General features: G+C 36.1%; 16 protein-coding genes, 1 long non-coding RNA gene and 2 other non-coding genes across 21 annotated transcripts in view; 8 read left to right on the forward strand and 11 right to left on the reverse strand.

The window, feature by feature from the left end:
* Positions 1 to 1304, forward strand: part of LOC117915594 (farnesol kinase, chloroplastic) — a 3165-nt gene extending 1861 nt beyond the window's left edge. The window contains exons 4-6 of the mRNA XM_034831190.1: positions 380 to 495; positions 627 to 741; positions 838 to 1304. Of these exons, the coding sequence (XP_034687081.1) occupies positions 380 to 495; positions 627 to 741; positions 838 to 1015 (409 nt within the window). The 3' untranslated portion in view covers positions 1016 to 1304. The remainder of the gene's footprint in view (positions 1 to 379; positions 496 to 626; positions 742 to 837) is intronic.
* An 8519-nt stretch (positions 1305 to 9823) lies between these two features.
* On the forward strand, positions 9824 to 13029 carry LOC117916906 (probable phytol kinase 2, chloroplastic). The gene is made up of 6 exons (XM_034833128.1): positions 9824 to 10235; positions 11569 to 11636; positions 11726 to 11857; positions 12260 to 12375; positions 12507 to 12621; positions 12718 to 13029. Exons 1-6 carry the CDS (start codon positions 9903 to 9905, stop codon positions 12893 to 12895), a joined length of 942 nt encoding a protein of 313 aa, XP_034689019.1. The 5' UTR covers positions 9824 to 9902; the 3' UTR covers positions 12896 to 13029.
* Positions 13030 to 17948: 4919 nt separating this feature from the next.
* Positions 17949 to 21417, forward strand: LOC117915527 (SAGA-associated factor 11). The gene is made up of 4 exons (XM_034831092.1): positions 17949 to 18051; positions 19473 to 19578; positions 20481 to 20792; positions 20982 to 21417. The coding sequence occupies exons 2-4, from the start codon at positions 19543 to 19545 to the stop codon at positions 21162 to 21164; spliced, it is 531 nt and encodes a 176-aa protein (XP_034686983.1). The 5' UTR covers positions 17949 to 18051; positions 19473 to 19542; the 3' UTR covers positions 21165 to 21417.
* A 67-nt stretch (positions 21418 to 21484) lies between these two features.
* Positions 21485 to 21557, reverse strand: TRNAE-CUC. Its single transcript has one exon. It is a non-coding gene; the product is annotated as a tRNA-Glu (tRNA).
* Positions 21558 to 22012: 455 nt separating this feature from the next.
* On the reverse strand, positions 22013 to 25891 carry LOC117916787 (BAG family molecular chaperone regulator 4-like). Its single transcript, XM_034832959.1, has 4 exons — positions 25497 to 25891; positions 23991 to 24247; positions 23765 to 23911; positions 22013 to 22475 (listed from the first exon to the last, which is right to left on the reverse strand). The coding sequence occupies exons 1-4, from the start codon at positions 25687 to 25689 to the stop codon at positions 22278 to 22280; spliced, it is 795 nt and encodes a 264-aa protein (XP_034688850.1). The 5' UTR covers positions 25690 to 25891; the 3' UTR covers positions 22013 to 22277.
* A 5354-nt stretch (positions 25892 to 31245) lies between these two features.
* Positions 31246 to 33891, forward strand: LOC117916786 (probable N-acetyltransferase HLS1-like). The gene is made up of 2 exons (XM_034832958.1): positions 31246 to 31601; positions 31790 to 33891. The coding sequence occupies exons 1-2, from the start codon at positions 31428 to 31430 to the stop codon at positions 32768 to 32770; spliced, it is 1155 nt and encodes a 384-aa protein (XP_034688849.1). The 5' UTR covers positions 31246 to 31427; the 3' UTR covers positions 32771 to 33891.
* A 4592-nt stretch (positions 33892 to 38483) lies between these two features.
* Positions 38484 to 40091, forward strand: LOC117915632 (zinc transporter 6, chloroplastic). Its single transcript, XM_034831244.1, has 2 exons — positions 38484 to 39385; positions 39624 to 40091. Exons 1-2 carry the CDS (start codon positions 38693 to 38695, stop codon positions 39936 to 39938), a joined length of 1008 nt encoding a protein of 335 aa, XP_034687135.1. The 5' UTR covers positions 38484 to 38692; the 3' UTR covers positions 39939 to 40091.
* A 1572-nt stretch (positions 40092 to 41663) lies between these two features.
* TRNAI-UAU lies at positions 41664 to 41737 on the forward strand. The gene has a single exon. It is a non-coding gene; the product is annotated as a tRNA-Ile (tRNA).
* A 6328-nt stretch (positions 41738 to 48065) lies between these two features.
* LOC117916618 (RING-H2 finger protein ATL66-like) lies at positions 48066 to 49016 on the forward strand. The gene has a single exon (XM_034832743.1). The coding sequence runs from the start codon at positions 48189 to 48191 to the stop codon at positions 48693 to 48695; it is 507 nt and encodes a 168-aa protein (XP_034688634.1). The 5' UTR covers positions 48066 to 48188; the 3' UTR covers positions 48696 to 49016.
* A 1324-nt stretch (positions 49017 to 50340) lies between these two features.
* Positions 50341 to 52348, reverse strand: LOC117916005 (RING-H2 finger protein ATL63). The gene has a single exon (XM_034831799.1). It carries the CDS (start codon positions 51471 to 51473, stop codon positions 50670 to 50672), a length of 804 nt encoding a protein of 267 aa, XP_034687690.1. The 5' UTR covers positions 51474 to 52348; the 3' UTR covers positions 50341 to 50669.
* Positions 52349 to 52569: 221 nt separating this feature from the next.
* LOC117916003 (6-phosphofructo-2-kinase/fructose-2,6-bisphosphatase) lies at positions 52570 to 65148 on the reverse strand. Of its 2 annotated transcripts, XM_034831796.1 has the most exons (23): positions 64500 to 65142; positions 64346 to 64409; positions 63752 to 64047; positions 62769 to 62987; positions 61972 to 62181; positions 61759 to 61854; positions 61429 to 61527; positions 61318 to 61347; positions 60660 to 60713; positions 59976 to 60029; positions 59822 to 59899; positions 58748 to 58839; positions 58613 to 58670; positions 58443 to 58517; positions 57219 to 57266; positions 56188 to 56285; positions 55704 to 55779; positions 55069 to 55131; positions 54517 to 54608; positions 53522 to 53590; positions 53366 to 53429; positions 53216 to 53281; positions 52570 to 52820 (listed from the first exon to the last, which is right to left on the reverse strand). In XM_034831796.1, exons 1-23 carry the CDS (start codon positions 64689 to 64691, stop codon positions 52743 to 52745), a joined length of 2271 nt encoding a protein of 756 aa, XP_034687687.1. In that variant the 5' UTR covers positions 64692 to 65142; the 3' UTR covers positions 52570 to 52742. The 2 variants fall into 2 exon arrangements, 1 of the variants encoding a protein (XP_034687687.1); XR_004651494.1 differs by lacking the exons at positions 52570 to 52820; positions 53216 to 53281; positions 54517 to 54608; positions 55069 to 55131 and having other exon boundaries at positions 53413 to 53429; positions 64500 to 65148.
* A 241-nt stretch (positions 65149 to 65389) lies between these two features.
* LOC117916006 lies at positions 65390 to 65901 on the forward strand. Its single transcript, XR_004651495.1, has 2 exons — positions 65390 to 65512; positions 65599 to 65901. It is a non-coding gene; the product is annotated as an uncharacterized LOC117916006 (long non-coding RNA).
* A 408-nt stretch (positions 65902 to 66309) lies between these two features.
* Positions 66310 to 68645, reverse strand: LOC117916004 (protein CHUP1, chloroplastic). Its single transcript, XM_034831798.1, has 5 exons — positions 67937 to 68645; positions 67535 to 67851; positions 67337 to 67448; positions 66609 to 66740; positions 66310 to 66541 (listed from the first exon to the last, which is right to left on the reverse strand). The coding sequence occupies exons 1-5, from the start codon at positions 68564 to 68566 to the stop codon at positions 66431 to 66433; spliced, it is 1302 nt and encodes a 433-aa protein (XP_034687689.1). The 5' UTR covers positions 68567 to 68645; the 3' UTR covers positions 66310 to 66430.
* Positions 68646 to 70861: 2216 nt separating this feature from the next.
* On the reverse strand, positions 70862 to 73931 carry LOC117916594 (pyruvate decarboxylase 1-like). 2 transcript variants are annotated; one of them, XM_034832709.1, is made up of 6 exons: positions 72938 to 73931; positions 72626 to 72789; positions 71862 to 72512; positions 71665 to 71782; positions 71395 to 71583; positions 70862 to 71294 (listed from the first exon to the last, which is right to left on the reverse strand). In XM_034832709.1, exons 1-6 carry the CDS (start codon positions 73466 to 73468, stop codon positions 71124 to 71126), a joined length of 1824 nt encoding a protein of 607 aa, XP_034688600.1. In that variant the 5' UTR covers positions 73469 to 73931; the 3' UTR covers positions 70862 to 71123. The 2 variants fall into 2 exon arrangements, with proteins under 2 accessions (XP_034688600.1, XP_034688599.1); XM_034832708.1 differs by having other exon boundaries at positions 71665 to 71794.
* Positions 73932 to 74036: 105 nt separating this feature from the next.
* Positions 74037 to 78832, reverse strand: LOC117916593 (potassium transporter 1). The gene is made up of 9 exons (XM_034832707.1): positions 78446 to 78832; positions 77282 to 77525; positions 76905 to 77150; positions 76456 to 76506; positions 76104 to 76364; positions 75961 to 76013; positions 75720 to 75834; positions 75381 to 75635; positions 74037 to 75279 (listed from the first exon to the last, which is right to left on the reverse strand). Exons 1-9 carry the CDS (start codon positions 78494 to 78496, stop codon positions 74267 to 74269), a joined length of 2289 nt encoding a protein of 762 aa, XP_034688598.1. The 5' UTR covers positions 78497 to 78832; the 3' UTR covers positions 74037 to 74266.
* A 3116-nt stretch (positions 78833 to 81948) lies between these two features.
* LOC117916513 (ran-binding protein 1 homolog b) lies at positions 81949 to 87698 on the reverse strand. The gene is made up of 4 exons (XM_034832589.1): positions 87512 to 87698; positions 87279 to 87430; positions 87076 to 87195; positions 81949 to 82616 (listed from the first exon to the last, which is right to left on the reverse strand). Exons 1-4 carry the CDS (start codon positions 87661 to 87663, stop codon positions 82369 to 82371), a joined length of 672 nt encoding a protein of 223 aa, XP_034688480.1. The 5' UTR covers positions 87664 to 87698; the 3' UTR covers positions 81949 to 82368.
* Positions 87699 to 88686: 988 nt separating this feature from the next.
* Positions 88687 to 94538, reverse strand: LOC117916740 (ERBB-3 BINDING PROTEIN 1-like). The gene is made up of 10 exons (XM_034832901.1): positions 94406 to 94538; positions 94197 to 94316; positions 93955 to 94039; positions 93645 to 93794; positions 93394 to 93547; positions 90160 to 90375; positions 89912 to 90048; positions 89719 to 89810; positions 89179 to 89361; positions 88687 to 89033 (listed from the first exon to the last, which is right to left on the reverse strand). The coding sequence occupies exons 2-10, from the start codon at positions 94285 to 94287 to the stop codon at positions 88966 to 88968; spliced, it is 1176 nt and encodes a 391-aa protein (XP_034688792.1). The 5' UTR covers positions 94288 to 94316; positions 94406 to 94538; the 3' UTR covers positions 88687 to 88965.
* A 785-nt stretch (positions 94539 to 95323) lies between these two features.
* On the reverse strand, positions 95324 to 110624 carry LOC117916534 (clathrin heavy chain 2). Its single transcript, XM_034832616.1, has 30 exons — positions 110332 to 110624; positions 109964 to 110168; positions 108005 to 108093; positions 107812 to 107890; positions 107519 to 107646; positions 106612 to 106710; positions 106391 to 106499; positions 106021 to 106100; positions 105712 to 105939; positions 105561 to 105626; positions 103284 to 103400; positions 102882 to 103079; positions 102523 to 102639; positions 102264 to 102323; positions 101918 to 102004; positions 101490 to 101573; positions 101270 to 101404; positions 100644 to 100706; positions 100463 to 100567; positions 100270 to 100382; positions 99930 to 100182; positions 99660 to 99796; positions 99295 to 99573; positions 98195 to 99197; positions 97380 to 97865; positions 97079 to 97249; positions 96804 to 96989; positions 96329 to 96451; positions 96131 to 96241; positions 95324 to 95948 (listed from the first exon to the last, which is right to left on the reverse strand). Exons 1-30 carry the CDS (start codon positions 110374 to 110376, stop codon positions 95787 to 95789), a joined length of 5118 nt encoding a protein of 1705 aa, XP_034688507.1. The 5' UTR covers positions 110377 to 110624; the 3' UTR covers positions 95324 to 95786.
* Positions 110625 to 118795: 8171 nt separating this feature from the next.
* LOC117917030 (mitogen-activated protein kinase kinase kinase 18) lies at positions 118796 to 120369 on the reverse strand. Its single transcript, XM_034833260.1, has one exon. It carries the CDS (start codon positions 120299 to 120301, stop codon positions 118796 to 118798), a length of 1506 nt encoding a protein of 501 aa, XP_034689151.1. The 5' UTR covers positions 120302 to 120369.
* Between the last annotated feature and the right edge of the window lie 779 nt (positions 120370 to 121148).

Here is a 121148-nt window from a genome sequence, read left to right on the forward strand (position 1 = left end):
CTTATTTCAGGATGTTTCTATTAAAATCCCATTTGCATCTTACAACTAGCTGGCCCTCAAGCCATTCCCACTTAGTGACGTTTCTGTTTCCACAAACAAGCCTGTCTGGACTTATAAACCAAACTTGTTTGGACCTTTTTCTTATTTTCTCTGGTCATAACAAGGAACGGATTTGGTGATTCTAATTACCAGAAATGTTGCCACTTCAATTAAGGATATTTCTGGACTGGGAACCCATTCTACAAGCCATGTTGTAACATAATGGTGGCTCTGTACAGAGAGTGAACATTTTAATTAAGCCATATTTCTTTCTATTGGTTAGTTGTTTGTTCCTTGACACAAGTTGCTCAATATCTCATTAGCTTGTTCCATGCATCAGGGAACTTCTCAAGGGACCACTATGCTATGCCTCAGCTATTACTCTTGCCTGTGCAATCTATTGGAGAACTTCCCCCATTGCAATTGCTGCAATTTGCAACTTGTGTGCTGGAGATGGTATAGTCCACAAGAAGACTTGACTTACAACACAAATGAAAAAAAGGAAGGCCATGCTTGGAACTTTCCTGAACTTATCTTTTTCGATACAACTTGGGCTTATAGACTTTTTTCACCTATTAAATTTTCAGGTTTAGCTGACCTTGTGGGAAGGCGGTTTGGCGTTCAGAAAATTCCCTACAACAGAAACAAGTCCTTCTCTGGTAGCCTGGCAATGGCAGTTGCTGGTTTTTTGGCATCTATTGGGTAACTTTGCCTGGCTCCTTCTGTTGCTTTGTTTTTTTGCCACCAAATGAGTCTCTGGATTTCCTAGTAATTAATTAATTAATAATGTTGTAACAGGTACATGCATTATTTTGCCTCATTTGGGTTTATTCAAGAAAGTTGGGAAATGGTTTTCGGTTTCTTGGTTGTTTCTCTTGGCTCAACATTGGTGGAATCGCTCCCTATAAGCAATGAAATTGATGACAACCTCACAATTCCTGTGACTTCTCTATTGTTGGGTACTCTGGTTTTCTAATCTTGAGCATCTTCATAGTCTGTGGCTATCTTTTCATTGTGTTTCACCCACTTGATTTACAGAACATCTGAAAACTATAAGCTTTTTCTCAATATCGAAAGAGATAGAAAGATAGACATTTAGATGGATGGCTGCACCAGGATATGGGGGCTTTAATTCCAGAATGCTGATCAGCATCTGTTAACAACTTCCCAAATGCAGTGACTTGAGAAGATGCTCATTTTCCTTGTTGCATTGCATAAAATTCTTCTTGGGACACAATAAAATGTGCAAGTTTCTTACTATCAAATCCAATTGGACTCCTTTTCCTCTCATAAATGATATTATATCTTTTAGGAGCCTCCAGGATTGACAATGAAAAGCAGCAGGACAATAAACTGATGAATATTTTCCAGCTTGTGTATAAACAGCCTGTACAGGAACTATATACAGCAAAGGGTAAGGTAAAGAATCTTTTGTAACAAATTGTACATGTGGCTAAGTATTATTGACTGAAGTAATACAATTATAGGGTCTGTAATGGATGAGTTTTATTTTGTCTAACATCCCCCCTCAAATGCCCAGGGTGAAGGAGCATTGTGAGCTTGCTTCAAAGATAAATGAACCTTTGAGTGGGGAGTGCCTTAGTCATGACATAGATGGGGTGAACTGAACAAAGAGCAGATTTTGAGCTACCCGTTCCATCACAATTTGGTAGTCAATTTCCACATTCTTTGTATGTGTGTGGAGAATAGGATTGGCAGCTAAATATGTTGTAGTCAGGTTATCATAGGGAATTATTGGACCTTTAAAAGGGACTCAATCCAAGTAAGTTCAACAACATTGGCCACTCCACGACATTTAAATTCGGTGCTAGAGACAACACATTGCTTAGAAGACGTCTAGGAGACAAGGTTGGGATTTTGGAAAACATGATAATCACTCGTGCTTCGACGGTCATCAGGGCAACTAGCCTGAGCAGCATCTGTGTAACATGTTAAAGATAGATTAGAGAAACCTTGGAGAGAGATGCCATAATGGAGAGTGCTCAACGAATATATGAGAGCACGCTTGACAACTTGCCAATGTGTCTCTGTAGGAGCATGGAGAAACTGACTAGCTTTATTAACTACAAAGCATATCTCAAGTCTAGTAAGAGTGCAATGTTGGAGTGCTCCAACAACACTTCGATACTCAGAAGAATTAGATAATAAGACCCTATCATGAAGAGAAAGGGAAGGCTAGAAGAGATAGGGGTTGATAGGGGTTTAGAGGCTTGCATGGATGTTTGAATAAGTAAATTCTTGATATATTTGGTTTGATAGAGATGAAGACAAGTTCCAATCTGATGAGCCTGAAATCTCAAAAAATGATCTGTCTCCAAGATCTTTCAAAGTAAATTTAATGTTAGAGGGGAAAGATGAGATCTTGTATGAGGATAGGGTTGCTTCCTGTGATGACAATGTCATCCGCATAGACTAAGATGATGAGGACACCATAGAGGCATAGAGGAATAAAGGAATGAAGCCCCAATTAAGAAGAAAAGAGCTCAACTAATTAGTATACCAAACTCATGGAGATTGTTTCAAACCATAGAGAACTTGAAAAATTAATTAATCGGTACCAATAGTCCTTGCTTAATCTCACATTCTTTGGTAACACAAGGGTGCTTATACATCAACACAAGATTGCACAAATGCTTATAATTAAGTGATATTATGGTTTCTATTTTGGCTATTTAATTAAGGTTATTTGGTTAAAAGAATTATTGAAAACCCAAATTTGGAAATCTAAGAGTATGTTTGGTTGTTGTTTTCAAGAACTGTTTTCTGTTCTTAAAAACAAAAAACACTAAAAACTTGTTTGATAGACGAAGCTATTTTTGTTTTTCTTGTTTTCCATGTTCTCAAAATGGCACTTTTTAGAGAACAAAAAAAGGTTGTTTTTCCTGTTTTTTTTATTGTTTAGAGAACAAAAAAAAAGGCACAAGAGAATAGTTGTTCTCCGTGTTTTTCTTCTCCCCGTTCTCAAATTTCCTCTCCTTCAGCACAGTGGCGACATCTCCAGCAGCACGAAATGAAGGTAACTCCACCAACACATCTATGCTTTCTTTTTATTTCTACACATGTTGAAGTTCTTTTTGGTAGATCTAGTAAAATAAGCTTATTTTGGTAACATTTGTTGAGAAAAATGTTAGATTTGGGTAAGAAAAGAATTTATTTTGGTATTGTAGAAGCTATTTTGTTTGTTTTGAAATCTAATTTTTGTTTGGAATAAGATTGTTTCTTAGTTCTATTATTCGAATGAGATCTGAGTTTTTTTTTTCTATCATGTGTTTTTAGTTTTCTGATTTTTCCCATTTAGATATTGAGAAAACTGGAGAACGAGAAAGAAAACAAATATATATATATATATATATATATATATATATATATATATATATATATATATATATATATATATATATATCTATTTTTTCTCGTTTCTTAGTTTTTTTTTTTTTTTTTTTTGAGTTGTTTTGTTCAAGAAAAACAAATACTTGCTTAAGAACATGGAAGTTGGTGAAAACAAGTGGCTAGGAAATTTAGCATTAATTAAATATGAAATTCATCTTTAATGAGAGGGTTTTGCAAGTAAAAGTCATTTTCAGTTTTCAAGAAAGGGAGAGACGAGAGAGAGAGAGAGAGTTGTAACTTGTAAATAATAAGGTAATCTTGGGTAAGAGTTTTTTTCAAGATTGGCACGCTAACCCTCATTTAAAGATATTTTTAAGGGACATGAGGGTCATTTGTATGAATAAAACTATTTGGTGAAATAAAATTTCATAAATAAAGAGAAAATACATATATTGGTCAAAGCATTTTCAAACTTCAAACTTCACAAATAAGAACACCATCTTCAGCTATGCGTTGGAATCCCCTTAGAAAGTGAACACCATCAATTAAAATTTACCTAACTCATACGTCAAACAATAATGAACAAATACAGTGTCAATGTAAACAATTATTGGTCAAAGCAAATTTATTAAAATAAAAGTTTGGTTGCTTTGACTTCGATAATCCAAATAAAAATTATATTTAGATTAATTACTAAAAATAAAATTTAGAATAAAAATTTTGTTTATATGAAAACTAAAACTTATTTTGATGGTTTCTTTGCATTCTTTTTTCTACCTCTCAAATGGATATATTTGCATCTATTTTCATGTCCTATATATCACCTCAACAGCAACAGGTGCCCTCCACTACTCTTCCACCCAAGATCCACCAAACACTGATGATGAGGATGAGATGGATGACAATTTGGAACATGGTGGAGTGCATGTGGATGTAGATCTCTATGACCAAAGATGGTAGAAGTGACCACCCGTTTTGGAAAGCGTGCAACTAATCCTTTATTAGAGCGTAAAGGTAAGAAATAGTCCAAATTAAGTCAAATGGGAGATGCTTTGAAAGTTTGGGCTGAGACATCAAAGGCTAAAATAGAAACATCTCGAGTTAGAACTGAGGTATTGTTGGCTAGAGTGGAAAGATATAAGAGTGGAACTAGTAGTGAAGCTACTAGTGCAAGTACTAATGATTTTAGCATAACAAGGTGCATGGCAACCTTACAAACCATTGAATTGCTGAATAATGACAAATATTTAAAAGTTATTGAGAAATTCACAACATCAGAGTGGAGAGAGATATTTATGAATAAGTCTAATGAAAGGAAAAAGGTATAGCTTGATAGGCTTTAAATGTGAATGTCTGGATGAATAATTATTCTGATGACATTATAATATGTACTATTTCTATTTTGGTTAGAATCTTTTAGCATGCTTTTTAGTTTGTCATTGTATGGATGTTATTTATGGTTATGAAACTTATATTATATCTACTTTAATGTTCATTTCATTCTAATTATATTGTGAGTTAATTTGTTTTGCGTAGTAACCAATGGATGATAATAGCACAAACAGTGGTTCACTATATGAGTCACCTTCATCTTCTGAAAGGGACAATGATTTAGATGAAATTTTTATTGTTCACATAATAAATGAGTATGAGGAAATATTTTTATGCAAGACACCTCAAAGGATATCAATGTTAAGCAGTGCACAAATTGTAAGAGATATGATAGAAGGTCATTCTTAAACATGCTATGAACTATTTCGAATGGATAAAGAAACATTTATGAACCTTTGCGATCATCTTAAGAGGCATGAAAACTTACAAGATACACCATTAGTCACAGTTGAAGAGACAATTACTATGTTCTTACTAATCGTAGGATATAATGTAAGAATGAGGGTTGTAGTAAACCGTTTTCAACACTCCACAGAGACTGTCATTCGACACTTTAAAGAAGTTAGACGTGCATTCTCATACGTCCTAGCAATATGGTCAATGAGGTTTCTTCATATGTTGCTAATAATCCTAAATATTTTTCGTGGTTTAAGGTAAGAGTTTATAAAAAAATATTTATAAATGTGAATTTCATGTACAAAAATAGTTTTTATGACCATTGTTTAATTTATTTCCTCAATAATAATAAATGTTTGTTGTTGTAGGACTGCATTGGTGCAATTGATGACACTCATATTAGTGCATAGATCCCAACTGATAAACAAACTAGTTTTAGGGGTAGAAAAACAGTTATAACACAAAATGTTATGTGTGAATGTGATTTTGATATGATGTTTACATTTGTTTATGTTGGTTGGGAAGGAACGATAAACGATGCACATGTCTTTTTGGATGCATTAACTAGACCAGAAGTCAATTTTCCTTGGCCAAGTAAAGGAAAATATTATTTAGTTTATTCTGGTTATCCTTGTATATCTGGATTTTTGCTACCATATTGAGGTGAACAATATCATTTATAAGAATATGGGGGTAAATGTAATCAACCTATCAGGTATAAACAACTTTTTAATTATAAACATTCATTTCTTCATAATATTATTGAAAGATGTTTTGGTATTTTGAAGACTCGATTTCCAATATTAAGGATGATGCCTTGTTATAAGCCAAGTAGGCAACCATCAATTGTTGTTACATGTTGTACCCATCATAATTGGATTCGTCTATCAACCCAAAATGATCGGTTGTTTAGAGAATATGAGGTAGAAGACCCTTCAGTCTAAGGTGAAGAAGAGAACACAAGTAACACAAACCATTCAATTGATTTATCATATGAGAGTGCAGCAACTATGGCAGCTTGTAGAGATCAAATTGCTCAAGTGATGTGGGCAAATTATATCAATGTCAATCCATGACTTATCCTATTTTTAATTTTAAATATTTGTTAATACTTTAGTGTTTTGTTAGAATTTATATATATTTGTTTACTTAACTAGTTCTCATTAGTGTATGTGATGTTTGTTGTAATTTCTAATGATTAAATATTGCTCATAAATTTAATTTATAATTGTAAAAGTACGATGAATAAAAAACCCATGTGTTATTGTGGGTATGGACGAATGTGTATTTTTATGTCAAAAACATAGAAGAATAATGGTTGTTGGTTTTATCGTTGTCCATTATATCATGTAAGTATGTTTAATTATAACATGAAAACATATTGATATTAGTGAAATACATACATCATATTTTATTTTATTTTTAATAATTTATGTATTGTAAGAACATCCTCATTGCTTTATATGGGTTGATGAGTATAATTTACAACAACTTCAACAACTAGTTGTCAACTTGTGACACCTAATGTTTGCCACAAATCCTCAAAGTCGTCTTCTTCTTATTGGTGGTTATGAGTGTAGCATTGTCATGTGTTTTTTTATTATTTATCATATTTCTTCTTCTTATTTTAATTATTGCTAAGTGAATGTATATGTTATCTAAAAAATTATCATCTATAAACTCTAGAACTTTAATATATTATATTAAAATATGATGTTGGTATCATAATACTTATAGTATTTATTTGTGTTAATATTGATTGTGTTAGTATACATATAATTTGAATGATTTTTTTATTGAAAACATGTATTAGTCTAATGCATTTATAATTAAAATAAATGTTTTCAAAATGATTACGAAGTTTACCATATATACAAATATAAATATTATTGAAATGAATATAGTTACACATGGTTACAAAGTTACCATTTAAGAAAATTATAACTGGTATAAAAAATTTTAAATGAAATAATTTTTTTAATTTAAATGAATTGTGTATATAAAAATTATTTATATATTTAATATCAAGTTACTTGAAGAAAACACTTCATTAATAAATAAATAAATAAATAAAATAAAAAACTTCCAAGCATGTTTTTTGTTTTACTTGTTCTAAAAAACTTTTTCATTAACTCAACCAAACATGTTTTTTTTTTTTTAGAACAAAAACCGTTTTCCAAAATTCAATTCCCAAACACATTTTTTTTTAAATACCAAATTTTTTTTTAATAATAGTTAACAACCAAACAGGTTCTTACCCTTCTTTTTTTATCTTTTTTTTTTTTTACAAAAATATCTTTATTTTTTTGTTATAAAAATAACATTTTTTTTAACCTACGTATAAATACATGAAATGATAAAAGGCATTTTTGTCAAAAATTAACTACTTTTTTCAATTAAAAACATAGGAGGGATTAAATCTACAAGGTTGATGATTATTTTATCTCTTTTAAACAATTAATTCTTCAATCAATTGAAGTTCATCTAATTGGTCAATGGATAAATAGGATTCAATGAGTTGAATCAAGTGATTTAAGCTCATATGATGGACTTTAGTCACCTAAGTCCATGAGTCGTCAATATAAACCCTTTGAGTTCTATGTCAAGATCCAAACAGAGAGTTAACAAGTGAAAGATGCTTGATCTTCAAGGTATTTTTCATCAACTTGGAAAAAGATTTGGGAACATCCAAATCTAAGATATATTCTGAAATACCTGAGAAAATAAAAATTAAAAATTGACATATGTTTTCATTGCACCTAGGATCTAGTGGTATGCTCCATCTTTTCAATCCAACACCACAATGATAATATGCTTGACTAAAAATATGTCCTCATATGGATTAAAGAGTTTGTAATTGTTGTAAACTAGTTGGAACTCCTAAAGATTTCATAAGAACTAATTAATTATCTAAAGAAAGAATCAAGTTAAAAGATCTTCAAAAACCAAAATTTTATCGTAACCTAAAAATAAAGTATTTCTTAGTGGTGTATTAGCCCATTAATTTATGTTTATTGAAAGTTCTAAAGTACTTACCCCTTAGCTTTCGTATGGTTGTTTATTCACTTTGAGTGGCTTTGACCATCTCATCTAAAAACCAATTGGTGATTGGTGATGGTAAGTCAAACCTTTTATGGTATTCGACATTACATCTCACATGCCTATTTTAATAAGAGTCATCATTTGGGTAACTCATTCTCAAACTTAAGAGTGACAATGTTGCACCCTAATAATCCCTTTCCTTACATAAGGCTCCCATGATTCAAACTCATGACTTTGAATCTGATAACAATTTTTAAAACAGGCTTTGACTATTTGATTTGAAAACCAATTGGTAGTCGATGAGGGTAGGACAAACCTTTTATGACATTTGACATAACACTTTACAACCTTATTCTAAAAGCCATCATTTAGGTGACGCATCCCCTAACTTAAAAGCTATATTGTTGCATCCTAACAATACATGATCAAATATACAACATTCTCCATCATCTTGCTTGCAAGATATAATTGTGTACTATTTCAAAGAACATGCATTATGATATTTTCATGGAACAATCAACATGAGTTTATCTTATTCAAAATTATCAAAATCTCGATTGCTCAAATATGCATGCAAACGTTTGATATCTTTTAGACCTCCCTAAAACTTGATTTAAAACAAAATATATATTTACCTATGGTAGTATAAAAATATTGTGGACATTAGTTAAACAAGTAATAATAGTCACATTGAGAATCATATGGATTATGTTGCATAAAAAATAATCCGATCAAATTAGATGACGATAGTAAGTTTTATGTTGCATAAATTAAATGAGGATTTTTAAAAGCTTACTAAACTAAACATATTTTCCCTAAGTTCTTCTATGCATATGAGTTCTAGGAGAATGGAGAAATTGATACAACATGTATGAATACATAATAATCTAACAAGTCTACTCATATAAACATTATTATTTATTACATTAAAAAAGTTAAGACGTAACATTAGAGTATGAAAATTGAGAAAAATCTATAAGTTGAAACATTGAAGAAAGTATAACTTATATCTACATGAGAGGGAGAATATTGATATAGATTTACTATATTTTTTTTCATGCAATTTTTGTCTTAATGAATTCGTTTTAATGAGTTTTACTATAAGGTTTTATTGAGGAGTAATAAGGGTCAAATCATTTAAAGAGCGTTATATTTTTTTCCCTTCACAAGGATTTTCTATATATTTTTCCCTTATGATTATTCAAAAGGAAATGTTATGGAACTAAAAATTATGTTAAGAACTTCATAAGACTCGTGAATAATCATAAATATCATCATTCTTAATATAGATAATGAACATAATCTTAATGTGAATTTCCTTCATACTATTGATAAAAGGAAAATTTGCTAATAAAATAATAAAATACAATTTTGATGAGGATTTTAGTACTGTTATTCTTCTTTTAACTCTTTTTTTTTTTTTGGCTCCTCTCATTTATTACAAATATGTGATACACATTTTTTGATCATTTATAAAAAAGATATTATCAATCATGTAAGTGATACATTTTTAGATTCCATCAATCTCATTTCTTTATACCCTTCTATAATAATCCTAATTTGTTATGCTCTTATTCAATGAAGTGGATCTTACCAATCCAACATACCAAGGGAAAACTAACTCGGCTCGTCAGGCTGGCGTTGAACCAAAATGTTGAGTACTAGGGCTACTACAGCCTACGATGGGTGCGGCAAACTTCAACGTCTCAATCCTCCGCGCCTCCGCTGGCGTCACCTATTTTACAGCTGATTTCCGCCTTGCTGACCGTCCGCCTCTGAATGCCACCTTCTCCGCAGGCGTCACTGCCACTACCGGTTTACGAGTCAGATTCCGAGTACCCAACGGAGGACTAGCTCGCGGGGGAGCTCGCGGGGGTTTGACTTCCCCATCGGCCTTGATGCTGCCTCAGAATCCGGTCGCCGGGGACATCTGCGCCGCAGCTCTGACTGGTGCCGCTGCTCTCTCGCTGCTTCGGTTTTGGGGCGAGATTGCGAAAAGAGGATTCTTTGACCAGGTGCTGACTGTTTGGTTTTCCATGTTCGGTGTAGGGAATTTTCTGTTGTGACTGGCCCTCGCGTGGTTTGGTTTCAGAGAAAACACATAAAAAGCGAAAGGAAATAAAAATGAAGTTTTGAGTATTAACAACTTTCTCTTGTTTCTCTTTGTTCTTTTCGAGGAAACAAAGGGAAATCTAACTGGAACGGGTTTGACTTTGTTTTTCTTTTGGTGATTCTAAAGGGATTTCAACTTGAATAGCAAATAAACCCTAATGTTGTTAAACTGGTGTCAGCTTTTGCTGGATTTGGTAGCTGAGCATGTACAGGTAGCTGGGTTTAAGGCTTTTTTGAGTTGAGCTGCTGTGAGATTTAATTGCTTAGGATCTCGAATTAAGAACCATTTACATCAGGTTTTGCAATAGAGATTCTCAATTTTCGGATGGGGGTTCATAGGTTGTTTCATGTATATAGAATTTAGAAGTCCTGTGAACACCATGGTCATCGTGCTTCATGAAATTGGTTAATTGTAGCAGAAAATTGAACTGGGAATTAATTGATTGAAAGCAAATTGGTTTATGGGTGATAAACCTTCAGTTTAGTAAGTGAGAAATGGAAAGATTTCATTGAAATTGTTGGTTTGAAAAGTTTCTTAAAAGCTTAATTTTTATCATTGAATTGATGCCCTTGACATGTTGAAGCAAACCTCAGATTGATCAAAGATCTAGCTGATCTCCAAGATTGCCTGTTGCATTCACGGCTTTCATGATGTTGAGATATGCATCCCTTTGAACCTATCCCATATCGTTATGGGATGAATCATCAAATTTGAGCTTCCGTCCATGAAAATTGGGAGTCTTCCATCTTATGAACTACCTGCCTCCTCTTTTTCCTTGCTTCCCCTATCCATGCAACCGGGATGATGTGTTGGAAGTAGTTGTTATTTTGATATCGCAGAAAATTCATTGTTGACCTATATGAACTATTAGGATGGGTTTTAATGACAATAACTTCATTTTTGTAGTGGATCCATGGCAGATCTTACCATAAGTTTGATGGAAAGATCTTATCATTTTTTATGATTATTTTCTTCATCATATATGCAGGAACCCTCTGTTTTACAGATTCCAGGAGGGATTGGATTAATCAAATACATGATTTAATCCCACTCCAGAATACTCCCAGTTCTTATTGCACGGCAATCATGCTAAAGGGGTTTTACAGCCCTACAAAATAGCGTTTTTCTATGGACAATTTGTTAATTTTTAAATCAAGTGCCATATCTTGGGAACATCATGACTTGTCTTGTACCTTATATATAAAGGTTACTTATTCTTATCTTCTCTTGTTTAGACAGTGGGTAGAAAACTTGTACATATAAGCGTTGGACTGGTTTTCATGCTTTTCTGGCCTTTGTTCAGGTAAGGTCATGTGATAAAAAAGTTTTTCCATAATTTGATATCATATCTGCCTGATGAATTGGTACATACTAATTATTGGTTTATTACAGCTCGGGCCATCAGGGAGCAGTTTTAGCAGCTCTTATTCCAGGCGTCAATATTATACGGATGCTGCTTTTAGGACTAGGAATATGGAAGGATGAGGCCATTGTCAAGTCAATGAGCAGACATGGGGATCACAGGTCACAATTTTGGAAGAATTCTTATTTCAGGATGGTTCTATTAAAATCCCATTTGCATCATACGATTAGCTGTCCCTCAAGCTATTCCCCCTTAGTGACGTTTCTGTTTCTATGAACAAGCCTGTCTGGGTGACTTATAAACCGAACTTTTTTAGACCTTTTTCTTATCTCCACTAGTCATAACAAGGAATAGATTTGGTGGCTCTAATCTCCAGCAATGTTGCCACTTCAATTGAGGATATTTCTGGGGTGGGAACCCATTCTACAAGCCATGTTGTAACAGAATGGTGGCTCTGTACAGAGAGTGAACATTTTAATTAAGTCATATTTCTTTCTATTGGTTAGTTGTTTGTTCCTTGACACAAGTTGCTCAATTTCTCATTACCTTGTTCCATGCATCAGGGAACTTCTCAAGGGACCGCTATACTATGCCTCAGCTATTACTCTTGCCTGTGCAATCTATTGGAGAACTTCCCCCATTGCAATTGCTGCAATTTGCAACTTGTGTGCTGGAGATGGTATAGTCCACAAGAAGACTTGACTTACTACACAAATGTAAAAAAGGAAGGCCATGCTTGGAACTTTCCTGAACTTATCTTTTTCGATACAACTTGGGCTTATAGACTTTTTTCACCTATTAAATTTTCAGGTTTAGCTGACCTTGTGGGAAGGCGGTTTGGCTTTCAGAAAATTCCCTACAACAGAAACAAGTCCTTCTCTGGTAGCCTGGCAATGGCAGTTGCTGGTTTTTTGGCATCTATTGGGTAACTTTGCCTGGCTCCTTCTGTCGCTTTGTTTTTTTGCCACCAAATGAGTCTGTGGATTTCCTAGTAATTAACTAATTAATAATGTTGTAACAGGTACATGCATTATTTTGCCTCATTTGGGTTTATTCAAGAAAGTTGGGAAATGGTTTTCGGTTTCTTGGTTGTTTCTCTTGGCTCAACACTGGTGGAATCACTCCCTATAAGCAGTGAACTTGATGACAACCTCACAATTCCTGTGACTTCTCTATTGTTGGGTACTCTTGTTTTCTAATCTTGAGCATCTTCAGTCTGTGGCTACCTTTTCATTGTGGTTCAACCACTTGATGTACAGAACATCTGAAAAATGTAAACTTTTTCTCCAAATCAAAAGAGAGGCATTGCATCAGGATGTGGGTTTTGATTCCAGAATGGTGATGGACATCTGTTAACATCTTCCTAAATGCAGCGACATGAAAAAATGCTCATTTTCCTTGTTGCATTGCATAAAATTCTTCCTGGGACACTGAAAAATGTGCAAGTTTCTTAGTCACTTCCGATAGAAGTCCTTTTGCCCTCTCGTATAAATGAATGCTATCTCTTTTAGGAGCCTCCAGGATTGACTAGGAAAAAGCGTGTCTTCAATGATATACCAAGGGGGCTATGCTACTTGGAATGAGAGAGGAGAGAAGCCTTAAGCCTGAAAGGGTAAAGCCCAGTCCTGCCTCCCTAGACCACCAAGTTAGGATAATGACCAATATATATGTTGGGGTGAGTCCAGCCCTCTCGGAGGAGGGTGGCAAGGGTAAGAAAAGTTTGGAGATAGAACAATTTTTTTAAATCCTATTGAAATATGATTTATAATCATTTTTAAATTCAAACTATATAATATCTTTTGGGAAATTTGGCCTTTAAATCTTAGATTCTATTTTGAAAATACCTTTTTAATTTTGTAAACATCTTTTTTAACTAAATAATTTGTTGTTTTACTTATTTTTCTATAAACTAGGAAGGTGTCAGCTCATTAGTATTAGTGTGTAGGTTATGGGTTAAAGTATTTGCTTATACGTAAATGTCTCCATAGGTAACAAAACGTAAGGACCAATATTTTCCAACACTATATTTCAATGGTCATTTCATTTTTTTCCCACTATCTTCACATAAATTGGCAGTGCATCACAACAAACACACAAGGAGGAAAATAAATAAGGTAAGAAGAAGAGAGACGAAAGAACAGAGTAAAAGCATTGAAGATATTATCTTAAATCTCTCGTGGAAAACATTATTTGTTCTCAGACTTCTCTAAGTCGGACCTTCCATGCTTTTGTGCAACGCTTAGAAGCCCTTTAAGGTAACGTAAGAGAGGTTATAAAATAAAGAAAAACCTATAGACCACACGAGATTACATGGGTAAATTCCCCCAACTTGTATATTTACTCTCTATAAAATACAAGACAATACCTTTCATCAAGACTCTACAATCTACCTGGTGAGTTCAATTCTTTGAGAAGACACTCTTGCCCTCTTTATATAGGTTGGTGGCAACAACCAACCCCACATATCTAGGAAGAAACCTACAAATTCGGCTTTACATTTTCAAGGGTCTTCAATCAACTGTTTCATCCCTTTTGAAATTGTCTTCCCCACTCATGGTGTTGTCACATGTCCAAGCTCGACAGACCCGCTCCATTTCTTCATCTGGTTGAGAGGGATGCTCAGCCCTAGCCAAGTGTCCTGCCCTATGACTCAATCTATGTTTCAACCTACCAGGTCTCTTGCCTCATGACTCAGTCCATGCTTCAACCTACCAGGTCTCCTGCCTCATGAGTCATGACTCAGTCCATGTCTCATCCAATAAGGCACTGGCCCTATATTTTACAAGACTATTGCATGTGTCTCTAGGCAATCTGTGTGTGTGTCAAGCCCCCTCTTCTTAGTCCACACACTTCGCAACCTGCCTTGGCCCATGTTGCTCTCCGTTGGCCCTTAGGTGTGCCAACCATGCTCATGTGCATTTCCCATATCTAGATCAAATCCAAGTTGGAGCAACTAACTTATTATGTTCATTCTATGCCCATAGCTCATGTCATTGCGCCCACGAAGAAACTCGAACCTACACATCATTTTTTATTTATTATTATTTTTAATTATATTATTTATTATTTTATTAAAAATATTAATAAATTAACTTGAATCTCTCTTACTTTTTTATTATCTTATATTAGGGTTTACAACTTTTGAAATATTTTAGATTTGTAGGTTTATCATTTTCTTTCACTTGTTAAGGTATATTGCATGTTGGAATTTGAGTTTGTGAGTTATTATTGATGTTAAATTAGTAACAAATGGGTATATTTTAGGGCTTTGAGATATTTAACTTTTGAAATTTTATTTTATTAATTATATGGTTTATATAGGATATGTTTTAAATTTTTATTATTATTTAATAACCATGAGAACACATGGTAATTAATCATGGAAACCCATATTAATTGCCCATAGAGTTGTTATGGATTGGTAGTTTCCAACCTAATCTCGGGATGGGTTAATTTAGCTTAGACATATTGATGGGCGGGTTTGACGCATGCTAGCCTTCTAACACGTCCAATTGGCCTAAGTTATAGCCTTAAACAACACAATGATGAGCCCTTGCTCAGTAGTTGGGGCCACACAATGAGATGCCCATTTACATGGGGTGGTTGCTACCTTTCTACTCAACGAAGAGGCGATTCCCTTTGGAATATTGAGCTAGCTTTTCTGGCCCATGAAGAGTCCCCAATGACCTATACATTGGGCCTTGCTTCGTGTGTGTTTCTAAGTCTGAATACAAGCAGAAATGCTGGAAGACTAAAATTGGTAGTTCGTGGAGGAGAGAAAATGAAAGAAAAACTAAGGATTGTTTTTCTGGGCATTGTTTTAAGATTTAAGGGTGCAATGGTGAAACTTTTACGAGTGATTCCTTCAACTTCTTTCTTCGATCTCATGTTAAAGCTCATGTGGTATAATCTCTCTACCATATTCTTTTGCTTTGTATTCTAAAATGATAAGACTTCCATTTTAAGTACAACTAACATACTTTCACTCGTCTAAATTGTGTAGAAGTTCGTTAATGAGGAGTTGAATGTCCGTTTTTATTGAAACGGAAGAAATCTTCTTTGTGATGAAATATTCGCCACTCCCACAATGGCGTTAACCATTCTTCTACAACCATTCCCCAGAGTACTGAATAAAATTCTTTCACGTAATCATCTATTTTCTTCTACACATGCCCAGAGCTGGAGGTATTTATTGCTAATCGAAGAGATCTCATCCTCAAAAGGACCTTCCATTGCTCACCTGAGAAAAATAAATAAATAAAAATGGCTGGTGATTAAATTCTTCTGCAGAATTCGTAAGTCAGAAAAGCTTTTCCCAGAATTCCCAGGAAAAAAAACCCACCATTTGTGCATCCCATAGAGGATCACCCAAAAAAAACAAAAAAGAAAAACCAACCATGAAACGGAATCAGCTCATGATTAGCAAATACCAACCTCGTCGTCTGATTTATCACTGCCGCCCCCCCGTCTAAGAAAAGGCAAAAACACCACAATGGCCAGAAGATAGAGACTAAAAGCAGCGACAACAACAAGCAGCAGGATCTTGCCTTGCAGGGCGTAGCTACCATCTTCCGAGGGGTAGTGAAGATGACCCTCTTGGTATGAACTACCAGGAGCTGCAGCCCATTTCAGCATCGTCTGCCTCATTTCTCTTTATCCAAATGCACACAACTTTTGACGACTGCACTGCATTCTGGCCTCACTTGTTAACGTGAAGATGGTGTGGTTCACGAGGGGCAATTTAAACTGTAGTAGTACTAATAAAGATAATATTCGAGGGGCCCTGTGTCTCTAGTGATATCTTATATCATTCCCATGAAATTTCTTTTATTACTATTATTATATTTACCTTAAGTATTCCCATGCATGGTTTTTGTTTATTAGCAATTTTATTCCTTTTTATTCTAGCATAGGATTTTTTAGACAATGACCATTGAAAATTTAAGATATCGATTAATCAACCAAAATGTCACAAAGAAGTTTGAAAAGGTTTAACTAAAGGTAAGTTAGTTTTTGCAATAGTATAGATTAGGTCAGAAGTTTATAAGTTGAACTAAAATAATTTGAATAATTTTTGAAAACTTGCAAGATCAATCATGTGCTAGTCAAAAAGCACTTGAGCACTGAAACCAACGTTCAAACACTTATTTAGGCACTCAAAGTGCCCAATCAATGGGTTAGTTTCCTTGAATGTTTGATCCAAAGATTATCAAATTTTGGCACTCTAATTTTTGGGAAATTGAAATTTTTTTTTTTAGGAAACTTTGTTTATGATACTTTGGGTTTTTAAACCTATATATAGCTTACCCAATTGTGTTTTATAGTTTAATGCTTCTATTCAGCAAAAACCCTAATTTGTCCTATCATTCTCAAAAACTCTTAAAGATTTAATGAACGAATTATGGATTATTGAATAAACTTGCATCCCTTTAAGAGTTAAGGCAAATCCATTAGAGTATTTGAGGTGTTGTGTCGTGAACATGGATAATAGTTTAGGTGTTGAAGAGTAAGTTTTAAATAGTGTTTGTCGAGTAAAACTATGTATTATAATCTCAAATAATAAATTATTCATTTAAGGTCTTAAACTATGGTTTTTTATCCTCACATTTTGTATAGGAGTTTTCCACATAAAATCCTTTGTGTCATTTATAATTATTAAATAAATTCTTATTAGATGTAAATGAATAAAACAAATAAAATATTGGAGATTAAAAATAAATTTATTATTTTAACTTAATACTTAAAATCAGTTATGATATTAAGTTATTTTATCAAATATATTTAATTTACTTAATAATTTAAATTAAGCTATTAAATCACTTTTTAAGTCTTTAAATTGATTTAGCAACCGACATCTTACATTGAAAAATGGCTTTTAAACAATTATGAAAAATAAATGCTTTAAGAACCTAAAAGGATAATAAAGGACAAAAAAGCATAAAATAAAAATGAAAGGAGACACCCAACCTTCTTTTACTTTTGAATCATTGAAACAAGACAGAGTGACATTATGAATACACTAGATTGGACATATATAAATGATTTCCCTAAATCAAATGCCAAAATTAAAGATATCAGTATGATTCTAATGATTTGGTTTTCCATCCTAATGGGCCTCAAGTTTAGCATGGCCCGTGTTCCTTCTAATGATTCACCAGGCCCAAGAAAAAAAATTCAATCCAGGTGGCGCCCTCTGATTTGGTTTCAAGATGAGGCTTGCCTAGGCCCACCTCACCAGATCCCAACCCAAGACCCAAACTCCTCCCCCCACGGCAAAGGCGAGAAAGGGAAGGGAAGAACCTGTGTGTGTCTCTCTGTCCCTCTAGAATTCACGCAGAGGCATTCATAATTCTCTGTAAGCTCCCTCTCTGTCTCATTCACATAGGGAGTAGGCTCGATCTGTGAATTCATTATGGGGTTTGGAAGTTTTGGTTTGGTTTTTGATATATTACATTATACATTCTTGTTAAAATCTTCAGTTGATAAGCAAATTCAATTCCAATTCTTGGTTATCTCTTTTGTTATCATTGAATTTCATCCCTCTCATGGTTGTTTGAATCAATTTCATATGGAAATTTCTGGGTCTTGTCATTCCTTTGATTTATGGCTTTATTGGATTCTGACCCAAATCATCTTTTTGTTTTCCCAGTTGCCAATCAAAGTGGCTTGAATAGTTAATTATTTATTTGTTTGTGTGTTTTTGGGGAAAATGGGAAACTTTATTAACGAGAGGACACGGGTCATAGGCTCTGATCTAAGCAATGTATGCAATTGGGTTATGATGACGTTACAAGAAATAGACCTGTTGATGACGAATAGCGGGCAATTTTGGATGGCTTAGTTATATGTCTATTGGTCTAATGTTGCTAATGAGGTTGTAGAGATCAAGTGATTGAGCCTTAGTTTCTGATGAAATAAGGATGTGTTATGATGGTTGATTGCATATAATGTGATACAAAAATAATGAACTAGTTTGAATGCTCTCTTGTAGGTTATTTGTATTCTGTAATGTGGTAGGGAGGTTCTTTTTAGATCTCAGAAGAACAAGGGAGGGCAAAGGAGAATTACATGTAAAGGATGATTCCTTTCTCAAACTATTTTCAGCATTTTCCTGTTCTTTCCTTCATTCTTTCAAGATCAAAATCAAGCCTCAATGTTGCTTCACCTGGATTATTCTATCACTTTGTTCTTCTACTGTTCTGGATTAGTTCCTTTTTTCTTTTCTTTTTTTAATGATTTGGATCCATGATTATGGAAAATATGAATGAGAACCAGAGAAAATAGATAAACTCATAATGACTTTTAGTATTTGGAAATGGGAACAAGAAAAGAACCTTCACATGACAAAGTATTGATAGATTTGTATATCTTGTTTGTGGTATCTTTGGTCAAAATCTCAATTTTACTATCATATGAGATTGTGTAGTGCTCAAATGGATCCATTTAGCCCTTCTAATGGTATCTTTGCTTGACTAAGAGTTGCTTTTTTCCTGGTGAGATCAAGTATATATTGTTTAAAATTTTCATCCCCTGGATTGTTGATGCCTCCCATCAATCATTATGTTGAAATATTGAATTTATATCCTTATTAGTCTCTGTTTTGCCCCTTTACAAGATCCTTGTCTTCATGCATTTTAATCAGTAATTCATTTTAGATGCAACTTGGGTAGGTTTATTTTATCTTTGTTTGCTTATCTAAAATTCTCCACATTGTTCTCTGATTAACTCATTTTTTATGGCTCATTTGCTATTTTGATATGGTGTCCTGTTTGCAAGGTTATTGAGCTGTTCTGGCTTCAACTGAGGCTCTTGGTGTACCGGACCTAGTAACCTTGCTCTAAAACTCATGTCAGCACCAAACGAGGATACTATGTCCAGTCAGGTATTTCTTTCCATTTACTGTGACAGAAATTTAAAAGAGAAAGGGAAAAAGAACTGTCCAACTAGCTGTGGATGATTTGTGGTTAGAAGTTTTACTGCAAGAAATGCAATGATGACCTCTAGAATCTTAGCTTGAGATCTATTTGACACCTTTTGTTCAACACTAAGTAATATGATGATCTCCAAAGTCTTGATTTTAGATCTTACTGGTGCTCTACTTATAGCAGTAGGCTGGGGAAGACATCAGTTTCCCCATTCTGCATACAGCACGAGGGAAGAAAAAACTTCCATCATGCAGGGTTTTGGGGATAGGGGGATTTTTGGGGTTTAGACTCACTGTTATAAGTCCAATGAAGGATTTTTTTTAAAGAGAAATTTTCCTCTTGGTACATGAATAACCATCTGTTACTTGTTTTTTCTTTCATTTTCTGTTGTTCAGAATCTACTTTTATTCTTTGGCTTTGTTTTTTATTTTAACTGATTGAAAGAGAGAGATATTGTTTAGTTTGTATAATCTTACTAAAGCGTTTTTTTATTCTGTAGCAAGAGATGTTGGTTCTAAAAAACTCTCTGGGCTCCAATATTCTGTTCACATTTCTGTTTCTAATCACTAGCCTCCTCATAGAATTGAATTGGCCAATATTCTGTTCACAATTAACCAAACTTCTCTCTGAATGAGGAAAAGAAAAGAGCAGGAGACTGCAGTCATTTTATATGTCTTGTAGATAATAAGAGCATACACATCATTGCTATTTGTAGCCCTGATTCCATCCTGAGGAGTGGCTTCCATTAAAATAGACACTGAAGTAATGATGGTTAACTTTCTATATATTCTGTTTGGTGTTGAATAAAAGATAGTGTGCATGGATGCATATTCCACCTGAAATTTGCTTGTGTTTGCAGCTTTCATCCCATTTTTTTGGGGATCTTCTTGATTCCATTATTGTTGATGTTGCATCTGAGTGTCATCGGATAGCAAGGCTGGGCCTTGATCGAAATCTGGAAGAAGAGGAAGAAGAATTGAGGTTGTCAGCACAAGCCCGAGTAAGGGTAGCTGATCCTAGTAACAGTGGTGAAGCAAATAGCAAGTATGTGGTTGACATATTTGGACAATCTCATCCTGCCATAGCAAGTGAAATATTCGAATGCATGAACTGTGGCCGATCAATCATGGCTGGAAGGTTTGCTCCTCATTTGGAAAAGTGCATGGGAAAGGTCATTCTCTTCACCTTGATACCGTAATCTGTATCCCACTTCTTCAATTTGATAAAATTAAATTTATGGTGAGAGCCATTTTATCTGTTTCCATTGTCGGAAAAATCCCATTTTGTGATTCCTACCATGGAAAACTTTTGGTAGACTGTGTGTTCCATTTCTGAATTACTACTACCATGCTGACTACAGGGTAGGAAGGCTCGTCTCAAAGCAACAAGAAGTAGCACAGCTGCACAGAACCGGTACTCACGAGGCAGTCCTGTTTCCTCATACTCCCCTTATTCAAATTCCACCAGCACAAGCCGGCTATCGAATGGAACACCTGGTGTTGGAGGTGAGGAGTACTCCAATGGCACATTGGAAGAGCCGTGAAACAAACTTGAAGAAATGTCACAGACCATCACTTGGTTGATAGACTACAAGTTATGGTTTTTCTGTTTCTTCTGAGGGATATTTGACATGGGCACTGAGGGGTTTAGGGGCTTTGGTGTCATTGCAGCATAATATCTTGAAACACTGCAAATCACACTTCTTTTCTTTGTTTGGAAGCCATTGTAAGGAAGAATTAACTCTTGAAGTAAGATTGCCACAATATAGTTATACCAGTACCAGTTTCTTCATGTTCCACTCCTCTAAACTGAAAGTGTAATTTAATTGCTAAGATGTTCATAAATTCAAAAGGGTAAAAAAATTTCCGTTGCCGGGACTTGAACCCGGGTCTTTCGGGTGAGAGCCGAATATCCTGACCAACTAGACTATAACGGATTGATGCTTTTTGAATGGAAACGCAATTACTTGTTACATACCTTTAGAAACATCTACAGCTTGACCATTTTTATTAAATGAAACCTTACTAGTTATTACATGTGTCTCATGCTAGTCGGACAAAAAACTGCCTTGAAGCAGTAGCGCAATATAGTATGAAATGGCCCATGTACTATCCCTATGGGGTCTGGCGTTGCAAGAAGAGCCATAAAAGCACTAGTGATGGGTGGGGTCATATAATCAATAGATTTTGAAAATTACAATTCATGGTAATCCGTTCTGATCTGAAGTTACTTCTTCATTTCAGTCGGCCATCCTCAATCCACAGTTACAGAAGACAAGCATGCAAAAAAAAAAAAAAAAAAAGAACACGCAAAAGAATACCACATTGCAATAGCTATGATGGTGCCATGGATTATTCATATTTTATGCACGCTTCTACCCAGATCAAAAAATTATAAAAGGAACGAGCAGCTCTGAGTATTAGTATAACATAAAAACCATATATACAAATGCCAACCCAGTTAAAACATGGCTGCAGTGTCCTTGGCATTCACTGAGACCTCTACCATTTCTATGGAAATAGCATTTCAGCCATAGAAGAAAACAGGGGGGAAAAACAGACACAGATTGCTGTCTCAGAAGAGTTCCCAAGTCCTATCACATATATCTTTATACATATATACCTCAAAGTCAGTTACACAAACCCAACAAGAGAGGCTAGTCAAAGAGTTCCCAGTCCTGAGTTATTTTCGTAGAAGATTGCAATGGGGTTGGAGCGCTCAAGCTTCCTATTCCTGACTCAAAGGCCACCCATTTGGTAGTCACCGACACTGCATTGGTACTGTTGTTAAAAGGATTGGAGTTTCTTGCCTTTAGATTGTCTAGTGTGTCCACAAAGCTCTGAATACGACAAACCTGCATGGAAGTTGACAAATATGATGTTAATGGATGTTTCCATCATTGTTCTTGGTCAAGGTTTAGTTAAATTAGCTGATTTATGAAATTCTATGTGGCTTTTCTTTTTCAGTATCCTGCAAATACTCCAAATTTAGGGTGGACCACCCAAGTGTTTATGGTACTCAATTAACATGAAGGACCAATTGTATGGGAAACCATCAACTAAAGTCCAGCCATGCCGAAAGGTGATGCTTGCTCATCAAATAAACTTGATTCACTCACTATGTCAATCATGGTGAGGGATGACATGAGGAACAGTCATGGTTTATCAACTCACATGGGCAGGAAAAATTTGGAGTTTTGTATCTAGTTGATTGCCATTCTCTGGATATTTTCCCAAGTTGAAGGCCAAATTTAGTTACTAAACAGTTCAGTAGAGACACCAACATTTTACCCCTAAACTGAGCAACTAACACATGGTTTTATAAGAAACTTACTGGAGAATTTGAGCTACAGAAATCTGGAGAGTGCTCAGCTTAGTTGGAATAGTGCCTTTCCATATAGGTCAGGTACAAAAAGCCAGAGAAGAAACAGAATTTGATCTAGTGTGATTTGTCTTGAATACCAGATATGTTATCTTCACCTTTGATTATTTATGAACAATTATGCAATAATTGCAATATGAGATGGTAGTTCCATATTAAGCCAACACATGTATGCCACTTCAATATGTTAAGGGATTTTCCTCCTCTTTCTTTTTCCTCCTTTTGTTTTACTTTAACAGATTCAGTCACAGGGTTTCGTCTATTATCACATACAAGGTGAAAAATGATCAACCATTCCATTTCAGGGAAAAAGACTTCAGTAGTTTCCATAGATATTATCAAGAAGATGATACGCATATAGAGGGCCTCTCACTCACATTTTTTAATGAGTAAAGAATCAGGAAAAGATGTATTGTCAATAACCACAAGAGGTAAGCAATCAAGGATGCATCAATTTATACTTATATTCTACATGGGATCCAAAATGCTCCCATGTTAGGTTTTTCAGTCATTGAAAATGGACAGTTCACAGTTTTACTATACCTTGTTTGTAGAAGTGTGTTTATAATTAGAAAAAAAAAAACTACACAAAGGAAGAAGCATCAATAGAAGCCGGACTCTGACTCAAGAAGCAACACAACTTGTTAGGAACGTGGATTTGGTTATGAAGATTCAATAAGGGCAATTGCAATGTATAATAGGCACCGAAAAAATAGTACCAAGGAAATCAAAAGAGCAAGCATAGATGCAAAATCAACTAACCTCAATCCGTCTCTGTACTTTTGCTTCTCCATCAGCCTCAATAGTATCCAATTGAAGCAACTGAACCATAAGCAACTCTGTCAATACAACAAATTCCTTGTCCACAACCTTATTGCCACCACGAACAGCTCTCTCCAAGGCAACAATCTATAAAAATTATTAACACATAAATAAGTTTCCACTGGCATCACACAGAAAATTTCCATCTCACTCAGGGGATTCAAACCTTTTCTGAGAGCTTGTCGACCTCTACTCTGACTAGAGCGACAGCTTCATAGGCTTTTAATATGCCCTGATCTTTCTTCATTTCCTCAAGCTTCTTCTCTTTGCTAGCCGGGTCCTCTAATAGTATCACCTTGGACATTTCTTTTACACCCACCATGTGCAAGCATTCATCATTTTCCTTTTCTTTCCCTCTAAACAAAAGTCTCTGCTCCTTAGGCTCCAGACCAGTCTCATGGGCAAGAACCCTTTTCAGATCCCCTTCCATTAGACCAAATAGAGCAGTTGTGCATCAATTTTAGAATTTATAAAAATTTAAGTGTTGCAGCCTATCTCACCACACAAACCCCAGTTGCCACAGTCCAACACACCAAACAACGAAGCGAAATCCCGATAACCCACAGGAAATTAAGTAATGTGTGTAAGAAAGAGAAATAATAATATAGAAAGAGAAGCAAGCACAGCAAAAAATTCACTAATCAAGGTGAATAACAGAGGTGAATTACCTTCCAAAGTACTGTTTTAAGAGAAAAAACAAACTAAACACAAATTCCAACAAACTAGAGGGGAAAAACACAATGCTGTTTCTTCAAGCTCCCCACCACCTATAATTGAAGGCAGCCCCTAATGCTGGAGTTACCTAATGATTATGATACCTCATCAAACTTCACAGTCTACATAGTAAATCTTTACTCAATTTTCTTCCAGAAAAGAGGAAGGCATCAGAACAATTCATTATCATGGTTTCTTAGCTTTTTTAGATAGAAGAAGAGAGTTACAGAGAAATTACCAAGGAAATGAGGAACCCCATATAAGAGAATCCCTTCAGAAGTAAATAAAAAACTTGCTTTCCTAAAAGAGTCCCTCTCAAATAGAAGAAAAATAAATATAGCATTTAAAATGACTACATTTTCTTTTCTACTAGCACTTGGTCAAGTATCATTTGCAAGTTTTATCATCCTTTTTTGGTGATGAACCCTAATCATTCACTACTTTGACAGCGTTCTAAAGAAAAAAAAAAGAAAAAAAAAAAAAAATTGTTCATTGAAACCCTATGGAAATTAAGACAGAAAATCTTCATTGGCCGTAGTACCAAACGCCCATTGATTAAAGCAAGTAAACTCCAATGTCAAAGAGGGAAAAGGAATCTAGAGTTGAAACAAAAAGGAAGCAAAAAAGGTAATAATAATAATTCTCTAAAAGCTCTGTTTAAATCCATTACAGAAAGGATAAAAAACAATGGGAGAGGGAATGGCAAAAAAAAAAAAAAAATCCAATTTCACAATCACATCAAAAGGGAATTTTTAAAAGCTGTACATTAAGGGGAAAGTCACCGGAGGACAATATCCCAATTCAACTGTACCATCAAGTAAAAACCCCAAATGGGGGAAAATGAGACAGCAGATTAGTTACTAGGCAACACTACCCCTTCTGATACAGAATCCAAATGAAGCAAATACACACAAAAAACAAAATAAAATTAAAAATACATATAAAATGTGATGATTACCAAAAGTAGACTGAGCAGGGATGGTGATATAGTGATGATAAGAACCATGGGAGACCTTGATCTTGATCATAGGACTAGAAGCAGCATCCCCAGCATTCCTCTTTTGGACAAGCATACCACCAGGCCTGAGTTCCCAATCAATCTCCTCTTTGCACACATTGCCCACAATCCCTTTACAACTTGATTTTCTCATACTCCAAATGAAATGAAAATTCCTAAAATAGATTCAGAAGAAAATAGGAAAATAGAATTTTTTTTCAAAAAAAAAAAAAAAAGTGGGTGAAGTTGGTAGAAAGAGAGAGAGGTGAGAGGTTTCTGTAATGGAAGAGGAAGGTTTGAGTAGTAAGTAAACAAGAGGGTTTGAGGCCACTATTGACAAGGACAGTGACCTTTCAACAGCCTATAAGAGGGAGCGGTTGGTCGGTTGCAACATAAAAGTGGGTGGAAATGGTATGTGTTTGATACACTGGAATTAAACTCTCTAGGAACATAGAATCCAGATGTTAACAGATTACAGATGCAGCCCCTCACCTGCATGGGATTTTGAAGGATGTACTGGTCCACAGCAGTCCTGTGGTCAGCCATGTCCTGTTCTCGATGAGATCGAGGGTCCCTTGCTTTCATTTTCCATTACAATTTGCAGCCTTTTTCTGAGTGTTATTGTTGGTTGACAACTGTGGGAGATACTTGGCACCCACACTTGGATGTGCCCCTCTATTATGAGATGTCCCATGTCCAAGCCTTGGGGCTCAAAGACCAGCCAGTCTCACAATTAATTCCCATTATTGCCTACCCACAAGTCAAGAACAAAAAACCCAGTTCTCCCTCTTCCATTAAACACCATCCTCACATTCAGATTCATGAACAGGAAATGAAGAAAACTGGGTAATCAAATTTGAAAATCATTATGATTACTGTTAATTTCCCTTGCAATTCAGAGAATTACTCGGAGATATTTATAGTGAAAATATGGTACTGATTTATTTGCCTTGCTTTACTTTGCTTTTTGGACAACGGGGGGCCATGGCCTAAGCTGCAAGTGAACAAGAATAGGAAGAGCAGGTGGCCCCATGGATGTCCGCCCTTGAAAAAGAAACAAGCCCTGGAGGGAGGAGGGTCTTTCAAAGCCACCAGCTTCCCCTTCATTGGCCCTTTTCCATGGCTATCATTTGCCATTTCAATTGTCTAATGTCCCAAAGTGTGACAAAAGAAGAGAGCATCTCAATCTACAATGACATTTATCAAATTTATGGAAGTTGGGATGAGTATGATTAAAGGTGGAATTCTTCAAACAGTACATTTTCATATGATCCTTCCAGTGTCTGAACTGCTATTAACTGTATCATCAAAATAATGCAAGGCATGCAAATATCTTGAATGACAACCCTGTCATCTCCAGATGAATTGTTAAAGAATTCTTTGAGTGCACTTAGCTTATTTTTTTTCTTAGTAAAATTGAAGATATTTTTGCTTAAAAATTAACTGCATTCCGAATGCAATTTATACTTATCTAGCATGACTTAAACTGTATGTTATGGTCAATAGGAAGCAATGAAGGTTTGAATCTTTTTTCCACAGTACTTCTCCCACCTAGATAATGAAATGCCGCCTAAATTTTTGGACTAAAAACAATAAACCCTATTTATTAGAGCTTTTTCAAGGTCTTAAATGTTAAATGAAACTTTTAGAATCACTCTTTGTAGTATTTTTCCAAATGATTTAAGGCCTATTTGGGAAAATTTTCAAAAATATTTATCAAAAAATAGTTTTTGAAAACAAATTTTTATTATCAAAAATAAAAAATAAAATAAAATAAAATTGTTCTTTATGATATTTCCCAAACACTGTCTTATTATCTATCTTCTAAAAAAATAAAGGAGATGGGATAGTAGATTTTTGTTTAATTAAATTTTTTTAAAAATATCAAAATTACCTTTATTTTTAATAAAAATGCTTCTAAAATACATCACCCAGATTTAAATTCAATTGCAACAGTAATAATTAGGTCCCAAGTCTATATAGAGTGATCTGTGCAAATATTTTCTAAATATAAATGAAAATTTGGGCTTTTAACTCACCAAGGGTGTGCCCATCAGTTGAAGCAGGCTGTTAAGAACATGTATGGGGGGGGCATTTAAAGCCCCTGGGCCAGGAGCCCATTACAAAACATGGGCCTAGAGATCAAGGGTGAGACAAAATTCACCCAACCCCACCTAACTCAGGGCCAACACGCCCAGCCCATGATCCAGAGTTGCGCCTAAACTCAAGCCCCAATAGATCTACAACTTGGGCCCAGTTGTTTCTGCCGGGCTGGGTGGGTAAGCTACAAAAGATGTCACCATCCCTTGGACTGTCTTTCTTGGGGAATGTTTTTTTAAAAAAGAATATAATATATAAATATCTATAATTTTATAAAATAATAAAAGAAATAATTTAGAACCAAGTATAGGAGGAGAGGCACACTCATTGATAAAAATCCCTGATTGGGCTTCTCTTTTCATCTACTTTGGATCTTTCTAGATAACATTTTTATCGTATATGATGTTGATCTTTTCTTCTTTGGTTGCTCTTCTTTTCAACAAATTTTGTTCCTCATTTCTTTGTTGTTTGTGAGGATCCACAGGACAAGATAAGAAATATTTGAGGTCCACAAAAACGTCCCTTCTAACCGAAAACGCGGAAAGGAGCATGGAGGATCAAGGTATCATCGAATACGGGTTGAATATGGAAATACCTAAACTGCCCATACCTTAGAAAAAAATATATATATATATTTGGAAAAAGGCAATTACGCAACATTCAACAAAAACTAATGCTACTTGGGAGGTGGCCACTTAGATGCAGTAATAACTATGGCGTGGTTGCGTTTCCATTTGGCCTTTCATTTTGTTACGTTGATGTTGCCCTGGAAATGATGCCTCCAACTCCACTCCCATCGAGTAATAGGCTTATTTTCCATAGAAAATTCATCTTGTGCTAACTACATGGGTGGCAGAATAATACTCGTTTGAACTAGTTACATGAGAGATTTCTCATAAGCTAGAAAATATTGTTAAATATATATGGTAATGTGGGGGGTCAGAGACTTGATATTCTGCCTATTATCCATGTGTCGGCATTTGATCCAAGACTGAAATATTGGGAAAATGATGGAGAGAAATGGATAGAGATGATTAAAGGGGAGACCCTTTTGGAACATACTAAGATGGCTAGCAAAACAGATAGCTAGCAGTGTGGCAGGTAACAAGGTGTGCGAGGAAGAAGATAAGTTCGATGCTAAAAAGGAGAAGGGACCAACTCCGAACCCTCCCCAAGAGTTTTTGGGTGGGGCCCACCTCAACCCCATGGAAGAAATTAAAAGAAAAAAAGAAAAAAGGAAAGGAAAAGAGAAGGAGAGAAAATTGAGGAGTCCCCACTACTCATGGACGCATTATAAATGGCTCCAAAGTATCATCCAAAAAAGCATGCAGACAACATAATGCATGCAAAGAAAAAAACACTGAGACAGATTGTACACTCCTTGGAGCACTTGTGGAGGTTGAATCATGAATCCAGGGCCCCACAGTCTTGTAAAAGATGTCTACCAAAGATCTCACCATTGGTGCTAGTGGTGGACCCCGGCGCTTCACCGCCGGCCACCCATTGGCACACGTGTACTCCTTCCAGTTGGGTTTGTGGTGCGTACATTGCACGTGTCTTTTCTTTGTGATAATATCCATGATCGAAGAGTGTGACTTTGTTGGAACTAAGTAGGTTAAAAGACCAAAAAGGTGGTAAAAAAAAAAGAGAGATAAGAGAGTGATGGATTGTAGGGTTTTATTATAGGCCATTTGTGAGTTTTTTCCGGAATATAGTACGTTTAAGTGGGATCAGTGGTGTGTGCATTTGGGGTTTTCTTTTCTTTAATCTTTTTTCATCATGGGTTCTTATGATTAAGCTTTCAAGTAAAGCAGATGGATTCAAGTTCAGTTTTTAAAGTGGGTAAGCTAACCTTTTGGATTGTTGGCCACCATCAAGATTAAAAAGAAAACAAATGGAAATATAGTAACATTTAGGCCTAATTTAGGGTGCTAGCCACCATTCAAACTCGTTTCCAACTTGTCAATTGAGCCAACTTTAAAAACCCATGTGTAATTAATTGCAAATCTTGTGTACTTACCCACCCTTCAAACTCGTTGCCAAATTGTCTATTGAGTAGATTTTGAAAAACCAATCCCCATTTTGGCTAATTAGCCGCTATTCAAACTCGTTGCAGATTTCTGAATCGAGTAGATTTTGAAAAGCCGGCCAATTGCCAATTTTGGGTACCTGCAAACTCTGAAAGCTAGCCAGTGATCAAACTCATTGCAAGCGAATTCTCAATTGAGTAAACTTTGAAACTCAAGCAAACTTGCAAGCTAACAATCAAGAATATAAGGACTAAAAGGAATCTACCAACAATTTGCAACATTTTCGGATCAGAAACCCTACTTTGACGACATAACATTTTCTTACTCTATGATTGACACTACGCTCGTTTCTTTCTTTCCCCATCAGTAAGAGTTCCATCTTCCTCCAATTCCAATTAATCATCAAACCCCATCTCAATGATATACCCCCTCTTCCACAACTTGTTTATAATATTAATTAACATCCCAGCTCAAGATCTCAAGGAGCTAGCTTTTCCCCCCCTCCCCCCTCCCTTGATGAACTTATCATGGCCGGCTTACCTGAACTTCGAGTAGAATTGGATGAGTTGAGTTGAGTTGAGTTGAGTTGAGTTGATGATGGATCATGGGCTTTTTCCAAGTTTAAGAACATGGATTTTTCAACAATGATTTTGTTGCATCCACTAGCTAGTGATTGTGATTTACATTATTAGTGGATGGGGGCGAAAGAATTCTTCTAAGTACTGGTCGCAAACACGCGCTTGAGGCAGGCATATCTGTGGCTACCAGTACCATTATTATTTTAAGTTTCTTCATTAGCAGAAAGTGAGACATGGTTGTAGTGGGGTTTCACTTTCACTTTCGAATCTAAGTGTCCAAAACAAAGGGACCACCAAATGCCACACAGCCTACTCACAAACGAATCATAAAATAGTACAAATGAAAAAGATCAGTGTGAACAGAAAGCGACCTCTCCCCCTTAACAAAACTTCAAATTAATAAACCCACACTCATCCTTAGTTTAATCCACCACCTTAATCATTGTCCCCGTACAATCCATATAATGCATACACGTAGGTGAACCGCATCTTCCCAGAGAGCCACCATTTCCTCAGTGCTCGACTCTAAGATATTGGTTTCTTGGTTCCAATCTTCATCAGATGAGCTTATCCATGATTACATTCTCTGATTTTTTCCCCCTTGTGAATTTTATGTACTTGGAAGTGGTGGGGTATTTACAAATTAAACAAATTAAACGTAAGATATGTGATACATATATAGTCTATAAATTAGGCATGGATCAGAAGGCATAATAATGGTTAGAGGCTCGAGCCGTGGCGTGAGCCTGAGGTGATCCTAACGTGGATCAATAGGTTAATTAAGTTAACAATGGCAAGGGCTAGAGACAAAAAACACATTCTATAATTAATCACCTTTTGTCTACTATTATTATTATTATTATTGAACCCTAGGTTGACGTTGACGGCTGAGATGGTAGAGAACATTCTCCTCTAGGTATAAATTAGCAACTATATGAATTTCAAACCCATGTTTTACTAGTATCTAGCACACAACCCCTTGTAGCTCCTTGCTGCATTTTCCCTTTTATTTTTTTTCCTTTTCACGTGTCTCTCTTGATTAACGAACCTGGTCTTTTTCCGTTTCAATCTCAAGCAGTAGAGCTAGAGGAAGCCGATTCTTTAGCTTTGTTAGTGTGTGTAGGGTGGTGGCTAGCTTTTTTTCCTTTTTTTTTTTTTTTTTCCTTTGTCGAGGTAGTTAGAAAATGGCACTTGGGGAGACTAAGATAAGAAACTATGAAGAGCGGAGAGATAGAGCTCAAGTAGAAGATCTTGAGCGGAGATGCGAGGTAGGCCCAGCTGAGCGTGTGTTTCTCTTCACGGACACGATGGGTGACGCCATCTGTAGGATCCGCAACAGTCCGATGTACAAGATGCTGGTACCACTATTTTCCTTTCTTTTTTTTCTTTTTTTTTTTTGACCCTCCAGTTCCTTCTTCTCCTATATCACGTTAATTTTCTCAGTCTCAGCATGCATTTTCATCCCTCATCTGCTTTCTCATGGTACATATGCATACCCTTTACCATCATCTGAATGATTAACTAATGAAGTCAGTCCGGTGTATAGGTAGCGGAGGTGGACAACCAGCTGGTTGGTGTCATCCGAGGCTCCATAAAGGTCGTAACGGTTCGAAAGCCTCCAAAGGATCTAGCCAAAGTGGGGTACGTCCTGGGGTTAAGGGTCTTAAGTCTGTACCGGAGAAGAGGGATTGGTTTGAAGCTGGTGCGTCGGCTAGAAGAATGGTTCGTGGACAACCAGGTGGATTACGCCTACATGGCCACTGAGAAGGACAATGAAGCTTCGGTAAAGCTGTTCGTGGACAAGCTCGGGTACGTGAAGTTCAGGACTCCAGCCATACTGGTGAACCCGGTGAGGCGACGTGTGCATTTATCGTCCAACATTGAGATAGCGAAGCTGAAGGTAGAAGAAGCAGAGCTCCTGTACCGGAAATTCATGGCGTCGACGGAGTTCTTCTCGCAAGACATAGACAGGATACTGAGAAACAAGCTGAGCTTGGGGACATGGGTAGCTTATCCGCGAGGGGAGAGATGGGGAGAGGTTGGGGCGGATGGGAGAGTAGAGAATAGTAATTGGGCGATGCTGAGCGTGTGGAACAGTGGGGAGCTGTTCAAGCTGAGGTTAGGGAAAGCGCCGCTGTCATGCTTGGTATACGCAAAGGGGTCGAGGGTGGTTGATAGGTTGTTGCCGTGCATAAAAGTGCCGACAATACCAGATTTCTTCAATCCATTTGGGTTCTACTTCATGTACGGAGTACACAGGGAGGGGCCATTATCGGGGAAGATGGTGAGAACGCTATGCAATTATGTGCACAACATGGCTAGAAAGACAAAGGACTGTAAGGTTATTGTTACAGAAGTAGGAGGCTGCGACACCTTGAGACTTCACATCCCGCATTGGAAGTTACTGTCGTGCCCGGAGGATTTGTGGTGCATAAAAGCCATGAAAAATGAAGAGAGGAACGGCCTCCATGAATTGACAATAACCCCACCATCAAGAGCTCTTTTTGTAGACCCAAGAGAGGTATGAAGAAACAAATTATATCCTCATCACCCCACCTCACCCTCGTGTACTGTTTGATAAGTCCATCCATCTCTCTTGGTGGGAGCTTTTCTCTTGTTCCTTTCACATCTATGACAGAAAATCTCAAAAGATTTCCTTAATTAGGTGCCACCGTGTCTTTGTTAGTAACTTGCTCTTGCGCCCTCGTGATTTCGACTAATCAAGCAGGTCAGTGGTCCAGCTTTGTCTCATCTCCTCAGGTAAAAGGAAGAAGAAAAAAAATTTCAAATGGCCCCTCATTCCCACCCTCGTGTTGCGTCCCCCCACGCCCACCCCCTACCCATATTCCATTCACAATTGAATTGAAAAATTGAAATTGAAATTGAAATATGGATCCAAACCCCAATGAAAACAAGTGGCTCTCAGGGGGGAATTAGGACAAAGGATGTTTTGGGCAAACATTAGTGCTACAAATTTTCGGCGCCTTTCCCTTCATTGTTTTATGTTACACGAGCACTGTCTGCTACCCAAATCCTGAATCCTTCATTTTCCTTACTCAGTATTCATATAGAAAAAACAAAGTTGGTTAGCATTTCAAGTCAATTGTCGCGCTCCCCAAACCTACTTTGGGGATAAAGCAGCATATGCTAGGCGTGTATCCCTCCTCCCCAAGAAGGAACTACCAGGCCACCTTACATATACATATATATACATGTTCATCATGCCCTCTTTTTCAAATGCATGTGTGGGAATTATATATAAGGATTTTTAACAGCCACTAATGATGATTAGTCCAACGATAATGACGAATACGCTGTGACGACGCCCATGATGATTGCGACTGTGATTGTGATTGTGATTGTGATTGGCATTGGCTAAACAAGAGATGGGGAAGCTAGCAAATCCCAATCACAAAGAGGGCCATTATATCTTCCAAGAGTTTCCCGTCCTCAATAGGAAATTTTACTGTGAAGTGGGGCATGGATCAGATGCAAACAAATGGTACATACGATTTAATGGACTTAATCATGGTTTTGCTGATACATGCATTTTCCTTCGATCTTTATCTTTATTTGTTTTCTGGGGCATCTTTATCCACTGTTGGAGCATCAGCAATTTACCTCAATCAAGAGGATTGTTTTTTTTCATGGCATTTCATTATAACACATCCTCCCTCAATGAAAGCGGCCCTCTTTGATTGAACTCCTTTAGTCTCTACAGTGGACTGCTTTAAGTCTTATCATGGACATCTATTAGTGTACTCCTCCATGCTCATTCAGGCCATTATCACACACTTTTTGGGCATCATCTGTCTGCCCAAACTTTGAAAAAGGAAACGAAATAGAAAATGAAAAGATAAAACTCACTCAGAGTAAAGTCGCTCTCTTCATTTGCTGAAGGTGCAGAACTTCTGTATGGTGAAATTAAAAAACTAAAAGATCTAAAAAAAAAAAAGTGATCTAAGTTCCAGCTAATGTTCGTTCCTAGAATGAGCCCGGAACTAGACCCATATCACCAATTCCTAGAATGTGCCCAGAATTGGACCCATGTCAAGTAGTGGATTTCATAGCCACCTCAGCTGTGAGCTGACATACCAAAAGCCTTTTAATCCCAAGAGATTGATGAGACAGAATCAAGCCCCCTGAGCTTGAACACATCCAAAAGTGGATACAAGGATAAGAAAGTGGCTAGGTCTTGTGCTCACTGGTTGGTAGACACAGGATCTTCCTTTAGGCCTTATTCATGGAGTTGCTTGCCTGATGGTCCCGGCTATGTTCTCTCCAAAGAGAGAGATACACATCTATAAGTATCTTTTGCTTTTTTGACACCTTGATGATCAGATTAGATTAACATAAGACCTTTCAACCACAGCTGTGACTTCAAAGCTTTTGGCATTACCTGATAATAAGGTGATTTAATTAGAATTAGCATCATATTCCAGTTCAATATGTCGCTGCTTGTCAATCAAACTCAAATTTTCAACCTAACTCTAGTATGACAAAAATTCTAGAGCATTCCCAATTTTGAATCTTAGTTCTTGATAATTATGGCTCACTTTAGACTAAATAAACCAGACCTAAATAGAAAAAAATGAAATGTGAATAGTACCAACAAAAGCCCTAATAAGAAGAAATTAAACTAAGTCACATGACATTCTTTATTAGATGTCATTTTTCTATGTGGCACTTAAATTTTACAAGCCACAGAGAAGAGGAGAAAGTGAAATGACTTGAACATGTCGCTTCTTCATTTGTCAATTGAAAATTCCTCGCAAATTTTAAAACTTACACAGAAGAGGATAGAATGAAACGATGGATAAAAAGATAAACTACTTTCCCCAAAACCAATCAATAATTTCTTCCCATCAATAGATTCCCAACTTTTCAAACATCCCCCCACACGCTATTTTGAAATTATATTGAAATGGAAAAACTGGGAATGCATTATGCAGTAGTGTAAGTAAGCGTCCAACTATGCTTATCTTAATGTGGGCTATGGTTGAGGAAGCCCGGGATATGTTGGGACAAGACCTGGGCCTTGCAGATTATGAAAGTGACTTTGGTTCACTGCCTCGCCCTGTCATTTTCTGAATCCATTTCTCTTACCCTTCCTCTACTCGCTGCTTTTCACCACCCCCCTCCCCTTCACACATTTTACAATGGTCTTGACCAGCTACTGCATTTTGACCCTCTCATTGGATTCTTAGAGGAAACTGAAAGAGAACTCCTGCTTTTATGTCTGGGTGTTTTTTTCCTTTTTAGCCCCCTTTATTTTATAAAAATTACATGATATCTACACACTATTTTTTTTTTTTTTTTAATTAACTATTTATAAATAAATGAATAAAAGATTTGTGGCCCACGGATTTAGTAGGCCGTTCTATGGACCTTTCGCAACTTACTATGGCATGGCCTGTGAGTTTGATCTCCCATGGACCGGGCTCGGTCTGGGTTCCCTCTTTTTCAGACAGTCCAATGTGGCCCAAGGACTGAGCCGCTTAGACTTTTAACTGATAACGGCCTATATTACGTCCCACTCGGGGTGATGTGTGGGCCGTGCAGCTGAACTTGGCCTATGTTAAGACCCGATGATGTTGCAGATCTGGGCCTTTCATTGATCTGACCAAGGCTACTGGGCCAGCCTAATGTGGAAGCACGCGTTAGTATTTTTATTGTTTTTATTGATTCTTTATATTTTAAAATATATTTTTATTAAAAATAAAGATAATTTCGACATATTTAAATTTTTTAATTGAATAAAATTATGCTTCCGCACATCACCTATGAGAAATAGTAGAAACATGTATTTTTTTCAAATGAAAATTACCTTTTTAACCAAGGTTTGAAATGTAAAAAAAAATTGAATTTTCAAAGGAAAATTTGAATTTTCTAGGGAAATTTTGGCAAAAATTGAATCGCGTGATGTAGTCGTAGGAATCGGTACTATGTCAAAAAATCGTAAAAATTCCCCCATTTTTTCCGTTGGTCAAACGGCCACTCCCTGCTCCCTCTCGTTCTCCTAGCCCTTATCCACCTACTCCACTTGCTGGTCAAACCCTTAATATCGGGGAAGATGTTAGCAACCAATAGGGCCAATTCACACTCAATAATAAAAAGGCACAAATGTATATATTTAATTCCATTATAATAACAAAATATTCAAATAATATTTTAATAAATTAATTAAATCTAATTATTTTATTTTATTGATTATCAAAAATATAAAAATTAATGATTTATATGATTATTAAATATGAAAAATATAAACATACAAAACACATACATATATCATCATTTTATTTTATATTTACATCATAATTTTAATATTTATAGATCGTCAAATTGGACATATTATTATTATCAAATGTTATAATATTAGTGTTTAATGATATTTAATAGAATTTAATAATGAATATATACTTACAAAATCTATATTCTTTTTACTGATGCACATAATATTTTCATTCAATACAATATATCCATAAAATCCAATGATCGATATACCCATAATTATTTATATTTTCATCATTACCTTTAACATATAAGTTGTCCAACAAAAATACATTCAAATAATCACAAATTATTCTAAAAATATTAGAACAATTTAATAAGCTTTTTTATTTATTTATTTTATTTGGTTAGTTATAAGAAAATTTTATATAGAGATACAAAACTTCAAAACATGAGATATGATATAAAATATTCTCAAATGACATTTAAATCAAATTAAAGAAAGTATACTGGATACATATTAATCATATTTGGATAAATATTTTTAAGTCGTGTTTATTTTTGAAGTAAATAGAAAAAGTCAAAATATTTAATTTTTTTATTCAAATAAAAATATCATATTAATATCAACCAATATAAGTGAACTTGGTATCAATAAATTTAATTAATATACTTATAATTGAATAGAAAAAGTCAAAAAATAAAAATCACCTTTGAATTTTTCTTGTTCTTATCTTATCGTAATTGAGATGCAATTATATTACTCTTAGTCTAGCCACTCAAAGGAGGACTCTTAAATTAAAATTTTGATTTATTCTCATTTAATATTAATTAATTTTCAAATAAGAAGATAAAAATTCAATGTAACAATTAGGGAGTCACAAATCCAACATAACTATTTCATATTAATAGTAAATATTAATACATAAGGTTTAGAAAGGCCCCTCCTTTCAAACGCTCATAGCACAATATTAATACTTATCAACAACAACAATTAATGACCAATTTTAAAGCTTTACTCAAACAAATACGTGTGAGAAACGTCAAAAAAATTGCACAAACGCGAGAGTTTCCTGCACTCAAACCCACCTTCCACAAAGAGTTAGATTCAAATCACAATCTATCCCACGTGCCAACTTCTTTCTTTCAATTTTTTTTCTATAATTTATATATTTACTCTATTAATTTCATTCCCACCACTATCTCCCAACTTTTAACTCAATCTTATTTTAGATTTTTTTTATTCTCTAAATAATTTTAAATTTGGGTAAAAATTAAATCGAACCAAAACCCCACTTCATTTTTTCCTTTTTCTTTTCTTGGTAATCAAGGGATGAAATCAGACTATGTCAGCAAGACTGTAAGATTTTTGGGCCATTTCAGTGTGTATTGTTGTCCTTATTTGAACCATTCTATTTTTAAGCAATTTAGACCACTGAATTTACAAGCCTTTTCAGAGACATGATCTTACAAAATCCATGGACCAAATGGTAAAATTTCTTCGGAGTTTGCAGGAAAATTTGAGAACTTTCTTATCATTGATGGTGGGTTCTGGTCATTATCGGCTTCATGGGTTATGGGTCCCTATCTAATTAACAATATTGTTCCCACATGAACTGTTATGAAATTGCAAGGAAAATATGATTTTATTTTATTTTATTTTATTTTTTGTATATTTTTTTTTAAAATTATTGCATCAACAAATAATTGATATGAATTACGAATGTCTAACTAAAAAGCCTGATTCGCTTGCATACGAAAAGTTTTTATCTAAGAATAAAATCTTATGTGTACAAAATAAATCGCCACTTTTTCTATAGTGACACTTGTTGAATTAGTCAGCAAATGAAGTTGAATTTTTAATATAAAAAAAAAAAAGAGAAAAAAGAAAAAAGAAAAGGTGATTAAATGCTGAAAGACCATTTCAAAAAGACCTGCTATAATTCCTCAAAAAAAATGGTGGAATTCACTCACATCACACCTCACACAACACACAAGGGGCCACCGTGTTGAAAACCCCATCCATCATCAGCATAGTGGACTCCACACCATACATCCACGCACCTCCCTCGTCACTCCCCCACCCTACACCCAAGAGGTTACACATACAGACACCCACAGCTCGCCACCAAGTCCACAATCGCCAACGCTTTCTTCTCTCTCTGGCCCTCTCTCTTTCTCTCTCTGTCTCTCTCAGAGTATTGAATTTTTGGAGCCAATGGCCTCGTGCGTAGGCGATACGGCTCGGGCACTGGCCTGCCGGGACGGAAGAGCAGCGGCGCACCTGAAGCTGGTATCAATCTTCGTAATCTTCATCACCAGTGTGGTGGGCATCTCCTCCCCGGTGATGCTTGCCCGGGTTTTCCAAGGCAAACCCATGTACGACAAGGCGATTCTCATCATCAAGTGCTTCGCCGCCGGCGTGATTCTCTCCACCTCCCTCGTCCACGTCCTCCCGGACGCCTTCGCCGCCCTCTCCGACTGCCACGTCGCCTCCCACCACCCCTGGAAGGACTTCCCTTTCTCCGGCCTCGTCACCATGATCGGCGCCATCCTCGCCCTCCTCGTCGACCTCACCGCCTCCGCCCATGTCGACAGCCACAAGCCCAGTCACTACACCCCAATTGGGACCCAAGAAGAATTGCCCACTCACGCCAAGAAATTGACCGAGTTCCGGGTTGAAACGGCGGTACTGTCGGTGAGTTGCCCTGACAAACAAGGTGAAGAGCTGGTGAAGCTGAAGCAGAGACTGGTGTCTCAAGTATTGGAGATTGGAATCATATTCCACTCGGTCATCATAGGCGTTACCCTGGGTATGTCTCAAAATCAATGCACCATCAGACCTCTCGTCGCTGCCCTCGCCTTCCACCAGATTTTTGAGGGTTTGGGCCTCGGAGGCTGCATTGCTCAGGTAAAATCCTCATCTTTAGATCTTGAGAAGAAAATTCAAAGTCACTGTCACTGAGACGACTTCGCAGTTTTTTGTGGAGACCATTAGTTACTTGTTTGACCCGACATTTTCTATAGACTGAGGATGGAGTGGGCATAGATTTTATCAATTGATATGGAATCAGAGAATAAGATAAACTCAGATTTCAACAGGTTACAGAAAATCATTGATAATAAAATTTTGTTGACATGATTTGCAGGCGGGTTTCAACTTTGGAACAACAGCGTATATGTGCTTTATGTTTGCAGTGACGACTCCAATGGGAATTGTACTGGGAATGATCATATTTTCTGCGACAGGTTACGATGACAGTAGTGCGAATGCTTTGATCATGGAGGGGCTGCTGGGGTCCTTATCATCGGGTATACTCATATACATGGCCCTTGTTGATCTCATTGCAGTAGATTTCTTCCACAACAAGATGATGGCTTCAGCTCCATTGTTGAAAAAGGCTTCTTTCATTGCCTTGACCCTTGGCTCCGTCTCCATGTCTGTTCTGGCCCTTTGGGCCTGAATTTTTGTTTTGCTTGTTGAGAGTCGAGACCAATGCCCATGATGACGAGTCCATGTGATTGTATGGCGTATAACTCTAAAGAGTTTTAGGTTCATTTGTATATAACATCACGTTCATGAATCCCAATAGTCTTCCTAATTTTCTGTTCAAAAACTGCCCTTTGAATCCAAATACTTCTGTGGCATATTAATGAACTTCATGGGAGAAACCCAAGTCCGGGGCTTGATTACCCACTTCATGCATTTCATTAAACATATTCATAAATTTCTAACCTATTCATTAAAAGCCGTAGAATTAGGTAGAGAGGCTTTAAAGTAGGGTACCAAATGGTACGATTTTGGTACCACATGAACATCATTAATTGGGGTTGTCCCATGTTTGGTCTCGTTGTTATCTCAGTTTTACTGGTTTTTTACCATGTTTTTCATTTTGTTTTCTTGATCCGGATTCTGGGGCTGCAACTTAGGCGGATCCAAACCTTTCAATCGTTGCGTCTCACGAGGTTGAGGTTAGGTTTGAACTAGAAAAATATCAATTTAAAGATATTAAAACTGAAGATTTGAGTGACCCATTGACATTCAAACATACATATTAATAATTATTTACTAACTTTTAAATTATGTTATCTAGTATTTTATTTAAATTTTTTTTATTTAATTATTAAAGCATTTTAGAATATTGAAATTTGAGTTTTAGGATTGTCTTTTATGTCTAAATCAATTACTATCCATCATATTTTAGGGCTTTGAAATATTTTGATTTTAATATGATTTATATGACAAATTTGAAGTACTTACTTTTTTTAATAACTTATAAGAACTTATAATAATTCATGGGAACTCGTCAATATATCGATAGTGGATGTATCATAGGTTAATCTCTCCAACTCATTCAAGTTGCAATTCTATTTAGTTTTATATGTTTGTATCTTTGTTAAAAGATTCATATTTCATCATACATTTGGACGGTCCAATTTAAAATTTTGATATAATATATTAAATGGATGGTATAAATTTTTTCTAAAACAATGTTGGTGAAACTTGATCGATTCACAAGTGAAATGAATATGTCTCCAATGTATTTGGACTCGAAAGAAAAAGAAACTCCCAAATAGTTTCTTCTTTCTTGTGTGCCATGCAAAGAGGGTAGGGTAGGGAGATATGGCCTCATTGTGTTTGAAGGCTTAGTGGAGAATGCCGTGGAAAGGCTGTCTTGTGCTACTGCTTGCTAATATTTTAGCTTTCTTCAACCTTTTGTTTCGTCTTTACTGGGTATTGTGCGCTTGAACTTTGTTGAAGTGGATGTGTAACACAGCCCACTATACACTCACTACAGCAAAATTGGTTTTTTAATAAATGTACAATTTTGATTTGTTAATTTAATTAAGAGCAAATTGTAGCGTCAAGAAATTAACTTCGTGTCCTCTTTAGGATCATACATCCCTTAGGAGTGGCTTAAATGATAATCAAGAGCTCAGTGAAAGGGGCTTTTTCTTTTTTCCTGGGCACCACTAATTATACAAGGGTGTTGTTAGCTTAGGAGGGAACTTGCTGTTGTGGAAGTCAGAACTGCCCATATCACGTTGTAGTGGCACCAATAGGGATTGCAATAGTGGAAGACATGTCCCGCTCTGTGGAGACATGGGTAGACTAAGATTAGATTTTTGTAGGTTTAAAAATATAACTATTGGGAATTTATATTAACATTAATAGTTTGAAGCAGCAAGGTCCCGTAGCTCAGTTGGTTAGAGCGTTGGTCTTATGAGCCGAAGGTCGCGGGTTCGAGCCCCGCCGGGACCAAGTAAGATTTAATATTTTTCTATTTCCTTCCCGCCTTTGATTTTCTTCATATTTGATTTAATTCAACTTCTTTCAAATTATAATTACTTTTTTATAAAATTATAATTTTTATTATTAAATAATTTTATGATAAAATTTGTTTTCATTTAAATAAAAATAACAAACCTATTTTTAATTTATTTATGTTGAGATTGAATTTCTTTTAGAATAAAATTCTTTAATTTTAATTATTTAATAAAATAAAATTAGAATTCAAAATAAATGATATTTTATAAAAACTAATTTTTCATTAAATGGATGAAAAACTAAATTTTTTTTATTATATTTCTTTAAAATTATTTTAATAAAATAAAAATAATGATGAAATTAGGGAATGCACTATTTTCACTTGATATGACATTGAAATAGTTTTATAAATTCTATTTTGAAATTTTTGAAAAATAAATTATAATTTAAAAATAAAAATTTGAAATAATGTACGAAAATTGTGGGTACCTTCTTCACATTTTTGTAGTCTAATTTAATTTTTAAGTTTTTTAAATTTTAAAACTTATCTTCAAAACGTCTATAATGTATCTCAAAATATTATTATTCAACTATTTTATTGTTAAAAAAATTAATCTTAAAATTTAAAAAGAAAGTAAATAATTTAGGAACGAAAAATGTGAGCAAGAGTATGAAAAAGAATAATTTTCTATTTTATTTTGTTTTCAAAAGTTGTTTCTAAAGAACAACAATTGAATAATGGTATAATTTTTTTAAAAACAAATTTGTTTTTAAATTACATATCCAAAAATATTTTTATTATCTAACCAAAAAAAAAACTTAAAGATTTTTTTCAAATAAAAATAAAAATTATTTCAAACTATGCACAATGTGAGAATTTTTTAAATAAAAAGAAAAAAATTATTTTAAACCATATGTATGGATATTATAAAATTTTATTTATTTATTTTCATTCTTATCTTTACTTAATATTAAAATGGAAACACATTATCATTCCAACTTTATATTTCTATATGCATCCAAACATAAGAATCGAAATTATCAAATTCATTCATATTCAAAAGAGAATAAGAATGAAAACAAAATATTTATTCTCATTTCTTTTTCTCACCAATCAAACACATCCTAAATTGAAAACAATTTTTAAAAACAAACATGACCAAACATACCCTTACAATCATATCAGTGATATTGTCCTTTTATGATTTAATCTTACACACATGAGATAAGAGTAATAGTATTGTTCGATAAGTCATGCTAAAAGCAACTAAATTAAGTTTATATGGTTTTTATAATTATATTCAAATATATTATAGTTAATGTTATATAAAATATGGTGGAATTTAACTATGGTGTAATTTTAATTTCATATAATTAGCTTAATTTTTTAAAATGATCATAGTCCAACTACCTGATATCTTTGCTTAGCTTATGATCAAAATGTTGAATATCAATGCAAATACTCATTTCATATTAAAACATTACCATATTCATTTTTATCTCGAATTTAAATGTTTAATAATTTGTTAAAAATAAAACAATGTGGCTATGGTATTTGATGAAAATTTTATTTTTATAAATAAATATGTTTAAAAAATTTTATATCATTTTCGTTTATATTTTTATCCAATTCCATTTTTTTATCTTAATATTTATTTCATATAAACCCAAAATTATTAAGGAAGAAAAAAAAATGGAGGAAGAAGAGGCAAAAGAAGAAAGAGATATGATGAAAAGCAACAATAACCATTACTCTCTTAATCAGGTACCTTAATTTTTTTTTTTTTCAAACTTAAAATAACCTATTGTAGACCCCCAATTTTGGGTGCTATTCATTTTTGCCACATGTTGAGATTTTGAATGGCCACATGTTGCCCCTAGACTAGTCATTAGGAAATCACATTAGTGGGCTAAAGGGGGAATGAGAGAATGACATGTGTTGGGGAGAATATTCTTGAAAATGGTTTTGAAGATTTGGGGAAGGCTGCAAGTTGTTGGAGACAAAGGACGGTGTTGGTTGCTGGAGGAGCGTTGGTTGCTTGAGGGGCAAGTTTTATAGAGAAGAGGAAGATTGCTAGAGGGAGAGGAGGACGGAAGGTGGAAGCAGGGTGCATTGCGCTCGAGGGGAAACATACTAAGTATGACCACTGCAATTTTCTTGTCTTTCATTCTTTTCACCACTTTGCTCCATTCTCTGTTGATTTTTTAGCATTATTCTGTTGATTGGGAGTGGGCATTGAGAGTCACATGTTTGTTCCGAATGATCTCTAAGTTGATTTGATTGTGCTATAGTGTGGTCATTTCCTTTTATTTGGCTTTGTTGGGGTTGTTTTGGCTATGTGTTCTTTTTAGATATTTGCAGCCATGTTTTCGGTTCATGTTTGAAACCCCTTTTGTCCACCCCACTCAGTTTTCAAGTTCACCGATCGCTCATGAGATGAAGCTTTGACTAATGGTTTTTTTTTTTTTTTCCTTTTAGTTATATTTATTCTCATTTTGCCTATGTTTTTCCTTCCTTTTATTTTCCTCTGTTTTTGGTTTGCAATAGAGAATGGACATTTGTTCTGTGGTTTAAAGTGAGCTGGGTAGAGTGAGATTGCAGGCTGTGAGTTTCAAAAAAAGGCAGAAGTCAGCGTCTGATCGATGACGATTCTATCTGACTGATCTGTTTTCCGGCAAGATTCCTTGTTCGCTTGCGAATCTATCTGCATTGTTGATTTGTAGTAGAAACGATGCCTTCTCAAGCGGATCTGGACCGTCAGATCGACCACCTGAAGGACTGTAAGCCTTTATCGAAGGCGGAGGTGAAAGCGTTGTGTGAGCAGGTGAGGGCGTTTCTCTTAGAGGAGTGGAATATGCAGCCACTGTTATTTATTAATCCTTTGACCACACTAAGAATGCTTGAAGACTTTTCCAATCTAAGTCCAAGTGATGCTATTGTGCAAAATGGGGCTACGGGCATTGTGGGCCGATGTATCATTCAGCTTACATGAATTCGTGGTACCCACAACATTAATATAATAAGAGACAAGGTTGGATAAGAAGAAAAAGAAAAAAAAAAGTCAACAAAGTATAATTTGATTGTACACAACCTATTATAAAATATATGAAGTCTCTGCATACACTGTTAACATTTGGTGGGCCTATTTTCTTTTTTTCTTTAAATGTCTTAATCTCTTTCTTAATTCCCAATTCATGTTTTCAAATATTAATTTTCAAAACTTAGGTTTTTAAATCTAATTTACCAAAATCTCAATTCTCAAATAATTTTTTAAAATTCTAATTTTTTTTCAAATAATTTTCAAAACTCCAATTTCTTTCAAATTTAATTTCCAAAACTCTAATTCTTAAATTTAATTTTCAAAACTCCACTTCTCAAATAATTTTTTCAAAACTCCACTTCTCAAATAATTTTCAAAACTCCAATTCTCAGTTAATTTCCAAAACTCTCATTTCTTTCAAATTTAATTTCTAAAACTCCAATTCTTAAATTTAATTTTCAAAACACCAATTTTCAAATAATTTTCCAAACTCCAAACTCCAATTTTCAATTTAATTATCAAAACTCCAATTTTTAAGTTTAATTTTCAAAACTTTAATTTTCAAATTTAATCTTCAAAACTTTAATTTTCAAATAATTTTCAAAACTTCAATTTCTAAATTTAATTTTCAAAATTCCAATTTTCAAAACTTCAATTCTTCAAATTTAATTTTCAAAACTCTCATTTTTAAAGTTCTAATTTTCAAATTTAATTTTCCAAACTCCAATTTTCAAATATTTTTTTACTTCCATTTTTTAAATGTAATTTTTAAAGATTTTAATTTTCAAATTTTCAATTTTCTTTCAAATAGTTTTAATTCCGCTCCATTTTTCAAATATTTTTAATTCACAAATTTTCTTCGATTTTCAAATAATTTTCTGTTTCTCTTTATTTTAAATAAGTAAGAAAACAATTTTCATAATTCCAAAATAATGAAATTTGTAAAATCATTTCATGCAAAATCAATTAGGCTTTAGTGGGGGTCTTATATATGAGTTTTCTCTTCTAATTGTCAACTGTTATGCTTAATGAATATTATTTGATTTTTGTCTTGTTCTTTAATATGCATGTAATAATTTTATACTTGAATTAACTTTGTTTCCATGATAGCGCATTAGTGTTTGTTGCTAAGGTACACATATACTCTCACTTTGACCATTCTCTATGCATTGTTGTGACTCTCATATGTGTAATATCATTTTGGTATCTTTTGGTCTCCTAATCAATTGTCACACGTGCTTCATTTTATTTAGTAGAAACCCATTTGAGAGGCTTAGAGGAGTGTTACGGTTTTTACCGTACCTTTCCGATAAGTAACCTGATCCTCGAGCCCAGATTCGGATATGTTTTCTTTCTTATTTTGTTTATCCTTTAAAAATAAAACAAAAATAAGTGACAACTCCAAGTCATTTTCTAAAAAAATAAATATTTTTTTTCAAATAAAAAACGAGTCCGCTATCAAGTGAAAGCACATGAAAAGAAATGCGGGATCTACACCTATGAAGATCTAATCTTGCACATCCAATAACTCAAAAAATTCTTTCTTACCATATGTAGAATTTTTCATATATATATATATGGCTCTAGCATTAACTATTTTAGTGTATATTTGATTAAAATTAGTACTTATTCAAATTATAGATAATATTTATATCATTAAAAAGTGTTTTTGTATTATTTTTAATCTAAAAGTACATGAAATTCTAATTATTTTTTTATTAAATATATTAAGTTTTGATTTTTACAAATGCGAGTTTCTCATTTTTCTTTTTTTAAATATGTACCAAAACATATATATTTTTTTTAAATTAAGAATTCTCGATTCAAAGTGTCTTTAAAAGCAATTTTTAAGAGTGTAGATAATCAGACTCTATCCTACAACTGACAACATTTTTAAAAAACACTTCTAATCAAAAACTGTTTTTTTTTTTTTTAAAATTGAATGTTGGCTAGAAATTAGAAAACACTTTTAAAAAGTTAAAAAAACACTTATAATGTTTTTTTCTTTCTAAAAAAATATTTTATTTATTTTAAAACATTAAAAAAATACTTCCATCCACTTCATACATCCACACTATCAAATTCACGCCAAATGCAAGGAACTAGTGCACCTCCCTTGTAACTTCTCGGATTCAAACAACTCCAAACTGTCGCTGTAGTGGCCAACCCTGTCGTCCACACAATATGTTACACAACACCACTCATCCATGGCCTTCTACAAACAGCAGGGGTGTAGGACTAGAAAATTTCATGTGCATGAACCACAGCAAAAAGAGAAAAAGGAAAAAGAGAAAGGAAACAAAACTGCATCAAGCCTATGGGATATAGTCAGAGTCATACCCAATAAGCCTTGTATTATTTTGGTTAGACAAATATACATATAAAGAGTGGTGAGGTGAGAGAACCTTGCCAATAGTGATAATAAGGCCTGTATATTATTTGTCACACAATGGAAACAGTGAGTCAATAACCATCCATGATTCTTTATATTGTGGATGGAGTGCAAAATAATGTACATGCATGGCTTGGAATTCAACCAAGTGCCATGCATTTGATCAACATAAACCAAAGAGGGATATTGGCTTTTGATGTGCTTAAATTGGAATTTTTAACAAATAATTGAGCCTAAACCCACAAGTAGAATGATTAAAAAAAATGGAGACAAAAATAGATTAATATATTAAATTTTAAAGAAATAAATAAATAAAAATTCATTACCAGAGATTTAGAGGGCAATCGATATTACTTAAAAGAATTTCTTTCAATAAACTCTAATTTCTAAAAGCGTTTTTAATAAAAAGTTACAGTAGTATAACTTTTAGTTAAAAGTTGATATTATCCTCCTAACAATGACAAGTTTGAATCATTGGGTTAAGACCTGTATATGTGTTAAAAGTTGTCCCCGACCTTGCTTATAACCATATTTGATAATTGAGTTTCCATATTCAAAAGAAATTAAAGAACTCCGGATCTAATGGCTATATACCAAGAGCATTACTATGAGGAATAATTTTAAAATTACCTGGAGACATTAATATTTTTTCCTAACTCCTTTTAGTTGAAAGGACTTCCTAAAGGTAACTAAATCCCATGCTTTAATTGACTTTGTAAATATGGATTAAGGTCAGCTTAATTATTGAGATTCATCATCATTACATTTAAAGATAAATTTTGATACACTCAAATCAATGAAGTGATGTGTACAGTTTGATAAGAAACGCACCTACCAGTCATGGAACACTGGTACCAAGCAAAAGTAGCGGCCGCCTATCTTGAAGACAAGTGCTTTTGGGAGCAGTGACAAGCATCAGGATGCCCATATATGCTGCTTCTTCTCCCATCATCTATATTTCTCTTCTCTACCACCAATTAATCCAAACAAATTTTCCATCAAAGCTATCTTCATGGCCTCCCAAGACCCCAAAGCCTTTCACTGGTACTTCACCGACGACCACAAAGGCTTCCGTTTCCATAGCCGGGTCCTCCTCCTTTCAATCATTTTCTTCATTTTCATCCTCCTCGTCAACTGCTTATTCCTGTATGGGCAGTGGCTGTGTCGCCGGCGCTCCGCCGCCTATTCTGATCTTGTCTCCAGATCTCTGTCCTATGCAGCAAGAACACTGCAGCCTGCTGATTGTCATGGCCTTGAAGCTGCCATCATAGACAGCTTTCCGATCTTCTTCTATGGTTCATTGGGCGATTCCAATGCATTCAAAGATGTTGTGAAAGAATCTGAGTGCTCTATCTGTCTTGGAGTATTCCAAAAGAAGGAAAAAATTAAGATGTTGCCTAGATGTCACCACGCTTATCATGCTGAATGTGTAGACAAGTGGCTGAGAGCTCAGTCTAGTTGCCCTCTTTGTAGAGCCTCTCTCCGAATTGACCCTCTTGATGAATCGGCCATTCCTTGAATTTACAGATGACAATGTGCAATACCACTCAAAGAGCTAGAGTAGGAAGAAATTAAAGAACCTAGGGACTTACATATTACCCTGTTTTTGTGGGGGTTGATGGGTAGTTTATTTTCACAGAACAAACAGTTTAATGTATTTGTATATGACTCACTTGTGAGTGTTGATAGTGGAAGATGCTTAATTCTGGCTATCAGTGACTTTCACTGTAGAATTCAGCCAATGGTGGATATGGAAATTTTGATTTAGATGTTCAAGAACATATATGAATTGTCAATGGCTCATTTTCAATAATCAAGTTCATGTCAAAGTCTTGTTTGGTACAACTGCCTTCTCCACATATGAAGCTATTCCTTCTTCTTCTTCTTTTTTTGTTGAACTTATCAAATTATTAATGTACTTTGTTTGATAGTAGAGCCAGGTTGGCAGAAACAAAATAGTCAACATGCTTACTGTTTCATTTGTTTCCCGTGCATGTGGTTTGGTTAGGATAAATCCCAATGCTCCAAATCATGCAATTAATATATACCCCATCATTTCTCTTGGACGAATCTTTTATTTCATTCATAGATTCAAAGGAGTTGAACTCCTCCATACCCCTTCAATTTCCCAAATGGGAGATGGTACTCTCACAGCAGTTAGTTTTTCAGGTCCATGGCCAGCGGTGAAGAGAGCCTGTGAATGCATATTGATTCCAGGAACTTCAAACATCCACATATCTATTCTTGAGCATGCTAATTCAGTTTATATATATATATATATATATATATATATATATATATATATATATATATATATCATCAAACTGCTGGAACATTCAACAACTGGAATCCTGAAATGATAGTGAAAATTGAACTCTGACTGCCAAGAATTTCTCCTGTTTCATCAATGTTTTGACAGGCAAAATCCGTCTAGTTACCGTATTCCTTGTTGATCTTTGTTGGAGTTCAACAATGTGCCTTTAAGCCTGATAGATGGGTCACTCAAAAGATGGTGGTCAAATGCCATAAATGGCTTAGCCTATATTCACGGTACACTAATTGATTTTCAGATAAAATGGTCAAAACCCTATCCAAGAATTGGTTCAAGCCATGGGAGCCCCCTGTTGGGGGAGGAATTGTTGGGGCACTTAAGCCATTTGGATCGATCCAAGAATCTTGTAATTACTGCGTCCTCTCTAATTCCCCTCATCCCATCAATGAGGGGCATTGAATAAGATTATTTAGTCCTAAGAAAAATTAGTGCCAAGGTATCATATTTTTATGGCTCCCAGCCTCCACCATTGCAAATTTCTCTAATTGTAGAGCCAAAACTTTAGACTGTACTTCGGAGACTAGATACAATGACCAAAACGAACCCTATACCGGTAGTGAGGTGGTCCTCTTAGAAAGTGTTCATGGTGTGGACACTATATAAATGTAAATAAGTCCCATTTAAGGCTGAAGCTCGATTCAGTGGAGAGCATATCTACAATTGCAGGAGTTGTTTGTCAGTCAGTGTCATTGCCATTACAACTGCTTAAAATTTTTAATGCAAGTCTCCAGCATTGACCAGAGAAACAAGGAAGGCTGTTCAAGAATTTTGTCCTTCTCGCCAGGCATGAGCCCCACCCTTTCTGAATATCAAATTTAGAACAACCAATTTATGGTATCTGCTGTGGTTAGCTCTCTCCCTAAATCCAGGGATTTTTCTATACAACAATGGCACCCACTTCACATGTGGGCATACCACCAAAATCTGATTCTTAGTGGACTGATAGTTGCTAATTTTGATCTACTAAAAGGAACCCATTTGCAATGAAGTTGAGAGCCACTGAAAAAGAATGAGGAAACAGCTAGCAGCATTAAGATGAATGGGGATTCAGAGAGAAACTATTACAACTTAAACAAGATCTATACAATTTGGTTTACCAGAGCTAGCTAGCCGAGTATGAACAAGAAAATGGACGGAGATGTAGCTTTCTGACTCTCTGTATCAAGCTTCTGAGTCATTGGAAATGGATGATGGATGGACCTTGTGTTCTGATCTGTTTCTGCTCAGCATTCTCTTCAAGGAAGAACCCAATGACGATGACTGAGATGACAAGGAAGAAGATGCTGACAATGAATCATGAATATCAGTAACTGCATTCCCATTCTCAGAGTCAGGAATCTCAACCACAAGCTCCATCGGAGAGTCCTCATCAATCAACCCCAAGTCACCGATGACAGCTTCCGATAATTCAATGCTCCCCTCCTGCAAAATGGCCTCGTTTGGTGTCATCACAGCCTTCTTCTCACAGGCCGCAGGAGAACGGCAGATAGGACAATTGGAGTGAGAATGCAGCCACATATCAATACACTGAACATGAAATGCATGACCGCATTTTGGTAGGTTCCTCCCAACATCATCATCCTCGAAGATACTCAGACAAATCACACATTCCAATCCATGCTTATGCTCCTCAGCTTTGTAAACAAAGAGAGGGATGGAAGAAATGGCTGATGAATCAAGACCCTTGGTTGGAGAACCAGAGAGAGTGGTCTCAAATGTGAATGTATGGAAATGGTGGAAACGAGTAGGACGAAGAACATGCGATACAGAGACGGAACTTCTCCTCCTGTGACGGGCATGAGCTAAGAACCACTTGGCATAGATGTGGAGCACCAAGACAAAGAGAATTACAAGAAGCAAAGATACAATGGCGGCCAGCATCACATTGCCATTGTATGAGAACACACTCTTAATGAAATCAGTGAATGGGCTGGAGATGGAGGATTCATCGGGTGGGCTCAGCATATTGTTGAAGATGGATGATTGCGGAAAGCGATGGATAGAGGAGAGAAAGTGGGAGGTGATGGGTAGATTTTGTTTGCAAAGAAGGAGGGGGTGGGGGTGGGAGAGGGGGATAAAAGAAGGATGATTGATGGGGCGGAGGGCAGAAGCCCAGAATCCAGAACACAGAAATGGAATCTTCTGCAATGGGGAGAAAACGTTTACGTGAAAGTAAAGTCGTCGTTAACGGATTAAATTACGGGGGCTGTGGGCTTTGTTTCCACATTGCGTGTGTGTGAGTGTGTGAAGTCAAAAAGAGTATCCCTTCATCCAAGGAGGCTAATGACTCATGAATCTTTAACGAAGGACTCGTGAAGGCGACGGCAGGAGTTGGGTGGGTGGGTTATTGTATTCATGTGAGATTATTTAGTTGGAAAAATAACAAGGGAGGATCCCAATTCCGAAAAGGGTGTTTGAAGCCATATCTTTAGGGAACCCTAGTCGTGGAGGTCCCTCGCTTGGGTTCAAAGGTCATTTTATTCTTCCGGGGTCCCATGTGAATGGAACCAGAGAGATGGGCCTTTTTGACTCGACACCCACCGGTCCAAGCCTAAGGTACTACCGCTGCTACCACTGCTTGGGTAGCTTCTTCCTTTTTCCCTGCATGTTTTATGCAAATCATCATCTTTAGTGTGGGTGCCCACGTGACCTCTGACCCTTCTCAGGGGTAATGTACCAAACATGGGTCAGGCATAGAGACCTTCCTTTCCTTCTCCTAGATTGGTCATGGACTATTTGACCAAAGATTTGGATTCCAATTGCCTCGTTATAACAAACCCACAAAAAGCCACATCATGTCATACCAAATCAATAGCTGAAAATCTAAGAACGACTGGAGAGGTAAAAGGCCTTTGCAGAACAGCTAATAAAGAATATTCTTGGTGATCAAGAAGAATCCATTGCACAGAAGACAAATAATTGAAATGGGGTTAGTGAAATGTGTCCAAGTCGGATAACATTAGATCAGGATCCACCCCACATCCATAGTGAAGCCGGGTCCTGTACTGAGGGTATCTGTTTGAACAATCTAATCATTTGCAAAAGTAGGCTACTTAAGAGCTGTCACCACTTGGGCAGATGAAGAATTGACTCATTCAATTATGAATCATTGTAAATACAGTGATGTATTTCCAATAATGTTACATCTTGTAAATGAATGAAAATTAGATAAATTGAAATGGCCTCGGCATTACGAGTTACCATGTCATAAACAAAAGATTCTGTGAAGCGAAGTCAGTCCATGAGCTTGTATCTTTTCTCTTGGACACCAGTAACTCCCATTTGTATCTCTATTATAGTATGAAGCGGTACCTGAAAAGTGAATCATTAAGTTTGTCAGGGTGTAACTTGGCCAACTTTGGATTGTTTTCTTCTCCTAGAAAAGGAATTTATTCGTAAAATGATGTGGTAATTCTAACCCTAATCTTGTAGATCATCGTGAATTTTATATATGTCATTGAAGCTAGCATTAGAAAGGCTCCACCAAGTTCTGGGCTTATAATGGCTTTTTTAAACATCCGATCAGAAGTGTAATTCGAACTATGGAGTTGAAGATCTATCCTATCCTACAGGGGAGCAACACCCTTTTTCTGCCCACCTCAGAGTCTACCAATTGCACATTCATGAGACAAGTTAAGTGGATCATGAACTTTCAGGAGAAGGGAAAATAATTCAAATGTGCCAGTTTTTAACTGTCCATAGTTTACCTCAATGTGTGGGATTTCTTTCAAAGGCCTGTCAGCAAAGTAAGCATATAACGCTCTCAATACCGCCTACAACAAAGCAATGACACTTTTAAGGTTTCTAACCACAACACCAGAAACTGAAAAGAACACAAGTTTAATTCAATATATAACCTGGTGAGATATCACTACAACAGGTGCTCGTTGCCGTTCAAGCTCAATGATTACAGGCTCCAGCCTGCATTAATGCAGAAAGTTTATTCTAATAAATCAGTTGGAAAAAATATTTAAGTTTTGACAAATCATTCTTTGTAACAGCAGATTGCAAACCTTTGGATAACATCCAGGTAAGATTCACCACGAGGATACCGATACCTCAGCTTGTCCTTCTTACGTGACCTGCAATTAAAGTGAGGATGAAATTATCCTAAGAAATAAGGAAAGCTCCTGAAAAAAATGAGATTCCCAAGTACATGATTTTTTTGGGGTAATAATAACTTCCTTCGTTTTACAAATAACACAAGGTATTACTATACGAGAAATTTTACATGGTAAGATCCCTTGCACAACCCAATACTGAACAGAATCAAATATTCAATAAATTATAAAATAAGAGTAATATTTCCAGCCAGTTGATTACTATTCTAACCATCTTCCCATCCGGCTATAGCATTCTTTTCCATGACTAATGGCAGAAAGGTTAAGAATACAACAGGCTCCCTTAGAATTAAAATTTTACAAGCAAATTACCCCAAAATTCATGTTAAAATGAAACAATATAATAATATTAGCATGTTCAAACATTCTTTGCAGATTAGCTTACTAGCAAAAGATGTCAGAACAGAAAGAGATGAAAAATAGGTTAAAACTGAAGTTGGCAAAAAAATCAAGAGGAAAAAGGTGAAGGAAGAACAAATTATGTACCTAGAATGAGTTATGCATATCATTCACATAAAATGGTTTTCCTTCATAAAGGTGAAAATACCAAATGGTTTATCCTCAAATAAATGATGAAAATTCTATCAACAAAATTTTTGGAAAAAAAAAACAGATAACTGAATCAATGAAATTATTTGTACAGCGTACTCTTGGTTTACATGGACTTCTACCTACAAAATTCAATATAATTATTCCAGGTTAGGTTTCAATCTTGGAAAAATAGAGTACAACTGTAACTACATTGTTGCACAATCCACATAATATTACATCTCTACCATAGTCAAGCTGTAATATGACAAGTATGTCTAATAAGCTATCATCATGTGTATGCATGGAAGAAAAATTACATCATGAAAATTTCTTAAACAAATAAAAAATGCTCATACTCGTATTCCTCAGGCATGTTCTTCTTTATCTCTTCATATGTCATTCCATCACACACTCCAGCATTTATCTCATCAAGTGCACGCCATTGTATCTACCAAAAGTAAAAAAGTAATAGAATTTTCTATACTCATTTCCACACAAATTCCTAGATTTGTTGGTTATCCACCAAATTTTTCTAAATTCAAAAGCTAAGAGATGAAAGAAATCCCTATGCTATGTTTGGTTCCGGGAAAGTATGAAGGAAAGAAAGAAAAGTGCTAAGGAAAATGGTTTTCTCATGTTTGTTTTCATCATTGAAAATACAAAAGAAAATCAAATATATTTAAAATTTGTCAAAAATTTATATGTTTTTAAATTATTTAATCTTTATATAATAAAGGGAAATAAGTAAAATGAATTTGAAGAAGTATCTAAAAATAATTTATTGAGTTTAAACCTATTTTTTATTTTCTTTCATTTTTTCTTTCCTTCTACTTTTCCTCTCTATTTTCTTTCCCTTAAATTTTATGGGAACCAAACATAGTCCTAACATTCTAAGGATTCACACCAACCTTTGGGAACCCAACAATTGGACTTGCCGTTAAAATTGTTCTCTGCAGTGTGCTAGTCCATATCTAAACCACAGCAAAATCACAAGAATGCTTATTAGAATTCTGTTAAAATTTACACATGACTTCCATATATATTCAACTAGTAGAATAGTATAAAGCATTATAAATAATTCCATAAGTTGCACTAGTAAAACCCCTCTCTATCTCTCTCTCTCTCTTTGAAAAAACTTAAAGCATATAATAACTTAGCAAGATCACAGTACAAATATTTCATTACTTTAAATATGAAAGCCAAAGCTATATAAGGTCAACATCTCAACAGTTAAAGTTACAATTTGATTCTGAGAACAAAAAGGGAAATTTTTGCGTACAAAATCAAGAAAAACAGTTTCAAGAGTATGGTGAAACCATACTCATATTGCAGTGAACATGACTATGTTTAAGCAAAATACACACACACATATTTTTAATACACTTACATTTTTCTTAACAGAACAGAAATAGTTGCAGGTTTGGCTCCATGGATGTTTTCATTTCAAGGAATAAATATCAATTTAATCGGGAAAAAAATATCAAAATGCAACACAATAAATCTGCACAACAGAAGATAAGCTATGCATATTAATGAAACTTACAGAAGCAGCCCTTTCAGGTTTCAGTCTCTTTTCCACGAAGGTAGAAAGTTTCTTTGCATAAAGTTCTCCTGCATCACTTTTCAAACATATTTCTGTGTTACACAAACTCTAATTGAGCAGTACGCATATGGATATTTGAATGCAAATTACTAACCAAATCTAGATTTAGAAAATGGACAACCGAAATTAGACCAAATTTTAGACTCTGTTTCCTATAATTATAGAAGTTTTGTAATTGAGATTAGACCGCTAGTTACAAAATTGTGGATTCAGCTACCAACATAGTATATCAGGCCACAGAGAAAGTAAGAATTCTGTAAAAGGATGTAGGCCATCCAAAACAGGATGCAAAAATACCTAACTGGATTGTTTTCATTTTTAGGAGAAAATCATTATCATTCAATCAGACAATTCTATGATTTTTGAAAGATAGTTAAACCAACAAAATAATAAATCAACAATCTAGAAAAGGTATATTGTATACCTTAATGCAGTGTCACCCCCAATTCTACCTCTAACATTATCCCGACTCTCTCCATGCCTAGTAAGTAAAATTGGTCGGGGTGTGAGGTGTGTATTAACCTGCAAAACATTATTAAGAGTTCATGTTCTATGTTAAAGAGCAATAGTATTTAAAAATGAAAAGCAGAGAAAAGGAAATTAGTTATAATGACACCCTGTTTTTGGAAAGATATATTTACCACTTTGATCTAGTGATGCAAAAGTCACTTTTGAATCACAATTTTCAAAATGTTGAAGTCACTCTCAAAAAATATTTGAGAACACTTTTTGTGAAAAATTCAGCAGTAACTTCACAGAATTCAGTTATTCTCGTAACTCTTGAAGAAATCTAATATAATTTCCCCCATTAGAAGCGATTTCAGGAGAGGTATATCTAAGACTAACAAAAACTGTTGGTATATGATGTTCTTGTTCAAACTAAATTGCCATAATACATATCAACTAATATATAGAATAGAATACACAACATAGACACGTTGGCTACCAGTACATCTAAAATAGATATGTGTTTGAAATCAACGGGCACACCAATGTCTTGTTACATACTTTACCAACTAAAAGAAGTATCCCAAGACATCACTCACAAGATGAAAATTCCTAACACATGATTTAAGAGTCCAGATAGCAGTGATCCCTAGTGTGATTATTCATTCTATATTTTACAACATAATCAGGGTCCATTCCAGAAACTTGATGTTGTAGTTTAATGTCTAAGTATTTTTTCAATTCTATTTTGCCACACCACATCTGATGCTAAATAATAATGGAGAGTATAGTGGTAGAGGGAAGTTTTTATGAGGTTCATGAAACCTTAGGTCATAACAAGCAGCTATCATAGATTTTGCCTCAGCAGTTAATGTTTGCTCCTAATGCATTAACACAAAGAAAGGAAAAAGAATACTCAATTTACAAAGCTACATTGTAACAGGATAAAAATAAAAATGGAAGTGTAAACATAACCACATTTCTCACGAGAGTTGCCTGGCAACATACCAAGAAAAACACAATCCGCCCAGGAAGATAGCCACTGATATTGTTGACCTGAAACAATAGATAACGCTACTGAGTAAATACAAAATTAAAGGAACACACTATAGATCAATCAGATTATTACATCTGAATCCGCTGAATCCAATGATTAATGAATGAGATGTACAAATATTATTGTAAGAGCTCAAAATTTGAATTAGCAAGAAGGGTCCTTTTCTTCCTTTCATTCTTTATTCTATTCATAGCCATATTTTAATATCCCCATTTTCCCACATTTGGCCCACTTCTCCTATTTTTTAGTTGAGGTGGTAGACTAACACATGTATCAATTTATTACAGATTGATTAAGCCCATCAAAGCACTCAGACAGCACTTCATTTACATATCCCACATCTGTGAATTAATCACTGACAGGTTAAATCATTTCCAGTGGTAGGTTGTGCTCCACTAATGACTGGCACAGTTGACAGAATGGGGCCTCCCACAATTACCACTAGCATTTCAGAAAATTGAAGAAACATAGTAGGAAATAGAAGTAGTATTCAATCGGACAGGCAGTAGAAAGTAAATAGCACCCAATAGTGAAAAGACATTTTCTGGACATATAAGCAGACTATATGATGTTTATTCTTTATTGTTCAATTGAACAATGCACAAATTACTAGAAATAGTATTCAGTCAAAGCATAGTGTTTATTTATATTTATTTTTTGATAGGTAACCTTTTTTGCAGTCCCTGCTGAACTAGAACCTAGAACCTCTCACATTCCCACCCCAAATCTTTGCAACTTGAGCCAAGCCCCAAAGGCTTAAAGCATGGTGTTTATTGCTTCAATAAACTCTAAATGTCTTCAAATACTGAAACAAGAAATATTTATTTGACCTGGATGCAATTCTTATTCTTTATTTTTTAAAATAAAACCTTTTATACAAAATATAAGAACTCTTAAACAAAAAGCAAAAATTTACCTTATGCTCTAACAAACTCTTTTCAAAAGTTTAAAATTTTGAGAAAGTGAAATTTTCTTACTTAAATTTAAAAATTTTAGAAGTGTTTTGACATGCACAAGGTATCTGCCTACTTTTTTGTATAAATTCCAACATTTTATATAGGATTTCCTATTTTTAAAACCAAAAAATAGGAAATGTATCCAAACATGCACTTAGTAAACCTTAAGTACATAATTAAAAGCATGTCTCTGTTAATCATTTAAGAGGTGAAACTTACCTGTATCTGTCCATCTTGGCCACCAACCATATCAATCATTTTGATGTAAGAGCCTTCTTCCACTGGCTCATAAACCTGGTACAGGAGCACAATTGTTTATTTTCAGAAATCTTTCACAAAATACAAATATGAGTAGTACCAATCATCATAAGTAAGCTCCAGGAAACTACTTTTTCATAATTTGCTAATCGAATTTTGAAGTCCTGTAATCCAGCTTGAAAGTCAGGCCTGCAAAACAATACCAGTTACTAAGTTCATAATGGCTTATTAAGATAATGACTAATGGTTTCAGAGAGCAACCATACTCTTCTGCATAGTCAGGGCTTTGTTGAATTTTCAGACGTATATTTCTTTCAATAATGCGCTCATCATTGCAGATTGTTTCCAAAAAAATAATCTATAAGGAAAACATTAAACAAGAATCAGATAGGAATGGAGAGATTAAGACTAGATATATGACATTTCCGCTGAACTACAAAATGCCAGATGAATTTTTGTTATTTCCATACTCGATGCATGTAGAAGAAATTCCAAACCATGCATCCTCACATAAAAAACCATACATCCTCACATGAAATCCAAGGGATAAGAGTTCCTAGATAATTAAGCATTTCTCAGATGTGAAATTAACATCCAAAAAAGTTAAAAGATAACAATAATATGGCTTTTATTCTGATGCAATTTATGTACTAAATATAAAAACGTAGCTAGCTTTTTGTTAGAATATCCCGGTCCCATTTGACCAATGTTAGGCTGCTAATACGAATTTGATGTGCTAATAGGAACTTCTATTCATCATAAATAAATTAATATAAAAAGAAAAGATTAATAAGTATAAATAATCTGCTTAATGAATGCAAAACATGCTTTACTTAACCTGAAACAATAATCTCACACCAAATAATTGTCATCAAGTTTACAATTATTACCTCAAGAAACAGAGTAAGATGTACCAGAACCCAAACTTTGGATATTTAATTCAATAAGAGAATAAAATTGCATATTCCATGGAATAGAGAATATGCCAAAGGGCACTTGCAGGGGTGCAAACCATTACCCAGTGATTCCAACAAAAGATACACACAACAAACCTAAGTTACCAAAATAATTGTGCTAATCCACCTTAAAGATGTTAGTTAATCAGCACACAAACATATTTTTATGGCTATTCAAAAAATTGGTTCATCAGATTTGAACTTTTCATGTAGAAATTAGAAATTTTCACTACAGAAACTCAGCAACAAATGGATCTCTCCTCGGCATATGCCCCAAGTACTGCTTTGTTTCTGCCCTGGAACACATATGCTTCACCAAACATCCATATTAATTTTCATACTCAGGAAATTCTTAGCTGTCTTCATGTGCATTGATCATGTTACCTTGCAATTTCCCTCAGCCATTTTCATCAGCATATTCCTTCGTTTCCTGGTACTGTTTGTGGCATCGAATATTCCAACCTACAATCCAATTAGAATAATTTAAAATGAAAGGATTAGGCACATGCATCACAATATCTGACATAAAATAACTTACCTGGCCGCCCTCTTGCATCCAAGATATCATATCATCCATTGCCAGGGCTGCTACCTAGTGGCATGTGATACATTAAAACTATGTGCAAAGAAAAGGGTCAATAAAAGTCACATTAAAACCTTGTCCATCATCCAAGAAAAATCAAATTTAGTGGTAACAGGATTTTCACCATGCCATTTTCTAAATATTATGATCAATTTGATACAGGAAATAGAGCAAATGAAATTTACACACTCAATAACCTAAGCGTTTGTGAATAAGATATCCACCACACAATGTGTTCAACAGCTCAAATCAAGAAAATATCCTAGGCCAAATTTCATCTCATTATATGATAGTAACCATTCTGTATATAGATGTTTACTGCCTTCTTTATTTTTTATTTATTATTTATTTGTTATACCTTTTGAACTAGCAGTGCAATAGAATTAAACCAATATGTCCAATAAAACTTTTGCCATATCAATGGACCCTATCGAAGTAGAACATCCACATGTAAATCTGCTCCACAGGTTTCCACTAGGTACCTATGTGGCACAAGCATGAAAAGGAGCCATGAACTACAGTCCATTCACCTTTTCCAAGTAATAAACAATAATCAACTTGAATGTGTGCGCTCTAAAAGAACAAACCCATTGTGATATGAAACACTCAGAAACAAGAATTCTTCCAAAGGAAATTCACCTCATTGCGGGCCTCCATGCCTTCAGGATTGTCACCTCGGAAGAAATCAGCAGTCTGCACCAAAAAAGTACCGTGATTTACCAAGAATTCCAAAAGCAAAAATGACAAGAATTGTGCAACTATCTTCGTATTTTGAGAAAAGAGTGACTTTTGGAAAGGGAACTGAAGTAATGAGGTAACATAGTGAACCCATTAACAATCAGGAAAAGCAAAAGACACAATTCACATTCAGATATGAATAAATGCAAATTAAAATGGAAAAAGGAAAAAAAAAAAACAAGAGAAAAAAAAGGGAGGATTATTGCACTTCAAGTTTGAATGCCATTAGAACCAGTTCGCCAATATTATCTTTCCCTTTTAAATTGTCATACATATAAGCATATTGATAATGTTTAGCAGAATGAAGAGTTAGCTTTACTATCTCTTTCCCTTTCTCTTTTTTGGACAAGAGAATTATTTAAGAATACATTCTCAAGAATCTTAAGAACCTTTACAAACTCTTTTGAAGAACCAATCCATGGCTAACAAAAAGCATCTGCATAAATAAATCGCTGAGGCAGGTATGAAGCTACTCAACAGATAATTGCTATAAACCCTTTCCACAGGCAGAGACTACCACTAAGTAATTAAAAGTTAATTTAAAACAACTTAAATATACCTGATTAGTTCCATGCTTGAGACGTCGATACTGTTACAACCAAAAGTCATATCAATCTTCCTCACTTCAATGATTAGAGCTGTGATGAATAACTTTAAAAATATAAATCACCTTTCCAACATTGAAGTGTTTGGTCTCATGACCCAACCAGCGAAGATATCTTGTAAGTTTAGCTGCAGTAAAAGTTTTACCTCGAGCTGGCAAGCCAACCTGAAATATAAATTTGTTACAACCATTCATTTTTAACAAAATTGGTAAATGAATTTTTAGGTGCAACAAATGGAATTAACCTGCTGTTACTGGAAGTTGCTTCTAAAATCAACCTTCTTTTAGAAAGGATTTTAATGTTTGAATTCCAATCACATTGAATTGTCAATAGAGTTAAAGAAGCATCATTAAAATTATGAATAGTCAAAATCAATCAGTAATGACAGAAAATACCAGGACAATTGCCAAATGTCTATCCTCTTTCGGACCAAGCATCTGATCAGCTACAGCAGCAGCTGCAACAGCTCCAGCAGCTGCTGGCATTGCATTCTAACAATTAACAGAAAGAGTCACAGGTATCAAAAGAACACCTAGAAACAAGGCAAATAATTATGACTTCATGATCTTCACTGACAGAACAAGTATGCCTTTGCACTTTGTACAAACCTTGGTTTCTGAGTCTAGTTTGAGATCAGCAGTGAATGTAGCAGCACTAGCTGACTTAACTAGCCTGGGGGATCCCACACCCCTATCCACAAAGAGTCCCCTGTGACTATCTTGCTTTTGCAATGGTGAAAATGTCCCTACTGACTTTGATTCAACCATGCCAGAACCTGAATACACTTTGGATGGATCAGGGACAATGACCTCCATCTCCTATGTAAATGTTAACAAAGTGAATCAGATATAGAAGCATAAGACCAAAAAAAGAAACATATAAAGAGCATTTGCCACAATTACAACCAGAACAGAAAAGAAGCAGTTAAATAGCAAACCAAGTTCTGACAGCACATAAAAATACCCATACATAACCCACCCATCAAATAGCACACGCCTTCCTTGTGTAAACACTGCCATCTTAAACAGCAATGCCATTTATTGATGCTCCACAGGACAGGAGTCTAAAAGCACAGTATTCGTTTCAATTACATATAAAAGGAAAAGATGGGATGTTATTTTATAGAGAGATCAATGGATAACTATCATCAACTTGCTTCTGAAAGACTGGTGATTGCACCTAAAGAAGATTGTTGTTCCCAATGCTAAAGTTCAACTGCAGATCCAATAAAGCTGGTCTGAGCAAGTTGTGGTTGGACATGGAGAAAATTTTCATTAAAAAGTCCAAGAAACTAGTACAGCATCATTAAAAAGTCCAAGATAAATTTCACACTGTCATAGTTTGCAGATATTCTTAAAGTTGCAGGATAGAATACAAACGAACAATCTGGATCACCAAGATAAACCTTTATAGTTGCAGGCCGATCAACAGAAACACCAGCATCCTTATTGGAATATGAAGCACCACCTGAGCTATCTGTGTTGGAGAATACCCCAAGATGGGTCAATGACCTTGGAGTCTCTGCCATGTTAGCTGCATAAACCAGACCTGAATTTGCAGAAGTTGCAGGAGCAGGAACAACATAATGTTCAAGATCAAGCTCCAGGCTTGCTGAAGAGCCATTCTGTGGGGAAAAAATGGAGCAGGATTTTAATTCAAAATATAGTAAACCACCGAAATTTTAGAACCACCTATTAAAACTAGCTAGTAAACAATGTCTTTGGTTTACGAGAGACATCGAAATAATATTGTTTTAGCTAGGTGATCACTCTTACTTCTTAGTCTAATTAATGAATTAATAATACACTTCTTTAGTTAATATTTCAACAGGTAATTAAGGCACAAAATGGTGTTCTTTTGGATATTTCCAACAACTTGCATCATGCTAGGACCTTTCAAATTATGAAATAAAATTTTAAAAGGACTGAATATTGCTGTAAAATGAACAAGTTTTTAAAAAGTTCTTTTTCTTTTTTTCCCTTTTCGGATTTTTTTTTTTTTTTTCCTTTCTGTTCTAGTGGATTGAAGCTTAAAAGGTAGTTACATTCTGAGTTTCTAATTCTGTAGTGGACTAAAAAGGAGAGATAAATTGGCAGAGTTATCTAATAGCAACCTTCTCCGTTACCTCAGTTTGAGCATTCACGATGAGGGAGAAACTGAAGAGGACATGAGAGTTGAGGTATAGAGAACTGGAACACAGTTGTGGACTTAAGAAATGATATGGTCTTGGATAATTCAGAATGGTAATTTTTTTTTTCCTAGAATGATTAGATATATAACAGTTTAGACATAAATATAGTTTTAATACAAAAATATTCAAATGAAAAACCACCTTATTTTAGCATCTTTAACCCAAAATTCTCAAGAAATTCAAGAGTTAATCCATACCTCAGCACCCATCTCTGGGACAGCATTAATGCTAACATCAGGAATTCCACGAACTGTTGAAGGCTTGAGATTCTCCTGATAAGCTCTCCAACTAGCCGCAAGATCAAATGGCGAGACCCTATCAGCCTTAATGAATACCCGAGACTCAAGAACCTCATCCCCATTCAGCCTAAACAGGGCCAGCCTCGCATCCCCTTGCAAGGTCCCCCCAGTGAGGACCCGGTTTAGACCCTCCTCAACTACACAAGGTGTGTTACTGTACTTTGGCTTCAAAAGGAACTTGAAGTCCAAAGTTTCTAAATTCAACAAAAGAAAAAGAAAAAGAAAATCAAGCTCAACAAGTAACCATTACAAAAAATTGATAGAAAAACTTCGAAACGTTTTCCAAAATCAAAGACCATAATGCTCAATTTGGTTTCTGAGAAGAGCTAGGAAAAGAAAGAAAACAAGGCGCCATTCCATCACAACCAAAGGCAACATTACCAATTTCATAAAACAAAACCACTGGAAAACAAAACACTCAAAATTTCAATTCCTTCTCGTTCCGTCACTTTCTCACCAACCAAACAAGCGTTCAAACCAAAATACCATTACCGTGGTTAGGCGGAACAACAAAACTCAATTCCCACATTGACGTCGATTCACGCTCCATCGCAAGCTAATCATATTCAACAATCAAACAAATTAAACCATGCAAATAACTCAATCGCAAGAAACAAACAGACAAGCATATAGAGCGGGAGAATACAGCTTTAGAAGAATCCCAAGAGCCGACGAGAGGGACGGAGCCGTAAACGTGAGGGATGAGTTCTCCTTTGAGCTTGTAATTCTCCATTTTCAAGGATACATAGAGCTGACCACCGGCTTGGTCTAGGTTTTCCTCTCGCTCTTCACCGCCATGGGAGCCGCTATCGAGATTCTTCGACCCACTACTCCCCATTGTTTCTCTCTCTAGAGCTTCACTCCCTCTCTCTCTTCGGAGACTAATGATACAGTGATTGTTATGGATAGATGAGAGAGAATACGGAGACTTTAGAATGAGATTTCGATATTTGCTTGTGGAAGACGACGTGAAGAACGAATGGTTCCTCGCTCGTTGGTCCGGGTCGGGTATTCGAGGATTCGGATCGTTTAGTGGGAGATGCCGTTGGCTTCCCCACGCGCTGGCGTGGGTGGTGGGAGGGACTCGCTGGGGTTGTGTGGAGAGATGTTGGGTCTTGGTGAAACGCCTGGGGTGGCGCTTTGGCTGGTTGGTGGGAGGGTAAAGATTCGATAGGGTGGTGTCACGGCCACTGTACACTGGTTCGGGCGAATCGGCGCGTCACCTCCCGAGTCGCGATCTCAGGCATAGAGTGGTGGAATGGCAACGGCCGTTGTTGCCACGTCAGAGGGAGGGGGATTGTGGCGTGAAGTTTTTCGCAAAATGACGTGGTTCGAGTTCATCGGTTATAGGCCTTTTCCAAATAAGCCACCAAAACGGCATCGTTTTGACGTGTTTGAAAATTGTAATATATCAACCATGAATCAACTGTCAGGCAATGCCCGCAGGGCCGCAAGTTTAAAAAAGGATAATCTTATAAATAAAAAATAAAATCTAAAATCTAGATGGTTTTCGTAGACAAAAGATTTTATTCTTTTTTTTTTAATTATTACTAGGGTTTGCCCATAAATAGAGGGAGAAAAGCCTCATCATCGACGAGAAGCCACATCCACCCATTCCCGGAGCGACTGCTTGCCAGTAAATCCACCATGAGAGCTAAGGTGCTAAGCTCAATTCTTCACTCCCATACTACATTTTGATTTCAATTTGATTCGAAACTGAGTAGAGTGATTTATACATTTTACAGTGGAAGAAGAAGCGGATGAGGAGGTTGAAGCGAAAGCGCCGAAAGATGAGGCAGAGATCCAAGTAGTATCTTCTTATTGGCTATTCCGTCTCCTTTGATTTCTTCTTCTTCTTTTTTTTTTTTTTTTTTTTTTCTTTGTTCCTTTTGGTTTCTGTTGTTAGGTTTACTGAAGGCAGCAATTCGCAATGGTGCTGTCTTCTGGATGTTTGATACATTTGTGAGATTTATTTTATCTGAATCTTTAGTTGGAAATTTTGATTTTTATCGAGCACCATCTGTGCGTCGCAGCCATGCATTTCAGGATTCGGCAATGTTACTGATATTGATCTGTTTTTGTCTCTTGAGTTCTATGCTATCACCCGTATGCATTAGTCCCACCTGATTAATGCCTACGAATATAGTTTGAAAACACGTTTACTCTCATGAAATTGCTTGTGTGCCAATTTGTATTTCTCGAGCCTTGTTGGCAGTGTTGCTTTTAACTGAAACGTATAAGTATCTGTTTCAAGACAGTTCCAGATAACCAAATTTCTTTAAATATTAATTTACTGTAAAATTTCTTTTATTTTTTTAAATTTGATTATATGGGGATTGCTCAGCGGATAGAGTTACTCTTCTAAGATTAGCGATGTGCATTTGTGATTGATGCTCTAAGATTATACGAGAAGCATCTTTGAGAATTAAGGGTGTTGGGGTTTATGCTACTTGATATATGCCTGGAAAATCAAATTTATAATATAAGAAACTTATGTGGGATCTCCACCAATACATTCAAACACAGAAAACTTCTGATACGCTAGTTCACAAAAGTTCTTTGCACCAAAGTAGCATTCTAGCACTCCTGAATTGTGTTAACTGCATGCTGTTGTTTGTTACTGCCTGTTCCAACCCTCTTTAGTTCTTCAAATGCATGCATTGTATCCACATCAAAACCACCTGCAAACTGAAAAGCTTTGATGGTTAGTAAAGAAGCTGGAAGGGATGGTATAATCTAGGGATCTCAAACTTACCTGGTGAACTCGAAAAGCAAATCGAACACCTTGAAGCATGAGATTGTCTTCCTGTGAACATTCAATAGACTGCATTTCTTTAATTATCCTTTTCATGTATTTCTTGGCCAGCTTTGTGGAGCTTATTTTGATCTGAAGATAGGAACAGGGTTAGCACTTGTACTCATATTCCCAATACTGTTGGTGGCACTTTAGAGTTGAATGGTTTTCAAGGATAGATGGTTATAGGGATTCACTGCAATAATGGTTGTGTGTCTGTGCAAGGGGTTGGGGGGACAACATGTGGTGCTACACAAATTGAGTTTTGATGATCTAGCTAGCTAGCACATTATGTCGTTATATGAACTCCATTACTTGACTATTAGGCTTTATTTCTTACTTTTAGTTTTTGTTTAACAAGTTTGACCTGCAGGCTTTATTTTGACCTATATGGTTCATTTTTTCTTATATTAGAATGGCACAGTTGATTGTGAATGACCATTATGTTTCCTTGTATTTGGAGATCTCAGTGGTTAGGATCATTGATAGGTGGACCCTTTGAGTGTCCAATGAAAAATGGGAAAATATAGCTTCCTTTCTACAGCATGTGCAAAATTTTGATTTAGTAAAAAAGGCCCCAATGGGTTAATAATTCTATTTGTAGTTTTAAGCATTCACTTATTGGTAAGCCATTGTTTTCAGTTGAAACCTACATGCTTTATGGTAAAGCTCAGCACTGTGCTACCTACCTGACCAATCAGTCCTGTGTTCAGCATCCATTCCCAAGGGATCTGGAATTCCTTGTACCTCTTGCTTGCTCCATCTCTCATCTTTTCCATGTTAGCAACACTTCTTTCCACTCTGCAAATATGGGATTTGATCATGTAATTAATTATTTTACTTAAAGATAGCATTGAGTTATTATACCCTATTTTATACTTGCTCGCCTGTCTTGCAATGCTTGGATCCTTCTGAGTGATTGGGTCAAAGGCTGTTTTGTGTTATCCTCAAATGATGAAACTTCAGCTTCAAGGTTCTTCAGGTCACGGTAGCTAAAAGCAGCTTCCCGCAATGCATCTGCCTTCCTCTCTGGCCACTTTGGAAAATGCTTGAGCACTGCCCGTTCATCAACCAGGTAGGATAGTTCCTCATCCAGCCATTTCACAAATGCCTCCACATCAGATATCTCAGTATAAGCTGCAGCCTCCACCTCTCTTGTTAATGAATTGATGAATTCCCCTTGTGTTTCCACATCAGATTTTATCTGCCAATTAATATGTATGGGGTTAGCTAAAGAATTTTTTCATTAAATAGCTAAAAAATGAAGAATTAGTTGCCACCATACTTACAGCCATAAGATGACTTGAGCGGTTCTCAATTTCTCCAATCATGTTCCTAGAATTTCCAACTGTTGGGATTCCTACTGGATTGGCTCTTTCAACCTGGGGATCTCTCCTTGTGAGAGAACGGTAGAACTCCATCACCTCTGGCACACGACGCACTGCTTTTGATCCAGCCAGCAGTTTTGATGGAAGTGGCGGTGGCCGTGGCGGTGGTGGTGCTAATGGCACTTTGTTGCCATTTACTTCCTTGAGAGAAGGTGGAGTGGCAGTGGTAGGCCTTGGTGGAGGTTTTGGTATCCTTGCTGGTCTTTCCTTTCTGGGTGCAGATTCTGGGGAATCTGACCTTGGACACAAATTTTCCACTGCTAGATTTGGTTCTGGTGTTCTAACTGTATTTGTTGGTTTTTGTTGTTTGGCATCTGCATTGCTGTTGTCAAATGAACTCTGTAACTTCTTCCAAAGCATGGATTTCCTCTCATTATCGTGTGCTTTGAGAGAACTTATCTGTGCTTTAAGACGCGCTACTTCTTGTTTCAGTTCCTGATTCTCTTTCTCCAGTGCGTTATTTCTTGCCAGTGATGCTTCCAGTTCTTTATTGAGGAAGGTGGTGCCTGAGTCATCATCGTCTCTTGGCATTCTCCTGTCTTCTTCTGCCCTCTGTAGAACTATTTTCAGTGGGAAGAAGGATACAATAGAAAAAGGGGTTTAAATAGAACTTTGGATCTGTCACCTTTTATGCATGGTCTTACTTCTGAAGTAAGGTATGCTCACCAAAACTGGAGGAGTGATGCTCAAGAGAATGCCCCTGAAGATGTCGGTAATGGCTGTTTGTATATACTGAGTGAAGTTTTATCAACAGGGATGTTTTTGACATTTGCTAGTGTTCTTGGCCATATTCAATTTTGCCCCCCTTCTTAATTTGTAGTGTAGGTGAGAGATTTCTTGTGACCATAATTGCACAAACTCTTTTTGGTGTTTGGTAGCTGTTCAAAGGAACTCACGTTAGGTACCATTAAATTCTTTGGTCAAATTTCCCTTAGGGCTCTCATTTTTTTATTTCCCTTATTCTTGAAATCCTGATTGACATGCTACAGCTTATGGTCCTTATCAGCCTTATACAGTGTCTTGATTCTACCATATATTTTACATGTAGTCTAGTGATCTATGGCCCAAACAGCAAATGAAATTTGACTGATTGCAAGCTCCCAACTGTCCATGTGCGGAACCTTCGATCAATCTCTGATTTCCATGTGGTAGCCCCGGAATGGGATCTTGTCTCATATACGAGGCCCCTCTAGTTGAAACTAGTGAAGACTCTTAGGGTTCTTTATGGTATTGAAATGCATTTGCTATTCTTTGCTTGTGAAGCAATTGAAATAAAAGGTGAAAAAGAGGGGAAATGAAACAGTGGAAAATTAAAGAAAAAGAAAAAGCCTTGATTTTACAGCCCACCAGAATATGATCCTCATTTTTTTTTTTTACTTTCTTTTCCCCTTCTCTTTTTTGCATCAAAAGAGATGGTATGTTTAAGGGTTCACATAGGCCGGGCTCGATATAGATGTGAGTATTACATCGATGCTTCTAGTAGATCAATTTTAATTGCTACTTGCTACAATTTTTTTCAATGTTTTTATCCAATCAAAAAAAATTGTAAAAATGAAAAAAAAAATGGAAAATAAGAGAGGAAAGGCTAGATGGTGGAGTTTTGTTTTTTATGGTGGTTGAACCAACTGATTTTGGTGAAGAATATCAGCAAGTTATCCTGAGAGGCTCTTCCATGCACCTCAAATCTTGTCAAGAATTGGAAAGAAACCTATATTACTAGGGGTCAGAGAACTACATCTCTTTGAAACCTTAAAAGGTCATATTCTTAACCTCATTGTCAAGATAAAAAGGAAAAGTGCCATAAATTACAGTAATGCTGGCACATGTGGTCTTTGCTGCCTTTTGGGGTCCATTAGATTCAGCCTTTCTCTTTTCTGGGGTCCATGGCCATCTTTGGCTCTTAATCTTAGTTGCCCATTGGCAAGGGAACTTCATTGGCCAAGCATCAGCCACTCGCTGATGACCCAAAGAATAGGACTTTGTATTGGGAATCATTTATTTTGGTAGGGTAAGACATGGACGAACTGAGAAAATCGGTTCTGGGGGGATTTCATTATTGAACTGTGCCCCAAGACGAAGGGAAGTTGAGAGCATCTCAAAATTGGTCAAAAAATATTGTTGCTCATCCTGTCTTTGAATGCTACTTGTCCTGAAGCTTCCTAAGTTCATAGCTGTGACATTTATTGAGGCAGTTGCCGCCCAAGACCGAATACTGAAACGAGATGCAGATGTCTCTAGGTTTCTTGTACTTGAACCATGCTTTATGGATTAGGGTAACGCAAGCAGTAATTTATTGTGAAATATGTCACCCTCACCAACTATCCTATGATTCTGTATTGGTCTTATACAACTGCTAAGATGAGATGTGGATGATATGAGGGATGTGAACATTTAGGGACCTATATTTCAAGAAGCAAAGAAGGCCATGTTTAGATTCATGGACCAGGCTGTGTGTATAATCGAGTACAGAAACTGGGCTCCTTGTATGCACAGCAAGACAGGCTGAAGAGGGCCCTGCCGATTCAGCCAATGTGCAGGATTCATATATTTGGTTAAGACACAAAACTTCCATGAAATTGTTGCTTGATATGGGTTAGACTGATACATGGATAAACATATGGAGTTTTTTCTTGGAAAGATGTAGATGATTAATGTATCTGATGCTTGATCTCTGTTGCTCTAGAAGATAGATGCAGGTCTTCATACAAATTTTCTGATTTCTCTTGAATGGGAATAAAATCCCAACTTGATCCATTAATAAACTTGCCCACATTTCATAGCTGTCTCCTTTTTTATATTGGATTACTTAGCTTTGAAAGGTAGTAATTCATTTTGAATATTATTGCCCAAGTCGATTAAGTTCAAGTATAAAGTTTTCAATTCCTAGGTGAGTATAGAAAGCTCAGTTCACTGGACTGAATAATCAAACAGTCCAAAATGCAGGAATTAAGCAGAAACTTCCTCATATATTCAAGAAATCCCGCAAAATAAATAAATAAATAAAAGGAAAAAAGAAATAACAAGAAGAACACCAATCCAGAACTGGCCAGGAAAACAAACTCAAGCAGATCAGCAGCAGGAAAGTGATCTACTGAGGATTTGGCGCACGGCTGTTGGCAGAGCTGACCCTGGATCCCCATTCAAGAAGCTCTTTGCTGGTGTCATCCTTGTGAACTACCACTTCAATGAAACACAAACAATCCTTCTTCTCCCCTGTTGCTATTTCAATGGCCTCTATGAGCTCCTGTTCATTATTGACCTGCAAGAAAATATTCAATTTTTTCATCATCCATTTTCCAATTTCATAGTTAAAAGCAACACAGCTCTTATTTCTAGTATCTGAAATTGAAACCACTGACCTTCTTTGTCCAGCAGTTGCCTTCACCATTATGGATTGCATCCACTAGGCCAGTGTAGTTCCAGTTCTTAATCACATTGTAGGGGCCATCATGGATTTCAACTTCTATGGTGTATCCCCCATTGTTTATCAGGAAGATGATGCTCTTCTGCTCGCACCGAATCATCGTTGACACATCCTGTGCAGTCACCTGCCCACCAAAATGTTCCCGAGCTCCGAGTCAGAAAATTCATCATCAAAACAATCCCAGAATTCAAACTCTTTACTTCACCTGGAAGCTCCCATCGCCAATGCAAGCAATCACCCGCTTGTCTGGAACCGACTGCGCATACCCCAGCGTCGCGCCAACAGACCACCCAATGGAACCATACTGCATTTGAAACTCGTACCTGCAACACCAACTTTTGTTCTCTGATGTTCGTAAATTCAATTGGTACAAGATGAAGGGCTAGTTTCTTTGCTGCTTACCCACATCCTTCTGGTAATTTGAGTTTCTGGCAGTTAAACCAGGAGTCCCCGGTCTCTGCGATCACGGCAGTGTCGTGTGAAAGCAGCTTCTGTATGTGCTGGAAGAGAATGTTAACTCTCAAAGGCTCAGTGGGTTCGCATTTTAGAGGAACACCATCCGGAACGTGGATACGTCGGTAGTTCTCATAGGCGGTGGTATTGTTGTTAAGCTTCTTGGCCAGAGCTGGGAGAAAGTCCTTCATCAGAACACACCCGAAAGCTGGCCCGTTGGCGATGACAACGCGTTCTGGTTGCACGATGATGGCCTTCTCCCTCTTGAGCAGTAGGGAGTACCCAACAGAGCTGTAGTCGTTGAAAATCGGCCCTACAAACACGTATGCGTCAGCTGATTCCACAATCTCGCCGCAGAAGGCAGTGCCGACGGCTCCCCAGTACGTCCCTATAAAATGAGGGTGGTGCTCAGGAACCAGCCCCTTGGCCGATGGCATCACAGCAAGGGCGTAACCACAGGCGTCTGCCAATTCGACAAAGGCTTTTGTCGCCTTTGCCACCCGTAGTTTCGGCCCTCCCACTATCACAGGCTTCACCGCCTTGTTCAAGAAGGCTGCCGCAGCCTCCACTGCTGCGTCTAACCCCTTGCAATTGCTCATTCTGTGCCCGGAAACCACAACAAAACAACGGGCATTAGTATTAAAATTTCTGATCAACGACAAGAACCCAATAAATTGAAACCGAACCAAAAAAAAAAAAAAAAAAGGGATTACTTGGGAGAAAGGGCGAAAGGAATAGGCTCTCGACTGAAGGTTGGATGAAATATCGTGGGCAAGTTACAACTGACACTAATGTACACAGGTTTGCTTTCTTTCAGAGCTGTAGAAATAGCCTTATCAATGAGCTCATGGGCTTCATCCAAATGATTTATAATAGCCTATACAACAATGGTACAAATCATAATCTGATCATCACATTTGCCCAAAACCCAGTAAACATTCAAAGAAAAGAAAAGAATGATAGGGTCATCACCCAATCTGTGGATTTTTTTTTTTAATTTTGGAAAATCAAGAAATGGGATTTACCTGATAGCAGGTAACAGGCTGGAAGCATCGGACTTCTTGGCTGAAGTCCGGCAACCCAATAGTGTGGTGGAGAATTCTATTAGTACCGTAGTCGTTGGTGTTGGGACCTCCGACGATACAAATGACCGGAAGGTTCTCACTGTAAGCGCCCGCGATGGCGTTGAGAATGCTGAGCCCGCCGACAGTGAAGGTGACAACACATGCACCGACGCCGCGGGCCCTGGCGTAGCCGTCAGCGGCGTAGCCGGCGTTGAGTTCGTTACAGCAGCCAATGTTGTTGAGACCCGGCTCGGCAATGATGCAATCGAGAAGAGTGAGGTTGAAGTCTCCGGGAACGGAGAAGACGTCGTTGACGCCAATCTGAACAAGACGGTGAGCGATGTGGCTGCCGAGGGTGGCGCGGGAGCCGGTGGGGTGGGCCGGAGAGGGAGAGTCCTGAATGGTGGAAACGGTGCCGTTTTGAGGAGCGGAACCCACGTCGTTATTGGCGGGTTTGCATGAATCCAGTTGTGATCCAATCTTATTGTCCATTTCTTACATAAATGTGACCAGACCACAAAAGAGAGAGAAAAAAATGGAGAAGAAGAAGGAGGAGGAGGAGGTTGAATATGGAGAATGGAGAATGGGAGAGAAGTATATAAAGGTGGGTATGTTATAGATTCGTGAAATGAGGGAGGTTGTGGTCCGAAGGAAGAGACTCATTCGACTGAACCTCACTACAAATCCGCCACACCTTCCTTCTTTGCATTGCACTTGTAACTTCTGCCTTTTCCTTTGCTCCACTTCTCATTTTGCTATCACTACAAGAATTTTGTTTGTACATGTAAAATGCACATCGTCACATCAATTTTTGGTATGGTTTAAATAGCTATGCTTGAGTGTTGAAAACTATACATACAGTAGGCTCCTCTTAATTGGCACATCGATAATTTTTTAACACCGTAGGATCTTATTTATATAAAGGGAACAAACCATTAGAAATAGCGTCAGAGATGATCCCTGTTGGACTTCTGGGAACTTTGAATTTTTTCTAGTTCAGCCATATGACTTGTGTTCACAACCATGTGGTTGGAGCTTGGAAAATCAGAATATACATCTCTAGAAAAATGACAATTTTGCTATGTGGGTTTAGTTGAATGATATCCATGAATTCAAACTCTCAACATTCAAAGCTGGATCTATGATCAAAAAAGAAGGGAAAAAAAAAAATCCTTTGGTCTTGATGGAACTGCTAGGAGCTTCCTTCCCAGTTTCCCCGTGTCATCTTCTTTGGTGCGTCTTTGTTACAGTTAGGCTAGCAAGCGATTCTGCTCGTGCAGTTTGTTCAAGTTAGACATAATAAATCATACCGACTTCTAGCAAAGAAGTATGAGGCACGTTCAGAACAACATCAGGGCCTCTGCAGTTCCTGCTTAGAAAAGCATACACAAAATCGATAGCAACTTGCTTAACAATGGAAGAGGATTTCTTCGCCTTTGCATGGGAATGCCCAAGAATGTATGCAAGCCCAGATTCCCTAGCTTTCAGTATCTGCAGAGACTCTTCATTGGGAAGAGAGTTTTCCAACTGCTCATCGCCAGATTTCATTACTTGGATATCATGTGAAGACTGCACTGAGTTTTCTTCATGACTAGGGTCATTGAAAGTCTGCTCTGAAGCACCAAGGGCTTCAATATCTAAGTTTCCAAACTCTCTGGATGATTCTTCAGTTATTGGTCCCAAACCACTTTCTTTTTCTTTTTCAACAAACTGTACGAGTTCAGATACCAGTGTATTCTCAAAATCGTAGTTTTCCTGTTGAAGATTCTTGTATCCATACCTGACAATGCACCGGAACATGCTATGCTCTTTTCGGCCCACTCTACTTATTAGAAACCGTTCCTTTTCACAGACATAGGGGACTTGAACAGACTTCACACATACAAAAACAAGGACCTGATGGAAAGCTGGTAAGTTCGTCACAAAATGTCCAAAAACAGCTGGAACTCCTGTCACCAGATTAGTGTAGATGAGCCCAATTCCAGGTACCCGGACCATGCCAAGGCTTGGCCCTAAACGCAATATTCTATTCATTGAAACCTTGTTCTCCGCATCAAACTGGTGTTTCTGCAAAGTTCCATAGTTCCAAACATACATTACAGTCAGGAAGATCAAGGACAGAGCAAGTGGGATCCAACCCCCTTCTGGGACCTTGCAAAATGATGCAGAGATGTAAAGGAGTTCCATTGATCCAAAAAACACCAAAAATGCAACAGCCGTAAATATCTGTAGCTTCCACACTATTATCATCACCATTGCCATCAAGCAAGTTGTCACAAGCATAACAGTAGTCACTGCCAGCCCTACAAACCCAGGAAAACAATCAAAGTTCAGTCATGAATACCCGACCTGCCTAAAAAACAACAAAAAATTAGGACACTTAGCCAATAGCTTAGATTTATACCATAAGCATGACCCATCATGTTAGTGTCCCTTAATCCAATTGTCACAGCTAAACAGAGGCACATCAACATCCAATTGACCTCCGGTATGTAAATCTGTCCAGATATTTTTTGTGACGTATGAACAATTTTCACACGAGGAAAGCAGTTTAATGCACAGCACTGGCTTATAATGGAGAATGTAGCTGAGATTGCAGCCTGACTTGCTACAACAGCTGCAAAAGTGGCAACTATGAACACTGGCCAAAACACAGCTTCTGCACAATCAGATGAGGCCATTAATACAGCAAGGGGGACAAAGGACTAGATTAACAGTACGGGTAATTCCACACTTTTCTTGCCTGGTATGGCTTTATAAAAGCTTCTTTGGAGATCTTCATGGTGCCTGGAGAGATATGCAGCCTCGCCCATATATGCAAGAATCAAAGAGGGATACACTAGAACTGTGAATGCAATCTGGGAGTGGTACAAAGTTTCACGACATCAAGAATGTAAACAAGATAGATAAAGCTATTAAAGTAGTTTTGATTTCAGTATCTTTAACACATTAATATAGGTATGTACAAATGGGTATCGAGTTACCTTAATTGAGAGCGCAGAGAAATGGCCCAAATCAGCAAACATCATCTCTACACCTGAGAGTATCCGAGGGAAACAAGTTTCCAGTAGCTTGGTTTAACAGCCAGTATACCGCTATGACCATATCAGAAATGTGAGAGAGGTACCTGTGATTGAGAGAACCACTCCTCCTAATGATATCCATCCTTCAATGCCTGTGCTTTTAAGGAACTTCAACATGTAAGTTGGAGAAAGGGCACAAAATATATGTGGATTCCACCTCAAGATGTTATATATCCCAATGCCACTAATGCACAGAAGCCATGCTGTGACAATTGGAGCAAACATGAAGGCAACTCTATGTGTTCCATAGTGCTGAAGAGAGAAAAGCACCACTAATATGACACACGAGATTAGAACAACATGATCTGAAAGAAAAATAAACAGTTAGAAATGGATCGGAGAATGGTAGAACTTAGTGTTGAGCGAGTTAACAGTATTGAATATAGCTAGACTTACTCTCATGGAGCTCTGTGATTTTCAGTTGAACACCTGAAACTGCTGAAAGAACTGAAAAGGAAATCATGCAAGCCTCTTAAGAGAATTCACGAACTCTAACATAGAAAACAGAACTTTTCTGAAGGTAGATCAATTTAGAAGCCAAAACTCCGCCCTCCAAACGGGTTGAATGCAAAGAATAATGATTAATGCACTCTTAGTATTCATTCAATTTTAAGTCCTTTTCCCTTTAAGCACACAGAATATGATCTTCTGGCGTTTCAAGGGATAGCAACACAGATAGAGAGTGAAAGTGTGAAAATTGCAACATATAATATGCAATTGCAGAAGGCTCCAATATTTATTCCACCACCCCACCCAGATTCTATGGTGTTGCCATGGATGCTAATGAGACTGTACAATGCTCAAGAAGTAGACAGTACCAGAGAGGTTATGCTAATTCCAGCTACCTGATATTGCAGGAGTGAGAATTCCATCACCAATTGCCATACAGGTTCCCAGCAAAACAAAAATCAATAGGCCCTGGCGAAATTTTGGGTGCTTCTCAAAGACTGATTTCATAACAAAGCTCTGCCGTGTGTCTGCTGATCTTTCCATTGCATAGGCTGACAACTTTTGATCTATGGCTTGTTGATTGGGCAGAATGCTCAATCTTGCATGCCGGCAAAGTAAGGAGTACAATGCAAAGGTACCACCTGCACCACAAGGCCAAGGTAGACATTAACTTAATATTGCATTCTTATTGGTGTATGGTAGAATTAATCAACAAAACCAAATTTTAACATGCAAATTTTCCTCTTTCCAAACCATATGTACAATGCTGTACCTTCACCATTATCAGCAGCTGACATCACAATGAAGATGTATTTGAAGAGAGCTATAAGAGTAAATGTCCAGAAGATGAAGGAAAGCACCCCATAAATCTCTTCATCGTTCCCATGAAGGCTCGACTTCCCAGAGAAGGTCGTCTTGTAGACATAGAGAGGGGAGGTACTGAGGTCACCATAAACCACCCCAAGACTTTGATAAGCCAATGTGAGAACAGTGGTACATGATACCCTCTTCACATTCTGATTCAAGACATCAGAATTGTTGACAGAAATTTCAAATACCAATCAGAAAGAACAAAAATAAAAAAGCATCAAGCAGTTTCCTCAATAACATGAGTTGTGCCATGGATTCAACAGCTTGCAGAGATTAATGACCCAGTCTTAGATATTATATGCCCATTTTCATCTGTTTGAAATGCACATTAGGAAACTTTCTTTTTCCTTTTCCTTTTTCCTGTTTTAACTGTTTCCTCACTCCTCGGCAAGGTTAAAGGTGTCTCACACATTGGTTAATATCAAGCACACTGCTTTCCATCTGCATTGAACCCATGAACGACCTTATGGGAGGAAGGGAATAAACCATATCTGTTGAACAAGGGGTTTGAAATCGGTCCATCATAAGCAGACAGACGCATTTCCACATACACATTTACAAGGCCACACACACATATGGACATTGCATATTTTTTATATATCAATTCCACCAAATTTCTTTTTCCAATAAATTGAGAAAATTGAAATGGAAAATCAATGCCTGAAATCTTTGTTCCAAGTTCAGTGGGGAAGAATCTACAAATGCATCTCCTTCCCCAATAACCATTGTAAATTTTTCAACTGCAAAATCTGTAATTGAGAAAACTATTAAATCAACAAGGATTCATTTCCATCCAGAACCCACATGGACTTCAAAAGTGGGAATCCCAGCAGTGATCTCCTTCTACAGAGTTTCTTGTGAACAGTATACACAACTCTTTTCACAAAACTCAATTTATCCTGACACACAAGCATTCCACTCAAAACCCATTTCCAAAAGCTAACATTGTTAAATGCAACAAAAGAGGTAAGAAATGACAGCATTCACAAACCCATTAAACACAACCCCAGAAAATAAAAATGACACCCATCCATAATCATTCAAAAACTCAGCTCAGGAAAAGTACCTGCTGAGAAATTTCTTGTTCGATAGATTCTTCTGATGGTGTTGGGCTCATGGCTAGAGAGAGAGAGAGAGAGAGAGAGAGAGAGAGAGATGTGATTGGAAGGAAAGAGGAGCTCTGATTCAATAAAAAGACTGGGAAGAAGGGAATGTAGGAAGTGAGCAGCAGCTACTAGGAAAGAGGCAAGTGATGCGTGTGCAAACAAGTTGCAAAATGCATTCAATGCTCTGTACCACTCTATTAATTTATTTCACTGCCATTATTTAAATTTTGGAGAATGAATTTTTTTCAAAAGATTTCCTCATCCAATCCGTTTCTTCCATAAATTCAGCTCATATAATTGTTTTTTTCTTAAATCAACTACTGTTATCCACCAAATCTTATTTAAATTTTATCCAAGAATCATAATTATTTTACACACAAGAAAAAATCCAAAGTCCTATGAATTATTCTCAGCCACATTAAAAATTTGAAAACTTATGATATTTAAGTCCAGAAAACAAATATCATATTAGTCTGTACTGCCCTGAACCCTCTGAACTCTTCCCATCAATTTTTTATTACTTTTTTTTCTTTTTTCCTTTTTTTTTTTCATTTCCCTTAAAAGCCTTGGATTACACAAAGCAGGAGAGAACCCGCTTGACATATAAACATGAAAACCTCATGTGGCTGCCTAAAGTTTTAAGCTTCATAATCACATGCATGAATCAAAGTAAGGGTCGTTTACAAGTACTTGTGGCTAAATACAATGTCTCTTTTTCCATGCCACAATTGATGAAAGAAAGTAGACTTTGTTGCAGATAAAAGAGGATGCCCTCTTTGTGACCTTTTTTTTTCCCCCCTGTAAACATATTTATAAATAAATAAAAAATAAAAGCATAAAAAGTAAATGAATATTACAGCTCATTGAAAGGGTACAGTGTACAGATACAAATGGCTCATATTTAAACAAGAGAGTTCATGAGCTAATGTCCACTGTATTCACCATTGTTTAAACCCTGTAAAGTCTTGCTTTCTTATTGTTAAAATTGGATGGACCACCTTCAATTAAATCCACCCATATTGTGTAATCCTCTCTGTGTGAAACTTGCTTTCTGATAACTTAAATAGGAATGTAGTGAAATGCTTGTGAAGGCATAAAGTCTCTAAATCATTGCCCCACTTGAAATTTTAAAAGGAGAGAATGTGGCAATTGAAGAATACATGCAAATATTCACATCTTATTCTGAAACTTTGGGAAGATACGCTAAGTTGCTAGAGTCAAAACCAGATTTGGGTGATGATACATTTACTTATAGTAGCCTAACACATACCTCAATCTTACCTAATAATTAGTCATGAAAATGTAATGTTTTGAGGCATTGACTTCAACTCAATCAGAGAGAAATGAGCCTTGGCAGAGCCCAAAGGGTAGATTAGAGTTTGGTGATATGAGCTTTACATTTGCTATCACTTTAACGATGTGGAGAAAAAAATCATGAAGGTGAAATGGGTGTGGAGGTCTCTATCCTACAACCACTTAGACAAGGCCACAGCAGGGAGGAGCCCCTTTATTTGTACTTACATACTGATTTGGACATGTCATTTTTCTTATTAGAAAGGTCTGAGGGAAGCATCTGTATAGCCCTTAAAGTACAGAACACTGTAGGGTTTTTTAAAAAGGTAATATAGTCTTTAGAATGAAGGTAGTGGGGTCCTAAATATAAAGATTGTGGACACCCAAATTATCTGCTTGTAGAAGGGGAAAATTATGAGCTGACCGAGTGGTAGGACCATTGGAGTATTTCTGTCCTTTTCTATTGTCAGTGTAATCCTGAAAACATGGCCTTCTTCTATCTTGTGATGCATGAATGCCTGTCTGATGTTGATGGCCTTTCAAAACAAAAATCGCCATTCACAGTTGTGGGTGCCAGGAATTAGGGTTTATGGAGGAGTTCAGAAGTTTGTTCGTTCTGGATGCTAATAATAATAAACACCTTTCTGAAGCTATACTACATGTTTGCTCAAAATTCTAGTGCATATTGCCAACTTCCCCTTTCAATCTTTAGACTAGAAAGCACCTTTCAACGCACAACTTGTGGTTGATACGCATTATTACTTGCCCATATATGCTATAAGATGGTGAGATGTGATGATGTTAACATATTCCCAAAGACTCATTGTCTATCTGGAGGTCGTCCTTTTTCACCTTTTTTTTTTTTTTGTTCTTCCCATTGCGACATCCCTAATGGTTTGAATTTCTTAGGAAGATCACATCATGGGCAGAACAATAATAGAGTTTTGAGAGTTCGGAGTCTTTGGACTAGGGAGATTGCATAATTGAGAAGTAAGATATCCCAGTAGGGGGTTGGGGCTTTTTTAATGTTTTATTAAAATGTAGAATCATTGGATGTGATCCAACCGTACAGCGTTGATAATTGGTGAGTACAATGCATGGAGGGATGGCTGGAATTAAGAGAATGAAAGCGTGGGGGAGGAGTGAGATGTTGTGGGATGGTGGTAGGTGCGCTTTCTGTATCAAAAATTTAAAGCCTACTCTTACGACTGTCCCCATTGATTCAATGCTCCTGCCTCTTCAAACTTGAGTTGTCAATGTGGTGGTAGAAAAGTTGATGGTGAGATGTTACAATCTTATCTTTTTTTTTTCTTTTTTCTTTTTTGAGTTGCTTTCATGGACGAAAAAGCGAGGGCCTTTGCTCCCACATGGCACCCCTCCACCGCTTTTGTTTACTCAGATGTTGCCGCTTGTGTGACTCATCTCTTGGGAAAAAAAAAAACGACGATATTCTGGCTTGGTGGTGGCTGGGTGAGAGAGAGATGTGAGGAAGAGAGCGAAATCAAGTCATGTGTGACGAAGTTAGGAATGAGGACACGGGCTTATGACAAACATTTGGCCGTGACTACTGACTTGTGAAAGGACTGGGGGAAAGCAACAAAGAAGCCGGGTATTGTGGCTCTGGCTCATGCCGACTTTGGAAATTCGGAACCCAACAGAAGGGACTTGAAGGAACAGTGGAGCGTGACAATGCAACTGGAGTTGGGTCATTGAGTCTGAGCACATGGAGTGTCTTAAATTCCAAATCTAGTATTTGATGATGATTATGATGACAAGTACCTGTCCAGAAGTGCAAAATGACAAACATGGTGGAGCATTAAGGGAAGACTGGTGGCCTAAACTAGAAATGGGGCGTCCCAATGTTTGAGGTGTATTGTATTGATCAATGGGGCCGTAGATGGGGAAGAGAAAAGGACATGGCTCTCATGAGGGGTGACTGGTGAGAAAACTCAGAGGGGTTGATGAACAGAAACACATCTCTCACACCTGTGCTTCAATGATTTCTTTGGACCATATTAAAGACCGACTGATGAGATACCTCTCTCTCCACAGCCCAACAGAGAAATCTGCATCCGCCTCACCAAGAACCCAAGCTGAGTTCCTGTTTAACAAAACCAAACCAATCTTTTGAGGAAATGAAAGGAAATCGGATGCACATAGAAATGCAGCCTTGCACAAATCAAGAAAACATGTTCCAACAAAACTCCTTATAAGATGATAGTTTTCGAGCACCACAAAAACTGACTCTTTTTATAAGATGATGTTTTCAAGCAGCATCCTTAGGAGCATACCAAGCAGCAACTTACACAAAGTAAACAAGTTGGATTGAAAAACCCTAGCCATACCCTCTGACAGAAACCCGAATTAAAATGACAGACCCTTTGACATGCAAACAGGACCCAAAGATTGACCAAATGTTGACAAGACTCCCAACCGAAGAAACGCTAGACCCAAACTGATGTAAGCCCATAAAGCACAAGCTGTTGAATTCCACCCATCTGAATATACCATGACATGGGCAGCAAGAGAGGTCAGACAACTAACCACATCATATTGCCAGGTATATGGTATAGAGCAAACCCATCTCCATTTAAGTTGAGGAAGAAGGTTCCTCCACTTTCTTTTCAGCATCTGTCTTTCCTTGCTCACTTTCAGTTTCCTTCTCCTCCTTGGCTGCAACAGGCTTTTCTTCTTCCGCTTTGTCCTCAGTTTCCTTTTCTTCGACACTCAACTTCTCAAGAAGCCCAGCAGCTGCAGATGCATCTTTGTTTTCCTCTTTCTTCTGTTGGGATTCAGCAACCTCTTGAACCTTTTCCATGAAGCTTTTGCAATTTTCAACTGAAACAAAAACCAACACATCAATGACATAAAAAAGAGAGCAATATCTTGAAATGGAAAAGAGAGAAGTATAGAAATGCACATGTTGGCAATCTTCCTCCCTCAGAAAACAGATAAAAGCAAGTTGTGACAGCTGTTACATGTCATTTCTTCACAAGAAAATGCCTTCTAACATATAAATTTTGTGAATCATTTAAGAAGTATGAGGTTATCATATAAACTTCAGGGAATATCGTAACACCTTTATCCCTATTCCACTAATGTAACAACATACATTTGGCCGTTGAGTTGTGAATCTAGAAGATAAGTCAAAACTTTCATGTAGTTAATCAAGTGAACAGTGTAGTTTTGATCATTTTGTAATAAGCAGATTTAAGCACATATCCCTGGTAAAATAGTTACTTCCAAATATTATGGAATATGGGAGCACAATGAATAAGAAAGCATCTTACAAAGAGATGATGATCGGCAGGCACGAGTCTATTTTTATTCCCTACCCTTCCTTGGATTAACATCTTTTTTAGTTATTGCAAGTATATAATCTTGGGATATGATAATTACCATTTTTTTTTCTCCATGTAGGTCTAAATGAATGCACAACAAACAAATTCGACCAGTATGGGGAAAAGTATTGGAGAATGAGAGGTGCAGGAGTTATGGAATTGAAAAAGGAATAGAGCAAGCAATATCATATTAGAATTAGGGGCGCACACCATCCTGAAATAGAAAACACATGCCTTAGAAAAAGGATGTGCATGGATCAAGTATTACTCAAATGACACTTTCCCTCACAAGGAAAGTTAATTAAGCAAACATATAAGGATTGTAAAATTCTAATAAATGGAAAAGAGCAAGACAAACAAAGTACAACCAAACAACAACAATTAGTGGTACTACATATATGTATTAGCCTATTAGACTAATCAAAATATATATATATTAGCCTATTAGAAGCTGAAATGCACATTGAAATAGTTTGTCACATTAAAGAGCAGCAAAAGACTAAGGGCAAAGGGATTATCATTCACAAAAAAACAAAAACAAAAAACACTGTCCTGCAATGTGAAAGCTTAAACAGAGTTAGGACAGGTAGAGTGTGTCACAATTTGGCATATATGTAGGAATGACAAAACCTTTAAAACACTGAGTGCCAAAGTCAGCCTTATTCAAGCACCCTTAAATAATATAGGCAATATAAGTAAAATAAAGAATCAAAGGAAGAAAACACTTGAAAGAAATTAATCGTTAGTACAGGATTTCAGGATTGAGATCTGTATCGTATCATATATAGCACTTGCTTTCTCCCAAGTGTTATTTTCCTTGGGCCTTTTGTTTCGCTTCTGCTGTCCAGACAATGTCTAAGGTTGCTTGAGTAAGCTGACTTGATAACTCAGTGTTTGAGGTTATCCAGATACTACACAGATCCTACTAATCAGTGACACTAAGCTGGGATGATCCATGTGGTAAATGTAAAATGGAGAAAGATGCATAGCAACTAGCCAGCATAATGGAAAAGATGAGTATGGAACTGGATGTTAAGCTGATTCACAGTTTTAAAGAAAGATGAAGGTATTATTTGAATATCCCCTATTTAATGAAAACCACTTTGAAAGCTTAAGTTTACTAATGCAGCAAGATATAGGAATTCTTGGAAATTGAGGTATCTGAAGGTAAAGGAGTTTGATAATATTCTAATAACTCCAACAATGCTGCTCAAGAGATTTGAATCTAAAGCCTTTCATTTGACTGATTCAAATAATGAATCCACCCAACAACAATAATGATAGTGGTAGAGATGCTTATCAAGAATTAAAAAAAAAAAAAGAAAAAAGAATGATAGAAATCAAATCAAATAATTCTGTTAACATATTCAAGTAATTCAATTTTTCCATATGAGTTAGTAGTTTATGTTATGCAAAAGACGAGAGTGCACATGAAAGCTAAGGTTGGTTCCTCTAGAAGCAGAAACAGGGGAATCATTAAAAGGCCAGGATAGTACAAAAATGGACCTCCTGGATCATTTTGAGGAAGTTTCCTAGATAGAACCATGCAAGAAGGATGAAGAAAAGATGAATATCTCAAGAGTGGTCTAATTATACAATATCTATCTAAAATAAAAAGAAATGTTTCAAGTATAACAAGAATCATGCATAAGCTTAGTGATATAAAATGCTTGCCTTTGGCTATCAAGAAACAACATGTTGTCTGTTACAACAAAAGAGAATCATTAAAAGAAATGATGGAAGAAGAAATGAAAACATTCATTAGAAGATAGGGATGGCATCGAAAAGAATAAATCATTACAGCTTTGTTGAGTTGGGTGCTTTTTGAGTGTACTATACTTTACAACAAACTAGTTGTGATCATGCAATCCCTTGATCAATTTACTCCTTAATTCTAAAGAAATTCCCAGAGAAAAGGTTGTAGAAAAGATCACCAATTCCTCCCACACAATTTATTCAGAATAAATACAAGTTGGTGAGAAAATGGGATTTCTGTATATAAATACAGAAAGATGTAGGCTACCCCACAAGATTCCGAGCCTACTATGAGCTCGATTTCCCAAACTAAAAATCTATAATCCCCATGAGTCTGCACGACATGGTTTGTGCAAATACAACATTCAAAGGGTCAAAAGATGAACCATTCACCTTGGACTGAAGATGAAACACACATTCGTACGATTTAAGCCCAAGGAGTACCCAATTTATCACTCATCACTTTCCAAAATTAAATATTAAGCTATCTTTAGGCATGGGCTAAGGTGTATTTAGTTTCAAGTCCTTATTCCATGGTTGATTTTGTGGATTGGTTGGGCTCTATTTGAGGGGGTGCTGTTTTTTGTTGTTCCCCATTTTTTGTGGAACTTTTAGGCATCTTTTGTATACCTCTTGTACTTTGGGGCGCTCTTTTGGAGTGTCTCTTTTTAATATATTCCTTTTTATCCATCAAAAAAATATATTATGTTCTTCATAATTTAATAAAAAAATCAACCTATTAATCACTTGCATCCGTTATTCATGTCAATTTAAAACCTAATAGGCATGCAATGTCCACCAAAAAAAAACAAGAAAAGAAAATATTCTAATCTTAAAAACTTTCAAACTTCTAATTTGTTCAGTATATCATGTATGTTCAATGTAATACCCTAGCCACTAGTTCATTATTTAACAAAAAAATTGAGCTTCAAGCATGCTACAACTGAACTTCAAACAACACCATTCACAGAAAGCATATTTTCAAAGAGATCTTTTAACTACATCCAATCTAAAGCTAAGTCCATATCTATCACTGGGAGTCAAAACAAAATATTCTTGTATCTATAGTATAGAATAACCATGTTACAAGAGTCTCCGAAGTTCCAGCTTTGTTATTACATCCTATAATTCAAATCATCAAATCCCACGGACTAATCAAATCATGTGGCAAGCAGTTGATAACATAGGCTATTAGGATTCAATCTAGATAGGGAAATTAAATACTAAAAGAAAATTCAGACTATTATTTGCTACTCTATCTTTGTCTATTTGCTTTCCAAAATGTAAAATAGAAATTAGTTTTGTCCTTTTCAAGCTCATCCCCCTAAGAAATAACAATGTACAAACAAAGTGATGCCATCTTTCTACCAAGTAGAAATAGCACTAAAAGTGTATTCTAATCCAAAAGAAACAACAATAACAATGATAGTAGATAATAATAAAGCTTAAGAATTTTATGCTTTCCATTTGGTTTTGGGAACATTTACATGATTAGAATGAAATACTCATTTAACGGTTATAAGGTTTGACCATTCATACTTTCTTTTTTCTTTTGACACTTTATATGAGTTCCCCAAGAATTTAAAGAAACTTAAATGTTTAATAATCTAAATCTGCATTAAGTTTGATAACCACTCATACTTAGTTTTTTGTTTCATTCAATTGTGACATTGATGCTACGAAACATTGCGCATGCTCCAGCATTTCTACAAGGCAGGCAGAAAAATCTAACAACCAAAAACTTTGATACCCATTTGATTTCCCAAATAGAGGATGGAATTTTTAAAATGTGAAACTGTAAAGCATTAAAACCTCAATATACATGAGGTCTATGCCTTTGGATTTGAAGCTTAAACCTCATGGTTCACCATTTTCAATAAAAACAGCAATTAAATTCATAAATTTAGGAAAATGGGAAACCATCATTGCAAGCTCCTATACTAACACTTCCAAAGTCTCAACTATCATCATAGAATCTCACAGCATAGCCATATCCCTACAATCAGTAGGGAAGATAATTCAATCTGAAATTTACAACAGAAAAGAAATTGGATATAACTTATGAACACAGATGAACTTCAATCCATTAGCATCTTCAAGCAGTTCCAATCACAAGAAAATGCGTTTGATCTATTTCAAAAAACAATATGAAAACAGTTACAGAGAACGGACCATAATGAACAAATTATACTCACTTTCAACTGATGCAAATCTTATACAGAAAAGCTCATCCTTCAATTCTCCATCAGCAAAATCAGTGGCATGCCAGACACAGGACTTATCGTTACCAGCATGCTCCTGAACTGACATAGTCGGTAGAACTGCAACAGCAGATTCGAGATCACACACCAAAACAAAAGGAAATTCGAACCAAAAAATAAAAAACTACAACATACTATCACACCTAGATGATTCGCACAGATCTTGAGAGTCTTCGATTGTCGCATAACGAGCCTGACCTTGCCAGATTCTTTGTGCTTCAAAAGCTTCACACTACCAGCACCTCTCTCCTTCCATTGATTCCCATCCTTGTCGAATCTGTAAAGCTTCGCTTTCCTGCAAAACCAGTACAATCAAGAACAAAACCCTAGAATCAAGGGAAAAAATGGAGATACTGATCTAAGAGGAGAGAATTACAGATCGAGAATGGCGTCTTCATCCTCCTCGCCGGTGGTGACGGCAACCTCTTCGAGCTTAACGATCGGAGCGACCTGTGCCCCGGTGTCTTCGTCCTCGGCGGCGGCGGCGGCATCTTCATCTTCTCTGCGTTCCGGATCGCTGCTCGCCATTTAGTGGAATGAGAAAGAATGAGAAATGGAGGCAGGCTGGCAGGAGGAGTGACCGGGCGGTTTTATAGAAGTTAGGAGGGGAGTGTGCTTAGTGCTTACGCACGCCAGAGGGTTGTTTGGCTGCGGCACAACGGATTGCCTACTCGAGAACGGGATTTTCCCGTACATGCTTCGCCGTAAACCACCATCCAAGATTTTTTTTTTTTTTTTTTTCCTCCCTTCTTTTTCACATCAAGCCATTCAAAATTTGAATTCCGATGCCAAGAAATTTAGGGTGTATAATGTATATTCAAAACAAAGAATTCAAATTTTGAACTCACTCCAAAGAATTCCAAAACTTGGGTTGGTGAGTTAGGTTTGTAGAGAGATAGAAATGGACAGTTAATTATAAATTAACATATATGTTAGAGTGGTCATATAAAAATTTATCATATGAGAAATTAAAAAAAAAGTTATGTAATTATTTCTCAAATTAAAATTTGATAAAGACATATGTCATAAATTTATAAATAAAAATAAAAATATGGTATTAATTGGATTAAATAAGATGATATCATGTGTCATTAATAAGATAACATAATATACATTTAACGAAAATTTTGAAATAAATTTAAAAGAATAATAATTAATTAATTAAAAATATAATAAATAATATAATTATCCTAGAAATTTATGACAATTAAAATAAAGATAATTATTATTCAACATTAAAAAAAGACTTGAAGAGAGCAGTTAAAGATTTCTAAAAGACAAAAATTTGTTTGTTTAGAAGATGCATTCAAATGAAAATTAGACTGCCAACAACAAAAATTAAGCATTAAAATGCTTGTATGTCTCAAATTTACTATTTTTGTTCGTGATTTTTGTGATTAAGAAAATTTGATAATCAAAACCAAGTGGCATTTCCATATATTTATTTTTATTTATTTCTCAGATTTTTATTTTTATTTTTCGTGAGATTAATTGGGTATCCATTTGATTTTGAAGTTGGGAACCCAATTTTCAACAAAAACAACATTCATTACATCTTGAACATGTATTTTGAAGCCTGAAAAATATTTATGCATCTCTTTGTTTCACACTGTGTGTGGACAATTTGGAAAGTTAAGAGGAACAAGTATTGGAATGGGGAAAGGATGCGTATGTGCATTATATTACATCAACCCCAACCCCAACCCCAGCCCCCACACACACACACACCAGAACCCCCAACAGAGCTTCATGTCAGGGTTCTCCTTCTAGGAACCTTTTTAACTGCAAGTCTGCAACCAGCCAAAACAAGCTCTGAGAATGGAAAATTCCTCATTCTTGAGATGCTGCATCCATGGGTTCGGCTTCGCCTGAATTCTCTGTTTTGTCACCTTTCTTACCTGCAAAAATTATAATGCTAAGACCCCGGTAGTAAATAGTGACATAGCAGTTCCTGAAAAGAGAGGAGATCCCATTGCAGTGGAGAATTCTACTCCTCCTTCCTGACAGGATTATCTAAATCTAAATTGTCATATTTCAGCCTACCTTTCTTCTTTTTCCCACCACCTTTCTTCTTTGTCTTTGTCCCAAGTGCCAACCAAGCCTTGATTTCAGGGTCATTGTCTATTGTCTTGGTGGGCCGCAGCTCCTGCAAAGGATGGGATGTGATCCTGTCCGACCCATTTGGCATTAACAGAACTGTGAATTTAATATGGGCAACAAAATCACCTGCACACAACAAACATGTATGTGAAGAGGAAACCCAGTAAAAAAAAATACAATCCAATAACAGGGAAAACCACAAAGGCACCAATCTACATCACTGAAAAACAAAAGAGAGAGAGGGAGAACAGAACTCATGCTGCAAGATAAAGTGTGCCTTACTAAGAGAACTTGAATGACAGGATCATTTATCAACAAAGTACAAATGTTCATGCATAAAACAATAGTGAAGTTTTCTTCAACGATTTCTTAACAAGCACAAAAATGCAGCCTCTTTGACAGTACAGTGCGGATGCACATCCAGCGAGTCTGGATTACATCATGGATTTAGTACAAAGTTAATATTATTTACACGAGGCTTACCAGGCTTCTCATGGAGAACAGGGTATGGCTGCAAAAGATCATGGTTCACACATTCCACTAGACCCAGACGAGCCCTCTTCTCTTCCAAAGCCCTATAAGGAAGACAGAATGATACAATGCAAGGTCTGAAAAGCAATAGTTTAAATTGAGAGACAAATGGAGACCTTTTGAAATAGTGAAAAAGCCAGTATACCTGGCTGTAAATGGCATGATGGGGAACTTTTGATTTATTTCACTGAAGATAAACCTTGACGACTTCATTTTCAAGTGATAATTTTTGTCCACTGCTCTTTTATATATGGTTGTTTGCCGCTCATCCAACAGCCTAGGCTGCAATAGTTTTTTTTTTTTCCACGGATTATACAATGGCCATAAGATTAACAACAGTCAATTACAAAATCATACTGGGCTAAAACATCATGCATTCATGTCCAAACTTACTTTTCCATCACCAGAGCTGATGACTATATCAACTGCATAAACTTCATTCTCTTCAAATTCTGCATCATCAACTCGGGTTTCACCACTGGGCACACTCAATACAACCTTGTTCCCATCAATCACAAACTGTTTTAGTTGGTGACTGAGAACACCTTCAACAATCTTGCAGTCATAGGCAGCAGCCACCTTCTGAATAGCATCTGTTACTTCCTTGTTCTGCCACAACCACAAAACTTAGTGAACAAAATAAAGAGAAAAATTGAAAGTAAACACATGCATAAATTCTAATGACCAACCATTTGATAATCGTGTAAAAGTTATATAGAAATAGTATCATAACAAACATAAACAATGAGACATTTGAAAGGACTTGTAGAAAATTTGTGAGCAAGTACAATGGGCCCATTGAGGTAATAGAATTTGCCATCGGCTATAAAAGATTTAATGTCACGTAAGAGCATTGCAAAAAAGAAAAAGAAAATGAATGTGGAAAGAAACGGCTGGATATGGTGTATTTGATTTGACACTACTAAATCAAAATGCCTAAGATATATTGAGAAATGAAGGCAACGTGATCTACCACTTATAGTTGTTAAAGCTTCACAGGCCATGTTCAAGGCACTGAAATATCATATTTTATCAAACTGATTTGATTCAAATCCTAATTTGGGTCCATAGTGAGAAATTCAACTGCAAATATAGCCCACACGTTTGGATTCTTTTAACCCCACTTTACAGTGCTTTAGCAATTTAGACCCCAAATTTTGAATTTAGTTGTTATGGATTAATGCCTCGAGTAAATAAAGGCATTGATGATAACAACTGTCATATATTTCATCCTCTAAATTGTTAATTGATAGTTTGACTTCAATGTATACAGCAAAACTGTATTCCATGCAAATAATACATACTGAAAATCTACAAAAACATGATTCAGACTCATACACATCACAGTGGGAATTTAACAATACTGCCAGGAAAAAGCTGAGTTTATATAATAAGTATACGGCTCTACATTGGTAATTATGTACGCTACAGCAAGTAATTCCAGATCAGAAAGACAGAATATGAATCAACAAATTCACCAAAGCGGAGCCAAGTGTGATCCTGGAAATAGAGAAAAAGGGAATCAATAAAGCATCGATCATCTTGGTAAAATTGCCAACTCAAACACTAACACACGTAATATGGCAGCCAATGACGATCAACTCCTCAGAACGAAGTCAAGAAATCCCAGTGGTATCTTCCTATTCTATTAGCACACAAATAAGTAAATGCAAAATAGAAGCAACTTATCAAAATAGGGAACTCATTGATAAACACATCTCATGATAATATTTTTGTGACCTGATATAACTTCATCTTGAGTCTTTAATTTTCTTGTATCAGCCAACTTGAATATTAGTCTGAAAAAGTAACACACCATTTGGGTATCCTGCTTGGTGTACAATCTTATGCACAAACAACAACATTTACAAACCAGGAGCTCTTGGGCAATGACTCAAGGGACAAGGGGTTGGGATGGAGATATGAGAGGTTCTAGGTCCAATCCTAACAGGAACACAGGAAACAGTGAAAACAGGAAACAAAATAAAAAAGGTTAGTGAAGTATTTGGAGAAAAAATTAGTTAGATTAGATTGATATTGATGCACTTGAGGAAAATAACATTTTTTCTAGATGTCTACTATTAACATCTCTCTCATTTTCCTATGACGGTAAAAAAAAATTTAAAAAGAATAGTTTCAGAAACCTTCATTGTGTGTTAATGTTGTGGTTGTTAATTTGTGACACTATCATGTATTGTTTTTCTAATTAATCTCCCATTTCCCCATGAGGGGAAAAAAAACAAAGAATAGTGAAGTAACCATCATTGTGTTTTAATGCTATAGTTATTAATTTCCAAACAGTACCCATGCATTTTTTTTCTTTTTATTGTGTATCACATAATATCATGTATAATAAGTTTTCTTATAAAACAAAAACTAAATAGAAAAAAATAGGCATACATGCATATATATATTGGAAGAATGAAGATAAGCAATACATAATTAATTATATGAAAAATAGTAAGATCAAGAGTTAAAACATAGACACTCATGAATATCATACATAAAAATAAAAATAAAAAATTATAAACTCCAAAGCTTGGACAATATTTTTTGTCCCTTGCTGGGCCTTAAACCTAAAATCTCCCACATCCCCACCTCAACCCTTGCCAAATTCAATTTAGCAAATAACATTTTAATGCATAAATTCATTATAAAATCCACAACAATAAATTTTTTAACTTTTAGTTATAGTTCTTAGTCCCAACCAATCATATAAATTTGTATATATTGTTGGCATGAATTTGCTTATGGGTCCACTTCAAAGTTCTAACTTTCTAAGCTCATCATTTTTGTCTTGCTTAAAGGAAAGAGACAAAAAAGACTTAAGAAAGAAAAATCAATATATTAAACAAAAGTTTTCATTCACTAACATATTCAAAATCAACACTAAATTCTTTACAAGAATAAATTCATTTACAAGCTTCCATAGGAGTCTTGGACAACAAGTGCATAATTTCCATTATAGATTATTTTACCCCTTTTCCCTCTTATCATCAATTTCTAACTTTATGGCATATTTTAAACAATTAATATTATATCGTGTATCAGATATGCATTGTAAGATACAATTAAGATAAAATACATATCATTTTACATTATATCTTACCCTTATATCAGATCTTTTTTCTTTGATAGGTTACCCCTATATCATATCATGACTCATGAGCTGTAAGCCTTTAACAACTATACATAACAATGTTTTATATATATATATATACACAATCCATTCATCATACAAAGGGAGCTAAAAATGGTGATGAAGATGCTGAAAAAGAAGATAAAATGTTAAAAGGAGACATGATACTTTTGTTTAAATAACACGATGAACATGTGACAGATACAGTTAAATGAGATGATACAACCACTGAACAAAAATCAGGATCCAGAAAGCATAAAGGTATTGGTCCACTTCTGATGAATGCCCACCTTCTCTCATGTATTTATCAATTCATATGCACCTAAAACATTATGGAGGGAACCTGAAGTTGGGGTGTGAATAAAGCTTCCCATCTACTAATACGATAAATAAACTAATTCATAAGTAAGACAAACCACAATACCTGATTCATAAATATTGTAAAACAAGAAAAGATGAAATAATTTAAGCACAGCACTATGAATTACCTTCCTTCCAGGCCTCAGAAGTCTCAATGCAACTTCAGCAGCAGTGTTTGCTGCTGCAATAACATCAGCTGCTCTACCTGTCACTGGCCCATCTTGGAGAACATGAGTATGGGCTACTACTGCAATAAACCCATCTATGTGACATCCCATATCGCTGCAACCAACCCGAAAAAACCAGAAAGGACCTTTATTTTTCATACTTACAGGTTTTTTTTCTCTACCTTGAACAGTTACAAGCACAAGAAACTTACATCTTTAATATATCACCTGCTTCCAACAATGTCTCATCACTTGACAGTGGTGAGAAGTGACAAACAGTGTTGTTTACTGAAATGCAAGTCGGAAATGCAACACCCCTCTCGATCTTCTTCTTGACATTTTTGTATACATTCCCAGTTTGCCTACAGCCACAACCAAATCACTTAAGTAGCATCAAAACCCATATCAAATCCCACCAAATAAACACAAACTAATGCCAAACAAAAGAAGATACATTATCTCTTTAACTCAAAAACAAAAATTATGCTTCAGAAAAACAAAATTTATCATATCATATCATACTCTCTGATGAATGCATCGCCCTTTTCGCATACGTCTACAATCTTGGCTTTCGGTTTGCATTCCGACAGCACCACCTGCAAGGCCTCTGCAATTTTTTTTTCCCGAAAATTTAACCAAACCCATAAAGAAAAAACAGCTCCTCCAAGAAATCACAAAATGAAATATCAAGCACCCGTATTGGAAGTGAATTCAACGTTCCCAAAACACAAAAAATCCAAACAGAAAGAAAGAGAAATACTAACTGTTGACAATTTCAGCAGCGGTTTTATACTTGGTAACAACCTCAGGCGAGGTGAGATCCAACTCTCTCTCTTCTCGTTCATCGTCCGACATATTCACCAAAGCTACAAATACCCAAGAACCTGCAACAGTAACAACAAGAACATATATTCAGCAAAAGCCAAGGCCGAAATTAGAAATGAAAAAATGAAAAATGAAAATGAAAACATACCAAGTAATTCGAAGAATGGACAAAAGCAAAGGAAAGGATCAAAAGGGTAGGGTTGAGCTAGGGTTTAAAGAGATGGGGAGGCCTGGACTTTTGATTCTTTCAAGCCACTCTGGGTATATATGGGTTTGTGGGACTCTTCGGTGGGATTTTCTACAATTAGGGCTTTAAGGTTTCTTCAAGTGGTAAGGCTTACCGTAAATGTGGATTGCGTTACAGACGATCTAGCAATAATGGGTCCCACTTCCGATGATTGTAATTGTGGGAGAATGATTGTGATCGTCGTAGCCGTAGATTTGGGTCCATTGCTAAGTAAAGGGTGGCGATTCGGAAATCGTTCTTCATTTTTTCTTTTTTCCTTTTTTTTTTTCTTTTTTTTGCTTTTTAAGGTGAAAGAGAAAGTGAATATCGAGAATGAAACCTACAAATATCGTTATTGAACATAAAGACCATTAGATTGTTACGAGACTTTCATTGTTCCGCAACCCTTCCCGTACGATTACTATATATAGAAAACTTATATACTAGGCCATGTTCAAATTTTATTCCATTAATAACGATTAATTTTTCCCAATTGTGACATCTTTTGGTTCAACCAATAAACCTTAGCTTGGTGTCATGAAAGAAATTTTTTTTTTCTTTTTTTTCAAGTACTTCAAATTCACTCTTTCTCTAAGGCAAATAAGAGTCATTCGTTCTTGGCTGTAAATCAAGGGTTTCTGATTTACAGAGCAAGGGGGTGTTTTTATAGCAAATATGCCTCTGTTTTTATTCAATGCTTCAGAAAACATCAGTAATCGAACATTTCGACAAAAACAAGAATCAAACCGAAAGGAATTAGCAATCAGAAACAGTGTTCTTTTAAATCCAGAATTATATTAGCAAAAAAAATAAAAATAAAAACAAAACAAAAGGCAAAGGTTATGAGAACTGAAATTTTATAACCTCCCAGAACGAAGGGGAAACCACCAAATGAGTTTAAAAAAGGGAAAACAAACAAAGAGTTTAATCAACAAACTACAATAACCTATACACGTGGCAACCTCGCCACTACCAGGAGCAAAATTACCACGATGATCTCTTTTCAGTTAACCAGCACTATTGGATTATATCAATATCACCCCCAGATCAAATGGAGATCAGTTGGACGCAGTCTAATCTGCTCGGCGTCAACTACAAAAGAAGGGGTAAGAAAACAAAAAGCCTCCTATGAAAGGAATATTAAGACAATTTGTCCACAATCCTACAAGAAAATTCCGCTGGATTCCATTCCCCGGGTCACCACAGAAGTTTAACTTCGCCCTCAGCACGACGAGGAAATTCCAAAAAATTTCCAGCTCCATTAGAGGGTTTCCCACAATCACCGATTCATGACAACCATAGATCAATAGGAGCCCATTGGTGGCATGCCGAAAGGTGGCATTGGAGGCATTCCCATCCCGCCCATTGGTGGTGGAGCAGCAAAACCACCGCCCATCCCTGCACCACCCATTCCTGGCATTGGTGGAGCGGGCAAAGCAAGAGGCAGTAACTGTGCATACATATTCTGCATACAACAAAGAAGCATCAGCATCAACTCCTTGTCTTATATATTCTTGAAAATTCAAAGAACAAAATGGTACAAACCAGTGCAGTTTTGGCCAGTCCATGGCATGAACCAAGAGAATTAAATCATTCTAGAAGAAAGCAATAATTACAAAATGGCATGAGAAATTCTCACAACCATACCTGTTGTTTCACAACATCCTTCTCCTCCTCCTCTTTAGCTTTTGTCTCTTTAAGAGCCTCAATTCTGTCCTTGACAAGGTCATCTACTTTGCCCGTGTACTCACGAATAAACTATGAAAAAAAATGAACAGTGATTGAGAGAAAATGAAGACGATTTGAAAGCAATCAAATAGAACAAGGGTGAAACAAATAGTTTACCTGTAAGAGATATGGGAAGGCAAAGTCGATCATATTGTTCATCCATGCAAGCTCAAGGACAACGTCTGGCCGAATTAAATCGTAACAGACAAAGAGGCATGATGCAAAACACTCTTTCTTTTTCTGCATACACATTAAGCAGAAATGAACACACTTCTCAAGGGTTTAAAAAGATTTATCAAACACATCTAGCATGTGGGCTGGAAGAAAGGTGAAAATAGACAAAATCATTTTGGGAGCAGCACATGCCTAACAAATGCATTACCAAATTAAAATTTAGGTTCCGTAGAAAAAAAGCAAGAACCCAGGGAAATTTAAAAGGAAATGAGAAACGGTTCCTGCATCTTGGACAAGTAAAGTCTTGCTCCAGAGTAATAAAAATTAGAAAATTTATAAAGGAACATTCACACTATTTAGCATTTGATGATGATTATCTCAATTTCAGCTTTTATAGACAAGTGTATATGACTCATACCTGCTCAATGAAATAAACAAGCAACTCCTCTGCAAGTTCACGATCCCCAGACTGAGAGCATGTCTCCATCGCATCTTTGTATAGGTTATCTTTCTTTGACAATGCAATGGATTGTTTCCATCTACCTGCTTTCTTATAAATATAAGCAGCAATACGCCTCATCTCCAGAAGCTCATGTTTCTCAACCTTCTGTCCACACGCATCACTAGATCTTATGTACATGTTCTGCTTATGAAGCCTACCAACATTAACAAAATAAATTCAATCTCTCTCACCTTCTGTGCAAGGCCTATCTGGTCAAAGTTATCATGCATATCTATTGATTCCCGAAGTCTATCATAGTCCTCCTCCTCTACATAAATACCATTTAATGCTTCATTTACCGCAGCCACATTAGTACTCTGAACAGCAACCATATAGGGCTTCACAAGATGAAGGTGACCAGCCTGAAACCCAAAGAGATCATAAGCATAAGATACCATTGACAAAACCATTTTTAAACTTTTAATCATTTGTTCCCACTAAAAGAAGCACACAGCAATATCCATCACATAAAGAGTAAGCAAACATGCAGACCTTTCGCATTATGTCAACAACCCGAGTGTGGTCCACACGAAGAGCAAGCACATTAAGGAGATCATTAATAAGATCAGGATGTTCCTGCAGGTAGAAGTGCACGGCCTTGTAGTAGAGCTCCACATTTGCAACTTTGACTGCAACATCTTTGAATTGCATGTGATCCCATGCTTCTGGGGAGTGGTTCATTATGGTGGTTGCAGCATTGTCAAACTCATCATATTGAATATACAGATAAGTAAGCTCCTTCCAGTGCTGCTGCTCATCACACGCTCGTATGAGTTTGGGAATGTTTAGGCGGGTTGAGAATAGTTTAATGTGCTCCATAAGCTTCTCAGGACGATATCTGGCATAAAGGACACCCAACTCAGTAAAGATGCCCATATGTGCACGTTCCAATCCCAATCCACTCTCCATGAGAGATATGAGCTCATTAAAGCATCCCCTGTTCTGGTAATAGTCACTGACTTCTTCCAAATCATCCACCTAGAATCATAAAATATCCAAGATCAAAGAGGATTCAAACAGGACTAGGATTCTAAATAGAGAAATATACTGAGGTTATAAATGAATAGCTAGCTGTATTTTTTTTTAATAATAATAATATAAAATAAAAAAAAGCAATAAAGAAAGAGAAGACCAGCTACAAGGTTCCCAACCGTTTAATTAGAAATCTTGTTTAGTTTTTTTTGAAAAACCAAAACCATAGGGAATGAGGACAGAGCTACAAAACCCTAACATTCCACTTCCAAATCCATACAAAAAGAGCCAACAGAAGACTATTATAGAAAAAAAAATGATAAAAGAACCTCCACCTGTATGATGATGTTGAGCCCACATATCTGAGCCAAGCGAAATTCCTCAGCATCAACACAGGCAAAGCAAACTTCCTTCCATGTTTTTGAGCTGTTGGCTTTCCGAGCTGCATCAACTGCACCTTGGAATTGTCTTAGCTTCACAAGCGTACAAGCCAGTTTAGCCCAGTTAGAAATAAATGCAAATATGATCTTTGCTGCCTCATATAAGGCTTCATCATACAAGCGATCACCAACATTTTGGAGATTAGCAACATTAGGCATAAGAATGAACTCCTCAATGTCACCCAGCCTATCAATCTTAGCATATGCATAAATGAGTTCACTGTCGACCTTGGGCTCTTTGGTTTTCTGCCTAACCATCAGGAGATACCTCACCAAGTCATGGTATACATTTGCATTCTCAGCAGCCCGTATGACATCTAAGAATTGGGTGGCATCGTCCGCACGAATAAAGGATTCAATTGCATCACTCACTAGCCCCTCTTTTAGCTGGGCCTTAGCTACCTGGCTCCAGACAGCATCTTCTTCAACACGGAATGCAAACTCTACAGCTCGTTCAATGCTCTGAATGTTATCCAATAGAACATTCACAGCCTGAACATTCAAGTTGAACTTTTTGAAAATGGCAAATGCTTCCTCATACAATTGTGCTTCAACAGCCACATCCCCAACAGCAGGTCCATCAAAGTTGTCTAGTCTATTAATATAATCCATAACTCGTGATGGATCAGCCTTGATAGCTGTAAGGATAAGCAGATTTTGAAGATTAAAGTTTCCACTAAATGCAGAATTCTGAAGCACAATCTTCTCAAGAAGCTCAATAAGCTCATGCGGAAGATCAGCAGTCATAAAAGCTTTAACAGCTGCTGAAACTTGCTCTGGACTCTTGCTTTCAGGCAAAGCAGTAGATACAACTTGATCAATTAGTTGCCTTCTATACTCGTTATCGGGACTAAGAACTTTCTCCCAGAGGTCAGCATCCATCCTTTCCACCACATATCTAATAACAAAAAAAAGGGAAAAAATAATAGGTCAATAAAAATCTGCAGGCTTTATGTGAAGCAAAGACTTCTTAACCATCAGCATGATAAACAAACCTGGCCTGCAGTTTGAACAAAGAGTTTTTATTTGTAACATTGATAAGTTCATCATCACACTGTCCTCTGCGGTAAGCAACAACTGCAAGAGTGGGATCCCTTTTCTCACAATATTTTCCCACAACACGTGAATCATAATATGGGTTAGTAGTGAGAAAATGTTCTGGATTGTTGTTGCTGTCTATGATGATTTTACCCAGAGCATTATGAACATGCACATCCTGGCTACCCTCACTCACAAGATGCTCCAAGAACTGAGTGAGTAAACGGAGACGATTTCTGCAAACAAAACAAAAAATGATAAAACGAAAGCAATAAGAATTAAAAATATTAATGGAAACGGTACACAGGTAAAAACAATGCACCTTTTCTCACATTCCTCCACGAGGGGCTCAACAGGAAGAAGAGACCGAACTGAAAGAATGAGACCTTTAATGAAATCTTCAGGGCATTCATCATCTAGAAGTTGCCCAACAACTAGAGGAGCATTTCCCGGATTTACCTATCAATTAAAGACAAAAGAAAATACATGGTTCATCTTCTGCAGACATGGACTCAGTGCAATTAAAATAATGAAACATCTTCATTTGGAAAAATAAATATATTAATTAAATAACTCCTTACAGTAATTGTACCTTTTGAACATAACCTTCAATATACCGGAGCATATTATTAGTATATAAGTAATGGGTGAGATCTGGAACAAAACCAAAACGATCACAGACATTAATCAGTGGGCGTGCATCAGGAAGCTTGGTTTCCATCAGAAAATTCTTTGTCTTCTCGGCATCATAAAAGTTTGATTCCCGAGTCACACGTTCGACCTCCTTAATTTGTCCAGTTTTAGCAGCTGCCTCAATGTATTTGAAGTGGATAGCAGGGTCCTCACTGTCTCAAAATGAAGGTGAAAAATAAGAAAATATACAAAAAATGCTTAAAATTAAAGTCAGATTTTTCTTTTATTAAAAGAAATACCTGGAGCTCAAATATGACCCCAAGAAAAAGTATAATCCTTCATAAGACTTGAACTGCTCAAACAGTTTTATACATGCCTCAACACCCAACTGTTCAGAATACTCCTTGGCAGTCTGCACAAATGACTTAGTGAGCCACAATTTTTTATGAATGTGGAATAATCAATAATCACATATACAAAACACTATTTTACCTGCACAATTATCTGAAGATTGGCACGAAGATTGACAAGTAGAAGGTCTTTCATACACTCAAGAGCCCATTCTCTTGAAAGAGTTCCAAAGAACTCAACAAGAGCCTGAAATATACCATATAGTTAGAAAAAAATACTACATTCAAATAGAACAAGTTATGCAACACTTTGAGCATCTAACCTGTGGCTCAATGGCATGTGTGTTCACAATGACACGTTTGATATCAGGCAATTCAGTATAATGCTGCATAAGAGATGAATCATTTAATCCAAGAAACAATCAAAGGTCTGTGAAATAAAGTTCATCAATTACACTGTACAGTGGCTAGGACCCTTTGGGATATCGTCTTTGCCTTATTTGGGGTTCAGTGGGTGTTTCCAGAGAAGGTTAAAGAGGCGTTGTTCTGTTGGCGGGGTCCTTTTGTGGGCAAAAAGAGGAAGAAGATTTGGAAGACCATTCCGTTATGTATATTTTGGACGGTGTGGAAAGAAAGAAATAGGCTAGCCTTTAGAGGGGGTTTCTTGGCTATTCAGACTCTCAAGAAGTCTTTTGTAAGTAGTCTGTGGAGTTGAGCTAAGTTGTATAGGGGAGAGGAGTCCTCTTCGCTTATAGGCTTCTTGGAGTGGGTTGCGACCCCATAAGGGCTGGTGAGGTGTTTTTGTTTTTGGCTCTTTGGCCTTGCGGCTGCTTTGTATACTTTCCTGTATGCGGTGCGGCCTTTCGGCCTTCTCTAATATATTTTCTGCTGTTGCTTATCAAAAAAAAAAAATAAAGTTCATCAATCAGATAGTGAGAAACCATTATACCTGAAGGGCTCGCACATAAAGACCAGCTTTTTCACAGAGCTGTGCAATACGTGGGCGATCATAGTGACTAAACATACCATTAGCTAATATAGCATCTGCGACATTTGGAAATGTAACCAGATTGATTTCCAAAACCTTAGTTTGAATAGAGCAGAATTATTAGGAAGCAGAACTAAAGAAACTATATAAAAATTCATTTAGGAAAAAAAAATAGATCGACCTTAGTTTGAAGGAACCCATGCTCAGGTAAATTTGGCTTCAGTACGTCCAACAAAAAGGCTGTTGCTTCACGAATCAGATTCCTCTGGACAATAACAGAAAACCCAAAATGCCACAGAATATGGAGTATTAATTCTAGTTCATGCTAACAAGGAAAAAAAAAAACCCTTCTAGGCAGGTGATTTGAATATGATGAGACACACAGACAAGAAAGGTGTAAATAATGCTTCAAAGTTCAGAGCTATTAAACTGTATGTGACACACATACAGTCTAGGCAGGTGATTTGAATATGATGAAACACACGGATAAGAAAGGTGCAAATAATGCTTCAAAGTTCAGAGCCATTAGACTGTATGTTTTCCAAAGGATGAAATTGGTGACTTTTGTACCTAAACTTGACAACATAAAAAGGAAAACATTCATTCAACCTGAAGGAATAGATCTGTTATTGTATTGTAATCAACCGGGCAACCTCCTTCCATTTGAGACATCATTAAAGCAAAATTAACTGCCCCCTGCCATCCAAAAAATGTGAATTATCCTCCATCAGCAAGTGATTTCAACTGGAGTCCAACTTCAGAAGAATGGAGTGTATGAGAAGAGACAAGCAATCCACAAGAATCAGAACCAGTTTATAAACAGGTATTTGAAATCTTAAAAAAACCCAGTCTTATTTCCATGCCAAAGCCTGCGGAACCACTCATGATGGACAAAAGGCACTAGTAGACAAGAAAACATTGCCTCAAGCATTAATCTTAATAAGAATGCAAATACCTGGGGATCTGACCGCAAAATTGTTTGGAGTAGGAACAAATAATCAGGCGTATATCCAACCTGCATGGATGAAAAATCAGAAGTACAAAGACCATTCAAAGAATAGCAATAAAAAATAATGATAAGGGCATAGATAGTATATGCATTGTGCTATATAATATGATAAAATTCCCAAACTACTATGATTTAGTAATAGATTTTGACAGAAAATAATCTTAAAAAGATTTAGGTAATTGAAAGAATACAAAAATATATATACCTGCTTGGAGTATATTAGAATTTTATCGAACTCCCTCCTCTCAGCAAATGCTGCAACAACTTTTGGAGTGGCCCTAGCTTTGATATATATTTTCAGTGCAAGGTCATTATCCACCGTCTACAATGTTAGCAATTACAACATCAGAAAGACCAAAAGGAAGGGAAACACAAATCAAACAGAGCATGAAAAAACTATTAGACCATACTCCTTTCCAAGTAGGACAGATTTGAATTGAACAATTATTGCACAAGAAAGGAGTAGATTAAGGACAGGGTTTTTTGGTAAAACAATCTAACACCAAAAACAAAGCACAAAGATTGACCTAAAATTTCAAACTGACCAAGATTTCATAATCAAACCTTAACAAGATCTCCAAGCTCCTCACTGCATTCAAGCTTGTCCTCTGCCAACCAATTCTCTAAGAGATTCTTTTTATTCTGATTTACAACAAGGCGTGACAATTCCAGTGATTCGAAAGCATTGAGTTTTCCTCTGGTTAACAGAGTACCAAAGTACTGCAACAGAGGTGGTGTCTGTCCAGCTTGCACAGGGACACTCTGCAAAAAATGAACAAAAACAGATGACAATCTTGTGTTTTCCCAATTTATTATAAATAAGTAAAAATGATAGCAAACTCTTCAATTCTCATAAAGCATCCTGCCCTGAAATTAAATGAGAACATAAGTTCAACTTCATAAGGAAGCATCTGAGAATTGTCAGATATTAGGAAAATACATAAACAAGCCAACCAAATGATATACCTGAAATTTAGCAACAGTATCAGGAGTACGCAGGAGTCCCTGTGGAGATTCTGCAGCAAGCTCCGCAGCTTCCTTATACTTTGTCTGAGCAAACAGTTCTTGGAACCGCTGGACAACCTGAGAAATAACCAAGATCACAAATGAGCAGGTTTTTAATATGCAATGAAACTCACTGCAATTCAAGAGGCCTTCCTAGGAAATGGACCAAAATTGTAAATTACACCAGCAACTTTTGTATGTATATGAACATTCAGAAGGTAAACTGACCATAATACACCAAATGAAATATCAAGAGCTTCAATTCCATCTAAAGTTAAAACGTTCACTTGGCCTGTGGCTAACATTCGATACTCAATTACTAATGATTTGTTCCAGTGAAAGCAGCGTTATAAAGCCCTTAACAGTGTACAATGTGTTTCTGAAATGAGCCATTGAGTCATCTATTCCTCCACTAGTCAGCTATAATAGAGTTACATAACAGATTTTTATAGATGTTGCTCTGGCATGGTACCCCATAGAGAGGTAGCAGATATTTTGGTTAATGTTTTTCATAGATTTAGCGGCAAAGACAGGAATAAGGCTATTTGGCATGTCACAATTCTTTCTTTACTATGAATGACTTGGTTGGAGAGATGTTATATTCTTTGAGGATAGATGGAGGACTTCAGAGTGAGTTTAGGGATGCTTTCATACCTACTAGAACAACTTGCTAAAGAATTCCCAGGCAGCTCACTGAATGTAGTAATTTTGGATCCAGAACCTGCTTGCTCTGAGAAGAGGAGGTTCGCATTATGAGTGGGTTCCTACCACCTCAGACTGATTGGAGTTCCATTTTGATGGACGTTCTCAGGGGCATCCTTGAACATGAATAAAATGAGTTTTCAAGATCATAAAGGTGTAGTTGTTAGAGCTTTCTTAATATCAACTGGAATGGTATCAGCTATAGAGGCTGAGGCACACCTTTGCAAGAAGGCTTGACTCAGGCTTACTCCTTGGGTTTCCGCAAGTTTTCCTGTAGCAGGTGATTCAGTGATAGTTTTATTTCTTGGGTTTAGGTTTGGAACATTTTCTGTTGAGAGAGAAGTGGATACAGATGGTTTTGCAAACCACATGTATGGATTTACCTTCCAATTTTGTTTTTAATCTTTTTGATACAACAGTTGCAAATTTAACATGAGGTGGCTAAGTTAACTTGTGATATACCAAGTTATAACTCAAAAACATGGAGAACTATATACAATTTTTAACAATCAAAAAACATGGTTTAGTTTAGTATTTGTTTTCAAACTCTACCAAACTGAGTTGAATCCATGGCAAAATTGTGAGTTAATTTGTCAAATTTTATAACAGTGTGTTTCTGGCTATATCTGTAGGAGGTCAGCCATGCTAGATGGTGAAGTATCAATAGTTTGAGAGGAGAGTTAAGTAGGAGTGAGAGGCAAAAGAGGATTGGAGAAAGTGATGTGGAAACCAGAAGAGAACCCAGGAGATCAACAAAATCCTTCTCCTTTTGTTTGGCAGAAAATAAAGTCTTTTTATAATGCTCCAAATCACATTAATGGATTCATGATGATATGGAAGCTTTTGAAGATAACACATGTCAAAAAGGCATAATGGTCAAACCCTCCCTCTCATTCCAAGTGAGATGATTCAATGTATGTTAATCCAACCTCAACAAACCCCCTATTATAGCCACCTAACCCTCAAACCAATCGAAAGTATTCATTGATGAGAAGACCAATTCTACTATTGAGATGCACAAAGTCCATTTTGGACCCCCCAGGCTCTACTCCCGACTCAGATAAGCATATTAGCATCAGGATGTTGTGTCAAGAATGACATCTTTGAGGGGGATATAAGAGATCATTTGATCACAAGTATTTTAGAGGAAATTTCCTTCTTATAATATGAGGGAAACAATCACCCTTGTAGTGCCATCTTTAAGGAAAGACCAGGTATGTGCAGGATATATGTTCTATGGGCATCCGAGCAACTTAGGGATATGTTTGGAGATACATGTCTATGTTTGCAATACTATGACATAGGAGCTATGAAGGGCAAGGTGCGTAACATGTCACGTAAGTGGAGAGTGGTCTTGAGCATAAACTACAATGTACTAAGACACATGGCATTCTATAACCAGCTGTGTCATGATGAAGCTTACATGATGTATATTAGACATGTGGTACACTATGATTGATCAATGTGGATTTTACAAAATAGGACATCAACATGGTGGTTTTTAATATAAGAAATCAAAATAATGGTTAAATTTACCAGGTTTTCTGCACCAGGAAGGTTTCCTCTTTTGGCAAGATTAACGGCAAGCTCCAAGTTATTCAACTGCAAAATATCAAATAACATTTTAAAAAACAAAGTTTTTTTTTCCTCCAGTAATCAAAGAAAGAGGAGGAAAAACAAATTGTACCTGGCCACTAACAAAAGGCACAATTGTTGCTTCATTTACAGTAGCAAGCAAAACCTGCCCTCGCCTATTAATGGCATAAAAACCTCCAATTGAGGAAGCTTCTGCTGTCAAAAATATCGGGTCTGGACTAATTCGGTTTCTGTAAACTGCAGTAGCCGTCTCTAGGTCATACACGAATAGAAGTCCAAGCTTTGTTATCACATATATCAAACCATACTTTTGGGATACCTGTCACATAAAACATTAGGAGCTTAGACGGTAGTTAACCTATCTAGAACCTGATAATGAAGAAGAATGCTGTATTTATACCTGCATTGACACAGGAAAGTCATCTGCAAAATCCGGAGGAAAGAACAGATCTGCTTGTTTCTTAGTGAATCCAGGTTTGCCTGATCAAAAGTTCCAAAATATCAGTACCAGAAAGATTTCACTTAAACCACAAGATGATGGAAGATGACAAAAGAAGAGTCCAACTTTAAGAAGTACTTGCAAGTGGGATACTTGTAGTCCAGAAAGAAATGAAAGCATGCCCATGGCAACCCAACAAAAAATATGAAGATAAGAAAATATAAATGTTACCCTCAATTGAACTATGCATGTACATGGAAGGGGATTTTTGTATATTTTTCATGTAGGCATGCAGGAAAATGGCAAATATGACAGAGAAGGTAAAGTGAACCTGGCTGGGCCCCAAGTTCAATAACATGTAGCTTTGATGTAATTTGTCCAGCATTGGTGGTCTTTGAGGCAAAACATATTAGCGTTGAGGGATTCTCATTCCCCAATACCTGTTTAGAACATTGAAATAAATATCAAACTACACTTTGAATAGCAAAACAAACCATATATTCAAAATTAGAACCATGAAAATGAAAACTGGAGTGAAGGAAAGAATCTCACTTTAAACGAGGCAAATGATGCAGCATGTGCTTCAAGGGCCTGACTACGTTGCTGATCCACTGAGAAAAGCTGCATATTCCCTTTGACGAGTTGTGGCCTCTACAACCACAATTTTAAGATGGAACATATATCATTGTTAAAAAATCAATTTGACGCTGTTGTTAGGCTACATGCAATGCTCATTGAAAAAGCAGGTCCTATGCATCTAAATGCTCCACCGACAATAGTTTAACAGTGGCAGAAATTTACAGGAGTACACTATGTATGACATGAGAATTTTAAAATTCATTGTAGCAGCAGACTTGATAGGGAATGGGGGACAAAATGCCGAAATAATGATATGTGACTGTTATTAGGGGCACGCACAATCATCGAATCGTTCATTTAAATGATTATGTATCACATCAAAATCTTGACAAAATAAGAAAGAATCAAACCATTCAAAAAGAGAAGAATTTATTGGAAGACAGTATGCTATTTCCTGCTATCATGTGTTATAAGGAAATAGTGTGAAAACTTGGTACAGCTACTCAGAAACAGCACTACTTCAATTATCTTTTACCGATATTTCCAAAACTCTGCATAAAAAGAGCATACATATTTATGCTATTCAATACAGGGATATGTAAAAAATGTTTATCATATATCAATACAGACATGGCCGGTGTGCATTTCCAATTTCTTTGAGTCACAATATCAAGCATCCCATATCCATGCTCAGGCATTTACACTCAACAATTGTATCCTTGTTTATAGCTAAAATGTAGACTTTTTTTTTTGTGGATAGTCATAGCTAAAATGCAGACTTATATTCAATTAATAGTTTGATCTAACACATGTATACAAAGTAGCAAGACAGAAGTCATAAAAGTCTTTGAAATAGGGGTAAAAATTGCACAAAGCGTACCTCAGGTGAACCAGGTGCAATCCCAATCAAAACCAACCACTTTTCAGAAGGATCGCAACGATAGTTGATTATTTGATTATTTACCAGATTTGCAGTTCGCTCAAACATCTTCACAGGCTCAGAATCACCTACACATAAGATGCAATGAGAACATTAAATGCCAAACAAATTAAAAACAAAAATACTACAAAAGCTTATTCTTGAAATAGTAACTAACAAATAAAGCAATAAAATTCCATATGTAAAATAAAGAAAGCAAAATGTTGATTCAGGGAGTTATAGAGGTTCCCTGCCTTCAATGGACCAATGAAATACTGATGTTTGTGTAACCAGGCCCAGCATCTTAGGGGTAATCCACTTCCAAAAGACAACCTATCCAAACAGCAAGGAACAGGAGTGAGCAGAACTTAGTCAAGATTAAAAAATAATAATAATAGAAAAGTACATTCAATCTATTGAAAGCATTTAAGGAGGGCAGGTCATCACCTGCTCAGGCATCTGATATGATTTCATCTTTGCTTTCATTTCAATGTTGAATATTTGTAAATGATCCTGAGTAGTTCCAGGGAGTTGAGCTTCAAATTGAATTTCAAAATTCATCAGCCAGGTAGTATGCATAAGCATTAAAACCCTCATAATGCAACAAATTGATGCAATTACTAAATTATAACATTATACACCAACTCTGCTTTAAAACCACTAATCACAGTTTTCTTTTTTTTTCTTATAAGCACATAAGAGTATATATATATATGACTATAAAAAGGATGCCAAGCTAAAGTGGCAAACACAATATATTGGATGTATACAAATGAGAAACAAAAAAATCAGCTATAGTAATTACAAAACCACTTTAAGAAGAAGAGCTCACTCAGTCTATAAAATATAATAAAGAGGTTGGGCCTTCCTACCCGTCTCCTAAAAGGAACCCTTGAGACCACGTATACATATTAGTTATGAGGGAATCCTTGAGGGCTTGGATAGTGCATTGTTCTCCTTCAAAAGTTCTTTGATTTCACTCCTTCCAAATTATCCATAAAAGGCAAAGAGGGGTTGTTCTCCAAACCTTCCCCCTTTTCCTACCCATAAAGCTACCATGTCATCCCTCCAACAAATCCTTAATAGAAAAGAAAGAACCCACGAAATGCCAAAGGAGAAGAGAGTCATAACTCTCTAGCTACCCCACAATGGATGAGAAGATAATCCACCGATTCATCCACATCTTTATACATACAACAAAAACCTGTCAAAACCCATCCTCTCCTCTTGAGCTGCTCCATAGTTAGAATCCAGCCCCAAGTCGCTTCCCAAGCAAAAAAACCCACTTTAGTGGGAGCCCAAAAATCCCAAATTATCTTTGAAGGGAAAGTCACTTCACCCCCATCTTCCAACGCATTGTAGAAAGACCTTATGAAGAACACCTCATTCTTGCTAGCTTTCCAAACCATTTTATCCTCCTCTTCTCTAAATCTACCAAACTCACTAAGTTTTAGAAAAAAAAATTATTTACAACATCCCATTCCCAATCATGAAAGTTTCTTGAAAAGCAAGGGCTCCAAGTGACCATTCCTCATTCTACCTCCTGAACATCATCCACCCATGCCTCCTTAGCAATAGCAAAAGTGAATAAAGAAGGAAAAGTATCCTTCAAGAGCATATCATCACACCACACGTCATGCCAAAATTTGATTCTTCTTCCATTGCCCACCTCAAATCTTGTTTTTGCTTTAAAAGTTCCCCATACTTTTCTAATTGACTTCCACAATCCAACTCCATGGGCTTCTCTCCCTTCCCGAGAGCACCAACCTCCCAGCTCTTCACCAAATTTTCCAGAAAAAGTTTTCTCCGTAGCATGTCCCTTTATGAGGTAAATCTCGGACACCATTTACCCAAGCTTTGTTGATAGTGAATAGTAAAACCACTAATCACAGTTACAGCAGACATGGAACCACATCAAACTTGTTGCCTGAATTCAATGTCTCAACCAGACACCAAACTTGCAACAATACAAATCAGGAAGTGACCATGAAGCCATAAAAAACAACAGATAAAATTACAAATTTACACCTCATACCTAGCCAAAACATACATCAAACAGAAAAACACAAATAGCAAACTGTAGACATGAGGCAAGTAAACAGCTTCGCAAGTGGACTTCGATCACGTTTAAGAGGTAAGGGTCGACGCATGCATTTCTGAGAAGATTCCAGAACAAATGCTAAACAGAGTGATTATAACGTTCCATATGTCAAATCCAGAAACAAAACAAGGAGAAATGCCAATATATGCCACTTCAGAAACATGACTTGAAGCTCATCACATGGGACCAAAAAAGGAACCGCAAATGATGAGAATTGACAAGGATTTCTCTACGATGGACTGATATAAACATTAAGGGCATACCTTCAGTACTCAAAAACTATGAATGCAAGTAAGAATCCCTACCTTTGAGAGCAAGAATTCTGGAATTGGGGTTCATCAAAGCCGAATCTGCAGTGATAGGCCTCCGCAAAGGCTGCATAGGCATACTCATGTCGATGATAACAACACTGTTCTGCGGCGCCGTCTCCCTAACACAAATATACTTATCCGACTCCATGGTCACATGCGTAAATGTCATGAATTGCGGACTAATTCCGATACTAGACAACTGCAATTCCACCGAACCAAACAGAATAATCAACACCAAAATTATCCACTAAAAAACAACTAACTCAACAATGATCTGTAACACAGATCCAGAACAATCCAAGATCTACTACGAACTGAAGTGAATTTAAACAATAACGAACAAATCGAGCTCCAGAACTTACCGTCAAGGCCTCCTTCATGCTGATTGGAGCATTTGCGGCCGCCATGGTGACCTGGATCGGAGCTCCGACACAAGAGACCGACCGAAGATCAAAGCCCTAAGCGCTTCGGTTTTCACCACTACGCGATCTGAAGCAACGACCAGAGATAGAAAGTCAATAAAGAGAGTGATATCGGAGAACAGATCGCCGGCGGTGGTGCCGGCGGTCAAAGTCTGGTCTCACAGGAAGAAAGAGATCTGGAGATCTCAAGGACACAGGAGAAAAATATCGAAAGTGAAGAGGGTCGTCTCTTCCCCAGCCTATTTTTACTTGCTTGTGTTCACTCTATGAAATTAGTGAATCCCTATGTTGTACCTTTCCGATTGAATGCGTTTAATTTACCTGATTGCCCTTCTTAATCTACCCATCCTGCTTGATTCTCAAGGAAAGTCTAGTGCTAATAACGACTTATTTCTACACTGCACGAAGCCGCTTGTACCTTTGAGGAAGACACGTGGCTCGCATAAGAGATTCTAGATTTTGACTGCAGCACACACGCTGTGAGTTTTTATAGTGCGTGGGTCCATATGGGCCGGATGTGTAGAAAAAGGCCCATTGGGCTATGAATAGAATTATCATTAATTTGTTGTCCTTTTTTTTATAAGGTGACGTTGTTTTTATAAAGGCTACTTTTTCGAAAAAAATGGAGAGAAAATACGAAAGAAATAAAATAAATAAGAAAAATGAAAGAAAATAAAATTTAAATTAAATATAAATAAATTATTTTTACTAACTTCTTTGAATTTATTTCACTCATTTTTCTTAATTATATAAAGATTAAATAATTTTAAAATACATATATTTTTAACTAATTTTAATTATATTTTATTTTCTTTCATACTAAAATCAATTATAAGAAAATTATTTTTCTTTTTTTTAATATTTTTTAAAAATCAAACATAACCTAAGAATTTGAATGTTGTTGTTTTTATTGAAATTTTGAATACAATTTTAATAAAAATTAATGTAAAAAATGTCATTACACATCCAATTCTAAATAAAATTTTAAATTTTTTTTACAAAAACAAATGTTTGTAAATTTTTTTTTTCTTCTAAAGGATAAAAAAAAAATATCATAACATTGCTGTATAAAATAGAAGCAAAATTTAAAAAAAAAAAAATAGAACTTTCATTTTAAGATTTTTATAATCATAAGAAATCTTAATATTTTAAGATATTTAAAATTATGTTAAATTATCCCCTTTTTGTCAAGGATTTGGTTTTCAAGCATTTTATGCTTCGCGTATAAGCCAAAACAAACATACGTAATGACAAAGGCATGCAATTACTAATATGAATATTTGACACTCCACACTTAAGGCAATAAGACATTAATAAAATAAATATACTATTTAGATTTATGCATTTAGCTTTATATCAAGCTTCACTTAAATTTAGATCTATTTGGTTTTAAGCTAAAATCGCTACATTGTCATTTATAATAATATATCTCATAACATTATATATGTAATATATAAAATTATAATCATATTTATTTTCACTATTTTTTTTATGTCAGTGAAAACTTAAAACAAAAGTTTTACAAATTTTATTTTACATTGACGGTTCTTTTACTTGATCAAACACATATCGAAGAAAAATATAAGAAATAAGAATTAATTGTGAAAAAAAAAATTGAAAACTATAAAATAAATTTCAAAATGCATATAAATTGGTTTCTTTTAGATAATTATTCTTACTGAATAGCAATACTCATGAAAGGGGAAAAAAAAGGTATAAAATAAACATGGATATAAAAAACATTGTTTTAAAAATTGAATTGGATTAGTCAGTTTGACCGTTGCTCGATCATCATTCTGATCCAATTCAATCATTAAAAGAGAAAAATAAATAAAAAAAAATAAACTTATTAAAACGAGAACACAAATAAAAAGAAAGAATGAAAAAACTCTGAGATGTTTTAGAAGTTAACGGTTATATCTATTTGAAATATTCTCGATGATATGGTCTTATCTACAACAATAAATAATATAAGAAATAAAGTAATTTAAAATAGGAAAGGATAAAATGTTTAGGTAAAAAAGTTAACTATGAAACTCACACCGTTTTACACAAAGAAAAATACCAGTGTTTTTATTTAATTAAAATTTTAGTAAAATAAAATTCCTAGATATAAAATTTAATTGTATGATTGTAAAATCCGTCTTCTATATATAGACCCAATGGGCCCAATAGACCTTCAGGGCTTGAAAGGCTAGAATATGTGGGACTAGATACCGGATGCTAAGCCATATAGATAGCCATACAGACATCCTTTGTGGGGGTCTACATGCAACGATGGGCCGTCCAGACTTTAAAACGTGTTTAAACTATCTTAGAAAGGTTATCAGTTATGAAAGATTCAACTCTATCGGCCGGGCTGAGTATCTGAAATTGGACCAGAATAGTGTGACCATCTCGGTGGCTGAGAGGACTCTGGGATAGCCCATCCCAAGCCAAATGGGCCTTATTTATCTCTTGGGCTGTATGTCATATTCATTTAATTTCAGCCCATCCAATCTTTAGGCTAGTCTAGAATCTAGTTAACGCTTTTTTTCCACCATCAGCCCAAAATTATTTCGTAGAGTACTACCCTGTCAAACTGCAACCGCCTTTCCGAAAACAATTATTAAAAAGTATGAACATTTTTAACAATAATTATTAATGTTTTTAAAATTATTTAAAAAAAAAAACTTAATTTTTTTTAATCTATTTCAATATTTTTATTTATAATACCTTATTTTTAATCGTTATATATAATTATATTTTAAAACAATCTTAAAAAAAAAACAATTAAGAAACAACAAATTTTTTAGATAATCAAGTTAACTTAATTCAAAAGAAAAAACAACAAATCAAATTTCTAAGTAAAGAAATACATTACAAAAGGATAGAAGAAAATATTTTACAAAAAGACATTCAAATAAGAGTTGAAAAGATTAAGAAACAAATTGAAACGGATTTATGTTCTTCTGTTCCTAATGTCTTTTGGAATAGAAATAAACATAAAGTTTCTTTACCTTATGTTGAAGGATTTGATGAAAGTCAAATTTCTACTAAGGGTAGACCAATTCAAATAAATGTTCAATTGCTCGAGTATTGCAAAGAAGAAATAAAAGATTTATTGGATAAAAACCTCATTAGAAAGAGCCAATCTCCTCGGAGTTGTGTCGCTTTCTATGTTCAAAAACCCTTGGAAATTGAAAGAGGTGTCCTAAACTTGTTATTAGTTACAAGCCTTTGAATAAGGTTCTCAAATGGATAAGGTATCCTATAGCTAACAAGAGAGACCTTATAGGATGCCTTCATGATGCTTTAATTTTATCAAAATTTGACATGAAGTCTAGATTTTGGCAAATCCAATTTCATGAAAAAAAAGGTATAAAACTGCTTTCACCGTTCTATTTGGGCATTATGAATGGAATGTGATGCATTTTGGTTTAAATAATGCTCCTTCAAATTTTCAAAATATAATGAATGACATTTTCAATCCATATACTAATTTCTCCTTAGTATATATTGATTATGTTCTTATATTTTCAAACATTTGGAACATCACTTCAAACACTTAGAAACTTTTCAAAAATTTGTTAGAAAAAACAATTTAGTTGTCTCCACCCTTAATATCAAACTATTTCAAACAGGATTAGATTTTTAGGATTTGAAATCTACCAGGGAACCATTAAGCCAATTCAAAGGTTAATAGAATTTTGAAGTAAGTTTTCAAATGAAATTAAAGACAAAACACGACTTCAAAGGTTCTTAGGAAGTCTAAACTATATGTCAGACTTTTATCCTAACCTTAGAACTACTATCAAACCTTTATTTGCAAGGCTTAGACAAAATCCAAAGCCCTGGACACAGGAGCACATAAACATAGTCAAACTAGTCAAGAACAAGTTAGGAGTCTTCCTTGCTTAAGAATCCTTAACCCAAAAGCCTTCCCTATTATAGAGATAGATGTCTCTAATATAGGATATAGTGGTATACTCAAACAAGATTTTCAAAATCAAATCTCCATTGTCCGATTTCATTCAAGAATATGGAGTGGACCTTAGGAAAACTATTCAACCATCAAAAAAGAGATTTTAGCAATAGTTTTATGCATTCAAAAATTTCAAGAAGATGTTTTCAACAAAAAAATTATTATTCGTGTTGATTGCAAAAGTGCAAAAGAAATTCTCCAAAAAGATGTTCAAAACATCATTTCAAAACAAATATTTGCAATATGGCAAGCTATCTTGTTCGTTTTTTATTTTGAAATTGAATTTATCAAAGGTGATTCAAATTCTTTCCCTGATTTTCTTTAGTGTAAGTTTCTACAGGGAAAATGAGCTCTCAAAAGCATAAAGCCTCAAAAACCTCAAAAGCCTCAAAAGCCTCTTATGCAATGCCCCAAGTCCAACAAGAAAAACCCAAATCTCAAAACAGATTCCAAGTTCTTGGAAATCTGCCGTCAAACCAGTCCAAACAAACTTTTGCTCAAAAGGCCTCGTCAAATCAAAGTCAGCAATATGTGGCTAAGGCCCATGTTTTGAAGGTACTGGTTCTCAAACCATTTCAAATTTCAAACTCTAGGAAACCAGATTTTTCAAAAATCTTTTCCAAAGGAAAGTTTTTTCTCCAAAACAACCTAGAAAAGACTCGTAAATTTTATGAGTTTATTCTAGTTGACACTGATTCTGTAGAAATTTCTCACATTCAAAATGAAGCCTCTACAGAAATTTGCTATTCAAAATGTAAAATTTTCAAAGTAATTTCTCAAAAAACGGGGGGGGGGTCACAAAATGTTTTCTGAAAATTTTAGGTCAAAGTCTTATAATTATCATGATTATATGGACGCTTGGTACTATACCTTTTTCTTTTGTTCTTTTGATCACTCTTGGTTTTTTCATTGGGGTGATGAAATAAAAAAATCAAAATGATTTTCAAAATTGGTTTAAAAAATGGTAGCTATTTTTTGGCGTCGTTCAGGATATTTTTTACCTTATCCATTTGACTATATTTGTGTGCTCTTATGTCCAGGGCTTTGGATTTTGTCTAAGCCTAGAAAACAAAGGTTTGATAGTGGTTCTAAGGTTAGGATAAAAGTCTGACATATAGTTTAGACTTCCTAAAAACCTTGAAGCTGTGTTTTGTCTTTAATTGAAGGGCTTTGACAACGGAGTTTGAAGAGGTCTTGGATGCATCAACCCAGGGGTGTGTATGAGAGTCCATAACACATGTCTTCATTGACATTCCCTAAAAAAGCAGAGGATGCAGTATCATCATCAGAACAAAAGTCAGAAAACTGGGACAAAGTTTCTGAAGCTTTTTTCTTTTAAAATTTGAGATGCTTCTTATACTCCTTATCAAAAGGAAAAGAAGTTCTTTAAAGAAGGATAGCATCAGGAGGGATTGGCAAGGAAACCTTTGAAGAAGAAGGATCCTTTTCAAGGTTAGCATTAACTTTGATCAAGGAACAAAGATTTAATACTTCTTGGCTAACAAAATTTGCTAGTTGTCCATAAGTCAAATAATCATAAGGGATAATACCATTGTATATATCTTTGATTCTTATTTGAACTCTTTGACTAAATGTGCTTGGTAACCCATTGAGGAATCTTTCTTTCCAATGGGGTTGATTACAGTATGTTCCTGAGTGTACTTTAGCTATATTTCCTTATACCATTTATAGTCACTCAGTTTTCTACATCTAAGATTTTGAAGAATTTTCGAGCTTCTAAAATATATTTTATAAATAATTTTTATATTTAGTGTTTTATCTTTAATCATTTCAAATGTTTATATAATTATTTCTTAAAACATTCATCAGAAAAGAAGTGAAAAAAAAAAAAAACTAAAATATAAATATAAAACAGTTTTTGGTTTTTGGATAATAGAAAAATGTTAGCAAAAACAGTTTCCAGACAGGTACTATATTTTTGGAGTAAGTTATCAAAAACTTGTTTTTTTGTCCAAAAAAAAAAAAACAATTTTTTGAATTTTTTTTTTTTAAAGAACAAATTTTTTCAAGACCCTAATAAATATATTTTCTACAACTTGAAATCCTTAAAAATTTTCTAAAATGCAAATTCAAGAATCATCCATAAGGTAATCTTCTAATGACAACAATTACCAATTTATTTACTTTTCCCCGTAAATATGATAATTCTTAATTTAATAACTTCTATAGAAGTGCACTACATAAATATTTATTTTGGGCCCACTAGCAATCACAACTTTAGGATGCATTTCATATACCTACATAATCAACATAGCTCATATGACATAATTTCCCCATTTGGAATATAAAGTAATTTTATAATAATTACAATAGTCAATATATCAAGCTTTTCTCATGATGACAATACAAAACATTCTCATCATTATGCAATAAAACAATAAAACGCGTATATATGTACCCGATTCATCATCGTGCAAGAAAACAATAGAATGAATATATATGTACCCAATTTACAACTTAAAAACACGTTTATATTCATTGAAGTACTGGCCCCTATGACCCACACGCTTAAAGAGTACTTTCATACTGATAATAAAGCAATGTTTTCATAAATTGTATGGATATTGTCCACATTCATCATCATCATGACTCCATTACGCGTTTGTACGTACTGATTCATTAACTCTTGTAAACAAACTTCTTCATTTGAAAACAATCACATCAATCTCATAATTCAAGCATAAGATCCCATGATAGCAAATTATAGATATTTTTCGATTTATATGTATTGGGCTTACGGTTCTAAAAACGCGTGAGTATAAATCAAATGAATCATCATTTGTAAGTGCCATATATAATATATTTGTATATATATCATCGCGTAAAAAATATTTGTCTCTCGTAACTTAAAAATCACATGTTATTAACACCTTGATTTATGAACAACTTAGGCAAAGGCATCTAATAAAAAAATCTATAATCCAGCTCTGTATCACAATTTCTTGACAACTTGATTAAGATTATGGAATCTTTGGGACAATTGGGATCCAAACCCCACCTTAAAAAAAGGGAAAAATCCCATTAAAGTCATAGCCGACGAGTTCATAGCACGTTCACAGTAGCTTCACTCCATCACACATGGTGAATTAAACTATTAAAAAAATAAGAAAAATAAAATAAAATAAAATCCCAGCAGGAGAATATGAAACACAGGTAGTTGGCAGAGGTTTTGGCGTGGCAAAGGAAGTGCTTATTCCTAGAAAGTGCTGGGAACTAGGGGGAGGGCAGCAATGATACGGAGAGAAGTGAGCTTTTGTGGTTGGATTTTTCTGTGCCCTGTTTGTTTCTTGGGAAAAAGTTGCGGAAGTGGTGATGGCCAGGTTGGTTGTCTGAAGTTGGGAGGAAAATGCGGTTGTTTTAGAATGTTGGATGAATTATTACAGCCCAAATGAAATGGTGGAATCTTACAAGATCAATCATTTTCTTTTATAGGCTCTACTTGGGAGTGGGAAAGAACGAGGAAAGCACTGCTCATGCATCCAAATCAAACCACTCAAAGTTGTAGGATCAGAATTTTGCAATGTTATTTATTTATTTTTGGGTTTATAACGAAAAAATATCACCTAGAATATAATAATAATAATAATAATTTCATAATTATTTGACAATAAGTTTTATTCATCGGTTATTAAGGACTTGTTTGATAATTATTTTTTAAAAACAGTAATAAAAAATAGTTTTTAAAAATTATTTTCTAATATTTTGTAAAACAAAAATTTATTTAGAAATTTAAAATATTTTTAACTTGATTTTAATATTTTTAAATATATTCTAAAAACAATTTATATGTATGGTGTTTAAAAAGAATTAACTACTACTACTAAGAATATATAAAAATCGAAGAATTTTAGACTCTACATGGTATGAAATTATTTTAAATTTCACTATTTTATTAAAAATTATTTAAAAAGTTAAATTAAGTTATTAATTCATGTCGAGTGAAAGACAAATTTATCCAACTTCCTCCTAAGTTTCTAACAGTTCTAGAAACAAGGATAAAAGAGTATTGACCTTTTATGTATGCTTTTTTACTTTTTTATTTTATTTTAATCTTATATTAGAAAAATAAAAATAAAAATAAAGTTAATAAATTATTATTACATTTTTTTTAAATACATTTAACTTATTTCAATAAAAGTGTTTTTAAGAGAATCATATATTATGTATTTCTTGAAAAATAATGATTTAAAATTTTTTTTAAAAGTAATTCATAAATTTGATTAAATGTATAATTTATTTTTAAAATTAAAAAATACTCCCAAACGGAATCCCAAAGCAAGATAGGGTTTTTACTTTTTACGTAATAATTTTAGAAAATTTTCATATAATCGGTTGAAACAGACAATAAATAACCTAGTTTGAAAGATTTATAAATATTTTGTCGTTCTGTCTTCAATATTTATGACTTGACAACCTGTACTACATTAATTTACTGGAGGTTGACAATAATTTCTGGTGGAATAATGATTGTACAACTGTATAACATACCAAATCAGAGATATCATTTTGGTAGCTATGAAAGAGTCGGTCACATGCGTCAATTAAAGTCAGAGGTTCAAGATAAATAATATAAATATAAAAAATTTGTGAATTTCTTCTCATTATTCTCAAATATGATAATAGTAATATTAATTTACAATGGCTGTAAACCCCAGTCTCTTTACTCTCCCCCGAGCCATTCGTCCCTGACTCGTACCCACAGCTTGACCCAGGGTCGCACCCTAGCTTACCAACAGTGTCCAATAGGGGAGTGCCACGTGTACTCGGATATTCGGCAAATGTTTTCTCACTTTCCTCTGTTTTCCCTGTGAAATTCGAATATGCCGAATTGGTCCCTTCTCCTTCGTCCCCACAACAGCTCGCCGCTGTTGCTTCTGCTCTGTCACTGATCCATGTCCTGACGTCCATCCAATCTTCTGATTCCCAAACTGGCCCTCTGTTTGAAGCTAATTTTCGGATTCTATCATGGGCAGATACTGAATTTTTGGGGGCAGGATTGGGGTTCAGTTCGGTTTCTTCATCGTCGTCATCACTGAAATTGAAGCAGTCGAGGACCGATCTCGGGGATGCGTCTGTGATGTAATTGGGGGATGAAGATGATATAAATGGGTGTTGCAGCAGCTGATCGCAGCTCCACCTTTCAGTGGGCTCTCTCCTCAAGCATTTCTCGAGAAAATCGCGGCCCAAGTCCGATAACTGAGCTGGGAACTTCGGCAGCTCATCGGATAACCCAATTCGAAAGAGAGTATCAGCGCCGCGATCGTCCCACGCTGGTTTTCCGGAGACCATCTCGATGACTGTGCATCCCAGAGACCAGACGTCGGACTCCGGCCCCTGATACTCCCGGCGGATGACCTCCGGCGCCATCCAAAGCGGGCTCCCACGCGGCAAAATCGCGCCACTCTGGCGACCCACTTCCCCGGATATCCTCCTCGCCGCCCCGAAGTCTGCGAGCTTCGCCACGCCGGCACCGCCGCCGACCAAGACGTTCCTCCCTTTCACGTCGCAATGCACCAGCCCCATCGAGTGGACATACCTCAAAGCCGAGACGATGCAATACGTGTACGACCGCACAATCCTCTCGTCCACGTCAGCACACTTCCCGCCGGAAAGCACCGCCAATTCAGCAACGGTGCCACCTGGCATATACTCCACATGCAGGTTCCGAAACGGCGCCGTCCCACCTTCCACACTCACATCGTCCCCCAGATACCTAATCACATACGGCGACGACAGACGCCGGAGAACCCCAATCTCGTTCTCAAGTGCCTCCACCCGACACTCCTGACCCACTCTCCGATCAACCGACTTCACGGCGAAAACGCCGCCGTCCGATCTCGTCACGGCAAGATCAACGGTCCCGAACGAGCCCTCGCCGATACGCTTGGCTCTGATCCACGAGCAAACACCAGTCTGAGCTTCCATTTCCACCTCACTCCCAGAATTTTCAGAGTTTGGGTTTCGACAGAAGCGCGAATGTGTATTTATATGTGTGGGAGGATAAACGGATAATTAGTGAAAAGGTTGTTAGGTGACGTAAGCAGGGGGCTGAGACTGGTGGCAGTTAACGGAGGCGGGATCCCTCGATTTATCCTTATCCGTAGTGGGCATTCGATCAGAGCCGTGGATTGTGTTTTTTACGTGCCGAGGGTTTTGTCTGGTGGAGAAATTGGCTACTATTTTAACATGTGGCTGCAGAGCCCGATGGTTCGTGGAAGCCCATTTGTGGGTTCCCGTTTTCGTACTGTGGGGCGTGGGACCACCTTTAGGTTTATGTTTCAAAATTAAATTATAAATCTCTACTAAGATATAAGAGCTCAGGTATAAAATCATGAATTTAGATACAGTATCTTCTTATTCTGGGATATGACCAAGGTATAGGATTGTACTGGAAAAGACCCTAAATTTAAGGTATGATTTGGAATAAGACTACTTCACGGGCAAGTAATGGATTAGATTTTTCACTCACTAAACAGTCTTTCAATAGTTTCTAGACTACTTTGGAGGCAAGTAATTGTTGAAGATTTCTAGTAAGAAAAGAAAAGAAAAAAAGAGAGAGAGGAGTCCAAGTGGGCAGCCAAAAAGTGCAGGTAAGCTTGTCCACCACATGGGGTTTTATGGTGCGAACAAACCCAGGGGGCCCAGACTCTGACTGACATGGAAGAAACTGGTAGGTCCACGTCCCACCCACATAAGAGTTTGAGGCACACAAACCAGATGCCTAAATGTCCCCGTTCTCCACGATGCTTATGTCTGGCCCTTGTGCCCAACG

Source organism: Vitis riparia, chromosome 6 (assembly GCF_004353265.1).
Source record: "Vitis riparia cultivar Riparia Gloire de Montpellier isolate 1030 chromosome 6, EGFV_Vit.rip_1.0, whole genome shotgun sequence".
NCBI classification, from domain to species: domain Eukaryota; kingdom Viridiplantae; phylum Streptophyta; class Magnoliopsida; order Vitales; family Vitaceae; genus Vitis; species Vitis riparia.

Coding starts and splice junctions, on each gene's coding strand:
- LOC117916906 (XM_034833128.1), top strand. CDS start 9,903: ATGGGTGCGGCAAACTTCAACGTCTCAATCCTCCGCGCCTCCGCTGGC. Junction 11,637..11,725: donor CTTTTCTGGCCTTTGTTCAG/GTAAGGTCATGT, acceptor GGTTTATTACAG/CTCGGGCCATCAGGGAGCAG. Junction 12,622..12,717: donor GGTTTTTTGGCATCTATTGG/GTAACTTTGCCT, acceptor ATGTTGTAACAG/GTACATGCATTATTTTGCCT.
- LOC117915527 (XM_034831092.1), top strand. CDS start 19,543: ATGTCAGCACCAAACGAGGATACTATGTCCAGTCAG. Junction 19,579..20,480: donor AGGATACTATGTCCAGTCAG/GTATTTCTTTCC, acceptor TTGTGTTTGCAG/CTTTCATCCCATTTTTTTGG. Junction 20,793..20,981: donor TGGAAAAGTGCATGGGAAAG/GTCATTCTCTTC, acceptor TGCTGACTACAG/GGTAGGAAGGCTCGTCTCAA.
- LOC117916787 (XM_034832959.1), bottom strand. CDS start 25,689: ATGAGAAAATCAAGTTGTAAAGGGATTGTGGGCAATGTGTGCAAAGAG. Junction 23,912..23,990: donor TCGACAAGCTCTCAGAAAAG/GTTTGAATCCCC, acceptor TAATTTTTATAG/ATTGTTGCCTTGGAGAGAGC. Junction 22,476..23,764: donor AAGTACAGAGACGGATTGAG/GTTAGTTGATTT, acceptor ACTTCCATGCAG/GTTTGTCGTATTCAGAGCTT.
- LOC117916786 (XM_034832958.1), top strand. CDS start 31,428: ATGGCACTTGGGGAGACTAAGATAAGAAACTATGAAGAGCGGAGAGAT. Junction 31,602..31,789: donor GTCCGATGTACAAGATGCTG/GTACCACTATTT, acceptor TCCGGTGTATAG/GTAGCGGAGGTGGACAACCA.
- LOC117915632 (XM_034831244.1), top strand. CDS start 38,693: ATGGCCTCGTGCGTAGGCGATACGGCTCGGGCACTGGCCTGCCGGGAC. Junction 39,386..39,623: donor TCGGAGGCTGCATTGCTCAG/GTAAAATCCTCA, acceptor CATGATTTGCAG/GCGGGTTTCAACTTTGGAAC.
- LOC117916618 (XM_034832743.1), top strand. CDS start 48,189: ATGGCCTCCCAAGACCCCAAAGCCTTTCACTGGTACTTCACCGACGAC.
- LOC117916005 (XM_034831799.1), bottom strand. CDS start 51,473: ATGCTGAGCCCACCCGATGAATCCTCCATCTCCAGCCCATTCACTGAT.
- LOC117916003 (XM_034831796.1), bottom strand. CDS start 64,691: ATGGGGAGTAGTGGGTCGAAGAATCTCGATAGCGGCTCCCATGGCGGT. Junction 64,410..64,499: donor CTTGGGATTCTTCTAAAGCT/GTATTCTCCCGC, acceptor GAATATGATTAG/CTTGCGATGGAGCGTGAATC. Junction 61,528..61,758: donor GACATTTGGCAATTGTCCTG/GTATTTTCTGTC, acceptor TTTATATTTCAG/GTTGGCTTGCCAGCTCGAGG.
- LOC117916004 (XM_034831798.1), bottom strand. CDS start 68,566: ATGCCAAGAGACGATGATGACTCAGGCACCACCTTCCTCAATAAAGAA. Junction 67,449..67,534: donor ATCCAAGCATTGCAAGACAG/GCGAGCAAGTAT, acceptor CCATATTTGCAG/AGTGGAAAGAAGTGTTGCTA. Junction 66,741..67,336: donor ACACAGGACTGATTGGTCAG/GTAGGTAGCACA, acceptor TCCTATCTTCAG/ATCAAAATAAGCTCCACAAA.
- LOC117916594 (XM_034832708.1), bottom strand. CDS start 73,468: ATGGACAATAAGATTGGATCACAACTGGATTCATGCAAACCCGCCAAT. Junction 71,584..71,664: donor TTGGCGATGGGAGCTTCCAG/GTGAAGTAAAGA, acceptor TTTGGTGGGCAG/GTGACTGCACAGGATGTGTC. Junction 71,295..71,394: donor GCAACTGCTGGACAAAGAAG/GTCAGTGGTTTC, acceptor ATTTTCTTGCAG/GTCAATAATGAACAGGAGCT.
- LOC117916593 (XM_034832707.1), bottom strand. CDS start 78,496: ATGAGCCCAACACCATCAGAAGAATCTATCGAACAAGAAATTTCTCAG. Junction 77,151..77,281: donor AGCTGCTGATAATGGTGAAG/GTACAGCATTGT, acceptor CTTGTGGTGCAG/GTGGTACCTTTGCATTGTAC. Junction 75,280..75,380: donor CATGATGGGTCATGCTTATG/GTATAAATCTAA, acceptor CTGGGTTTGTAG/GGCTGGCAGTGACTACTGTT.
- LOC117916513 (XM_034832589.1), bottom strand. CDS start 87,663: ATGGCGAGCAGCGATCCGGAACGCAGAGAAGATGAAGATGCCGCCGCC. Junction 87,196..87,278: donor GATCTGTGCGAATCATCTAG/GTGTGATAGTAT, acceptor CTGCTGTTGCAG/TTCTACCGACTATGTCAGTT. Junction 82,617..87,075: donor CTGTATAAGATTTGCATCAG/TTGAAAGTGAGT, acceptor TTTTTGTTTCAG/TTGAAAATTGCAAAAGCTTC.
- LOC117916740 (XM_034832901.1), bottom strand. CDS start 94,287: ATGTCGGACGATGAACGAGAAGAGAGAGAGTTGGATCTCACCTCGCCT. Junction 93,548..93,644: donor GCAGGTGATATATTAAAGAT/GTAAGTTTCTTG, acceptor GGTTGGTTGCAG/CGATATGGGATGTCACATAG. Junction 89,362..89,718: donor TGTTCTCCATGAGAAGCCTG/GTAAGCCTCGTG, acceptor TGTTGTGTGCAG/GTGATTTTGTTGCCCATATT.
- LOC117916534 (XM_034832616.1), bottom strand. CDS start 110,376: ATGGCGGCCGCAAATGCTCCAATCAGCATGAAGGAGGCCTTGACG. Junction 103,080..103,283: donor ATACTGTTGCTAAATTTCAG/GTATATCATTTG, acceptor CATTTTTTGCAG/AGTGTCCCTGTGCAAGCTGG. Junction 96,242..96,328: donor CCTTCCCATATCTCTTACAG/GTAAACTATTTG, acceptor TTTTTTTCATAG/TTTATTCGTGAGTACACGGG.
- LOC117917030 (XM_034833260.1), bottom strand. CDS start 120,301: ATGGAAGCTCAGACTGGTGTTTGCTCGTGGATCAGAGCCAAGCGTATC.